The 144,179-nt window shown below is 42.2% G+C and overlaps 3 protein-coding genes across 5 annotated transcripts in view; 1 reads left to right on the top strand and 2 right to left on the bottom strand.

Moving 5' to 3' along the window:
* The window catches only part of cope (COPI coat complex subunit epsilon), a 29,393-nt gene extending 18,061 nt beyond the window's left edge, over nt 1-11,332 (bottom strand). The window contains exon 1 of the mRNA XM_078556254.1: nt 11,175-11,332. Within this exon, the coding sequence (XP_078412380.1) occupies nt 11,175-11,291 (117 nt within the window). The 5' untranslated portion in view covers nt 11,292-11,332. The remainder of the gene's footprint in view (nt 1-11,174) is intronic.
* Nucleotides 11,333-26,678: 15,346 nt separating this feature from the next.
* Nucleotides 26,679-103,331, bottom strand: LOC144688982 (semaphorin-4E-like). 3 transcript variants are annotated; one of them, XM_078556063.1, is made up of 15 exons: nt 103,191-103,331; nt 73,906-74,311; nt 72,471-72,616; nt 61,951-62,013; nt 55,596-55,694; nt 53,948-54,047; nt 52,024-52,134; nt 50,543-50,694; nt 48,319-48,494; nt 46,178-46,334; nt 44,699-44,921; nt 36,166-36,281; nt 35,886-36,052; nt 35,641-35,693; nt 26,679-32,890 (listed from the first exon to the last, which is right to left on the bottom strand). In XM_078556063.1, exons 2-15 carry the CDS (start codon nt 74,027-74,029, stop codon nt 32,100-32,102), a joined length of 2,478 nt encoding a protein of 825 aa, XP_078412189.1. In that variant the 5' UTR covers nt 74,030-74,311; nt 103,191-103,331; the 3' UTR covers nt 26,679-32,099. The 3 variants fall into 3 exon arrangements, with proteins under 3 accessions (XP_078412189.1, XP_078412191.1, XP_078412190.1); XM_078556065.1 differs by lacking the exon at nt 103,191-103,331 and adding an exon at nt 102,806-103,025; XM_078556064.1 differs by lacking the exon at nt 103,191-103,331 and adding an exon at nt 76,963-77,099.
* A 24,694-nt stretch (nt 103,332-128,025) lies between these two features.
* Nucleotides 128,026-130,326, top strand: LOC144688976 (growth arrest and DNA damage-inducible protein GADD45 beta-like). Its single transcript, XM_078556056.1, has 4 exons — nt 128,026-128,275; nt 128,443-128,544; nt 128,703-128,916; nt 129,261-130,326. Exons 1-4 carry the CDS (start codon nt 128,232-128,234, stop codon nt 129,372-129,374), a joined length of 474 nt encoding a protein of 157 aa, XP_078412182.1. The 5' UTR covers nt 128,026-128,231; the 3' UTR covers nt 129,375-130,326.
* The last annotated feature ends 13,853 nt before the right edge of the window (nt 130,327-144,179 follow it).

The following is a 144,179-nucleotide window of genomic DNA, read 5'->3' as shown; positions in this document are numbered from 1 at the left end:
CGCATGATTCCTTTCACACACTCCGTTACTAAGGGGCTTTCAGCTGCGATATTCATAACTATTATATTCATGTTTTCACACATAACTCAGAACTCGTTGTAAGCAAATTCACCCCCATTATCAGTGAGGAATTTCGCTGGCGGTCCCAATCCGGTCCCTGTCCACTTCTCCATTACCTGATCCACAATTATTTTCTTTTCTTTACTGTACATGGTTGTCGACTGGCTAAACCTTGGTGCCAAATCTACGAAATGTAAAATAAAAATGTTCTTTTCTTTATCCCACATTTTTAAATCCATTGCCACAACTTCATTGAAATCCCTCGCTAAAGGTAGGCTCACTATCAGCCATGATAGTGTCCTTCTGAATTTCTTACACATATCACATCTATCGCTTATCTCCTCTAAGTTTAGCGTACTCTCCATGCCTTATTCCTGCAACCCTGAGCAAAATTTTTAATCTTTATGAAGGTGGGCAAACTGCCGATGCAATTTTAACACAATTTGCTTTTTGTCTTCCAAATTCCTATCCCCGACGCTAATAACACTTCTTTAATCTCCTTAGAAGAAAAGTTAGGTTTCATTAAAGGAATACAGTAGTGTCCAGATTGCATAAATTGTAAATCCACAGGTTTTCCAAATATGATGGCCATGTCATTTTCCATGTCCAGCTTCATTTACTCTTTCTTCATCGATGGTCTGCTAAACAGTAACGGTATTTTGCTAGACACTACATCTGTGCTGATGAAATGATTGACTCCAGCTATCTTACAGGGATCTTTTTAAAGATTTTAGAGTATCATCTCCAAAGCTAAAACTGGTGGAACTCTCAAATTCTTTAACCTTATTCTGTTCCTTGTCATTTAAGTCTTCCAGGTAGCATTTTAACCAGTCTATTCCGCAGGCTGTAGACGTGCATCTGCTATCTAGCACCGCACAGTTGAAAGACTCTGCCACCCATGGTTTACTTCACCCCACCCCCACTAGAGCTACCTTGCTTGTCCTGCTCTCCAATCTTAATTAGCACATTCTTTTAGATAATATCACCACCTTCAACACCTCTTTGTTCCTTTGTCTGTGACATCTTTTGGTTATCTCCTCCTATCACTGCTTGCTTGTCCCAAAACACCCCCCCCCCCTTCTTCCCCCCCACCCCCCACTTAAACCAGCTTATATTTCACCCCTTTCCTATTTCTACTTAGTTCTGTTGAAGGGTCATGAGGACTCGAAACGTCAACTTTGATCTTCTCCGCCGATGCTGCCAGACCTGCTGAGTTTTTCCAGGTATTTCTGTTTTTGTCTCCGAGAGAACTAGTATCCGTCGTTAACCCTTTTATACAACCAAATGTGTACGTGGTTAAACAACCTAATGATTAGCAATTGAACTTCTTTAACTGTTTCCTTTCCTAACATCTGTTACCTTATCTATTTCAAGTAAAGCTAGCCTTTCTGCCACCACCTTCTCAGTTGTAAATTCTTCTAGTGTACCAGTTACCTCCTCTCTCATCTCAGCCTGGGTAGCATCTTCTTCCTTTGCAAAGACAGATGCAAAGTGCTCATTTAATACCTCCGCTATTTCGCCTGCCTCCACGTGCAAGTCTCCTTTTTATCCCTAATTGGCCCTACTCTTTCTTTTAACACCCTTTTATTATGTATATGCTTACAGAAGACCTTGGGATTCCCTTTTATGTTAACTGCTAGTATCTTTTTATGCTCTCTTTGTTTTTCTTATTAGTTTTTTCACTTCCCCTCTGGTCCTTCTATCTTCAGCCTGATTCCCTATTGTATTTTTTACCTGACATCTGTTGTACGCACACGGTCAGTGAGGGGAGACTTCGGCCTGAGTGAGACAGAGGACGAGTGAGCATAATTGGGAATTTAGTTCAAAGTGGGAATCTGGTGCATAGGGGGGAAAGAGGTGCTTTAGGTAAGGTTTACTCCAAGAAGAAAAATGTGCTGAGCGGAGAGTTTGGTGAAGTGTGGGAGGAGAGGAGGTGTGTTTCTCTTCTACTCTTTTTCAGCCTCCAGCATATGATTTCTGCTTTGGTGCAGCAGAAGGAGCCGGTAAATCAGTAACTGGTATTATTAGAAACTGTAAGTTTTATCAGTATTGTAAAGTTTACTGGCAGTGGCAAAACCTATTGGGAGGTGTAGGCTTTATTAATTATAAATTAATTAGCAATTATTAATTAACACATTGGAGATGGCAGGGCAGGTGATGTGCTGCGATTGCAGGGTGTGGGGGCTTCTGGGTACTGGTGTGATCCAGGAAAAACACATCTGCAGTAAGTGTTTGCAGCTGCAGGAACTTCGGCTTAGAGTTATTGAGCTGGAGGCCGAGCTGCAGACACTGCGGTACATCAGGGAGGGGGAAAGTTACCTGGACACTTTATTCCAGGAGGCGGTCACACGACTTAGGATGGGTCTTCTGATTTGGTCAGTGGTCAGGGACAGGAGGGTGTGACTGCAAGTGAGGCAGGTTAAGGGGACCCAGAGGGCAGGAGTCTTGGCCTTTGCGATTGTCCAATAGGTTTGAGGTTTTTATCAGCTTGTTTGGATGAGAATGGGGGCTGCAGGGTGGATGAGCTAACTGGCCATGGCATCTTGGTATAGGAAGCCATTCAAGCAGCGGGGGTAACAAGGGATGTAGTGGTAGTCAGGGACAGTATAATCAGAGGGATTGACACTGTTCTCTGCAGCAAAGTGCATGAGTCTGGGTGGTGTGTTGCCTGCCCAGCGCCAGGGTTTGGGACATCAGCTCAGGGCCGGAGAGGAACTTGCAGTGGGAGGGGGAAGGACCCAGTCGTCGTGGTCCATGTAGCTACCAATGACTTAGGCAGGACAAAGGAGGAGGTTCTGCATAGTCAGTATGAAGAGCTTGGCACCAAATTAAGAAGTAGAACCTCAAAGGTCATAATCTCTGAATTATTATTTGAGCCATGTAATTTGGCATAGGACAAATCAGATTAGGGAGATGAATGTGTGGATCAAAGACTTGTATGGAAGAAGTGGATTCCAGCGTGTGGAGCACTGGCGCCAGTACTGGGGAAAGTGGAATCTGTACCATTGCAATGGTCTACATCTGAACCTCGTTGGGACTGGAGGGTTTTAAGCTAAGTACAGGAGGCAAGGGATCAAATTGGGGAGATGTGGTAAACCAAAGAATAGAGACAGGAGAAAAGAGAAAGGTATTATTACAGGTAATGAAAAATAGGCCGGGACAGGAAGGGATACAGAGTATAAATCTAACAGTAAATCAACAGATGAGACTAGGGGTTATAAAAAGGATAAGAGGATAAAATTAAAGGTCCTGTATCTGAATGCATGAAGCATTTGAAACAAAACAGATGAACTGAGAGCGTACATAGAAATAAATAAGTACACTTTGATAGCCATTGCAGAGACATGGCTGCAGGGGAACATGGATTGGGACCTGAATGTTGAAGGGTACAGGACAGAAGGGTACAGGACATTTAGGAAGAACAGGAAGCGAGGAAAAGGTGGAAGGGTGGTTCTGTTAGTTAATGATGGTATTAGCACAATAGAGAGGCATGTCCTAAATTCAGGAAACCAGGATGTGAAAAAAGCTTGGGCAGAGATGAGAAATGGTGATGGCAAGAAGGCACTTGTGGGAGCCATGTGCAGGCCCTCTAATAGTAAACACATTGTAGGGTGGAGCATAGAGGAAGAAATAATGAGAGCTTGTCAGAAAGACACGGCAATAATCATGGGAGATTTTAATCTACATTAGTCTGGAAAAGTCAGATGGGCAAAGGTTGTGCAGATGTGGGCTTCACAGAATGTTTTTGGGATAGTTTCTTAGAACAGCATGTTCTGGAGCCAACCAAAGCAGGCTATACTAGACCTGGTATTGTGCAGCAGGCTGCAATTAATTAACGATCCCAGAGTGAAGGTGCCTCTAGGTAGCAGCAACTATAATATCATTGAATTTTACATTCAGTTTGAGGGAGAAAGGAATGGGACCGAGACCATGTTTTTAAACTTAAATAAGGGCAATTATGAGGGCATGAAAACAGAGCTCGCTACAGTGAATTGACAAATTAGGTTAAGGAATAGGTCAATAGAGATGCATATTTAAGGGAATATTTCAGAATACACAAAATAGATACATTCCAACGAGTAAGAAAAAGTCGAAGGGATGGACACACCATCCATGGTTAACTAGAAAGGTTAAAGATAGTATCAACCTTAAAGAAAAAGCATATATTTGTGCAAAGACAGGTGGAAGGTCAGAAGATTGGACAGAAAGTAAGAAACAGGAAAGGCTGACTAAAAGATTAATAAGGAGGGAAAAATTAGAGTACAAGAGAAAGTTAGCCAGAAATATAAAAACAGATAGTAAGAATTTCTACAAATATTTTAAAAAGAAATGAGTTAACAAAGTAAGCATTGGTCCTTTAGAAAGTGAGTCTGGATAATTGGTAATGGAAAACAAGGAGATGGCAGATGAATTGAACTAGTATTTTGCATCAGTTTTCGCTATACAGGATACAGTGTTTTAAATTGACATCCCCTTACTGAGATTATGCCCTTCGGTCCTAGACTCTCCCACAAGGGGAAACAACCTCTCAGCATCTACCCTGTCAAGCCCCCTAAGAATCTTAAATGTTTCAATAAGGTCACCTCTCATTCTTCTGAATTCCAATGAGTACAGGCCCAACCTACTCAACCTCTTCTCATATGAAAATCCCTCCATGCCCGGGATCGACCTAGTGAACCTTCTCTGGATTGCCTTGAATACCAGTATATCTTTCCTTAGATAAGGGGACCAAAACTGTTCACAGTATTCTAGGTGTGGTCTAACTAGTGCCTTGTACAGTTTTAGCAAGACTTTCCTATTTTTATACTCCATTCCCTTTGAAATAAAGGCCAACATTCCATTTGCCTTACCTATTACCTGTTGAACTTGTATGTTAGCTTTTTGGGATTCATACACAAGGACTCCTAAATCCCTCTGTATTGCAGCCTTCTGCAGTCTTTCTCCATTTAAATAATATTCAGCTCCTCTATTCTTCCTGTCAAAGTGCATAACCTCACATTTTCCCACATTATACTCCATCTACTGAGTTTTTACCCTCTCACTTAACTGTCTATATCCCTTTATAGACTCCTTGTGTCATCCTCACCACTTGCCTTCCCACCTATTTTTGTGTCAGCCGCAAACTTGGCAATAGTACATTCACTTCCCTCATCTAGGTCATTTATATATTTGGCAAATAATTGAGGCCCCAGCACTGATTCCTGTGGCACTCACTAATTATAGGTTACCACCCCGAAAATGTCCCCCTTATCCCAACTCTCTGTCTTCTATTAGTTATATTTTCCCCAACACCATGGGCTCTTATCTTATTAAGTAGCCTTATGTGCGGTACCTTATCAAACGCCTTTTGGAAATCCAAATATATTACGTCTACTGGTTCCCCTTTATCTATCCTGCTTGTTACCTCCTCAAAGAATTCTACTAAATTTGTTAGGCATGATTTCCCCTTCATGATGCCATGCTGACTCTGCTTGATTAAATTATTTCTACATGCTCTGCTATTAGATCCTTTATAATAGACTCCAATATTTTCCCAATGACAAATGTTAAGCTAATTGGCCTAAACAATTACCTGTTTTTTGTCTCCCTCCCTTATCCCATTGAAGTTGACTTTCCCCAATTAATTATCCCTGCTCTGAATTGTTTCTTGTTTCCCATGGCCAACCTAATCCTCATGATACAATGGTCACTATCCCCTAAATGCTCTCCCACTGGTACTCAATCTACTTGGGCCAACTCATTCCCCAGAACCAGGTTCAACAGTGGTCTGAACTCAGAATTGCTGAACTCATCATCTAAATACTTTTTCATGTTTTACAGAGATGAAATGAAGGTTTTTGATAAGATAAACGGAGGAAGAAACTATTGTTTCGTGGTTTGCTTGAGTTGGTATTGACATGAATTGGGCATAAAATTAAATGTTAGTGCCAAAAGGAGAGCTTACAGGAATGTATTTACTTACTACAGAGGGTTGTTAAGACATGGAATGGCCCATCAGAAACAGTGATGGAAACAGAATCAGCTGTAGTTTTTAAAAAGCCAAGTGGATTAGTATTTGAAAAAGAAAAAAATTATAAGGATTTGGGGAAAGTGCAGGAAAATAGAACCTTAGGTGAGCAAAGCTACTTTCTTACTGCCCATCATTGTCTTCCCCAAGAGGGTGGGAGCTCCGTAGTGCTTATGTTGATGATGCATGAATGATAAAATTAGGTCGGAAATTCCAGGACACTACATAAATTCAAGTCTGGATGATGCTAGACCTAGAGAGAAACTTGGGAGGTGATTTCTGTGCCCTTGGAAATAGAGGGTAGGAACTTGGAAATTACTGTGAAGGCAAGTCCGATGTGTAGTGCATACTGCAGCTATGGCGCATCACTGGTGGAGGAAGTGGACTCAGTCCTATTGAGTGCATGAAATACAAGCTGGCTGCCCTCTCATGATTGATGTCAAGCTTTCAGAGTATTGCTGCAGGTTGCACCCATCCAAGCAAGTTGTAAATATTTGATCACGCACCTGACTTGATCCTTTTAGACAGCTTAGAGGAGTCAGGAACTGAACCACTCATTGCAGGGTATTTATCCATTACCTTAGTCATGTTGACATGACTGGTGTAGTTAAAGCTTCTAGCCTCTGGTGATCAAGGTACTGCTGCTGATGGAGAACTAGACTGGTGATGTTGAAGGTCAGAAATGATTGGAAATGGTCATTACTCAACATATGGTTATGCAAATTTTACCTGACACTTTTTAGCCCAAGCCTGGATGTTATTAGGTTTTGCCCCAAGCTAGCATGGGCTGTTCGATTTTTTAAAATCCATTTATGGGATGTGGGTGTCACTGGCTAGGCCAGCATTTATTGCCCATCCCTAACTGCCTTGAGAAGGTGGTGGTGATCTGCCGCCTTAAACCAGTGCAGTCCATGTGGTGTAGTACACCCACAGTGCTGTTAGGGAGGGAGTTCCAGGAATTTGACCCAGCGACAGCAAAGAACGGTGATATATTTCCAAGTCAGGCTGGTGAGTCGCTTGGAGGGGAAATTAGGGGGGGGGGGTGTTGTTCCCATCTATCTGCTGCGCTTGTCCTTCTAGATGTTGGTGGTTGTGGGTTTGTAAGGTGCTTCCTAAGGAGGCTTGGTGAGTTCCTGCAGTGCATCTTGTAGATGGTACACACTGTTGCCACTGTTTGTCAGTGGTGAAAGGAGTGAATGTTTGTGGAAGGGGCACCAATCAAGTGGGTTGCTTTGTCTTGGGTGGTGTCAAGCTTCTTCAATGTTGTTGAAACTGCACTCATCCAGGCAAGCGAAGAGTATTCCATCACACTCCTGACTTGTGCCTTGCAGATGGTGGACAGGCTTTGGGAGTCGGGAAGTGAGTTACTCACCACCAAGATTCCCAGCCTCTGTCCTGCTCTTGTAGCCATAGTATTTGTATGGCTAGTCCAGTTCAGTTTCTGGTCAATGGAACCCCCACGAATTTATATGGCTAGTCCAGTTCACTTTCTGGTCAATAGTAACCCCCCAGGATGTTGATAGTGGGGGATTCAATGATGGTAATGCCATTGAATGTCATGGGGTGATGGTTAGATTCTCTCTTGTTGGAGATGGTCATTGCCTGGCACTTGTGTAGCATGAATGTTACTTGCCACCACAAGCCTGGGTATTGTCCAGGCCTTACTACATTTGGACATGGACTACTTCAGTTGAACACTGCAGAATTGGCAATGGATATCCCAATTTCAATACTGTGGCTGAAGGGAAAATTAGTTGAAGTTTGGGGGTCTCTGATGACCTCCTGCAACAATATCCTAAGGCTGCAAATGTTTGGGCTCCAACAGTCACTTTTATGCCAGGTGTAGATAAGATGTTTCTCCTGGTTGGTGAATCTAGAACCAGGGGCACAGTCTCAGAATAAGGCACAGGCCATTTAACACTGAGGCAAGGAGGAACTTCTTCATTCAGATAATAGTGAATCTCTGGAATTCTCTAGAGGGCTATGGAAGCTCAATCATTGAGCAAGTTCAGGATCAAAATCAATTGATTTCTGAATATTAATGACATCAATGGATATGGGGACAGTGGGGAAATAGATGTAGAGGTTGATGATCAGCCTCGGTCTGGTGCAACTGGCTCACAAGGTTGAATGGTCTACTCCTACTCCTATTTCCTACGTTCCTATCTACAATAGTGGTGACCCCACGATGCATTTCGTTCGAAGATGTTTGGAAACACATCAGCCTCGTCTTACGCTGACCTTTGGTATAAGTTGAGGATTATGAAGAGCATGAACCCTTCTCCTCCCTATCCTCTACCATCGAGTGAGGTGGGACTACCAAGTGTTGCACTGATTTATTGATTGTGGAATTGTTTAGCATGGCCCAGGACCTGTTAAGAGGAAAAGCTCCTTAACACAGGACAAAGCACTTGATCAGCATCCCACTACCACCTTAAAACATTCACTCCCTCCACCACTGGTGCACAATGGCAGTAATGTGTACCATCTACAAGATGCAATCATAGAATTCTTACAGCACAGGAGGCGGCCATTCCGCCCTTCATGCGTATGCTGTCTCGCCGAATGTGCAATGCATGTAGTGCCTTTTCCCCAGTAACCCTGCAATTGCTCATTTTCAGATAACATTTTCCAATTCCCTCTTGCAAAGACAAGGGCAGCATGGGAACATAACCTGTTTTAATTGTTGATTGAAGGATGTGGGCATCGCCAGCTAGGCCAGCATTTATTGCCCATCCCTAATTGCCCTGTTCAGAAGGCATTTAAGAGCCAACCACATTGCTGTGGGTCTGGAGTCACATGGTAAGGACAGATGATCTCCCTCCCTACAGGACATTAGCGAACCAGATGGGTTTTTACAACAATGGTTTCGTGGTCATCATCCAGATTTTTATTGAATTCAAATTTCACCATCTGCTGTGGTGGGATTCGAACCCGGGTCCCCAGAAAATTACCCTGGATCTTCTGGAATACCAGTACAGTGACAATACCACAATGCCACCACCTTCCCCACAAGTATTGCCCATAAACCTTGACTCCTTTTTCAAACCAAAATCTGTCTAACTCAGTCTTGAATATATTAAATGACCCAGCCTCTACTGCACACTGGGGAACAGAATTCTGCAGGTCTACTATGAGAAAAGAAATTCCTCCTTATCCCCATCTTAAACGGGAGACTCCTTATTTTGAAGCTGTGCCTCTTAGTTCTAAATTCCCCCACGAGGGGAAACACCCCCCCCCACCCCGCCCCCCCCACATCTACGCTGTCAAGCCCCCTCTGAATTTATATGTTTCAATAAGATCATCTCTCATTCTTTTAAACTCCAAAGGGTATAGGCCAAACCTCAACGTTTCCTCGGGAGGCATCAGTCCAGGAATCAGTTGAGTGAAGATTTTCTAAACTGCTTCTAATGCAAGTGTGTCCCTCCATAAATAAGGTGACCCAAAACTGTGCACTGTACCTTAGTTGTGGTCTCACCAATGACCCGTGCAGTTGTAGTAAGATTTCTCTACTTTTATATTTCATCCCCCTTGCAATAAAGGCTAATGTGCGGTTCACCTTTCCAGTTGCTTGCTGTATCTGTATACTGACTTTGTGATTCACATACAACTCACGCTCTTCTTCAAAACAGCTCCGCGGGGCATTTTACGTCCACCTGAGGGCAGACAGGGCCTTGGTTTAATGTCTCATCTGAAAGACGGCCCCTCCAACCATGCGGCACTCCCCCAGTGCTGACCCTCCAACAGCACGATGCTCCCTCAGTGCTGACCCTCCAACAGCACAGCGCTCCCTCAGTACTGACCCTCTGACAGTGCAGCGCTCCCTCAGTACTGACCCTCTGACAATGCAGTGCTCCCTCAGTGCTGACCCTCTGACAGTGCGCGCTCCCTCAGTGCTGACCCTCCGACAGTGCGGCGCTCCCTCAGTGCTGACCCTCTGACAGCGCGGTGCTCCCTCAGTGCTGACCCTCTGACAGCGCGGTGCTCCCTCAGTGCTGACCCTCTGACAGCGCAGCGCTCCCTCATTACTGACCCTCTGACAGCGCAGCACTCCCTCAGTACTGACCCTCTGACAGCGCAGTACTCCCTCAGTACTGACCCTCTGACAGCGCAGTACTCCCTCAGTACTGACCCTCTGACATTGCGGCGCTCCCTCGGTACTGACCCTCTGTCAGTGCGGTGCTCCCTAGGTACTGACCCTCTGACAGCGCGGTGCTCCCTCAGTGCTGACCCTCTGACAGCGCGGTGCTCCCTCAGTGCTGACCCTCTGACAGCGCAGCGCTCCCTCATTACTGACCCTCTGACAGCGCAGTACTCCCTCAGTACTGACCCTCTGACAGCGCAGTACTCCCTCAGTACTGACCCTCTGACAGTGCGGCACTCCCTCGGTACTGACCCTCTGACAGCGCGGTGCTCCCTAGGTACTGACCCTCTGACATTGCGGCGCTCCCTCAGTACTGACCCTCTGACAGCGCAGTACTCCCTCAGTACTGACCCTCTGACAGTGCGGCGCTCCCTCAGTGCTGACCCTCTGACAGTGCGGCGCTCCCTCAGTGCTGACCCTCTGACAGTGCGGCGCTCCCTCAGTACTGACCCTCTGACAGCGCAGTACTCCCTCAGTACTGACCCTCTGACAGTGCGGCGCTCCCTCAGTGCTGACCCTCTGACAGTGCGGCGCTCCCTCAGTGCTGACCCTCTGACAGTGCGGCGCTCCCTCAGTGCTGACCCTCTGACAGTGCGGCGCTCCCTCAGTGCTGACCCTCTGACAGTGCAGCGCTCCCTCAGTACTGACCCTCTGACAGTGCAGCGCTCCCTCAGTACTGACCCTCTGACAGTGCGGCGCTCCCTCAGTACTGACCCTCCGACATTGCGGCACTCCCTCACTGGGAGTGTTAGCCTAGATTTTTGTGCTCAGGTTGTGGAGTGGGACTTGAACCTTCTGACTCAGAGTGCCAGCCACTGAACCAGGGCTGATAACCGGTGCCCACAGCCGCCCTGAGAGGTGCCCAGACCCTATTGCGGCCGCTGAGGAAAAGGCCAGGCCCCCATCATCGATTTAAAATAAACCACAAGTAAACAGGCGCCGAATCCTCCCCCGTGGCCTCACCTTGATCTTCTGCGCCTCGTTGATACACTGCTGGTAGCTGCCGATGTAGAAACTGTTCCTAACATCGAACAGCTGGTCTCCCTCCCCCTGCTGCTGCATGGCCGCCATCTTGCTCATCACCGCGCAGGCGCAGACACGTGGCGCCGGAAGTCCCGGAGCACGAGCTCGGTCGCCTCGCTGCGCATGCGTGAGCGAGCAGCAGCCTTGCAAACATGAATCGTGCAAAATGCTCATGTCGGCATCAATAATTCATTTTATCTCGGTGATTAAAATAACGATAATGCAATTCCCACTAAGTTATTGTCATTGCATATTAGATAGGCTATTAAAACAGAATATTATATCGAGTATAAAAATGCAGAATATTGAAATCATTATGCAATTCCATACGTTTTTAATTGCATTTTATATGGACTAATAAATTACATGAATATAAAATACAGAATATTAAAGTAATAATTTAATTACCTATTTTAAAATACAGAAATTTCATGTTTTTAAAATGCATTTTATATCAACTAAAATGGAATATACAGAATATAAAAATATAGAATATTTAAATAAGTGTTTCTTATTAAATTTGTCATGAAATCCATTGATCTGTGTGTCCTGGGTGCTAAATTCACAGTCTGTGGAGATTGTCGCAGACAAAGGGACAGAAACAGGTCCCAGTTAAGTTAAAGAAAGAACTGTGGGGAGCAAACTTTAAGTAAAAAGGGCCATTGGAGCATAGGTACCCCTTTGGAGCAGTGATGTTCTTCTTGGCACGACTGTAGATTTGAAAGTGTGCCTGTGAGCTGGTGTGTGTATTCGGGAATCCAGGGAGAAGGAATCTCGGAAAGCAAAATTGAAACCCTGTGAGGTGGGCCATTGTTAAAGCCATCTGAGTGGGAGCAACTTTTGAAAAGAATTCCAAGGAGATCATCAAAGGTGAAGCTGGGGATCCCTCGTGAGACAGAGTTTCAACAAGACTGCTTAACTTGGTGTTTACTGACGTCTAGGTAGGTTCTTGAGAAATCCATGGACTCTGTCTTGGTTGCATCTGTCATTTACTCTGTCCTGTGGTGTGTTCAATCACAGTTCATCTGTACGTTCGCATGTACCTCATAACTATTCTGAATGTTAGAGTATAAGATACATAATTGTAAATTGTTTTATCTTTCTGAACTTGTATAGTAAATACAAGTATACAGTATATGTTTTTGTTTGTTCAAAACCCGTGGAATCTTGTGGCTTTATTCCAAAAGCAGGTGTCCTGAATCTCAACCTTTACCTACTTTAAACAAAATGTTATTGGTCCTTAATCGGATCTCCCTCCACATCCCAGGGTCTGGCTAAGGACCATAACATTAGTTGGGGGCTTTTGCAGGATCTTGAATGCACAGACAAATACGACTGCTGATACTTGCTGATATTAAGATTTATAACATTTCTATGGTGAATTTTACTATACTGATTGAAAGGCAGAATGGATTTGTCAATTGCTAAGACTTTTCTGGAGAGGGAAGATTTATCCCTGAGTGACTTGCAACAATTAAACAAGGCTAGGTTAATCACATTAGCAGAAAAAGTTAGAATTAAAAGCAAGAGCTAAGAAAGTAGAAATAATTGAGGAACCAGCACAACATCTGGGATTGGATGAAGCAAAAGTGAATCCCCAGGTAGCAATTCAGTTGAAGTAGCTAGAATTCAGTTGCAGATGAAGCAACTTGAGATGGAAAAGGAAACAAAAAAACTTGAATCAGAAAAAGAAACAGAAAGAACAAAAGAAATAGAAATGAAAGTTTGAATTAGAAAGAGAAAGGATAATGTGAAAGCTTGAGCTCGCCTTTCAAAGGGAGAAAGAAATCAGTCAGCGTGAACTGGCTAGAGAAAAGCTTAGAGTACGGAGTGAAAGCGGATCTAGTAGTTCGGATGAGGAATCAAGTCCCATTTTGAGCTTTGATATGACAAAAAGAATCTTTGTCTATTGCCTAAATTCACTGAAGACAGGGTTGAGAGATATTTTATCTCATTTGAAAAGGTAGCTAACCAACTAAAGTGGCCTAAGGACACAGACTCTCATTTTGCAAAGTGTTTTGGTTGGGAAGACTATGTATGTGTATTCTAGTCTTTCAGAAGAACAATCTTTAGATTATAAGAAAGTTAAAACTTCAGTGCTTAATGCTTATGAGCTTGTCCCTGAAGGATATCAGTTGAAATTTCAGCCTTTAATGAAAAGACCAGATGAGACATTTGTAGAATTTGCTAGGGAAAAAGAAATGCTGTGGGACAGGTGGATTTGATCCCTGAAGTTAGGACTATATTTTGAGAATATGATGGAGCTAATGATAAGGCAAGAATTCCAAAATAGCATTCCAATAGCTATTAGGTCACACCTGGAAGACCATAAGATTTCTAAGGAATGGGAAGCAGTTGTTCTGGCAGATGGGTATGATATATCACATAGGTAGCTAGCGGGCAGTGGATCTCCATCTTTAAAACAGGGAAACTGGAGGAACAGGAAAGAGTCGATCTTCACAGAGAAGGTGGAAGATGTTCCAATCAAGTACGCCCCGACTCTCCCTCCTCCCTCCACCCGCACAGGTAGCACTGAGTACTTCCAGGTGCGCATCATGCTGGGTGGGCCTTAATTGGTGGCACGCAGCCGATCGTAGGCAGTGATCAGCTCCGCACCTACCCGCGCCCGCTCCCGACCGGCCCGCCCGACAGGGAGAAAATTCTCCCCTATGAATCTGTTCCCTTGTGTAAAGTTAATTTACAAAGTGACTTTCTACCCTGTATAAAATTAAGGTCATTGAAAACACCTGACATCCGTGTCTTAACTTGCACTAAGTTACATTCCCCTATTACCCATGTGCTCGCTGACTTACATTGGATCCTGGTCAAGCAATGTCTTGATTTTAAAATTTTCACCCTTGTTTTGAAATCCCTTCATGGCCTTGTGTCACTTCCTCCCCCAACTCTGCAATATTTTCCAGCCTTCAATGCTCTGAAATGCCAGCACTCCTCTAATTCTGGCTTCTCGAGCATCCCTGGTTTTAATTACTACATCATCGATGGTCATGCCTTCAGCTGCCAAGGCCCTAAGCTCTAGAATTCCCTCCTTACATCTCTTTGCCCCTACCTCACTTCCTCTTTAAGACACTTCTTAATATTGACCTCTTTTTGGTCATGTAACCTAACATGACCTTATTAACTTTAAGAAACGTCTTAAAAGAGGAAAGAGATGGAGAAGTACAGAGGTTTAGAGAGAGTTTTCCTAAGATTAGGGCCCAGACAGGTCAAGGCACATCTGCCAATGATGGTGATTAAAATCAGCGTGCTTAAGATGCCAGAATTAGAGGAGAGTAGATATCAGAGTGTTTTGGGGCTGGAGAAGATTACTGAGGTAGGGAGAGGGTGAGGCCATGGATGGATTTGAAAATAAAGATAAGAATTTAAGGGATAAGGTGTTGCCTAACCAGTGTAGGTCAGTGAGCACAGGGGTGATGGGTGAATGGGAGTTGTTGCAAGTTAGGACACAGAGCCTTGAATGACCTCAAGCTTACGAAGGATAGAACATGGGAGGCTGGCCAGGAGTGTTAGAATAGTTACAATCTAGAGATGGTATAGGTAATGGAGGTTTCAACAGCAGATGAGCTGGGGCAAGAGTAAAGTTGGGCAATGTGTTGGAGGTATAAATATGCAGTCTTAATGATGGCGTGGAAATGTGGCTGGAAATTCATCTCAGGGTCAAATATGACAGCAAGGTTGTGCTCAATCTGTTTCAACCTCAGACAGTTGCCAGGGAGTCAATACAAAACAAATACTCTGCCTCTTTTAGGGCTTTATCCCATTTGTGTTGCTTACTTTTCTAGTCTGTGTATCTACAAACCTAAGTCCCTCTGCTCCTGTATTCCATTTAAAATCACACTATTAAAACTGATGTCCTTTCGCTAATCTTATTTTCAAAGTATAATATTTAATATGAGCCTCTGATTCAAGAAGTTCAGGGATGTCAGCCCATTGTAGATGTTTGACCACATAATGTAGACTGACCCTTCAGTGCAATGCTGCACTGTTGGAAATTCTTCCTTATGGACAAGATGTTAAAACTGAGGCCCTTGCTCTCCTTTCAGGTTTAAATTTTAAAAATCCCATGTTTCCCCACATTACAACAGTTACTTACACAGGAAATAGTTCAAAGGCTGTAAAGCACTTTGGGACATCCTGAGATTGTAAAAGGTACTTAAATATAAAAGGTATATTTTAAAAAATATTTCCAGATTAAGGGATGTATACCTCCAGGACACCAGGAAAACTTTCTTGCTTTTTTTTTGAATAGTATCATGGGATCATTCACATCTACCTGAGGGGTTATGGCACCTTGCTTTGAAATCTCACCCAAAAGATGGCACCTCCAACATTACTGTATTAGTACAACATTGAAGTGTTAGCCAAGATTATGTGCTCATGTCCTGAACGGAACTCATGGCTCTGATTCAAAAGGTGAGTGTCGCCAATTGATCCGTGCCAACTGTTCAATTTTCCACTTGTTAACTCTTTCAAAAAAGATCACAAAAATGGTACAAAACTTGTATCATAGCTGCTTTAATCTCAACACCTTTATGGTGCATTAGGTGAGATCAAAAGTGTCTTTTTGTCATTTCTGTGGAATTCTGATGGGATGCAGTAACCTGAGAAAGATGAATGGTTTCCATTTCAAAAGGTATTTGTTTCAATTTGAAAGACTAGGAAGTTTTCTTGAGGCAATTCCCTTCACAGAACAAAGTAAGGCCTAGTATAGACATGTTATTATGCAAAAACAGCCTGAACTTTGCAAAGGAAAAAAATTGAGTCCTGAATCTAGATAGTAGTGTCATTTTACTATTGATTCAAAGCAGTTGCAATATGCTTGGCTCAGTTGTTAGCATACTTGCCTCTGAGTTGGATGGTTGTAGGTTTAAGCCACACAAGAGGATTTGCTCTGATTTGCTCCTGAATCAACCCTCCAGGGGAATGCTGAATTGTCAGGGGTGCTGTCCTTTTAATGAAATGCCAAGCTCAAGTGAACTAATGATTCACATGGACTTTAAAGATTGTGAGGCAGAAAATTAAGTTGAGCCATTCTGTCAAATACTCCTCCTTAACTCAAGTGTGAAAAGTGTTTTTAACCAGGAACTTATGTCCACATCACAACTTCTGGCCATTCCCATCAATAGCATAGATATATTTTAAAATTAAATTTGTGTTAAATTTTAAGCAACTGTTGTGTGCAAAGCCCTCTTTGCATGTAGGGATGGTTCAACTTCCAAGTGCCAGCTGAATTCTCTCCCACTTGAAAATTCCCTTCTTTTCCCAAAAGTGTTGACTGTTGCTGGGGTAAGGGTGCCGGATGTGGCAATACTTCAATCTTCAGAGTTGAAATAATGAGCATTAAGCCATTTAACCATAGAGAATTGCTCATCCATTCACTCACACAAAGTATGTGTACATTCTCCAACACGATAGCAATCACGCACAGAATCACAGTGCAGAAGAGGCCCTTCGGCCCATCGGGCCTGCACCGACACGTGAGAGACACGTGAGAATCCAGAGTCAGGATCCTAGTTGATCCTCCCAGAATAAAGCCCCAAGCCTCTCCTGGTGCTTAAATAGCATCCTACAGATAACTCACTACAGAGCAGGAATTAAACCTGGCACGATGTTGTCCGTGTGGTTTAACACTTGACTCAAGCCACCAGCGGAAGCTGGATGTATAACTTTGAATTCAGAAAATCCTGTCCCTAGTAACTAGCCTTGATTAAAATAAATTAACTGTTATATTTCAATAGAAATCCAATATTTGGCTCATATGCAAGAATATTTTGGATAGCAGTATTTGTGTTGGTGTTACAGTTCACTCAGGGAGTCCGAGTTGCTGTGGCAACATGCACTTTTACATGCATGTTGTAGTCTGGAGCTATGGATGCTGATTGTAGAGGCTTCAACTTTCTTTCCAGGCTGACCAGGAACCTCACCTGCTCTTACCACAGCAGTCTTGTGAATATCCCCAGGAAATACAAAATATAACGTTTAGTTGAATAAAAATGTATTTTGCGGTATTGCATTAGAAGAACTATTTCAGAATCAGTAGTTGTTAATATTTGTTAAACTGATGCTCCGTCTGCCTTCTCAGGTAGACAGAAAATTTGGATGGCATGATTCAACCAGAAGAATGGGATCTCTGCTGGTAGCCAAGCCAAAAGTTCACTCTTGACATCCCATTAACCAATCATTTAAAGAAAGACTTGCATTTATATAGCAACTTTCACAACCTCAGAATGTTCCACAATGCTTTACAGCCAATGAAGTACTTTTGAAATGTAGCCACTGTTGTAACATAGGAAACGTGGCAGCCTATTTGTACACAGCAAGCTCCCACCAACAGCAATGTGATAGTGGCTAGAATATTTTTTCTTTCTGTTGATGTTGCTTGAGGGATAATTGTTGCCCAGGACACCAGGGAGAACTCCCCTGTTCTTTGAAATAGTGCCATGGATCTTTTATGTCCACCAGAGGGCAGTTTAATGTCTCGTTCAGCAGACTGCACCTCTGACAGTGCAGCACTCCCTCGGTACTGTACTGGGACTGTCAGGCTGGATTTTTATACTCAAGTCTCTGGAGTGCAGCTTAAACCCCCAACCATCTGACTCAGAGATGAGAGTGCAATCAACTGAGCCATGGCTGACATTTGTGGGACCTTGTGTGCAAATTGACCCTTCACTATCTACAACAGTGACTACACTTTATTAGTAATTCACTGGCTGTGAAGTATTATGGAAGATCGCAAAGTTATGCGAGGCACCATATAAATGGGAATGACATTTAGTCTCTACAAATGAGTATTTCTTAAGTGCTAGTACCATGTGTCTGCTTGTTCCCAAATCCCTTCACTCCCCTATCCCTGTATTCCCTCTTTTCAATCACCTGTCCAATCTCTGGCCTCTGCTTCCATTCACTAATGTGTTCCACAGTTTCACAACCCTGTGCATAAATAGGTTCTTCCAGCTTTCCTGTGTATTCAGGAACAGTGGTCATCCAGGACACTAGGAGAACTCCCTCCTTTTCTTTGAATAGCATGATATCTTTTAAATGCATCTAAATACTGTTAGAGGTGGTTTTGTGGCACAATTGGTAGCGTCCGTACCTCTGAGCCAGAAGCTCTGGATTCGTCTCACTCCAGGACTTCATGGCCAAGGAATGTGCGTCCATAATGTGGCCAAACAGGTTGAGTATCAACTTGTAAATCCTTCCAACATACCCTAATGGCAGGTGGTTAGAGCGGGAGAGACTCATGGTCAGCCATGTGATGGAAAGAAATTGGAACCTTGACCATCACCAGGCTACAACATGCATGTAGCCACAGTGACTCAGACTCCCTGAGTGAACACAAATACTGGTAGAGGCAGACAGAGCATTGGTTGAATTGCTCGTCTGAAGGGTGTTACCTCCACTAAAGGCAACAGTCCCTCCGAAGTGCCAGCCCAAACTGTATGCTTAGCTTGAGCCCTTGAGTAGGATTTGAACCCACAACCTTCAGACTTGGAGGCAGGAGTCCTACCCACTGAGCTCTCACTAAAATGAGTTATGTGTAAAGATGTAGCTGGTGTCACTAACAGAGGTCACCGTGAAACCTGTCCTGGAGATTGAGTCTCTATATAATGCACAATATATGGGAGGGGGGAATCACACTGGCTCAATTCTGCCCTCAGACAGTTTCACACACCTGGATTGGTGTTAGTATAAACCAAGCTTAGCCGAAGCATTGATTTCACACCAGCACTGACTATCTAGCAGTTTGATCCCTGTAGCTTTAATGTTTCACTATAGTAGATGCAGACATGCCAGGCAAAAAAAAGTGAAGCACAGGTAAAGCTTCTGTACTGATAGGGGACAGAACAGTAAATCCACTTATCTTCTCCCTCAACCAATATCATATGGTCACTCATCTCACTGCTCTATCTGGAGCACTGCTGGTACAGAATGATGCCACATTTGCCTGCTTAAGTCCTCTAACTTCAACAGTAGCGGATTATGCGAACAGTTTGATGTGACACTACCTGAATGTATAATTTATTATTAATCACATTTTCATAGACCAAACTCATTTTGAAGCACCCCTTCTCGCAACAAGAACCTGATTGAATCAGGCCACTATCTCAGGTGATAGGATGTGGTTCTTGCTCAATACTAATGAGCATCAAATGGTACTTGAGATTTCTCAGCAAGATGCATGGCCTTTGAAAATCTAACATGGTTCTGGTGATTTGACCTTTTTATTTATGCAAATAATTTGCAGGTTCCCAAGTCTCAAAACGCTAGGCTTCCCTTTCTTCCCCTGCTCACAACCCCCATAAGGTAAGATTTAAATTTGAAATTTGATGAACAATAAAAAAAAAGTGGGGCTAGCCAGCATTTATTGCCCATCCCTAATTGCCCTTGAGAAGGTGGCAGTGAGCCACATTCTTGAACCTCTCCAGTCCATGCGGTGTAGATACACCCACAGTGCTATTAGGGAGTTCCAGTGACAGTGAGGGAACAGCAATAAAGTTCCAAGTCAGGATGGTGTGTGGCTTGGAGGGAAACTTGCAGATGGTGGTGTTCCCATGCATCTGCTGCCCTTGTCCTTCTAGGTGGTATAAGTTGTGGGGTTGGAAGGTGCTATCGAAGGATCCTTGGTGAGTTGCTGTAGTGCAGTTTGTAGATGGTACACACTGCTGCCATTGTGCATCGGTGGTGGAGGGAGTGGTGGTGGATAGGGTGCCAATCAAGTGGGCTGCTTTGACCCGGTTAGTGTTGAGCTTCTTGAGTGTTGTTGGAGCTGCACTCACCAGGCAAGTGGAGACTATTCCATCACAATCCTGACTTGCAACTTGTAGATGGTGGACAGGCTTCAGGAGGTGAAGTACTTGCCTCAGAAGTCCCAGCCTCTGATCTGTTCTTGTAGCCACAGTATTCATATGGCTGGTCCAGTTCAGTTTCTGGTCAATGGTAACCCCCAGCATGTTGATAGTGGGGAATTCAGCAATGGAAATGCCATTGAATGTCAAGGAGAGATGGTTAGATTCTCTCTTTTCGGAGATGGTCATTGCCTGGCATTTGTATGGAGCGAACGTTACATGCCACTTATCAGCCCAAGCCTGAATGTTGTCCATGCCTTGCTGCATATGAGCATGGACTGCTTCGGTATCTGAGGAGTCGTGAATGGTGCTGACCATTGTGTAATCATCAGCAGACATTCCCATTTCTAACCTTACGATGGAGGGAAGGTCATTGATGAAGATGGTTGGGGATATGTGTGGAGTCTCCTCCTCTAGTTAAGCATTTAATTGTCCATCAGCATTCATGACTTGATGTGGAAAGACTGCAGAAGTTAGGTCTGAGCTGTTGGTTGTGGAATCACTTAGCTCTGTCTATCTCTTGTTGTTAATGCTGTTTGCCACGCAAATAGTCCTGTGCTGTAGCTTCACCAGGTTGACGTCTCATTTTTAGGTATGTGTGGGGCTGCTCCTGACATGAGTTACTGCATTCTTCATTGAACCAGGGTTGATGCCCCAGCTCGATGGTAATGGTAGAGTGGGGGATATGTTGGATCATGAAGTTACAGATTGTGGTTGTATACAAAACTGCTGCTGTTAATGGCCAACAACACCTCATGGATACGGTTTTGAGTTGCTGGATCTGTTTGAAATCTATCCCATTTAGCATGGCGGTAGTGCCACAGAACATGATGGAGGGTATCTTCAATGTGAAGACGGGACTTTGTCTCCACAAAGATTGTATGGTAGTCACTCCTACCGATACTGTCATGGACAGATGCATCTGTGACAGGTAGATGGGTGAGGATGAGGTCAGGTAGGTTTTTCCCACTTGCTGGTTCCCTCACCACCTGCCATAGACCCAGTCTAGTAGCTGTGTCCTTTTGGAGTTAGCCAGCTCGGTCAGTATTGGTGCTATCGAGTCACTCTTGGTGATGAACATTGAAGTGCTCCAGAGTACATTCTGTGCCTTTGGCACCCTCAGTGCTTCTCCCAATTGGTGTTCAACATGGAGGAGTACTGAATCATCAGTTGAGAGTTTTTTTTTGTGGGGGGGGGGGGGGCATGGTGGGTGGTAACCAGCAGGTTTCCTTGTCCATGTTTGACCTGATGCCATGGTACCTCAAGGGGTCCAGAGTCAATGTTGAGGACTCCCAAGGCAACTCCCTCCCAACTGTATACCCCAGTGCCGCCACCTCTGGTGAGTCTGTCCTGTTGTTGACACAGGACAGACCCAGGGATAGTGGTGTCTGGGACATTGCCCATGAGGTATGAATCTGAGAGTATGAGGATGTCAAGCTATTGCTTTACTAGTCCGTGGGACATCTCTCCCGATTTTGGCACAAGCCCCTAGATGTTAGTAAGGAGGAATTTGCAGGTCAACTGGCCTGGGTGTGCTGTGGTCACGTCTGGTGCCTAGGCCAATGCCGGGTGGTCCGTCCGGTTTCGTTCCTCTTAGACTTCATAGCATTTTGATACAACTGTGTGGCTTACTTGGCTATTTATGAGTCAGTATTGCTGCAGGTTTAGAGTCACATATAGGCCAGACCAGGTAAGGCAAATGTCTTTCCCTAAAGGACCATTAGTAAACCAGATGGATTTTTACGATAATCGACAATGGTATCATGGTCACTACTACCGAAACTAGCTTTTAATTCCCAATTTATGAATTGAATTTAAATTCCACCAGCAGCCGTGGTGGGATTTTAAACTTCTCATCCTTGTTTTCAAATCCCCCCCACAGCCTCACCCCTCCTTATCTCTAAACTCCTCCAGCCCTACAACCCACCGAGATATGTTCACCCCTCTAATTCAGGCCTCTTGTGCATTCCTGATTACAATTGCGCCACTATTGGTGGCCACGCCTTCAGTTGTCTCAGCCCCAAACTCTGGAATTCCCTCCCTACAACTCTCTGTCTCTGTTCCCTCCTTTAAGACGCTCCTACCTCTTTGACTAAGCCAAAATAAAAGCAAAAATCTGCAGATGCTGGAAATCCAAAACAAAAAAAAAAAATACCTGGAAAAACTCAGCAGGTCTGACAGCATCTGTGGAGAGGAATACTAGTTAATGTTTCGAGTCCGAATGAATCCGATAGTTCTGGTGAAGAGTCATTCGGACTCTAAACGTTAACTATGTTCCTGTCCACAGATGCTGTCAGACCTGCTGAGTTTTTCCAGGTATTTTCGTTTTTGCCTTTGACTAAGCCTTTGGACAGCTGCCCTACTATCTCCTTATGTGGCTCAGTGTCATGCTTTGTTTTATAATGATCCTGTGAAATGCCTTTGAGACGTTTCATTACATTAAAGATATAAATAAATTGTTGTAAATGGCTTTGCTAATGACTGTGATAAGAGTTCATACAGACAAGAGTCCTGTTCATTCTTAAGGGACTTTTATATTGTACTCCTGATTTCAGAGAATGGCACTAATCTTGCGTTAATCTATTTTAGAGTTTACACTTCCTTCCACATCATCCAGTGTTGAGCTGAAGTGGTACTAGTGAATTCTGCCAAAATTCTTGACATCTATGAAGTTGTCTCCAGAATCACAGTGCAGAAGAGGCCCTTCGGCCCATCAAGTCTGCACCGACAAGTGAGAAACACCTGATTTACCTACCTAATCCCATTTACCAGCACTTGGCCCATAACCTTGAATATTATGACGTGTCAAGTGCTCATCCAGGTACTTTTTAAAAGGACGTGAGGCAACCCGCCTCCACCACCCTACCAGGCAGTGCATTCCAGACCGTCACCACCCTCTGGGTAAAAAGTTTTTCCTCACATCCCCCCTAAACCTCCTGCCCCTCACCTTGAAATTATGCCCCCTTGTAACTGACCCTTCAGCTAAGGGGAACAGCTGCTCCCTATCCACCCTGTCCATGCCCCTCATAATCTTGTACACCTCGATCAGGTCGCCTCTCAGTCTTCTCTGCTCCAACGAAAACAACCCAAGTCTATCCAACCTCTCTTCATAACTTAAATGTTTCATCCCAGGCAACATCCTGGTGAATCTCCTCTGCATCCCCTCCAGTGCAATCACATCCTTCCTATAATGTGGCGACCAGAACTGTACACAGTACTCCAGCTGTGGCCTCACTAAGGTTCTATACAACTCCAACATGACCTCCCTACTTTTGTAATCTATGCCTCGATTGATAAAGGCAAGTGTCCCGTATGCCTTTTTCACCATCCCACTAACATGCCCCTCTGCCTTCAGAGATCTATGGACACACACACCAAGGTCCCTTTATTCCTCAGAACTTCCTAGTGTCATGCCGTTCATTGAATACTTCCTTGTCAAATTACTCCTTCCAAAGTGTATCACCTCACACTTTTCAGGGTTAAATTCCATCTGCCACTTATCTGCCCATTTGACCATCCCATCTATATCTTCCTGTAGCCCAAGACACTCAACCTCACTGTTAACCACCCGGCCAATCTTTGTGTCATCCGCAAACTTACTAATCCTACCCCCCACATAGTCATCTATGTCGTTTAAATAAATGACAAATAATAGGGGACCGAGCACAGATCCCTGTGGTACGCCACTGGACACTGGCTTCCAGTCACTAAAGCATCCTTCTGTCATCACCCTCTGCCTCCTACAACTAAGCCAATTTTGAATCCACCTTATCAAATTACCCTGTATCCCATGTGCATTTGCCTTCTTTATAAATCTCCCATGGTGGGACCTTGTCAAAGGCTTTGCTGAAATCCATATAATCCACTTCCATCAGAACTAGGTAAATTGGCCTGTGTATTTCTAGCTGCACTGGACAATGAGAGAATGCCTGCAGTTATAAATAACATTAAGGGCCACTGAAGGGACCCTAATCTTTATTGGTCATAATACTTAATGTTCAATTATAACTTGACATCATTTCATTGCTGTGTTTTAAAGAACAAAAGGTATTGGGGGAAGAGGTTAAAATAGTTCTGTTTGACACATTAAGGCAGCAATGAGGTACCATCCAGCAAACAAATAAAGCTTTGGAACCAAATTATTAGTATAATAGGTTTCTGTGAAATCACAGTGCTAATTGTGCTGTCCACAAGCTATTTATCTAACACAGTAAATAATGAGTCACTATTTGATTCTTTGGCTCGTAAAATTATTTTGGATTAACGGTGTCTTTAAAAAGAAAGTGAACAACTTTTTGTTTTTATAATTTGCTTTACAACCAACTCTAATCCTGTCATCATTTGAATGTCATATGTGTGTACTCCCATCAGAGGTCACTGGTTAGCAAGCCGGGAGTGGACAACTTGATATTATTCTGCCCAATACACAGCATGGAGGTCACTGCAGAACACTTACCACTGCCCTAGTTGAGATTGACTAACTTGGCTTAGATTTAGGGTCAAATTTGAGACTTTTCCCCAGTCTGTGTTCTTTACTTACTGGATAAATTAATCAAACCATTTAAAATGTCTGCTTTGGATTTGGTGCAGCTCATTGGTAGCACTCTCACCTCAGATTCAGGTGATTGCAGGTTCAAATCCCAGTTCAGAACATTTGAACATATAACCTAGGCAGACACTCTAGTGCAGTACTGAGGGAGTGCTGCACTGTCAGAGGTGTTAAACTGAGGTCCAACTGAGGTTACAACTGTTGGTAAGGCCGCACCTGGAGTACTGTGTACAGTTTTGGTCCCTGTATTTAAGAAAGGATATACTGGCACTGGAGGCAGTTCAAAAGAGATTCACTAGGCTGATTCCCAGAATGAAGGGAAAACAGATTAGGCCTTTATTCATTAAAGTTTAGAAGAATGAGGGGTGATCTTATTGAAACGTACAAGATTCTGAGGGGGCTTGACAGGGTAGATGTTGAGAAGATGTTTCCACTCGTGAGGAATCTCGAACTAGGGGACAGTGTTACAGAATAAGGGGACACGTTTAAAACTGAGATGCAAAAGAATTTCTTCTCTCAGAGGGTAGTGAATGTCTGGAATTCTGTACCTCAGAGAGCTTTGGAGGCTAGATCACTGAAGTATTTAAAGAAGAGGTAGATAGATTTTTTAAAATATCAGGGAGTTGAGGGCTATGAAGAGCTGGCACGAAAGAGGAGTTGAGGCCTGCGGCAGATCAGCCATGATCTTATTAAATGGAGGGGCAGGTTTGAGGGGCCGAATGGCCTACTCCTGCTCCTATTTCTTATGTTCTTATGTCCCGTCTGCCCTTTCAAGTGATCGTAAAAGATCCCATGGTAGTATTTAAGGAAGAGCAGAGGAATTGTGTCCTGGCCAATGTCTACTCCTTAACCAACACCTAAAACAGATTTATATGGCCATTATCTCATTATTGTTTGTGAGAGCTTGCTATGTGCACATTGGCTGCCATACTTCCCTACATTACAACCATGACTATACTTCAAAAAGTACATATTTGGGTGTAAAGCACTTGAGACCTCCTGAAACCATCAAAAACTTTATAAAAATGCACATTCTTTCACTATATATTACCCATGGCCTAGTTCACACCACTCACATTTTGTTGAGGTTAAAAAGTCTGAAACACAGCTTGCTTTCATGAAGTTGTGATATTGTAAAATATGTTTGTTAAATAATCAGGTGAAAAGTGTTTTTTTCTGTAAATTGATTTTTTAAAACTTTGGGTGTTTTTAATCTCTGCCCATACACCTACCAAAGCAGGTGTCTGGAGACGTGCGTGACACCTTTTTCAAGTATAAGAGACAGAACTAGCAACAGAGCTCACGTATTAATGTTTCCTCTGAACCAAAATATACTGAAGCTGGCGTATTTTGCTGAAATGTGCTTCATTGAAACAGTAATAACCAAGGCAACTCATAGATTGCCTCTTCTGAGTTTTGTTGAAATTATTGACGTCATTGCTGATTCATATTAAGCCCACATAACAATTTCAAAAAGACTAAGGCACTGACTCGTGCAGAGATGGAGATCCACTGCCTCCCTCGCCTGAGCTGCCATTCTTCATATCAGAACCTAATTGCTTTTCTACGAAAAAAATTTTGCCATCACAGCTGCACCTAATAGTGTCACATGGCAGACACACACACACTCTTACTTTCCAGTAGGGGTCGCCAAATACCATTCAGGAGGAAGATCCTGATTAATTTTTCCTTTCCCAAGTACAAAGCAATTGAGACCAACTATCATGCCCATGCTGCTGCCCCAGCCATCTCTGCACAAAGCATGGACTGAAATCCTTGGATCTCAGTATCACATTACATGATACTTTCATCCACAAGTGGGCTGTAAGAAGGATCTCATCCTTGGAATTCTCATGATAACAATTGCTACAGACCTGTGAAACAATTAAAAGTTTGCTATTCTGACAAAGTGATTTAGGCACAAATAGATGACCAGCACTGAGATAGACAAACAGGACTGCCACCAAAATGGGTGGATACGACCATCCTTGTAGTTCCCATCCAGACCTGGAAGGGCTACAAAAGTTGGAGAAACATTAAAATCTCATTTAATCACAATTCCTGTACAAGAATTTTGTTCAAATAGTGTTTGGAAGCATATTTAAAATTAAAGTTTTAAAAACTGCATTAGTAAATAGCATTTGGTGGTGTCTGATGGAGGAAGCATGCAGTTTAATAACTGAGGGCAGTAGCATTTCTCCAGCAACATTACAAATTGTGCATTTATTCAAAAAATTTAAAATATGCAGAAATCTCCAATAGCTCTGTACATTTCTACAATTCCACTTTAAAATATTCATTAGATTTTTTTTTAAATTGCATTAGTTTGGTGCTGTGGTTTTAAAAGGCAGCCATCACCTTTGCAGGATTTAACGAAAAAATCATTTTAAAAAAGAGTTGGTTGCACATTGAAAACATTAATCTGAAAACGCTTGTTAATATTTTGATGAAAGCATTTACAAAACAGAGTGAACATCTTTTAAGAGATATCAATAAAAGATTTCTTGTGGAGAGTTACAGTTGACAAGAGTCAAGAAAATGCAACAAAACCATGAAGCCAATACTTTAGTGGTGATTTCCTTCTTGGTAGCCTTGTGCCTACAATCAGATTCTTTTTGGATATCAAATTCTTTCTTGGTATTACAGCAAGGCTGACTTCTGCAGCTTACCCTCTTCCCATCCAGTTTTCCCTCCCCGCTTCTTCTAACTTTGCTCAACACACACAGTCCATGCTGGTATGCAATTCCACAGACATCAGCCCCATTCTGGTGTTTCATCAAAGTATCTATTCCTCTGCTGTGGCTTTTCAGTGACTTGGCTTTTTGACACTGGAGGCCAGTATAGTCAAACTGAACCTTGTCCTCATCTGTCACCCACCAGCAGAAGCTCATTAATTAGTGATCAGGAACAGGATCCCTTTCTCATGATTTTCCCAGCAATGGGGATACTGAGCCCAATTATAGCTCTGGCTGGATTCAGCCAACTCAAGATACATGGGGAGCTGAACTTAAGATCTTAATACAAGGCAGGTACATTTGTCTATCTAGGCAAAGGAAGAACTTCGGCAAAAAAATACTGAGTGGATATAAATGATCCCACTGATGCCCATTAACTTAATAGCTCTCTGCAGTAAATTGATTCAAAATATTTCTTAACAAAATCAGATCTGACAAGATGCATCCCAAATTTTCATTAGCCCAAAGTGAGATATTACAAAGGGCTAAATTTTCATAGGATTGAGCACAGAGAGAAATTTAGGTTTTTAATTTCCAAGTGCATGTATGCAGATAGGATTATGGGTGTGACGAAAATTGTGTGTGGCTTTTATTTTTTTGCAATAAATGGACAAACAAAAAAATGTTCAAAATTAAAGCCCACCCTAAAATAACTCAATTTGTGGGTATTTTCCCTTGGTGTAAAATGCAATGCAAATTTTCTGATATCCTCCCACTTGTTTGGCAGACACATCTTTGCATTGATGAGGGGAATAAAATAAGAATGCTCTTATGTTGTGGGGAATAATGCATCACCTTTATAATACAGAATATTATAAATGGATGGTCCTTCAGCGATTACTGCACAGAACAAGCTGAATGTGTTGAAACTGCAGGCAGCAATCAGCTAACAAAGGGAAACATTTAGGCAAGATGTATGGTTATTCACTAACAATGTTGAGGGCCAGAATTCCAATCTCAGAATCCACTTACGATGATACTTCAGCATGGCTGATGCAATGTTGGTCTGTAGTTATAGTTATTTTTATTAGTGTGGAGGCACTGTAGCCAGTGACCCAGCGCAGGCCAGACACTTCCTCGCAGGAAGAGAAAGGAAAATATCCCATAGGATCAGTTGGCTCTAGTTAGATAAATTTCTTCCACCTGCACAGTGAATGCAGGGGCTGCCTCCAAATCCACTTCCTTTTTCTTCTTATTGTAGAGAAAGGAAATTTTAAAAAGTGCACTGAATTCTAGCCCTGTCAATATCCCATAACCCAGAAAGCCATAAAATGGAAGCCAGTAGGAAACATGGAGCAGCAAGTTTACCAAGAGTAACAGTGGGGGAGGAGAGGTGGGGGGGGATTGGTGATGGGGTAACTAGTAGCTCCCCAGGTGTGTGAATAGTAACAACACATTTGTGAACACACAGACTGCAGATTTATCTGAGGCATCTATAGTGTCCCAGAGATCTCTGGGGTCATAAATCTTCAATGGAATATGTCATTTTCATCCTTTATAAAAGTCTAAGAAGAGTTAGTGCCAAGTATTGTCCTTTGGTGGTTTTACAGGATACACAGATGAATGTGTACTGGAAAGAGAGCTCTTACAAAAATTTATGTACGAGATGAAAGCATATAAAACAACCAGAACACACAAAAATTAAGTATAAAAATATAAATTTGCCTGTACAAAAAAGATTTTGAGTAGTCAGGTGGAGGTTATCAGATAGATACAATGCCACAAACCTCAGCCAAAACACACACAATAAATGTGAATTTAGTAACACTCAACCAGTCCTCCTTTAAAGGAAAATAGAAATGAAAAAAATCTGCATTTTTAAAAGTCATTTTCAAACATATTTTCAAGACACTTTTGTAGGACTTTTAACAACTTGCATTTATGTGCAGCCTTTAACAGGGTACATAGGGCACTTCACAGAAGTGTTATCAAACAAAATTTGATACTGAGCTACATAAGAAGATATTAGGAGAGGTGACCCAAAAGTTTAGTCAAATATGTAGGTTTAAGGAGCATCGCTTAAAGGAGAGAAGGAGATTTAAGGAATGAAATCCTGAGCATAGGGCCTTGGCAGCAGAGGGCATGGTCGCCAATGATTGAACGATTAAAATCAACGTGCTAGAGCCAAAATTGGAAGAGTGCAGATATCTTGGAGGGTTGTAGGGCTGCAGGAGGTGACAGGGATATGGAGGGGTGAGTCTTTGATGGGATAAAAACAAGGATAAGAATTTAAAAATCAAGATTGGAACTTGCTGGATGGGGAGCCAATGTAGGTCAGCAAGCACAGGGGTATAGGTGAATGGGACTTGTGAATTAGGATATGGGCAGCACTAAAGGATCCTTCTCAACTGCTATAGTAATGGGACGTTTAAGATTTAAAGTAGTTGGAAAGATTTAAAAACAATTTTAAGCTTACTCCAATTGAAACCGTTGCTCAGCTCAGGCACAAGGCATAAGCTTGACTTTATACATTATCACCCATGAAGCGTTATAATCACACTATCAACATTTTCCTCCTCTCCAATTCCTATCCTCCACACCCCCAATCTCTAAAATCAACTTTTTTCCCTCCCAAGACAGTACTGATTCATGGCACTGTTCCACAACGGCATTCCAGTGCCTCACACGAGTGGACATTCTTCCTGTGTCAGCCAAGGCAACAGATGCTAATCGATTGTGTTGGGCCATCACTTTCCAGCACAGGTTACTGCAAGATAAATCAGGCATGCATGGGCACCTTGGCTGCTTTTATCATCCCTATGAATTTCAGAAAGATATGGAAACTCTGTCAACACTGACTAAATATTCTGACTGTTGAGCATTTTAACCCCATAGCTATCAGGCTTTACCACCTCAGACTCAGGTGGTGAAATTTTAGACTTGTCTTCAGCCTTAAAAATAGTGAACGACATCAGCAGACAAGCTTAAACCTCAAAAAGGACACAGATCGGAGCGACGAGCTATGCAATGAAGCTTTTTCGATCGTTTCTCTTTAAGAACTTTGAACAAAAACAAAGGGGAACTTAATATATATTATTATTCTTGGTGGCCACAATACATGCTAGGCCTACCAGTCCAAGTGGGGAAAAGTTTAACATTTGCCGGTTGCTTCTCTAAATATTTCACACCATTGCATTTTTGACAAAACAAGATTACTTATTTTTCAGACTGATCCCCTGCACTTCTTGATAACTGCTATTTGATCATGCTGATGTTATTGCAGTTTAATGAAAACAATCTGCAAGGTGACTGTAAAAACAGAATATTGCTTAGGTTATTCTTGTGGAAGTCTTAAATGTCTGTAATTTCAATAGTGCCCAACCCTGGCCTGATGAAAGTGTAAACAGCTGATCAGTAGGATCAGAGTTGGGGAGATCTATGTTTATACATAAACTCGAAACAAAATAGGTAGAGCATTATGTAAACCTGTCTTGTGTTCAGGTGCAGTTTTTTTTGGTTGCCTATTTTCTGCCCTTGCCTCCTGAAGGTGCTGACACACTGTGGTGTAAAGTTCTAGTCTCCTTTCTGTACCCTGCTTGACTAACCATTCCTTATGCATGAGCATAGACAAGACTATAATATTACTATTCACCAAGTGAGAAATCCCAACCAAGCCTGATCCTGTCCTTACTCGATAATCACATGTGTACATTTCTACCCTGTATAACTTGGTTGAATGCTGGCTGAGCTATCTTGGCTGCCCTGGGGAATTTTGGGGTCCCCCCTGGGATCTTCAGAAGCTTTGTTCGTGGTCAGTGGAGCCTGAAGTCATGGTGACTTGTTCAATACCAGAGGACACATGTCAAAAAATTTTAAAAAGTTAGGATACAAAAAGGGCAGAACAATTTCATCTAAAAAATAATGTTTTGAAACAGGTTAACAAGGAAGACTATTCAAATGGATTCAAAACACAATTAGAAGTCAGAAAGGATTGAGGGATGTGGCGATAAGGCAGGAATATAAAGGGTTGATTCAATAGGCTTGTTGGACTTGAGAATTATTAAGAAAAGGAAAAAACAATCATTATGTTCTTCATTAAAATGGTGTTTGCCAATGCCAACCATAAAAGTAAAAGCTTGACAAATGTATGGTCACTGTGGATTTGATACTATGGATGTGAAACATTAGTAATGGAAGTGCTCCACTACCACATGCAAGAACACAAAATGAAGAAAAACTAAGATTGAATCACAGCAGCATAAGTGAACACAGGGAAAATTCAGTGATTCTATGCTCCCAGAGGACAGCTACACACAGAGAATGTGGGTCAGGAAATTAGGGAATTGTACCCTTATTGCCAATCCACAGTGCATTCAATTACGGTTTCCTTGCTGGGAGTGCTGGATCATTGAGTTAACCTTATAGTACCTTTCCAATACAAACCCTTAGTACTTTTAACTTTAGGGTTTTTTTTTAATATAAAAGGATATAAAGAACATTCACTCTCTTCTTGGGGAAAAACATACATAAAGTAGATTACCATACCCTTTCATAGAATTTCTGATAGTCTATGGCCTGTTACTGAATGTATACCTTGTTCTCCAACATTAATATTAGTCCAGAAAAAGCAGTTCCTTTCAGAAGAATCTGTGTGAGATTGCCAAGGGCAATGTAAAGGGTAGGAGAGGGGAAAGGTCCTACGGCATTACCTGACTGCTCTCACATAGCATTTCACACCATGAGGATTTCCCTAAGCATCAGTGTCCTTTCCTTAGGCTCATGCTTTTGACTCAGTCTGATCAGCATCAATATATTCTAATTCATCAAGAATAAACAATGGCCTAGAACAGCTGGAGTTAGCATTCTCTAGTAGTAGGGAGTTATTGTTGCCGTTCTTCTCAACTGAACTTTCACTGGCAATGCAGGTAAGTGGGAGATCAACATTGCTGTGCATGCCTTGTAATTGAGGGGCCTTAGGTGATGGTGGTTTCTCCTCCAATTGCTGCACTGAATTGTTCAGAAGGGTTGATGGCGTTCTTGTATTTCCATTTCTCGATGGACGCAAAGGCATTGGCACATGTCCTTTATAAATATTCCATGCTAGGAGAAGTATGAACATCATGACAAAGAGTACGAGGAAACCCTTTAATGTAAATTCAGTCTGAAGGTAATTCTGTGTCATAGGCAAGTTACCTATGCGAACAGTATTGCCTGGTGAGATTGGCACAATGGAAATTGCAGATTTAGAACCGGGAAGTGCCTTAGTTGGAATTGGCTGTTGACCTTTGTGAGGTCCATGAACAGAATGGAGGAGGTATCTTGCTGTGACTTGCGCAAATGGTTTCCCAGCCACGGTTTCAACAGACTGGCAGTCATACTGTCCTACGTCTGTGACAGAAACATTAAATATTAACAGCCCATTACTGAAGTAGAGGTATTTTGAACCTGCTGCTGGAATCACTCTTCTGTTTAGTAACCATTGCATGTGAGCCAAGTTAGATGCAGAAGTGCAATCCAACACCAGGTTGTTTCCAGGAATGATCATTTGGAATTTTGTTTTAAAGTTTTCTGAAGCAAAGAAAAAATGTGTTAATATTAGAAATAATATCACTTAGAAATGTAAAAAAATGAAAACTACTATACAGTTTAATAGGTATGCATTTTTATGGGCAATCTTCAACAGTGAGCATTATCAGGCTATTGTACTTTTGCATGCCGCACAGGTGCCCCAATAGGGGCCACCGGTTAACAATCTGCAGCAGGAACCCTATCTGATTCTAGATAAAAGCAAAAAACTGCGGATGCTGGAAATCCAAAACAAAAACAAAAATAACTGGAAAAACTCAGCAGGTCTGGCAGCATCTGCGGAGAGGAGCACAGTTAACGTTTCGAGTCCGTATGACCCTTCAACAGAACTAAGTAAAAATAGAAGAGAGGTGAAATATAAGCTGGTTTAAACTTAAAACCAGCTTATATTTCACCTCTCTTCTATTTTTACTTAGTTCTGTTGAAGGGTCATACGGACTCGAAACGTTAACTGTGCTCCTCTCCGCAGATGCTGCCAGACCTGCTGAGTTTTTCCAGGTATTTTTGTTCCTATCTGGTTCTATCCTTCCTTAGCCTGAGGGCACTGAAGCCACTAATAGAGTCTCAACTTTTTACTGGGTTTTAGAAGTTGGCTATTCCAACAGCTCAACACACTGGAGGCTGTCCTCAGACTGAAAAATCTAATTTGCTATTCCCAGCCTGCAACAAAACCATTAGAAATATACCCAAGTCAGTCAGTAAAAACAGCTTGAAAAGTGGTACAGCTAAAGAGCACTGTTCATTCAGTGAGCTAAGTGCAAAACACTTATCACTTGTCTGACTATTGCGTGCAGACTTACTGATGAATTCATCTGCACAGTTAGTGGTTAAATTATTTTGATCTCATTCACATCCCACCTTCTTTTGTTCCAAAAACAAAAATTGCTAGAAAAACTCAGCAGGTCTGACAGCATCTGTGGAGAGGAAGACAGAGTTAATGTTTCAAGTCTGTATGACTCTTCATCAGAACTAAAGAGAAGTAGAAGTGTGGTGAAATATAAGCTGTTTAAGGGGGGTGGGGCAGGTGGAGCTGGATAGAGGGCTAGTGATAGGTGGAGGCAAAGGAGAGATTGCCAAAGATGTCATAAACAAAAGATCAAAGGGATGTTGACGGTGGTGATATTAGCTAAAGGATGTGCTAATGGGGACATTAAAGGGTAGAAAGCAGGATGAGCATGTGACAGATGGCCCTAGTGGGGTTGGGGTGGGGGGGAAGGGATCGAAATAGGCTAAAAGGTGGAGATAAAACAATGGATGGAAATAAATTTTTAAAATTATAATAGAAATAAGTGGGAAAAGAAAAAATATATATAAAAATATATAATTATTAGAAAAAAGGGGATCAACTCTCTCCTCCAACCTCATCCCCTTTTTGATCCTTTTTTCTAATAATTATTATATTTTTATATTTTTTTTTTCTTTTCCCACCTATTTCTATTATCATTTTAAAAATTTATTTCCATCCATTGTTTTATCTCCACCTTTTAGCCTATTTCGACCCCTTCCCCCCACCCCAACCCCACTAGGGCCATATGTCACATGCTCATCCTGCTTTCTACCCTTAATGTCCCTATTAGCACATCCTTTAGCTAATATCATCACCGTCAACATTCCTTTGACCTTTTGTTTATGACATCTGTGGCAATCTCTCCTTTGCCTCCACCTATCACTGGCCCTTTATCCAGCTCCACCTGCCCCACCCCCCCCTTAAACAGCTTATATTTCACCACATTTCTATTCCTCTTTAGTTCTGATAAAGAGTCATACGGACTCAAAACGTTAACTCTGTCTTTCTCTCCATAGATGCTGTCAGACCTGCTGAGTTTTTCCAGCAATTTTTGTTTTTGTTTCAGGTTTCCAACATCCGCAGTATTTTGCTTTTACTCTTTTGTTCGTTATTCCCCAGCAATTCATTTTCCTCCACTTGCTTCAGGCACAATTTTAAAAATTACTTTACAGTATGAGCGTGCCACGGGCGAGGCCAGCATTTGCTGTTCACCTCTGTTGCCCTTGAGAAGGTGGTGGTGGTAAACCACTGCAGTCCATTGTGGTGTAGAGGTGCATCTACAGTGCTGTTAGGTAAGGAGAAAATAGTCTGCGCACACAATTGAAGGTGTACAGAAAAATAGTTGAAAATTGAATGTGCGCTGGTAAATTCATTTCAGGCCTCTGCAGCTCTTGGCAGAAAAGTAGTGCAGGCTGACTTGCCTAGTTACCTCCCCTCAATTCTAATCAATTTCATTATCCAGTTGCCTTGCACAAGAGAGACTGCTTCAAGAAATGGTTTTCTGGTGAGGATGAGGTGCATTTTATAATGCCCCAGGGGTGTGGAATGAAGTGTGTAGGATAAGCATGTGGTCTCAATTTACTTAAGATCACAGACTGACTCCTTCCCTGCAGAACCTCACATGACAGAAGTGTAGATCACTTAAGCACAGAGGGCAGCATGCTCAATTCAGGGGATACCTGATTTACATTGAGCAAGGCTGTGCACTGGGACTGGGGCCTTAAAAAGAGAAATGTATCCTTAGGTTTAGTGCACTCATTACCATCTGTTATTCTGTATCTAGGATGTTGTGTTCATCAAAGGCACAGCTTGTGAAATAAGCAGCACAATACATCAAAACAAAAATTTTGAATTTTTGAGGAAACAATCCTGGGCAAGGGAGAGAAGGGGAAAGAGGGAAAAAAATAGAACAAGCCAGCACTGAAGCTGTGAATAAGAAACGTACCATAGCTGGGGCATGCTGAAGGATCTCCATTCTCTATATTCTGAACTAAGTTCCTAAAGAATGTAAAAGTAAATATTAAAATGGAGATCTAAAAGACTGCCAGCAAATATTGTTATGAATAAATGAATCAAAACCGTGCAGCTTAGCTGTCCTGGCCTCATCAGTAAACAGCTAAACACTTCTAAACAATGACGCATTTAAACATCTGCCTCAAAGATACTCACATTGTTGCATGGTTTACTTACAGCAAATCAGTATTTTTGTTTGAAATGTCAACACACTGGCTTGTGGTTTTGTCCCACGCACAGTAAGGGTCTCTGGCTAGCACACAGTCCCAACAATTAATATACCGAGTGCAAACGGCAACAGGCACTTGCACTACCTGTGATGGGGATCCAACATATAACTGACCCTAGGACAAAAAAATAGCAGTTCTGAAATTGATGCATTATGTAATGAAATCCACTTTCAAAGTATTAAAAAAATTACAAAAGAAAAATGCATTTGACTAGAAACTTATTTTACCCTTTGTGAAGAAAGCTGTAGGTTTTGCACTGGTTCTGCAGGAATAAACATCTGTACCTGCTCAATAATAAACATTCCTGTCTTCAAGCTGAGGGCCTTATGCAGGTATCCACCATCTGAAAAAGAACATATGACTTCTTTGATGGGCAGGTATTGAATAAGGTTTTGCAGCATATGAGATTGTGAATGCGCGTGCTATTTTCCAGAAACTATGATAATTAATTCACGCAACTGGCCCAAATAAAATCTGAGAATTTGTTTATAACTCAAATGAAGAAGATTTAGAATGATGTAGTGTATTGGCAAACTGTCCTTTCACTTATTGGGTTTGGCCCATTTGATGGGGTGAAACTTTCTTCCCTCTCCTTGCTGTAAGGCCTACATGAAATGGGATGGGTATTAATCCCATTTCCTTTTAGACCAGTGTTGTCCAATAGGATTTCTATGCTCACCAAACTTGTAGTGACCAGGTCACCATATTCACCACTTTATACAAAATATGTTAATAAAACAAAAGTGAAATATTTTGAAAATAGGTTTGAGATTTTAAACCACAAGCAATCAAGAGCAATACACTCGCTGCCAGAGTTGGGCAAATAGCTTCAAAAGGATTTTTGCAACCCAACCAGAAGCAAAATACTGTGGTTGCTGGAGATCTGAAATAGAAACAGAAAGTGCTGGAAAAACACAGCAGATCTGGAAGCATCTGTGAAGGGAGAAACAGAATTAACGTTTCAAGTCCAATATGACTCTTCTTCGGAACTGAGGAGAGGTAGAAATGTGCAAAAGGGCCAAGGGTCAAAAGGGAAGGTCAAGAATAGGTTAGAGGGTGAGGAGATTAAATACCAAAAACGTCATGGAACAAAAGACACTGGGAGTGGTAATGGTAGTAATAAATAAACAAAGCATTGGCCCAGAGTAAGTGTTCATGGCAGAATGAAATGTCAGCTCTGTCTGAAAGTAAAAAACCGAGAACAAGATACAGACTGGCACTTGAGAAAAAATAAGTCAAACTGGAGGCCAGAGTTCATGGTCTGAAGTTGTGGAACTCAACATTGAATCCAGATGGTTGTAAAGTGCCTAATCAGAAGATGAGGTGCTGTCCCTCCAGCTTGTGTTGGACTTCACTGGAACACTGCCGGACAGAAATGTAAGGAAGATGGTGAATTGAAATGGCAAGCAACAGAGAGGTCAGCGTCATGCTTGTGGACTGAGCAGAGGTGTTTTGCAAAACGGTCACCCAGCTTGCGTTTGGTGTCTCCAATGTAGAGCAGACTGCACTGTGGGCAGAGAATACAGTAGACGAAGTTAAAACAAGTACAAGTAAATCACTGCTTCAGCTGGAAGGAGCGTTTGGGGTCTTGGGCAATGAGGAAAAAGGAGGTAACGAGGTAGGTGTTACAGCTCCTGCAATTTCAATTTCCACCCTTCTCTCACCTTTACATGATCCATCTCTTGACACTTCCCTTCCCTTTATTGACTTCTCTGTCTGCATTTCTGGGAATAGACTGTCTACTAATATTTATTACAAGCCCACCGACTCCCACAGCTACCTCGACTACACCTTCTCATACCTCGACTCCCATAGTTACCTTGACTACTCCTCCTCACACCCTACTTCCTATAAAGACTCCATCCCATTTTTCTAGCTTCTCTGTCTCACCTGTATTGATGATGCTATCTTCCACAATGCCGCTTCCGACTTGTTCTTCCCTTTCCTCAACCTGTGATGACAGGGCCTTTAACTGTGTCCAACCCATTTCCCGCACTTATGCCCTCACCCTTCCTCTCCCTCCCAGGACCACGATAGGGTTCCCCTTGTCCTCACTTTCAACCCCACAAGCCATTGTATTCAAAGAATCATCCTCCGCCATTTCTGCCAGCTCCAGCATAATGCCACCTAACATATCTTCCCATCCCGTCAGCATTCCATAGGGATTGTTCTCTCCGCGACATGCTGGTCCACTCCTCTAATACCCTCAACACCTCATCCCCTTCCCATAGCACCTTCTCATGCAATCACAGGTGATGTAACACTTGTCCTTTACCTCCTCTCTCCTCACTGTTCAAAGCACCAAATACTCCTCCCAGGTGAAGCAGCAATTTACTTGTGCTTCTTTAAACTTCTTAGTCTACTGTATTTGTTGCTTACAGTGTGGTCTCCACTATATTGGAGAGACCAAACCCAGACTGGGTGTACACTTTACGGATCACCTCTGACTTTTCTGCTATTAACACCTACTCTGGTCCAATGCTTTGTGTCTTTAATACTATCATTACTGCTCCTTTCCTTTTTGTTCCATGAGATTTTTGGTATATAATCTGCCCTGCCCTCTAACCTATCCCTAACCTTCTCCCTTTTCTCAACAGCATAAAACAGAGCACATTTCTACCTCTCTTCAGAGCTGAAGAGTCATATTGGACTGAAATGTTAATTCTGTTTCTCTCTCCACAGATGCTGCCAAACCTGCTGAGTTTTTCCAGCACTTTGTTTTCATTTGCAATCCAACTAGTCCAGAAAGCAAGCCTGCTATATACACTCTTAAAGGGTGGTGACAATCTGTTAACTTAAGTGTTCGGTTTCTGACACTGGACCAGTTATTACAAAAAAAAAATTATTTTTCCAAGGTGAACTGTCTCCACTTTATTAAAATTAATATATTAGGAGACTAGGGGTGGGAAAAGAATTGACAAATCTCTATGTATTGGCTTCTGCCTGCTGACTCTTGTCTTGCTTACGCTCTGTTGCCTGCTATTTCCGAACATAGCTTCTAAACATTTAATAGGCCTTTGACTCATGGCCAACCTCATGTAATCTCGCCATTTATATCAATAGCACTCTATTACTTTTAATTGCTTATTTCAACAGATCTATCAAGATGAAGGCTGAATGCACTTGGTTGTTGCCACACCACCCAACTTGCCAAAAATTGAACATTTCAACCCCTCATTGGTAGCCATGCAGTACTGTCCGTCATTCATGTGCCTCAATTGTTTTGCAGAAACCGCCAACCATCAGCTAAACAAAACCAGGTTCTTTAGTTAGGCTCCCCTGGGTCACTAAATTTCCCAAGAAAATTTCAAGAGAATCTGTACCACTGTTCTTCCAAAGGACAGCCCTGCTTTCACAGCGCTTCAGAGCGGTCCATGGACAAAAGAGCTGAACTCAAGAGGGGAGGTGAGAGTGGCTGCCATTCACATCAAGGGAGCAATTGTCTGAATGTGACATCAAGGAGCACTGGCAAAGTTGAAGTCAATGGGAATTGGGTGAAACCTCTTGACTGGTTGGAATCATATCTAGCACAAAGTGGTTGCTGGAGGCCAGTCATTTCAGTCCCAGGACACTGCTGCAGAAGTTCCTCAGGATATTATCTTAGGCCCAATCATTTTCAGCTGGATCATCAATGATCTCGCCTCCATTATAAAGGTCATAAGTGGGGATGTTTGCTGATGATTGATAATGTTCATTATCATAACATCTCTTCAGATACTGAAGCAGTCTGTGCCAATATGCAGCAAGACCTGGACAACATTCAGACTTGGACTGATAAGTGACAAGTAACATTTGTGCCACACAAGTGCCAGGCAATGACCACCCCCAACAAGAGAGAGAATCTAACCATCTCCCCTTGATATTCAATGGCATTACCATCACTGAATCCCCCACCATCAACATCCTGGAGGTTACCATTGACCAGAAACTGAACTGGACCATCCATATAAATACTGTGGCTACAACAGCAGGTCAGAGGCTGGAAATTCTGAGGCAATTAACTCACTTCCTGACTCTCCAAAGCCTGTCCACCACCTACAAGGCACGTGATGGAATACTCTCCACTTACCTGGATGAATTCAGCACCAACAACACACATGAAGCTTGATACTATCCAGGACAAAGAAGCCCGCTTGACTAGCACCCCATCCACCAAATTAAACATTCATTGCCTCCACCATCGATGCACAGCATGTACCATATACAGGATGTATTGCACCAAAGCTCCTTTGGCAGCACCTTCTAAACTCACAAACTCTATCACCTAGAAAAGGGAAAGGTACACTGCAAGTTCCCCTCCAAGCCACACCCCATCCTGACTTGGAAATATTTGCCATTCCTTCACTGTTGCTGGGTCAAAATTCTGGAACTCCATTCCTAACAGCACTGTGGGTGTACCTACACCACAAGGCCCGCAGCAGTTGAAGAAGGTGGGTCACCACCACCTTCTCAAGGGCAATTTGGGATGGGCGATAAATGCTGGTCTTGCCAGCAATGCCCACATGCCACGAAATAATGAAAAAAAAATTAGTGGTGTGAGCAAGAGTTAATGTCTTTGAACAAGGATCACTGAAAGTTAGGACCAACTCTGTTAAGCTCCTGCAGATTCTCGCTTGGAAAATTCAGAGGGAGTCAAACTTAGATGGTCCCGTGTATCTCCTTGTGTCTAGTAACAGGATGCATTTGCAGCATCATGTGAAATGCCCATCTGCTTAAATGCAAAGTTTGACAAATATCTAGTTCATGTTAATATTTTAGAGGTAATGTTTATTCTGGGAAGATTGTTGTTGTGAAGGTGACTAAAATTTAGAGATTGCTAGAACACCTAAAAAAAATGGCAGTTCAAAAGATTACCCATGTTTGTTTAAGAGAGTCAGAATAGAAAAGATGAAGCCATAGAGCAGCAGGTGAGTTTACTCAGCTGGAGAAATTGTAAAGGAGGGATAATTGGCTTGGCTACATTGTCAGGAAATGGATGGAGCTTAAAAAGGTTCTCTGTTTTCAATTTTCTGTGCGTTTGCTGGGTGAGAGAGTGAGCAGCAGGGGAAAGAGGCTGGATACCGAAAAGGCGCTGCTGTTAGCAGGATCTAGGCAGCTTGGGCTCAGGAGTCCTCAGTAGCTGGGAAGGTGGCAGATGGTCACTGGTTCAGTCACTGAAGGCAGTTAGGGCTCAAGAGAAGCCCTGGGAGCCATTTAATAGACCAGTGCAACTGGGAGACCGGATTTCAGAGAAACCCAGGGCAGTGCCAGCTTAGTGAAGCTATCGGTCTGTGAAAGAGCTGAAATTGAGCTAGTAATTAGAGGCAGGAATGCAGCTGTGTGAATCCCATGGAACGCAGTTTCAGCATAGGTTGAACCATCAGGAGGCGAGCAGTCATTGAGACGGTCTGAGTTGGAGCGGCTTTTGAAGGAATTCAGAGGCTAAATCTTTGAAAGTGAAGAGTTGAAATCCCTCATGAGGGAGGCAAGAGTTTTAACAAGATTTTGTGACTCACAAGCCTGTATTTCACACTCCCCTGCCGGCGGGTTTTTAGGTAGGAGGGAGTGCATGAAATAGCACGAATGGGCTTCCCACCTGCCCAAACTCTCAGCAATTTAATGCTGCGGTGGGCGAGGCCTGCCTTGGCCCCAGTTGAGGCCCTTAATAGGCCAATTATTGCACTTAAGGGCCATTTCCCACCCAGCCTACATTTTTAGGCTGGCAGGAGGATTTCCCGGGTGCCGGGGGAGCCTGGAAACGATCGGGTTTAGGTCTTGGAAAGGGGGGGTGCTGGTGGGGGTTGGGGTGATGCCTCCATCAGAAGCCCCCTGCTAACTTAAGGCGCCTCCCACCCCCTTAAGGACGGTGGCTGCTGGACCTCACTCCCCCACCCGGCCTTCGCTCCCCTCCCGACCCCAAGAACTCACCTTTCTGTGCACTGTTGGGACTTGGGCTCTGTCGACTTCATGAACTTACACTTCTGTCCACTGCAGCTTCTGTCCACTGCAGGGATTTGTGAGCTGCCATCCAATCATCTTGGCCGGCAGTCCTCTGAGGTGCTACTTCCTCCTGAGTGAGGGGCAGGGAAGTCCCGCCTGCAGCCAATTAATGCTCATTGGAGTGTGAAGTGGCTGCAGAGCAGGCAGTGTCGGCAGGGATATGTTCCTCGCCGACTCTTTGGATGGCGGGACGGGAAACCCGAAATATCCTGGCCACAGTGATCACTGATGTTTGAGTGAGTTGCTGAGAAATTGTGGGATCTGTCTTGGTCACTTTTGCCATTTAACGTGCATTATAGTGTGTTTCACCACAGTTTACCTGTTAATTCACGTTTACCTCATGTTAATTCTGAATGTTAGAGTATAAAATAGATATAAGACCATAAGACATAGGAGCACAAGTAGGCCATTCGGCCCATTGAGTCTGCTCCGCCATTCAATGAGATTATGGCTGATCTGATAATCCTCAACTCCACTTTCCTGCCTTCTCCCCATAACCTTTGATTCCCTTACTGATTAAAAATCTGTCTATCTCAGCCTTGAATATACTTATCAACCCAGCCTCTACAGCCCTCTGTGGCAAAGAATTCCACAGATTAACTACCCTCGAGAGAAATTCGTCCTCATCTCTGTTTTAAACAGGCGACCCCTTACTCTGAGAGTCCTAGACTTTCCCACAAGGGAAAACAACCTCTCAGCATCTACCCTGTCAAGACCCCTAAGAAACTTATAAAGGTCGCCTCTCATTCATCTAAAGTCCAAAGAGTACAGGCCTAACCTACTCAACCTCTCCTCATAAGAAAATTCCTCCATGCCCGGGATCAACCGAATGAACCCTCTCTGGACTGCCTCCGATGCCAGTATATCTTTCCTTAGATAAGGGCACAAAAACTGTTCACAGTATTCCAGGTGTGGTCTAACTAATGCCTTGTATAGTTTAAGCAAGACTTCCCTATTTTTATACTCCATTCCTTTTGAAATAAAGGCCAACATTCCATTTGCCTTCCCTATTACCTATTGAGCTTTTACGCTAGCTTTTTGGGAATCATGCACAAAGACCCCCAAATCCCTCTGTGCTGCAGTCTTTCTCCATTGAAATAATATTCAGCTCTTCTATTCTTCCTGCCAAAGTGCATAACCTCACATTTTCCCACATTATATTCCATCTGCCAAGTTTTTGCCCACTCACTTAACCTATCTATATCCCTCTGTAGACTCTTTGTGTCATCCTCACCACTTGCCTGCCCACCTATTTTTGTGTCATCTGCAAACTTGACGATAGTATATTCATTTCCCTCACCCCCAAATCATTAATATATATTGTAAATAATTGTAGAGTGTTTTGCTCTTCTGACTTTGTAAAGTTTATGTTGCTTGGTTAAAACCCTGGAATCTTGTAGCTTTATTCTCTTGGTGGGTAACTGGGATCTCAAACTTTGTCCACTTCAAACAAATATTTACTGGTTCCCTAACCAGACCGTAACAAAAGGAAGAGTTAAAATCACAAAAAGCACCCAAAAACACACACCATGGGCAGAACTTTTCAGTCGGCGTGTGGGGGCGGGCCCGGCACGCCGATGCATAAAATGACGTGCGATGACATCAGGCGCGCATCCCGACGTCATTGTGCAGTCCTGCAATATTTTGTTCTGCAAGCGTGCGCCAGAGTCAGCTGGACGCCCGCCGATATGTAAATGGCCTATTAAGGCCATTAAGAAAGAATTCATGTAATTAGTAACGCTGCCCGTCCAACCTTAAGGTTGGCGGGCAGGCGAAAAGCCCAAGCGGCCTTCGCATTTTTTAGGAAACCTCATCCACGAGTGGGATGAGGTTTCCTAAAGCTTTTATTAAATAATTTAAAAAGTTTCCATAAAAATAAAAACTTGTCTCATCTCATGTGACACAGTCACATGAGGGGACATATTTAAATATATTTTCAAATCAATTATTTTAATTATACATTCAATCTCCCTGAGGCAGCTCTGTGCCTCAGGGAGATTGTTGCACTCTAGCACTGGCCCCGATTCTCCCTCTTCCCCCTGCCTGCACAGGTAGTGTATTACGCTGGGAGGGCCTTAATTGGCCCAACCACGTAAAATGGCGGCACGCCGGCCCGCCACATGAAAAATTCTGCCCCATAAAAAATGAATACGAGTCCACCACAACACAAAATTAGCAAATGCTACCCCAGCATTAGTGATCTGTTCATAAAATCACAAGGATATTTGGTATGGTTCACACTGGTTCATGGGATTTGAAAGAAGGGTACACCACTTGGATAGTGTAGAGTGAGTTTAATCTGCATTTGAGCCATTCTATGCCCAAATCAGGTGTGCTTAATGGTTAAAATAGGTTGTAAGAATGGGAAAATATTTAATTCTCTAGCATTTGCACCTCACATCTTGGTGGACATAAGTACAGCTATCTGGGAGTTGAGTTAGTTCCTTGCTGTCAGATATTTCATGATATTTAATCTGTTCAATCAATACAGCTTGATTTATTAAGTGAATCACTGCCTTGGAGTTAAATGTTAGCTGACCATTATTACAGATTATATATCAGGCATAGTGCAAATATTTCTCTAATTATTCTACATATTTTCTTCACAAACTAGTTTAATCTTTTGTCAGCCTCACTTTCTCAGGAAACAATTGGTCCATGGCGTGGTGGCCCTTTCCTTTGATCCTATCATAGAACAGTAAAAAATGTAGTGTAAATTTTTTAACATTGTGTAAAGTAGAGATCCTTGACAGTATAGTACTTGCACAGAAAATATTTTACCTGTTCCCAGAAAAATTACATCATATTCTTTCTGATTGGCAGCAACAACTCTGTCTACAGCAATCTGGATGTACTTTGTTCCCTCTTTAATTAACTTTGGTTGATTATTGATGGGAGTTACTACATCATCCATCAAAGGATGATCCTTTACAAACTGGAGTGTTCTGTCTGGCAGTTCTAGAGAAGTCTTGAATCCATTCCTACGGATATTACTGTTGATGCACTAGGAAAGAGAGAAGTGAAATTGTGTGTTAACTGGGCTTTCAAATGTTATGAGCACTGAACTTCCTGGAGATAACATTTATTAATTTTATTCATTAAAACGGAGATACATCCACTGCTGACAGATATATTCCTTTTCGTCCCTCCAGTTTTCTTGCTTCCTCTCCCAAAGGTGAGGATTCAAGCCAGAGGTTAGTTTCACAAATGCTAGCAGAGTTCTGGTGCTTCACACAGGAGCATACACAGTGAATGCTGGCAGACTATTTGACTGTGGAACCATCACAGCTGAGCACAAACCTTGTCCAACAATCACATGCTTGAGCTCCACATTAGGAGTTTTGGATAATTTCCACAAGTTATCATGGGAGCTGTTGGGTACATGGAATGTCCCTTTGCTCACTTGGTGATCAAACCTGTAACTTTCCTGGTTTGTGGGACTTGGCACATTTAGTGTTTAGGTGATCGGGGAAGCAGCTTTGCTGAAATTCTTAATAAATTAGAACCCTTAGGGAAGTCTGCTAAAATGATTACTGTTCAAAATGCTTTCATGAAATTACATTTTTTGGGCCTAACTGTTTTATGTAGTTCAAATTTTATATAACAAATTGTCAATACACAGCTGGAAAACCTCCTAGGGAGGCAGCACAGTCCAATTAAACCTATTGTCATGGGTACGGCAATCAAGAGGAGCTTTTATTTCAGAACACCATAGAGGATTCCGCACCATCAAAAATAAAAGTTACCCTGATCTGTGCAGAGGTAGTTGATTTCAGCTGAATGAATGGTAGGGACAATAACATTAAGCTATTGTGCTAGGGAGGGGAATAAACCACCAGAACTGCAGTTCCTAATAGCTATTTAGTGACTCCTGCTGAAATGTGCTTGCATAAGAATCTCAGTTGAAGACAGAGCTTGGATTTGCCTTCATGGTGCGACACTTACTCAGGACTCCGGTTAATCGAAGCACTGCGGTGGGGAGGACGGGATTTTCCATCACTTATGAAATTATGCCTCTGCTTAAATCAGTACCTTTTAGGGAAGGAGAAAACTTAACAGGGGAAGAAACTACATGTCATGATGATTCACCAATGATAACTCAAAGCCTCAGTCAATTTTGTCATCTGAACGGCCTTGTAGTGAACACCAAACCACTACTGATGGAATGAAAAAAGTCTGGGTGGAAAGCACAGAACAGTACTGCAGCTCTAGGTTACTTTGATGATTTGTTACCTTTTAAAGGAAAGTTTTAATACTTACAGATCCTGGGCGAGGACTGGGGACTGTTCCACTGTACATCACCCATTTGAGTCGAGACTGTTCTACTGTCACAGATGATTTGTATTTCCCTTCATTGAACACTTCCTGAATTTTTGCCATACTAAAGGCACAAACTGCAGAAATGTCCTGTTTTCCCCTATGTAAATAAGAGTTTTGAGTTACAGTTTTTTTTAATTGGACAATATTGATGAACATACAAACACATATTTCCCTCTGTTATCAACTTTATCCTTTCCCACCCACCTCCCCAGTTGTTACTACACAATTAGCTGCCAGTTCTGTAGACATCCATGCCAGTCTCACATCAGACTCTTCAGTCACGAGAGAATCCACAGAAAATAATGGTCACTTACAGCTTGGGCATAGTCGAATAATGAGGGGTTAACTACCTTCAATGACACAATTGCCAATAGACTGCATTAAATTTTAAAACACCTTCTTTCTTCTATAAATTCCTGTAAATGTGTAATTAATTTATAAATTAAAAACAGATAAATTTACAAAACGAATTATTTTTTCCACCCAAATCACACTTTTGCTCCAAGGAGAGAGTGGATAAGTGACCAAGCACTGCCATTTGATGACTATGCATCGGGAGGGGTGACCTGAGTTGACTCAATTTCTGATTTTTCTTGCCATCCTTGCTGCGAGTTAATTCATGGCTTTCATTCCATTCTCTTCTCAAAGTCCAACTGAGGTTGTGGGAAACCCCAGAGCAAAGCTGATGCCCCTCTCATCTCACAACACCAGCAAGCCAATACCATAGTTCTCTGTGGTTCCTGTAAAAGGTGCTGGCACCTGCTGGGGTAGGGAATTTGGGGCTGTCATTCTAGTACCTTACCACTGTGGCACTGCCTCCGTGTATAAGCATGGCAAGGCCATCACAGCTGAGCCTGACTGGGTCCTCACTGAAATACACAGTGGAGGGGTCAACACTGTGTTGTGCCAATTAAACATCAATGAAATCACTGCTGTTAATAAAAAGGGATAGGGAACAAGAAGAGAAAAAAGGAAAACACTGATGCAGGACATATGAAACAAAAACAGAAATTTTAAAATTCTGATTTAATTGATTTTAGCCAGTGACAATAGGAACTCTATTCAACCCTCCTGGGCTACGGAGCAGAAAAATAAAAACTATCACAGCTGAGGATTCCATTCTAAAACAGTACGTGTGTGGATATCAGGTGAAAACATAATCTGATTTTATTGTGATGCCCCTATAGTCAAAATGCCTGCCAACATTGATTGTTTAGTTCACATATGAGGGACAACCACTTGAGAAAGCACTGGACAGCAAGTGGCATTTGTGAAACCATAACTCACAGCACCTGCAGGAGAGAAGTAAACAGCTCCTTTGCTATGAATGTCATTTGACTTTGTTAACAACATTGACATGCCCCATTCACCAAGCACCTCCTCTTTCACAGCAAGCTAAGGAGACCAGCAGGTTTCAAATTCAATTCTTCAACTGTAATGATTTAACTAACCTTAGTCAGGACATTATTTGGGGTGATAAATCAGCATGACTGTCCATGGGGACAGTAGTGAAGAGAGAGAAAATAATACTTCCATCATTTCCGACAGTAATCACTATTCAGTGACACCAGGTGGAAAATACATCTGTGAGAACAGGACTGGGCCGGGGTGTATTGCCCTTTGTAGTTGAATAACCTGTTGATACCGAGTGTTTTAATCTCACAACGGAAACAATGATTGTTTGGGCAAGGTACAAGTGAACTGTCACAGAATCATACCCCAGTAGGACTGAGGCTTTTTTTGAAAAGGAGGAAACAGAAAACAAAAGAGCAAATATTTTATAAAACTGCATAAATGACACTAAGCTAGAAGTGCCAAGAATGTCCTGTACAGCCAATTTGCAATGCCTCTATTAAGAAGTATTAAAAAAATTAACTGTTCAACATCTTCATCAGCATCATATCTGGCCTATGCTATCTCCTAGTCCACAAAACAAGTTAAAAAGGCAGAAACATCTGTTGAGGAAATAGAACCACCAGGGGAACTGATGTATTCAAACTTCGATTACAGAACTAGGATTACACAAACTTGGGTAACATCATTTCTTTGGATTGCAAGTATGTAGTTCTGTTTGTTCTTACCACTGTGGAGTAAAAACTGCATAGAAAATATTGTTCCTCCAGTTTGATGTCCTCAGTATAAAAACATCTTGAATGATGTTAAATGGAAAGTTTAAATCTGGAGAAGAGCACATTAGGCTGGCTTTCAGGAAGGTGGTCCACTTCCTCTGAAGAGTCCGCTGGCCACCTCGGTCACCCTGAAATACAAAAGAATAGTCAAACATCAGCAGAAGCTCATTTAAGATGTCCTTCATCAGGAATAGTAGATATCCAGATAACCAACTACATGGTTCTCTGCTAATGTTACTGCCTAGGGTGCTTCGTGGAATGTCTCACATTTATGAGTGTTGGGGGAGATGGGGGAAAGGGAATGGAAAACAAAGAGCACAGAAAACAGGAAGGAAAGATCAGGGCTTGGTGTGGGAGTTGCGTTGTCAAAGGCAGTGGCAAGCTGAGACTACACTTCAAAAAGTATTTCACTGGCTGTAAAGAGTTTTGGCAAGTCCTGAGGTCATGAAAGATGCTGTATAAACTTTTCTCTAGTTCACAAAGTGTGCTATAAAAATCAGCAACCTACTGCAGTTGGCAGCCTCGCCTCCATTTTGCGATTGGGTTTGCCAAACCATGGATTTCCCAAATACACTGTGGGAGCCTGATTTAAATAAGATAATGAAGTGTTGAAGACAGGCACATGCATGCCATATGCCATACAAATCCACCCCCCCCCCACCCCAACCACCCCCACCACCCCTTGGTGTAAAAATTATGACAGCTGCAGGCTGGGGATGCTCTTCTCAATTTTTAATTTTTCATCCCCCCCCCACAAACCCTCTCCCGCCTGTGGGAAGTGAGAGTTAATAACAAGTCCAGGATTTCCCCGTTCCTGTTTAAAAATTGGAAGAGCTCTCCAATTGGTTCAGCGGCAAAATACCACCCAGTGTGGAACTTGGTGATGTGAGAACTGCCTCTGACAAAGGGTGTCAACTGAATGTTAACCGTTGATCACTTTTCAGTTAATCATTGACCTCTTATGCATTTTCAGCACTTTGTTTTGATAAAAGTAAATTCAGTCACAGATTTAATATAACTAAATAATTAACTTGAAAACAGTTTGTAGTGGCCAATTCTATCTACTGGTTGGAATAGTTCCTTTTTTGGAACACGTACAATCGCTTCAGTCCCTTTCGGCAGGGTGGGAAAGTGAATGTGCTTCTTCTTGACTTTAACCTCTAGCATTACTTAATCACTGGCAACAGGAGATAGTTCTCTCAAGAGACAAGACCCACTACATCCACCATTTCCTCTCCACCCTCCTGGTGAGCCAATTATAAGGTTACTTGCTCTTATTACGTTTACTAGCAGTGCAATGTATGATTCAAGACAACTATGAAGTTTAAATCGCTCTAGGGTATTATGTAACAACTCCAAGTTTTGTGTTTTTTTTAAAAAGTGACTGTTGTATAATTAGTGGGAGGGATGTTTGTCATAGCTGGTTTCCTTTCATTATCGAAGATGGCCGTTCCTTGCATGCACAGAGCCATCTGTTGTACATTCTAACATGAGTGTAGAGCCCGAATGCAGACCTGCATGGTTTTCCCACAGTACATGAAGGATAAATTGACTAATTTTGTTAGGACTGCCTGGTCTTTCTAGCTTGCCTTTTGTCCTTAACTGCCTGTTTCTTTGCTGTTTGAAGGAAGGGATATTAACGCTAGGGAATTGAGTATTCAGCAACTATTCTCAGATCTTATACAGCATGATTAAATACTAAATAAAGCTTTCCTTACTCAAACCCGAAAGTTTGTCCTCATTCTAAATACACAGATATACAAATGTCCTATTCCCTTTCCCCACAGGACAGTTTATATGCTGTGGATCCATATTTGAATTGAAGTTGCACTAACTCTGAAGAAGTCATACAGGCTCAAAACGTTGGCTGTTTCTCTCTCCACAGATGCTGCCAGACCTGCTGAGTTTTTCCAGCATTTTCTGTTTTCATTTCAGATTTCCAGCATCTGCAGTATTTTGCTTTTATCTAACTCATTTCATATTGTATATTTACAGCTGACTGAAGACACATCTATCCCATCAGTCTGGGCTCAATCTGAACCTAGCACCCAGGGGTGACAGTTTAATGTGGAGCTTGCTACAGCACTCTATCATGATACTGCACCTCTCACGTTATTAATCACAAACAAGCTGAACCACCGCAAAATTTTGCAGAGTACCCAGTGTCAACACCTACCTTACATACTCGAGCAATTCTCGAAACCACTAGCTTGTTGTAGAATTCAAACTCAACTGCGGTTTCACTGAAGAAAAGGTAGATCTTATCATCATCTCCATCAGCAGTATCTTCATTCTCTCGCACCACATCCAAATGAACAAAATTAGGTTCTGTTTAAAAAAAAGTACATTTGTCTAGCAGAAGTAATCAATTTAACAGGGAAAATGATCAGCACCAAATAGGAAATCTGGAGTCTGCATATTAAGTTGATGCAGCTTTGTCTCCGCAATATCAAAGGTGCAAGAAAAAAGTATTTTTCTGAAACAAATCTTCAAAAGGTCAAACCAATAAAAATGAATCGTGACACTAACGGTATACAGAGTGGGCAAATATTAGCCTATTTTCATAATAAGATTTTTCTTAGAGCTTCTGATTCAATCCAAAATTAATATTTCATTCATAAAATTTGTGTTAATTATTGATATAAATATGATTAATGACCTCAGAGGTGATTTTGCAAAGTTACAAACACATCAGTGTAATGAGAAGTAGATTTTTCACCAATGTTAAGTTTCCAATCTCAGTGCATTACCTTGGGTTAATACCAAATGGACGCTATGCACCTACCCACAGGAAAGGAAGACCAATGGTTAGCACAGCCATCATTGGGTCACTCACACATACCAGCTAGTGAATGATTCTGGAGTAGTCTGGGAGACTGCAAGTCGGCCACCTACTCACCTTAGCTGCAATTGACATGTGAGCCAGGGAGCTAATGAAAATTGAACCTTGAGTACTCAAGCAGCAAGATACTGATGAAATAAAAATGTTCACTGTCAGCTGTAAATGTCCTATGTGGAACAAGTTTAGGTCGTCTCAACCAAGAATGACCCACTTAAACTAAAGTGCTCCAAACTCAACACTATTGTGACTAATCTGAATAAGAGGGGCTATTATGTAGAAAAAAGGGATGGGTATACCCCTCTGTATTTGGGGCCAAGGCACACTGATGCAATAGAGACACCCTTGATTTACATCGAATCTTGCTATAACCTAGGTTCTTCACTCACGAACATCAATATTTCTCACCTTGATGATACAAGGTTTAGATGCAGAACTTTCATTAACACCCCAACTTTTGAGTCAGAGCATCCAAGATGAACTTAGTTTCTAACAACATCATTAAAAACCAAGAACTCTTATTTCATAAAAGCACCAAACTAAAATGCGTGAATTTCATTTTTTTTTAAAAAAGTGGTTAACTGACTTGAGAAGCCCATCTGTAGCAGGACTTAATGAGCAAAATAAAAACAAACAAGCAGTGAACTAAATTCCTCTGGGTTTTACATTGCACTCCCTGACTTCAATGTTGCAGTTGACACAATAAACCAAACTTTACGCAAACTCCACTGCTCCGCATCCCCACAATCACGTAAAACTTGAATACTAAAAATAATTCATTGGGGACTTTCAGCATCTCACACAAGAATTGTGCTCACCATTTAGCCAGGAAGTCTTGTACTCTGATCTCAGGCTGTTTTGCAGGCTGCGCAGTAGAATGGGTTCAGAGCCAAGGAAGTTATTGGCTGTTGCAGAGTAAAATTCTCCATCTAAAATACATGGAAATTGTGGTAATCCAAAAATCATTCACTTCCTAATGAAAGGCTTAGGAAACTACAGCTACCACACCTTGTACTGTCAAAAGGCCTAAATGAATAGAATATGGGTTAGATTTCCAATTTCTATCCACCCTATTGTATCCAGTCCCACTAATTGAATATTTGTATCTCAATTACACACTTTATCCAGCTTACAATCTAAATTACACATGGTGCAGACTACACAAAAGACATCACATCTTTCTTTCTCTCCATCTCTGTTGAAGCCAGTGACTCATGTAAAATGTGTGTCAGCCATGACTCTGTGGTAGGACTCTCACCTGAGTCAGAAGTGTGTGGGCTCAAGTTGCATGACAGGGGCTTAACTACAAAATTTGGCATGACACTCTAGTAAAGTACCGAGGGAATAATGCACTGTCTGAAGTGCTGACTTTTGGATGAGACGTTAAACTGAGGCCCTGTCTGTCCACCTCGGGTGCATGTTGAAAAATTGCGTTACACTGGGGCAGGAGAGTTTTACTCTGTTTCCAACGTTTATCCCTTAACATTGTGAGAACAGATGACCTGTCCATTAGCTCATTGCTATTTGTGGCCGGCTATTCACAAATTAGCTGCCATGTTTCCTACATTACAGCGGTGACTACAATGTACCTCACTAGCTGTAAAATGCTGTGGGATGTCCTGAGGTTGTGAAAGTTGCTATATAAAAGCAAGTTCTTTCTTTCTTTTTCACAATTCCATGCAGATTGACTCAAGTTCTGGTACATTACCCAAATGGCTATTTTGTTTAAGCACAAACTTTCACAGTCCAGGTTCAATTTGACAAGGGAGTCACCACAGTGGAGCTCAATCCTGCCTTCAAACAAAGTTAATACACACAGATTTTCCAAAAGGACTCTTAAGATTACTGATCAGGAGTGGGACTGGCCCCACATCCACCCCCTTTCCAGTTGATGGACACTGGGGACAATTGTGCCTTCTCACTGCTGTACCTGTTGAGATCAGCCGACGGCGGGCCAAGATCAGAGCCGGTGAATTTGTTTGTTTGGTGTAATACCATACCGGACAGAGCTCTCCCAATCATCTGCTCTTTCTTCCTCCCCCACTTTTGGGCCTGATATTAATATTGTAAATCACTAGTGGGCCAGGCAGCATCATGGAGCCAGTTGATGTTATAATTGCTGCCTGACCTGCAGAGCGTTTCCATCATTTCTATTTTTGTTTCAGATTTCCAGAATCTACAGTTTTATGGGAAAAATAATATCAGTTTTGGAGTCCAAATTCCAGCATATGGTTGGAGTTTCTGTCCATCATTAAATTATGCTTCTTCTGTTGGTAGATTTAACCTTTTGGTAAGCTATGGCTTTAGGTCACATTCCAGGGCACAGTACACAATCTAGACTGACAGTCAAGTACATTAGTGAGGAAGTGTTGCAGGGTCAGAGCTGCTGTCCTTTGGTTGCCATGTTAAACCCAGGCCCTGTCTGCCATTTCAGATACACGTAAAAGATCTCATGGCACTATTCAAAGAACAAGAGGTGTTGTGTATCTCGGTCAACATTCTCCCTTCGATTACCACCAAAAATAATATAGATTAACAGGCTATTTATTTCAACTGTTGTTTCTGGCATCTTGCTGTCTGTTTGCCTACACAATAGTAATTACACTACATAACAGTAATTCTTCAGACATGAAGCATTTGGCACTTAATAAGGCAATACAGATGCAAGTTCTTTCTTTCTTGCAATGCAAGAGCTACGAACTAGCAAAAATATTTTGAAATATGATCAAATACATTACATACCGACCATAACAGAGGCATATCTCTGAGTAGGGTCAAAAGGACACTTTCCTTTACTCTCTTCAGGCTTGTTTTCTAGCTCAATTTTGCCATTGTCAATGACCTGTCAAACAATAGAGGCTTTATTGTACTTAAGTTAAATTCAACTGAGGTAACTTTATGATGACAATGTGTCAATATTTTTTCTTTTGAAATTGTAGTTCAAACATTTCTTATACAGTAATACTAGAGCAGTCATACCAACTTGGAAGCTCTCCTTACTCCCATGCAAACAATATGTGTAATTTGAAGTCACAGATATCATTCTATTTTTTTTCTATTTTGGCAGGAAATGATCTCTTTCCCCTCCCTCAGCAACAAAAATTACAAGGATATAAATACAGGCAGTCAAGGCGCACAGCAGATTAGCACACTGAAGGTGTGGATTAGCCAAACTGTTCTTTGACCTGGGTTTGGCCCAGCTCAAGGCTTTGGTATCACTTGGTCATGGAAAGGTGGTGGGGGTTGCGTGGGGAGGAAGGGAAACAAAGCCAGACCTCACAGTCCTGATCACTAGCTTGTGATCCCCTGTTGGAAAATGCACCCATGAACCTTGGGCGAGATCAAAATCTGGCTCAGCTGTGATGCAATTCACAGTAGAATAATCCACTGGCATGAAAGGGGCTCAATATCACCAACTCATAGCCAATGAAATCTTGTGTAGTCTTGGGTCACTCATGGGAAGGTTGCCTGGGCAAGCTGTCCAAGGACTGCACTTATCCACGAGCTGCATATCTGCAGGAGTCAGTGCCTTGAGGACAGCTGTGGAGGGAAGGATGAAAAAAGAAACCAGGAGCAAAAAGTACACAAAGCAAGGAAAACAAAAAAAGTTTCAAATTTTAATTTAAAAAAACCTCACAATCACAGTAACAAAAATTGTACAAGGAATCTTTCGAAAGAGAAAATGAAGCCTTAACTAGAATGTTAAGTTGCCACAACTAGTACCTCCCCCTGATGTGATGTATTGCAGTAGTGCCCAGGGAACCACAGAGTGAACAATCATTGAAAATCAGGAATGGCCTATGTCAGATACTGAAATTGTTCAATGACCCATATTCTTGCACCTTAACTTCAGCAATAGCTACCTTGGCAGGCTTATTCAGTACTAAGAATGTGTAATGGAGGATATCTATTTGGAATTCACTGCAATTTATACAGCGTGTACACACATATGCAGCATCCATGTGCTTTGGGTTTTAATGCATTTGAATGGATTCTGCCCTGTGGCTCACTTTACAAAGGTAACTTATTTCTCAGTAATCAAGCTTATTGTTGACAAAATGTAATAAAACTAGCATTTCTAGCGCAAACATAGCATGTAATCAGCTGCAGACAATATCTTATGTTTGTACGTTTTTATCATTAAGTAGGACTAGATTGGTTAATGGCAAGGTCTGTATAAAACATCTCAGTATATCTGCTGTTTTACATAAATCACAATAGCAACTCCTTGTTGAGACTGTCCTACAATTACATGACATGGTATGAAATAAATACCCAAGAACAAAGTTCACATGTGAATTGGCCTCAACTCCCATATCACTTCATTTGCATAATTCTAAACTCATTGACTGATCGGATACGTACTGCAGATCTCTACAAGTGTACTGACCATGTAATCACACGTCGGCTGAAATGCATTTGTTCCACAAACATACATCCTGGTTTCAGTTAACCGGTGGAGAGTGCGTATGTAGTTGCGGCAATCTTTCTGTAATGGAAAAATTAATTACAAATAAACGCTGAAGACAGCAATTCGCCTTTAGCAATTTATGCAGATCACCTTGCACACTTTTGTAACTCATACCCTATGAGTGGCTGGCACAATAGGCAGAAAGGTGGAATGCACTTTTACTGCCACAGTTGGACTCCAAAGTGAGGTACAAAAACAACATAGGTTGATTCGTGTTCTGATTCCTAGCCCTCCAATAATTACTGTGCAAAAGATATAAGACAAATATTTTAAAACTTAAATAAAATGTCGTTAGTCAAATATAGGGACAAGGCCCATTGTAGAATATAAGCATTGTTCCTGCACCATTTATTTTCCCCCACAATTGGCAAGACACAGATCAGCTAAAATGGCGGAACATGCTCATGAGGTGGAATGGCCTACTCGTATAAGAAGCTGCAGCTCAGACATGTGTTAGACCATTAGGCAGAGGGGTGTGAAAAGTAATAAAAACAGTAAGTGCTGAACAAACTCAGCAGGTCTGGCAACATCTGTGGAGAGAGAAATAGAGTTAAAGTTTTGAGTCCAATATGACTCTTTTTCGGGTTCCGAAGACCTGGGTCAGGAGACCCAGGTTCAAATCCTGCCATGGCAGATGGTGAAATTTGAATTCAATAAAAATCTGGAATTAAAAGCCTGATGATGACCATGAAACCATTGTAAAAACCCCTCTGGTTCACTAATGTCCTTTAGGGAAGGAAATCTGCCGTCCTTACCTGGTCTGGCCTACATGTGACTCCAGACCCACAGCAATGTGGTTGACTCTTAAATGCCATCTGAACAAGAGTAATTAGGGATGGGCAATAAATGCTAGCCTAGCCAGCAATGCCCACATCCCATGAACAAATATTTTTTAAAATTAATCTATAACAATATACATAATTCAAAAATATTAAATTATCAGTTCTGACACAAAATGTTATGGTGCAATAGAGATTGCAATATCTAGCAAATACTTGCGGCGAACTCACTTTAGATACAAGTCTTGGCAAAATAGGCTTTTAACAACTATACACAGAAGATGCTCATTTGAATTGAATGTGAAATTTAATGAAATAGCACAATGCAATTACCCCAGCAGCATCACTAATAAATGTACTGCATGGTGTGGTACTGAGTTCTACAGACCAGGAAATGAAAACACAGGTAGATCAGTCAGCATGAGACAGAAAAGACAGGATAATATTTCAGGTATAGCCCTTTGTCAAAATTGAAAATTGACAGGTTAGCAAGCAGTTTAGCAGATAAAAGAGAAACGATAGACATGCTGATAAGAGAGAGAAGGTTAATGGGTTGGGCTGACAACAGAGAACTGTTAGATAATGCAAACGTTCTCTGTGAGAGCAATGGAAAGACAAAAAAAGAACAAGAGAGCCTGCATATAATTAATCAGCTTTGATCCATGGAGCTATCCAATTCCAGTCAGGGAAGTGCTGGAACTGTTACACTTGGTCTCAGTAACACTAGGATAGCGATGAAAAGGAGAATCATCACCTTAGGCTCTCAGGTTTGATCACAATTACAATTAAGGGATGTGGCCACTGGAAAGCACTTCTGTAAACTAACTCAGCAGGGGTGTGGGAACCAGGAGAAAATATTAGAGGGGAATACCAGGGTGCACAAAATACTGAAAGAGACAGATAGCACTAGAGTAGAGAATAGCAAATTAATAGGTGGAGTCAGAGTAAGGGAGAAACTAATGAAGTCTAAATCAGGGTTATTGTACATGAAATGAATGAACATATTAAATAAGATTGGGGAGTTACAGATGCAGATTGCCATGTGGAAATACCATGTGGATGTTGTGGCGTTGACAGAGACCTGGCTCAAGGAAGGGCAGGACCGGGTGTCAAAAATTACTGGGTACAGGTATTCAGGAAAGATAGGAAAGGAAGAAAAGGAGGTGGTGTGGCAGTATTTGGTTAAGGAGACCATTGCAGTGCTGGAGGGAGAATGTCCCAGAAGGTTCAAGGACAGAATCAATTTGGCTAGAGCTAAGAAACAAAAAGGGTGCAATTACATTGCATGGTGTAGTCTACAGATCGCCAAGTGGTGAGAAGGATGTAGAGGAACAAATCTGCAGGGAAATTAGAGAGGTGCAAACATTATAGGGAAGAATTTTCTGGTCGGCGAGCCGAGATGGGGCCCGCTCGCCGACATGTAAAATGATGCACGGCGACGTTGGGCGTGCGTCCCGACGTCACCGCACGTCATTTAGATTGTCGGTTCGGCAGGCACGCAGCTGAGTCGGCTGCGCACCCACCGAACTGTCAAAGGCCTATTAAGGCCAGTAAGAAAGTAATTAAAGTTGTTAAGAAAGCTGCCCATCCAACCTTAAGGTGGGCGGGCAGGCGAAGAGCCCAGGTGGCCTTCACATTTTTCATGAAACCTCAACCACGGGCGGGGATGAGGTTTCATGAAGGGTTTATTAATTAAATTAAAAATTTTGAAAAGATTAATGGACATGTCCCAGCTCATGTGACAGTTTCACATGAGGGGGCATGTCCTTAAATTTTTTTCTTACCGTTCTTCAGTATTTCATAAGTGAAACTAGTCTCCCTAAAGTACCTCTGTGCCTCAGGGAGATTTCTGCGCTCTTTCGCGTGCAGGCCCTGACTCAGGGAACACACACACACCCCCCCACCCCGCCCGCACAGGGAGCACACAGCGCTTCCAGGCGTGTATCAAGCTGGGCAGGCCTTAATTGGCCCACCCACGTAAAATGGTGGCACAGCCGCGATCAGGGGCGCCGATTGGGTTCGTGCCCGCCACCGCCCACCCCCAAACAACACCCGCAACAGGGGGTAAATTTCTGCCCATAGAGTAGTTAATTATCCAAATGTAGGCTGAGACAGTGGTAGTGTAAAGGGCGGAGAGGGGCAAGCATTCCTAAATTGTGTTCTGGAGAATTTTCTGCAGCAGTAGGTGTCCAGTCCAAAAAGAAAGGAGGCACAGCTGGACCTGGTTCTTGGAAATGAGGTGGGTCAAGTAGATGAAATGTGTGAGCGGGGGAACATTTAGGTGACAGTGATCACTGTATCATAAGGTTTAGGATGATGGTAGAAAAGGGCAATAGACAATCCAGGATAAGAATAATTAATGGGGGAAAGCCGACTTCAATGGAGCAAGAACGGAGCTGGGCTGGATAGACTGGAAAGAAAGGTCGGTAGGAAAAACCGTAGCTGAACAATAGGCTTCAAAAAAGAAATGGCTCAGGCACAGTCAAGGTATATTCCCTCAAACGGGAAAGGCAGGACAAACAAATCCAGAGCCCCTTGGATGACAAAACAATTAGAAATTAAGAAGAAAAAGTGTGCTTATGACAGGTGTCAGATAGAAAATGCAACTGACAACCAGGCTGAATATAGAAGGTTCAGAGGTGAAAAAGCATATTAGAGAAGCGAAGTGGGATTATGAGAAAAGACTGGCAGCCAACATAAAGGGGAACCCCAAAGTCCTCTATAGGCACATAGTTAGTAAAAAGGCGGAAAGAGGAGGAGGAGGGCTGAATAGGGACCTAAAAGGGAATTTACACATGGAGGCAGGCAGCATGGCTGAGGTACTAAATGAATACTCCGCATCTGTCTTTACCAAGGAGGTAGATTAACCAGGCCATGGTGACAGACAAGGAAACTCGGTCATTAGAAGGGTTCAAACTTGATAAGGAAGAAATATTGGATAAACTGCCGTTACTTAAAGTTGACAAGGCACCAGGACTGGATGAGATGCATCCAAGGGTATTGAAGGAAGTGAGTGTAAATTACAGGGGCACTGGCCATAATCTTTCAGTCTTCCCTAGACTCAGGGGTGGTGGGGGGGGAAAGGTGGTGCCAGAGGTCTGCAAAATTGCAAACATTACACCCTTGTCCAAATAAGGTTGTAAGGATAAGCCCAGCAATTACAGACCAGTCAGTTTAGCTTCAGTGGTGGAGAAACTTCTAGAAACAATTATTTGGGATAGAGTTAATAGTCAGATGGAAAAATATGGGTTGATTGGGAAGAGCCAGCATGGCTTTCTAAAGGGAAAATTGTGTTTGACTAATTTGCTGGAGTTTTTTTGAAGAGGTGACAGGAAAGGTCAATGGGGGTAATGCTGTTGATGTGGTGTGCATTGACTTTCAAAAGGCATTTGATACAGTGCCACACAACAGATTTGTGAGAAAAGTTATAGATCATCGAATAAAAGGGGCTGTAGCAATATGGATACAAAATTGGCTGAGTAATAGGAAACAGTGGGTAACGGTCAATGGATATTTTTCGGGCTGGACGAATGTTTGTAGTGGAGTACCCCAGGGGTCGGTGTTGGGATCCTTGCTTTTCCTGATATATGTTAATGATCTAGGTGTCGGTGTGCAGGGGACAATTTCAAAGTTTGCGGATGACACGAAACTTGGAAACATTGTAAATTGTGAGGAGAACAGTATAGGTCTTCAAAAGAACATAGCTGGTGGAGTGGGCAGATAGGTGGCAGATGAAGTTCAATGAGAAGAAGTGTGAGGTAGGAAGAAAATGGGAGGGACAATATAAAATAAGGGGTACAATTCTAAAAGAGGTGCAGGAGCAGAGGGACCTGGGTGTATACGTGCATAGATCATTGAAGGTGGCAGGACAGGTGGAGAGAGCAGTTAATAATAAAGCCCAGGATACTGTATGCTTTAATAGGGCGTAGAGTACAAGAGCAAGGAGGTTATGCTGAACTTATATAAGGCACTAGTTAAACCTCAGCTAAAGTATTGTGTACAGTTCTGGGCGCTACACTTTAGGAAGGATGCAAACTCACTGGAGAGAGTGCAGAAGAGGTTTACAAAAATGGTTCCAGCAATGAGAAAGTTCAGTTATGAAGATAGATTGGAGAAGTTGGGACTGTCCTCCTTGGAGAGGAGAAGGCTAAGAGGAGATTTGATAGAGGTGTTAAAAATCATGAGGGGACTGGACAGAGTATTTAGGGAGAAACTGTTCCCGTTCGCAAAAGGAAGCATGAAAAACAAGTTGGAGGCTTCCGGGGAATCTGATGACAAGGGTGCAGACCATCCCACCAGTTGGAACACTACTGGTGGTCTGCGCTGCACTGGTGGTGTTGAGCTACTTTTACAGCAGCCTCCCCATATTTGTGTGTGTTTTTCCCCTTTCACTTGTTGTCTCCCCAGTCGAGCGGGCCCAGATTTAAAGTGATTTGCAAAAGAAGCAAATGTGATGTGAGAAAAAAACTTCACATAGCGAATGGTTCGGGTCTGGAATGCACTGCCTGGAAGTGTGGTGGAGGCAGGTTCAATCGAGGCATTCAAGAGGGAATTGGGTGATTATTTGAATAAAAACAAGTGCAGGGGTAAGGGGAAAAGGCAGGAGATTGGCCCTAAGTCAAGATGCTCATTTGGAGAGCCAGCGCAGACACAATGTGCTGAATGGCTTCCTTCTGCACCATAACAATTCTGTGATTGGTAGAACGGGGTACAGCTATGATGGCCTCAAACAGTCTGCTGACATTCCCTGCCTAAGTCCACGCATGAAAAGTGACTTGTGGGCAGCTTGGAAACATACCTTCATGAACATAAAAAGTCATTTTTCCTTTTGTTTTTGGAAAACAATCGTTTTTGCTGATCTGAATTGATATTTTCTATGTCCAAAAGTTGCAGTTCTCTGCTTCTGCAGTAAAGTCCAGGAACAGACTGCTGGCAATTAACAGTTTGTGGACATTGCTGAAAAAAGAGACATGTCAAAACTTTTTGTCTTGTACTCATCAGGACACTTTGCAAGAATATCAACATAAGTGGAAAATAACAATTCATGCTGTATGAGAAGAGAATGCAGATTGGTTGGCAAGTGGACTCCGATTGGTAAAGGCGTTGCCATGGAGAATGCACCAGTGATGGTGATTGACAATTAGCTGCCAAGTGTTGTTTGATATTTAAACCAGGCAGCTTGCGAAGTGTCCTGATGAGTGCAAGACGTAAAGCTTCAACATGTCTCTCTCTTTTCAGCAATACTCAAGTTCTGTACTACCAAACGACTAGTTTGTGGAAACTTTTCTGTCACAAGCCTTAGCATTATAAATGTATTTTTGAGGAGGTAGTAGCACATTCCAACTAACCTGAAGTCACTCCAGAATGCCTGTACTTGCTGGTTTTCTTCACCTCATCAGCGCTCCATCTTATTATAAACCATTATCATCACTGGCTACATAGTTACGGTTAATTACTGTCTACATAGTAGAGTATTAAATAATTATGAAGCATACCTCTCTCGACTTTCCTTTGTACATGCATTCATTCTGCTTGTGTTCAGGAACAGCCCACATCGCCTGGAAAAATGGGGAAGGAGACTCATAAACATGCAATACTAGAGATGAGCACAGTCATTACTCGGGGCAAACTTAGGGAGCTTTAAAACAGCATTTCAAAAGCGAAGTATTGCTGGAAACCCGAATCCAAAAAAGCTGGTTACTCTCAGCAAGATGTGCAGCATCTGTGGAAAAACAAGTAATTTGATGTTTCAGGCCCTTATGACCAATCCTCAGGACTAGAAGATGTTACAGGTGAACCACATTTAAAAAGGAACATGTGGGAAAGGGGGAAAAAGGGAAAAAAAACATGCTGGAGAAGAAAAATGACCTGTGAATAGGAGAGAATAAAATGATTGACGTAATATTAGCAAGAGACAAGGAAAGCATGATAAGTTGCATCAAAGAAGTGAAAGGCATATCTAAATGAGACACAGCATGAACACCTAAAGGGATATTGGTAGAATGGGAAGCATGAAAAACCAGGAAGATGGAGGCTTCCGGGGAATCTGATGACAAGGGTGCAGACCATCCTACCAGTTGGAACACTACTGGTGATCTGCCCTGCACTGGTGGTGTTGACCTACTTTTACACCAGCCTCCCTCACATTTGTGTGTGTGTGTTTTTCCCCTTTCACTTGTTGTCTCCCTTTTAAATTTCTGTCCTTTCATAATATCTCCCAATCCTGAGGAAAAGTCATAAGGCCTGAAACAGCAACTGACTATTTTTTCACCCATAGGTGCTCCCTGATCTGCAGCCTTTACTATTTTGAAACATGATTTGCTGGTTTCTGCAGTCGACTTCATTTGTTCTGAATCACGCCAACCATCTAAGACACAATACCGAGCAATCAGCACAAGGAGCAAGTGTTAATTACCACTTTCCTGATATGTCAAATAGGTTAGCAAAACATAAAGCCACCTGCAATTAGCTCCATTGAAACGCTGATTCTTGCACAGAATTCCAAAATCCCAAACTACTTTGAACTGATAGAATCATTGGAACTTACAATGATTCTGACTTATTGGAGGTGATTCAGCCCTTTGTGCTGTGCTAGCTCTTTAAAACAGCAGTCAGGCTTAGTCCCACATCCCTGCTTTTTGTCTCCTCATCTTCCAAGTACCTGTCTCCTTAAAGCCCCTTTAAGATAATTTATGGAATCAGCTTCCATCATCTCTTCAGATAGAGCATTCCGGATCCCGATAACTCTGTCATTCAAGCTGGGAAAATTCCAGCTCTGAGCACAAACCATTGAATTTGAAGTTCTGACAAATGTATAAGCTGCTCCCCCTGTTTTTAATGCTCAGCAATTTAATTAAGTGGAAAAGGGAGTTATTTCGATATAACATGCAGCAACAGGCTAATTTTTGAACATAGCAACAAAAACACAGCTGTTTGCCAATTTAAAAAAAAATGCTAACCAAGAGTAGCTCCTTTATGCCAATAAAAGTGGTTCAATTCGGGCAGAATCAGCTGAACCAGCGTATAAATTTGGGGAATTTAAAAACTTTGGTGAGATACACCCAAAAACACTTGCACTTGAGTTTCTGTGATCCTTTATGCTGGTTCAAGATTAAATTTGCCTGGATCGGGCACCACCCAAAAACTGGCCCCAGGTAGAAATAGCGAGATTCCGATTGCACTAGTTGAAGAATGCTTTTCAAACTGGGCTTATTTTCTCTGGCAGACAGGCGCTAGAGGAGACATTTTTAAAACCCTTTTCATATATAAAAAATGTAATTTACTAAGACACTAATTAGCATACACCAATGAAACTAGCAAATGGTTCAGTATAGTAAGTCATTTTCAGTGATTTTGGCCAGGTTACTCACAGGTGGAGGACTTGACATTTATTAAAAATGCTTACTTTGTGATAAACCCATTTTTAACTGTGATAATGAGGCTTTATCAGGTCACCATTTAAAAAAAAAACTCATTTTACAGGATGTGGGCATTGCTGACTAGGCCAGCATTTATTGCCCATCCCTAATTGCCCTTGAGAGGTTGGTGGTGAGCTGCCTTCTTGAACCACTGCAATCCATGTGGTGTAGGTACACCCACAGTGCTATTAGTGAGGGAGTTCCTGGATTTTGACCCAGCGACAGTGAAGGAACGGCGATATATTTCCAAGTCAGGGTGGTGAGTGGCTTGAAGGAGAACTTGCAGACGGTGGTGTTCCCATATATCTGCCGCCCTTGTCCTTCTAGGTGGCACCAGTCATGGGTTTAGAAGGTGCTGCCTAAGAAGCCTTGGTGAGTTTCTGCAGTGCATCTTGTAGATGATACACACTGCTGCCACTGTTCGTCGGTGGTGGAGGACATGAATGTTGTGGAAAGGGTGCCAATCAAACAGGTTGCTTTGTCCTGGATGGTGTCAAGGTTCTTGCGTGTTATTGGAGCTGCAAACCAGGCAAGTGGAGAGTATTCCATCACACTCCTGGCTTGTGCCTTGTAGATGGTGCGCAGGCTCTGGGGAGCGAAGAGGTGAATTACTCGCCACAGGATTCTTAGCCTCTGACTTGCTCTTATAGCCACAGTATTTATATGGCTAGTCCAGTTCAGTTTCTGGTCAATGGTAACCCCCAGGATGTTGATCGTGGGGGATTCAGTGATGGTAATGCCACTGAATGTCAAGGGGTGATGGTTAGATTCTCTCTTGTTGGAGATGGTCATTGCCTGGCACTTCTGTTGCGCGAGTGTTACTTGCCACTTGTCAGCCCAAGCCTGGACATTGTCCAGGTCCTGCTGCATTTGGACATGGACTGCTTCAGTATCTGAGGAGTCACGAATGATGCAGAACATTGTGCAACCATCAGCGAACATCCCTACATCTGACCTTATGATGGAAGGGAGGTCATTGATGAAGCAGCTGAGGTCTACAACACTACCCTGAGGAACTCCTGCAGTGATGTCCTGAGACTGAGATGATTGACCTCCAATAGCCACAACCATCTTCCTTTGTGCTAGATATGACTCCAACTAGTGGAGAGTTTTCCCCCGATTCCCATTCACTCCAGTTTTGCTAGGGGTCCTTGATGCCACACTCGGTCAAATGCTGTCTTGATGTCAAGGGCAGTCACTCTCACTCACCTCGGGAGTTCAGCTCTTTTGTCCATGTTTGAACCAAGGCTGTAATGAGGTCAGAAGCTGAGTGACCCTGGCAAAACCCAAACTGAGCATCAGTAAGCAGGATATTGCTAAGCAAGTGCCGCTTGATAGCACTGTTGATGACTGACCCCTTCCATCACTTTACTGATGATCAAGAGTAGACTGATGGGGTGGTAATTGGTCGGTTTGGGCTTGTTTTGCTTTATGTATTGAACATTTAAAAATGGAAAATTAACTGCATTATATTACTTTGTCTGATTGTGCTGCTTCACAGAAGGTTTTAACTTTGCATACGTTACAAATTATTTTTTTTAGCAGAAACTGCAACTGTAACCCAATCAACACAATTTCCCGATTCTGACCAAAGCAGAAATTCTACGCCCTAGCTTTTTATTACTACCATAATCTTAGCATTTTCAAGGCCAGATTGTGGAAAGACAACATTCTGCAAGTTAGCCTTGGCTTCTAGCACACACTATTCCCCACACCCTTTACTGCTCAGCTCTTTAATTGGGATAACAGTTTTGCTCGATTCAGAACATTGTATCAAACATTTTGCTTGGATCAGGACTTTTATGCTGTTGGAGTGAATGGGAAATGGCTTAGTATTCTGGAAGTCTCCATTGCTTGGCACTGCATTTTCATTAAATGGCCTCTGCTGGATTTGTTTATATTCATCAATGAACTGATGGTTAAATGGACAGCACTACAAATATTTCCAAATTGTCCAATGGGTTGGCAGAGCCACTTTAACACTGTCGAAGTACCAGTGATTTCCAAAAGAGGTTGTCCAAGAGCCAGTGGCATTGAAGAATATAAAATTACTGTAACCAGCTTCTGTTCAGCTGCCTGCAACAAAGATTCACTTTTTCTCCTTGGAAAAGTGCTGAGCTGGTCATTTGGAGACCTGGACTTTAAAAAAAAGAGTAAAGTGAATTGTCTTCAATTTAAAACATTAGAGCACAGGCACAGCACAAAATATAAAAGGCATGAAAGTCACACACAGAAGTAAGTTTCGTCATGCTTCCAAAACTTAGGGCAAATGTAAAAGTGCTAAGAAACCAGATCCCAGCATAAAACGACCTGGCAAACTGCCTGTGCTGCATAATAATACAGTACATTACACCAAAACCAGCAGACTAAGTAAACATACTTCCGTTGCAGTTACCAGTACCTGACACATCACTACAGGGCATCACACAGCAGAGGGGCCAAGCATTTCCTCACAGAGGAAGGAGGTCAGGAAAAGAAAATCAAGACATTATTGGTCTGTTTTGCCATACTTCCAAGTGGATGGTTCTGAGCAGCACTGGGGGAGGCCTGGAAGCAACTTTCCCACCCACCCGCCCAGCTAGAGTTGGCCTGTGAGTCACAGAAGAAAATAAGATTAAAAAGGATTTAAACTCTGTCGGCTGTTAACTGTCAGGACTTTTAAAGTTAATGGAACAATTTACAAAGTGCAAAGAAATTGAACGATGATAATGTTTTCTTCGTGTGTCTTGCTATCTCTTTTAGACAGCAGAGCTTGATTAAACTTTCACATCAACATCCAATCTACTAACAGAAAGAAAATACCATTGCATTTTGTTTAGGCTGGCAGGGAGACTGCAATAACAGATAAACTGTTATAAACTAATGTAAACCTTAAGATCGTTAATGTCAAGGTTTTAGTCAAAATTGCAACAGCAATGGAGAATTAAAATTGTTCATTTTTTCAGTGATTTGCTTTGTTTTTCTGATAATTGCAGAAAAACTCAGAACAGTGAAGTAAAAAGCTGTGGAGTTAAACTGTCATCTCCATTTCATTTGAGAGAATGCTTAGACATGTCAACTTAAATGCATAAAAGTTTCAACATAAAATGAACAATTACTTCCACCTCAGTAACATTGCCCAATTCCACCCATTATCTACTGAAACACTCATCCAAATCTTTATCATCTCCAGAATTGACTGTTCCAATGCTTTCTTAGCTGGCCTCCCACCTACCAGTCCCCATAAGCATTAATGCATCCAAAACTCTGCTGCCCATATCCTAACTGACAGCAAGTCCCCTTCACCCAGCATCCCACTGTCTGCTGACCTGCACTGGCTCCCAATCCAGCAACAGTCAGTTTTTTTTTAATTCTCATTTTTATTTTTAATCATGCCATGGCCTCAACCCTCACTAAATTTGGAACCTCCTCCAGCCCTACAACTCTCCGAGATCTCTGGGCTCTTCCAATTCTGGCCTCTTGCATATCCTAGATTTCCTCTGCTTTACCATTGGTGGCCGAGCCTTCAGCTGCCGGGTCCTAAGATCTGGTATTTCCTCTCTAAACTTCTCTATCTCTCTCTCTCTTCCTTTAAATCACTCCATAAAATTGACCTGGCTAATGAAGATTTCAGTCCTAATATCTCTGTGGCTGTGTCAAATTTCCCCCATGAAGCACTTCAGGATGTTATACCACATTCAAGTTGTTGTTAAGATCAGCAGCCTTGCATCACAGAGTGCACTATCTAGTCAGGTGCTTTAAAATATAGCACCACCAAATGGAAATGCAAGGAAAGCTAATTTTCTGGTCTGAATGGCTCAGCCACTCAGTTAAAATCTTCTGAGCCATCAGCAAGTGCCATTTACAAGATGGCAATTTTAATAGTGGGCATCATACATGGTAAGTGTTTTCTGGAGGAGTGAGAGATAATATTGGGCCTTGATCCCCCAGAAAAATTTGATTTTTTATTATTTAGTCAAACTGCTCCAGCACCTCTTGCGTGGACAGGAGGTTCATTCCGAAAATCTACCCAAAACCACCAAACAGGCAGTGACACACACACACACACACACACACACACATATTTATTATTCTGTGCTAGTTTATTTCACGATATGCAAAAACTCACTTCATAGTTCATGCATAAAAAAAGGGCTCCTTGATTGTTGAGGGATTTTCTCCGGTGATTAGATGAGCCATAGGCACTGGAAGGGCCAGCCAACACAATGGTGCAAGGACAACCCTCAAGCCAGTTAACTGTTTCTAGCTACCATGCAACAGAAGTCAATGATTCACAGTAGCAAGCAGAGATTCAGCCCCCACCAGCAGAAGCCAGTAATGGGGGCTGTCCATGGGATTTCCCCAAGTTATTGGAAAAAACGCAGGGGAGTGATGCGGAAAATCAACTGGAGTAGGAAACGAATTAGCCAGTGACAGGTACAGGAGAAAAAGCAGCAGGTAAGGAGCTGTTACTCTAGTTTCAGATTCTTCTGCTACCTCTCCCTCCATTGATTCCGCTGCTTGGGAAATTCTGTCAGATGGGTGATTGAGGCGAGCATATGGGCATAGCAACCAAACTTGAACTTACAGTTGTCTCCGAAAATATACAACAGGTGTATGCTGTATATTCGCATATACATTTGACAACACACATGAAGACTGGTTAAGTTAAAAGCAAAATACTGCGGATGCTGGAAATCTGAAACAAAAACAAAAATTGCTGGAAAAACTCAACGAGTCTGACAGCATCTGCAGAGAGGAAGACAGAGTTAACATTTCGAGTCTGTATGGCTCTTCATCAGAACTGGTTAAGTGTTTGTTTGCATAGATTGAAAAAGAAAGAAGGTAGAGTAGCACAGGAGTCTGGACTCTTAGACAGCCTTTATGCTGAAGTGAATTCGAAAAAGCAAGCCAGATCAAATTTTGTTCTTCCTTCTCTTAAAAGGGTGTTTTCTATTGTATGAAATGCCTTCAAAAAAGGAGAGAGAACAAGATAGCCTATAGGTCAAACCTCACCCACTCCTTTTACAAGTTTTTTTTGGGATTTAACTGCATCACTCTCTCATAATGAGCACAAATGTCATTCAAAGGGATAATTGTACTCTTTCCAACAGTGTTCCTTCCTAAAATGAATGTTACCTCTTGACTTTCTCAGTATCCATTTCCCACCCACTCCCCCAGCCCCATAATTCCATTAATCCTGTTTGCATATTGCTTAATCTCTGTTCTTGCATTTTCACTGCTATCCTTTCCCGTCTCTGCTCTCTCCTAATTTACACAAATTTTTGTTTACTGAAATGGCATGGTTTTCATGCAAGTACCTGTTTTTAACAAATAACCCAGGTACTAAAACATAGCATACCATGGTGACAAAAATAACTAGTGTCTTTTCTCCGTTTCCAAGTAACACAAAACTTGCCAAAACATTTTGAAGCTATGGCCCCTTTAAAGAGCCTGACATTTGGCGCAAATTAAACCTGAATGAAACAACCTGTTCCCTGCTAGATAAATCCTGGCCCATGACAAAGAATTACAGTCAACAGTAACTCTCTGACCTTGGTTGAAGAAACTCTGCCAAAGTCATAAAGAGTTTCCAAAACAAAGGCATCAACAGAACAGCAACTTCCTGCCCTCTACAGGAAAGACTCATCCTAGCCAGCTGTACAAACGTAACACGGTAGTCCCGTGGTATATTGTCACTGTGGCAGACTTTTGTAGTGGGAGGAAGAAATCTGTTTTTAATCAATTAATCTACAACTGTAAATTAGGGTGCTTCTCTAATAGTTTACATTTCACAAAGGCTGATTTCCACATACACAAAGTTTGAAATGCTGCTGATAATTTTCCCCCACACCGCTGTTCCAACACAATTCACCATAGCACAAACAAGCCATAAACAAACCCATTTTGGAGTGTCAGTGTCCAAGGTCAATTACGTTGTATGCAACAGACGGCCCCACGTGAGCATGGTTTTAAAAGATTTCTAAACAGACATTTCTCGTAACAAAACAGATTGTTATTGTGTTTTAGCACATCACTTTGACCCATGGTTTCTTTCATCACATTACCTTCTTTAGTCTACTCATTGAGAAGGTTTAACTTCTACAGCATGGTTAAGTTGAAGAGCAGTCAAACTTTTGGTAGAAAGGAGACTTGTTTTCATGACAAAACTACTCAAAAAAATGAAATTCTCATTTAATTTGAACAAGCATTAAACAATTTGCTGTTCTTTATGTTGCTTAAATCAAATCATGGGACCATTTTTTAAAAAGTTTACTGATTGAAATATCAGTTGCAGACTGTCATTTCTATTAGTTCTTTGATGTGAAAAAGATAAACTATTCCTTTAGCAAGTTACCCCTTTCCATCTTTATCTGCCGCTTTCTCCCCCTTCCTTCTCTCTTTGACTCTTTGTACAGATACGATTGCGTAGGCACTAGTTACAGGCACTCTGACACATTCTACCAAATGACTATTCTTCATGCGTGATCCCAAATAGTAACAGTCAGCAATTCGTCTGTTAGGCGAGAGGAAAATCACAGTCAAGCCCAGTTCCGTACACACCTACCGTCCTCACACATGCTTTCCAGCAAGTGGTTCTAGATAACCATCAGCAAATGGACCTGAGCCAATTTTTTTGCTGCTGAATTTTGAGGCTAATTGCAACCCCTTATGCTACCCTGCTGAGACTGTCCAACTTGCTTCAGGATCACTGTCCACTGGCTCTTGCTGGATGTTAAGGGAAGAGGAAGAAGAAAAAAGAGGCTTGCATTTATATAGCACTTTTGATGGCCACCAGACATCTCAAAGCGCTTTGCAGCCAATGAAGTACTTTTTTTTTTAAAGTGTAATGACTGTTGTAATGTTGGAAACGGAACAGCCAATTTGCACACAGCAAGCTCCCACAAACAGCAACCTAACAATGACCAGATAATCTATTTTTTTGTGATGTTGATTGAGGGATAAATATTGTTCCAGGGCAAAATAATGCCACAGGATCTTTTATCCACCCAGAAGGGGCCTCAGTTTAATGTCACATCTAAAAGACAGCACTTTTGATAGTGCAGTGCTGCCTCAGTAATGCAGTGGAGTATCCACAGAATGTTTTGTGCTCAAGGCCTGGAGTGGGACTTGAACTCAGAACCTTGGGGCTCAGAGATGAGAGTGCTACCAACTCAGCCACGGCTAATACACTGAGTTGGAAGGGGTAGGAGAAGCATGCTTAATTGTGATGTTCTACCCAGTCAAACAGCCAGCTAACATTCACTGTTAATGCTCACACATAAAGACTGGCTACTTAGAAGAAATACCAGGAGACGTGACCCATGGACCTATACTCCTGCAAGCCTTCTCTGGCTGTAAGAAAATTAGGGGGCAAAAAATAAATAAAGAGACACTCTTAAACAATGGAAATCTGATCATCGTCTGCTGGAAACTGGGATGAGACAACTCACTTAGGAATCTTCATTTTTATCAAATATCAATTTTCCTTTATCATTTGGAGCTGAATTAATCTGCCAGAGGTAAAGGAATGGTTTTTGAAAATGTGCCAACTGGTTGATCAAATAAATTTTTAAGCATAAATTTATAAATTCCCTGGTCTACTAGGAGAAAAAAAAAACACTCAGGGTTCTGCTCAATATCTAATGCATGGCCCACTGCTGAAAAATGAGCGTGCATGGGCAGTGAGTGAAGGGCATGACTGGTATCAGCTGTGATATCGTTGCCCCCAAAATTGAACAGACTGCCAAAAATCACCGCCCAAGCTCATATGAAAAAATGAGTACTTGGGCAAGACAACACAAGATCATGCCCAGCATAAGGTTGCATCCTCAGGAGAGGAGCCAATAAAAGTGAAGGGGTGAAAAAAATATACAGTTTGAAATTCAACTTGATAAATGGGAGAAAAGCAAAATACTGCAGATGCTGCATATCCAAAATAAAAAAAAAAAACAGAAAATTCTGGAAATGCTCAGCAGATCAGATCATAAGAAAAAGGAGCAAGAGTAGGCCATTTGGCCTTTCAAGCCTGCCTCGTCATTCAATAAGATTGTGGCTGATCTGATTGTGGCCTTAAAGCCACTTTTTTGCCTGCGCCCCCATAAACCTTGACTCCTCTGTCAATCAAAAACCTGTCTAAGTCAGCCTTGAATATATTCAATGACCCAGCCTCCACTGCTCACTGTGAGGGGGGTGGGGAGAGAATTCCAAAGGCTAACAAGCCTTCTGAGAGAAGAAACTCCTCCTCATCTCGGCCTTAAATGGAGGACCCCTTATCTTTAAGCTGTGTTATAAACTACTGAATGGTGGAGCAGTTCCTCTTTCATATTGTTATGAGAGGTCCTCAGAGTTCTTACAAACAGCATTCACATTAATCTCAGTGAGGAACAGTGGCACAGGGAGATCTAAAGATGCAAGCAGGATTAAAGAAGAATAAACATGAGAAACAATTTAGAAACAATTGATCTTTAGAACAGGGGTCTTGCATCAGGGACCACAGCTTTGCTAGTACATTCTGAGTGTACATTGCCCCTGTAGCATTACCAGTTTTGTATTCATAACAACAAGCATGACCCATCAAATTTTTTAAAAAAGGAGATTTCTCTCAATGTGCTTACTTGTGAAATGCTGTCTGAAACATTGTCAATGTTGAGTGCGAAGATTGCATCTCTAGCTCCTACAAACAACAGATTGTGCTCCTCACTGAGCAGCAACGTTGAATAATTGGAGATCCCTTGTTCAGCAAATGTTTTCAAATTTGCATCTATAAAAAAATAAGGTAATGTTATGGAATGCTGTCAAAATATTAAAGAAGATTTAAAGAAGAGCTTATCACCCACTCTCAGATATTCAGGTATACATTGTATATTAAGAGTTAGATTTATGCCAGTAATTAAAAAGGTTACCTACAATGTGAAGTTACCATTAACAAGCAAGATTATTTGAATGTGCAAAAAAATTTACAGGCAGGGAGAACAGACACATTGGAAGCTTAGGTATCCATGCTGTCATTATCTGATAAATCTTTGAGTTAGAGGACAGTTGCAGTAGGGCTTAGTTTCGCATTCATGAAATTTTACAGTTGTGTCCATTTTGTAAAGTATTGTGCTTCTCCTCAAAAATGAGCTAATGTTTCCTGATGACCACTGTCTCACTCCTCAGAAACTTTAGAATGTCTCTAGAAAGCAGAATAAAATTTGTATTCCTCTCAGCCCTTACATCTTATCAGGGAGAATTTTGCAGCAATGTGCAATTAGAAGGATTAAGTTTTGAAACATATTTTTTGCACAAACCAGTTATAACCTGAAAATAATTTCAGTGAAATTCCAGTGTGCGATTGTGTCTCATACTGCTAAAGCAAAACTATAGTGAAACTATATTGAATCTCAGAGTGACATATGCATAATTCAGTGATGGATTCAGATACTCAACTTCTCTATCTTCATGGAATGCAGCAGCTACAGCAAAACCAAATCCCTCAAGGATTGAATAGTTTGCTGATTTTTCAATGAAGGATGAGTGCTTGATATTGGAGACTGCTGGTTGTAACTCTAGCAGAGCAGAGAAATTAGATTTTGGATACAGTAATGTACTCGTTATGGTGCTGGTCTAGCAAGCCAGAGCTCGTGGCAAATTGTTAAAATCAATAAAATCAAGCACCAGAAAGAAAATGGCTATGAAAGCTGCAGGTTGCCACGCACAAATGGTCCTTCAGGAAAGAGAACCTTCCAGCCCTGGCCCCTTCACACTACAAGCAATACCAGTCCTACACAACTTTGCTGACTCTCAATGGGGTCTGAAGTGCCCAGTAATTCATTAGTTTCAAGGAAAAAGCCCACCACCACCTTCAGGGCAACTAGAGATTGGCAATTAATGCAGCTATGATAGTGTCATCCAGATCCTAAGAACAAATAAAAAACCAAATAAGTGGAAAAAGAGCTCAGATACAAAATACGATTGCTCTACTTTTGGAGGCGGTGGGAGAAGTGGAAGTAAATGCTACTTGATTTTCAACTGAAGTACAATCTTTAATAAAAGCACTTGGCTTCTTACCTTCAAAATTCACAGTTTTTCTTGGTGTACAATCTGTTAGAGAGGCTTGTGAATGTAGGAGAAATCTGATCAGCAGAATGTAAAATAGGAACACAGCAGCTTTTTGCATTTTCAAAAAGCACATTTTCAATGTCTATGTTTGGCTGTTTAAAGCTTTGGAGTGCTGCTACTGATAAACATATTTAAGACAACATTTTAGAACCTCTTTGATAAGCTTCAAGAACCATTTTGCTGAAGGAATTGTTCTGTAGGACCAGGGTCGACGACCATCACCGACATTGTGCCAAATTTGAAATATCATCTCAGGCAAAGGCACTTGCTGCAAAGCATACGTTCAAACAAGAGACAATCTCCTAGGTTGTATCCTTTAACCACGGGTTGACAGAACCCTTCATGAAGCATTAACCTGAAATAGAAGTTGCAGTTCAGTATCTTTACACAACTTGACATCCTTCAGTGTAACAACTTACTCCTCCCTGAAAACCTTGCAAACATCCCAATTTTACAGCAGCCTACACTGTAAATTCTGTCATGAATAATTGCATTACTTCTATGACAAACCCAAAGTAGTCATTTCAAACAATTTTCAATTCTACCCTTATTGCATGCAGGAAAATCCAAAACTAATTAAAACATTGTCGAAACTCTCCTGTCCATTGGTCAAACAAACAGAACAAAGACAAGCTACTGTTGTCTCCACTGAGAATCAGTCCAACTTGTTGCTGCACTGGCATTTCAAGATGCAAAAAACATCATGATGTTATTTTCCGGGAGACATGCAGCAAAAGGTTTGCATTCACTGTTTCAAAACACCCTGAATGAATTGAACAAATCCCTCCATTCATCCCATATATAGATCCTTGGCAAAATAGTTACAATGTTACTTCTGGTGTGCGGATTGATACAATTTAAGCACTTCTAAAAATTGAAATGATATTCAAGTGCATTTCTTTCAGTTCTGAAATTTCAAAAGATTTGCCTTTATTTACAGAGAAAATTCCAACTAAACTACAAGCTGAAAGTACCCTTCCAGGTTTTGGATACTTTTGGGGTACACACAGGATTGAATATGTAAACATAGAGACTGATGATCTATTGCAAAGTCCGTCCTTCTGCATTAGTATGTGTGCAGAGATGTTTTCAGATGAGCTATACTTAAATTCAACCTCGCCTTTACTGAGGTTTTAATATTGCAAATAAATTCTTCTACTTCCTTTCACATGGTTAGCAGCTTGTATCTTGACATTCCATATGTAACTTTAGGGTCTCTTTTTCTCATCCGCCGCCTCCTCCCACCCCTTCCTTTCAAGGACCTATGTTGCTTTATTTGAACAAAAGTTACGGAAAGTTGAGAAAGAGAAGGGAAACTTTTTCTTTCAGAGGGTTGAGTGTCTTTGGAACTCTCTTCCTCAAAAGACAGTGGAAGCAGAGTCTTCGAATATTTTTAAGGTAGAGCTGGATAGATTCTTGATTAACGAGGGGGTGAAAGGTTATCGGGGTAGGCAGAAATGTGGGGTTGAGGTTACATTCAGGTCAGCCATGATCTTATTGAATGGCAGAGCAGGCTCAAGAGGCTGAGTGGCCTAGTCCTGCTCCTAATTCATATGTTCGTACGAAAATTTCACTACAAACAAAACCCACTACTCGAAGGGCTTCATCAACATGTGGAAAGGGAGGAGAGTGGGAAATACTTCTGTCAATAAATTGTCAAAAAAATTGGTCTCTACAAAATGTGAAATCCTATTCAGTATTCACCTTTGACAAGGGATTTCATCTGAGCATGCCCTCCCAATGTTAGGGTGCTGATTTATTATAGGTTTCAGAGAAGTACACTGGTTAGAATGTGGAACTCTCTACCACAAGGAGTAATTGAGGTGAATAGCATAGGTGCATTAAGGTTAAGTTGGATAAATACATGAGGGAGAAAGGATATTTTGATAGGATGTGATACAGAGAAGTGGGAGGAACCTCATCTGGACCATAAATGCTGGCCTAAACCAGCTGGGTTGAATGACCTATTTCTAAGCTGCAGATTCGATGCAAGAGAAAGAAAGTGAAAAACAAGACTGGGCTCTCAATTCTGAAAAGGTGCAATCATACGTGTTAGTAGCTCAGATGTCTTTTCATTGTTATTTCCTGGAATTACAACGGCTTGTGTAATTAACACCTGCACAAAGCTTTTGGGCAAAACTACGCTTTTGTGGTGTTGATCTGGACAACATCAGTGCTTTTTCCGGTAACTGAAGTTTTCTCTGAGATATGTTCAAAGCTGAATGCGGTAATATTCTAAACATTTACTTAATGAACATTATACAGATTGATGACCAAGGCCAATTCTGGAGTATGACATGCAGTTTTGTTCCCCCTGATACAAAAAGAACATTGATGCAAAAGAGCAAAATGACAAGGATGATCCCAGACCTTCAGCGACTAAAAAACGAAGAAAGATTCGAGGGACTAAGATTACTTTGAAGAGATAGATAGCACAGGTCATTAAGATAATGAACAGTATGGGTGAGGATAAAGCAAACAAGCTACTTAAATGTCCATCGTTGAAGGTTAGAGATAGAATAAAACTTCACAGGAATCCTCACAGAACAGTGGAGCCGAAACCCAAGATTTGGGATCAAGAGATAAATGCATCGATATCTGTTGAGAAACTGGATTGAGCATTACAGAGAGAATTAACAACTCTGCTCTCCCCACGGGGAGGCGCTGCAAGAAAATTAATATTCTCGAGAGTTGCAGATCACCAGATGGTACGAGAGAAAGTCAACGATAGAATGGCACTGAAGGACTGAATGGCTTTATCCCATTCTGGATTTCCTTATGTGATCATGAATGGTGCAACCCCTAAATAAATTATTTGGACAAAATCAAAAAGGAAGTCCACCAATTTTGCTTAATTGTTGGGCTAAAGAAAGGTGCAGGTTTGCGTATTTATTTTCAAAATTTATCCATCCAAGCCACAGGCTATGGACATGACCAGAATCATATGTTTGACAACAGCTCTAAGTAAAACAAGTGTTACAGACTTCAAAACAAAAACAAAAATACCTGGAAAAACTCAGCAGATCTGACAGCATCTGCGGACAGGAATACAGTTAACGTTTCAAGTCCGTATGACTCTTCAACAGAACCCAGACTTTACAGGCTTCATACTGTTGAAATAAATGATGGGAGACATGTTTTCCTTCTTTGAATGCAAAACAATCTTCAGCTATTCAGACACTGGGTTATTGGCTGGGGAGCAGGAAACCATGTAAGTTATTAACCAAATGCAAAGCAGTATATGGTCACAACTAGTCATCTGACCTTTGAACACACAAGCTAATGAAAAATGTTATCAAACCAGTATGCTACCGATTAGTATACAATCACAGTTCCCAGAAATGCCACTCCAAGTGTAAAATTTTAGTATAACTACTCATGCTCACAGATTTTTTTTCCCAGTGTATCTTCACACGCTTTTTTACCCTTTGGGGAATAGTTTGGGGGTGGTGGGAAGGGTTTCTGGGCTGATTCTCAGCCCATTAAACTACATCATGAACGCTCTTTCCATGAGCAACAAGTCCTGGCATGGAACTTGAACCCGGAGGTTCTGGTCCAGAGGTAGGGAAACTACCACTGCACCACAAGACCTCCTCTAGCTCACAGCATAGTGAACAAACATCCAGTGATGTTCCAGCCTTCCGGTCACTTGCCATTTCAACACACTACCATGGTCTCACGCCCACATGTCCGTCCTTGGCCTGCTGCAATGTTCCAGTGAAGCCCAACACAAACTGGAGGAACAGCACCTCATCTTCCAATCAGGCACCTTACAGCCTTCTGGACTTAACACTGAGTTCAACAACTTCAGACCATGAACTCCCTCCTCCATCCTATCCCCTTTCTTCTGCATTCATTTTTATTTTTTATCCACTTATTTTATTTTTATTCATTTATCTGTAGTTTTATCCTTTTTTTTTATCCCAGTTTCTGTCCTTCTTTTCCCCCACTACCGCCCCCTTCCCCCATCCCATCCCCTACAGGGCCATCTGTCACTTGTTCCATGTCGTTCTTTCACACAATGCTACCCTTGTTCTGCTATAATCACATTCTGCTTTCCTACCTTTGTGCCACTATTAGCAATTTTTTTTAAACACTAACTACTACCATTAACAATCCCTTCGTCCTTTAGTTCATGACACCTTTCTCAATCCCTCCTTCACCCCCACCTATCGCTGGCCTTCTATCCAGCTCCACCTGCCCCACCCTCCCTAAACAGTATAAATTTAATCACACTTCCACTTCTCTTCAGCTCTGAAGAAAGGTCATACGGACTCGAAACATTAACTTTGTTTTTCTCTCTCCACAAATGCTGTCAGACCTGCTGAGTTTTTGCAGCATTTTCTGTTTTTGTTTCAGATTTCCAGCATCCACAGTATTTTGCTTTTATCCAGTGATATTGGCTGACATACTGCAGGTTTCCAGTGGCTTCATTGAAGGTGTTTATCAAAGAGAACACAACTTTTTCAATGTCTTAGTGGGCAATGTGTTGATGTCAGCTGCAAGTGTAATCTAAGAATAGATGCTTTCGAGGAAGAGGGAATTCGAGTTAAGGGGAAGCAGCAAAAATGGAGTGGTGCAATAATATTTCTATTGAAAAGCTCCAGATGAAGGCTATAATACTAGTGGCAGCAGGAAGAGGCCCTTAATTAGCCTAAGGGCGGGAGGGCCATGCGCCACCAACCCCGCCAGTGGTAAAATGCTAGTGGTGGCTGAGAAGATGGGTGGTGTGCCCATCATTGCCATCCTACCCAATTTTACCCACAGTAAACTCAAGAGAAAATAAACACCAACATATTCTTATATAGCATGTGCAGTGCAGAAACAGGCCTACTTGTTTGTTAATTCAGTAGTTTGGCTCCTGTATGTATTTAGCAGGTCACTGAAGGGAAAATCAACATGGTATTGTGAGACCAAGGTTTGTATCTTCATTTATCTAAAAGTCTCTAAATATTGGGATAATCATGATCATGATTAAATATATCAAAATAATTAGGCTGCATTTAAGTGGGGCCACTGGATTTTTAAAAAAGATATCAAAACCCTCTGCTAAAAATTAAGTCATTTTCCACACCCCTTCCCCATCCTACACAATTAACCGGACCCAATGGTTTAGTTGGTAAATGCAAAGCTGAGCCAGAGAACAGAAAGTTTAATTTTTGACTTGTGCCAGAGTTAACTGATCTTAGCTGGAATGGCAGTTGAGGTTCTATAAATGGACACGTGGGGCTGAATTTTTGTGGAGGCGGGGATGAGATGGAGTAACCTTAGGAGGCAGGCCTGAGGCAGCAATGGTGAAGAGCCGATGGCCAGGCTGGCAGGTTAGAATGCCCACCTCCATTTACTGGGACATCGGCCCCATTTTGATGTTGAATGTCAGGTCGTCAAACCCTCACACTTCACCCTCCTGCACCCAAAGCACATGCTCCCTCCATGCTCCCCATGCATTTTCCAGAGTCACTCAGTATCCACTATGGACAGATCTTAGGAGCCATATCTTCGAAATGGAGATGAAAATAAATTAAACTTCTAACAATCTAACAGAACTTTCACTCCAACACATTTCTTCTTCAAAAAAAAACTCTCATTCATTAACCTGATTCAAAAATATAAATACCCTCAAGTGGTCAATCTGTTGTAAAAACAAACATATATTTCACTAACCACATCAAAGACAGATAATACTTTAATAAACTCATAAAATTGTCAATCAAAATGTGAATACAACCCTCTACTGAGATAATTGGTTCTGGATCTTTTGAAACTCAGCAAAGTATTCATAATGGGCTTAGCTATAATCCTAGGAAATGTAAAAATGGGTCTATTGAAACTGAAAAAAACAGATGGCCTTTTTTTGTCTAAGCTACACCAGATATCCTGTTAATCAAAGCAGACCAGGAGCAGGTGAAAGCTTTTTTCTCAAGTGGAAGCTGCTGACAGTTTATCTTCCCATATCAGGAAGGACTCTGGACATTTAAAACACTTAGATTATTAACCCAATGGGAAAATGGGCCAAATGGAAAAGTACTCTGATGCATCTCAACATTTCACACATGCTGACCAATGTAATGGTCAACTTAACCTTTCAGGACAGACTCTATCAATCAATCACTGCAGTAGAAACACATCTAACTTACATTACAGCAATTACAGAAAGTGAAATAACGTTTTTTTTGTATTTCAAAGTCTGTCAATTAAAGAATTCCAGGAGAGTGACTACTTTTTGTTTTCCCAAATTGGGACTAGGGTTCCTCCACAGTTCATACTTTTTCACTGTGAGACTGTGAACCACATTTACCTACCAAAAGGTAAATTCCAACTCCAACTAAAATTGCAGGGGGGCTTAAACTGCCCAACTCTGCATTGGAGCCAGCAAGGGCGGGGGTGCTAAATGTAGGCTGACTGCCCTCACCCTTATGCACACCAGTGAAAATTGCTGGAAACAGAAATGGGGGCAGTTATCTTGGAATCAGGTCCCACCCACCATTTTTAAAGGGCTCCTGAGTCATCCAGGCTCAGTGAAAATCCAGGCCATCATCGTACAAAGTACAACACGGAAATAGGCAATTCAACCCAACCGTCTTTATTAGGGTTTCTCCTCCACACAAGCAATAGTCCTAATAGGAACATTTGAGCAGGCGTAGGCCATTTGGCCCATTAAGCTTGCTCTGCCATTCAAACAGGTCATGGTTTATCATCTACCTCTACACCATTTTTCCCTACTATCTCCACATCCTTTGATGTCATTAGTATCCAGAAATCTATTGATTTCTGTTTTGAACTTGCTCAGTGATTGAGTTTCCACAGCCCTCTGCAGTAGAGAATTCCAAAGATTCACCACCCGCTGAAGAAATTCCTCCTCATCTCAGTCTTAAACGGCCTTCCCCTTATTCTAAGATGGTGTCCCCTGGTTCTCGACTCACTAACCTGGGTAACCATCCTATCAAATCTACCCTGTCACGGCCTGTAAGAACTTTGTAAGTTTCAATGATAATCAGCTATCTCTCTTCGAAGCTCTAGGGAATACAAGCCCAGTTTCCTCAATCTCTCCTCATAAGACAATCCCGCCACCCAGGAATTAACCTGGTGAACTGCTGCAGCACTACCGCTATGGCAAGTATATCCTTCCTTGGATAAGGAGGCCAAAACTGTACACAATACTTCAGGTGCAGTCTTACCAAGGCTCTATACAATTGCAGCAAGATATCTTGACCCCTGTATTCAAATCCCCCTTGTGATGAAGGTCGACATACCAACTGCCTTCCTAACTGCCTGCTGCTTTGATTGGCTCATGAATAAGGACACCCAGGTCTCTTTGGACATCAACACTTCTCAACCTCTCACCATTTAAGAAATACTCTTGCCTTTCTAATTTTTCTACCAAAGTGGATAACTTCACATTTTTCCACATTATGTTCCATTTGTCATGCTCTTGCCAACTCACTAAGCCTGCCCAAATCTCCTTGAAGCTTCCTTGCATCCTCCTCACAACTTACATTCCCACCTAGTTTTGTGTCATCAGCAAATTTGTAAATATTACATTTGATTCTCACATCCAAATCATTTACATAGATTATGTACAACTGTGACCCCAACACTGATCCTTGTGGCACCCCACTAGTAACAGCCTGCCATCCTGAGATGACCCCTTTATTCCTACTCTCTGTTTTCTGTCTGTTAACCAATCCTCAATCCATAGCAGTATATTACCCCCAATCTCATGTGCTCTTAAATTTGTTTACTAAGCTCCTGCATAGGACTTCATCAAAAGCCTTCTAAAATCCAAATGCACCATATCCACTGGTCCTTCTTTATCCATGCTACAAGTAATATCCTGCATAAACTCCAACAGGTTTGTCAAACATGATTTCCCTTTCATAAATCCATGTTGACCCTGCTCAATCATATCCATTATTTTCTAAGTGTCCAGTTATCACATCCTTGATAATACATTCTAACATTTTCTCTACTACAGATGTCAAACTACCAGATCTATACTTCTCAATTATCTCTCTCTCTCCCTCCCTTCTTAGATAATGGGGTTACATTTGCTACTTTCCAGTCTGCAGGAACCTTTCCAGAATCTATAGAATCTACCAATGTATCCACTATCTCCAGAGCCACTTCCTTCAACATGCTAGGATGTAGCTCATCTGGTCCAGGGGATTTATCAACCTTCAATCCAATTAATTTTCCGAGTACTACCTCTTAATTAATACCAATTTCTTTCAGTTCCTTATTTTCCATTTTCACAAGTCTCTTGGTTCTCTAGTATTTTTGAGAGATTTTCTGTACCTTCCTCCATGAAGACACACAAAAAGTAATTGTTTAGTTTCTCTGCCATTTCCCTATTCTCCATTATAAATTCTCCTGTCTCTGCCTGAAATGGACCCATATTTGTTCTTGCTAATCTTTTCCTTTTCACATATTTAAAGAGGCTTTTACAGCCTGCCGTTATGTTTCTCACTATCTTGCATTCATATTGTCTTTTTCTTTTCAGTTTCTTGGTCTTCCTTTGTTGGATTCTAAATTGTTCCCAATCCTCAGGCTTACCACTTTTTCTGGCAACCTTCTAAGCCATTTCCTTTGATCTAAAGCAACCTTTAAGTTCTTCTGTCAGCCATAGTTGATTCACCTTTCCCGTTGAATAATACCATATGCTAAACTTGTTCCCAAACCCCTTTATCCTGCTTTCCTTCAACCACCTATCCAGCCTATTCTTAAATGTTGAAATGATCTCTGCTTCAATCGCCAGCTCTGGTACTAAATGCCATCATTTCACAATCCTTGACAAAAAAGTGCATCTTCTGCTCTTCATCTTAAATCTCCTACTTAATATTATCTCAATATCTCCATGTTCTAGACCCTTCAGCCATTGGAAATAATCTATTTCTATCTACTCTGTCCTATCACTTCATAATTTAAAACACCTTTATCAAAGCGGCCTGTAATGTCCTCTGTCCCAACAGTAACAGCTTCAATTTTGCAAGTTTTTCTTCGTGTTTGTATTTCCTCATATCAGGCCCTAGTGAATGTGCCCTGCATCCCATCAATTTCCAGAACAACCTGCCATGGTGTGGATTCCAAAACTACACACAGTAATACAATTGTGGTCATTTCTCTCTCTCTCTCTTCAGGTACCATGCACTAAGAAGGTGTTGGCGACCATGGACCTCCATGTTAATCTTGCTCTGGTGGCATGGATCATCTTCGTTGGTGGCACATTCATCCAGTTTGCAAGGCTCTTTAGAAGGATCGTTCTTTGTCTACATCGATCTCTTTTACTATCTGCATCAGATTGTCTAAATCATGATTTCTTATTACATGCCCAAGAAATTCCAACTGTCTCTTCCTGATCTTGGTCATCAGAGTTCTTCTGGTCTCAGATTTCGCTAGTGCCTCTTCATTGGTAGTGAGACTTGTCCAAGATATCTTCATTATTTGCCTCAAAAACCACAACCTTGCAGCCTCAATTCTTCTCTGCAATGATTCCATTTTGGTCCAACACTTGCTTCTGTAGGTGTGAGGTAACATTCCAGGATTCTCAGCTTTGTTTTCATGCCTAATTTTTAGTTGATCATAATCTTTTTCATTAAAATGTATCTTTGGCCATTCCAATCCTTTGTCTTATTTCTTGATCGCACTTTCCATCCAATGTTAACATACTTTCTAGCTAACAAAATTTGTCTACCTATGTGACCTATTCATTCTTCACTGTGATCTTACATCCTGGTATGATTTTCTTTCTGAACACTACTAGATATTTTCTTTACTTACAATTTAGGCTCAGCCCTTTCTTCTCACTCTCACTCATTACTCTTTCCAAAATCTTTTGCAATTTCTCTTCAGAGTCGGCAATAAGAATGGTATCATCAGTGTATCTTATATTATTAAAGTTGTAACCTCTAACTAATAATCCAGGGTGGTCGTCAATCTCTGAGAATATTTTCACTGTACAAATGGAGAAACACACCCCAGTCTGACCCCTCTTTTAATCACAAAATTGCTTGGATTGTTCTCAACTTTTACAGCTGCAGTTTGTTCCCAATAAAGATTTCTTATCAGTCCAAGGTCCTTGCCATCAAGATCGAGAGACTCTAACATGCTCATCAGTTCTTCATGTTTCACCTTATCAAAAACCTTACTATAATCAATAGAGCACATCTTTTTTCATCTCAATGGCCATTTCTTGTTCCTCTATCTTATACAAAACTACATTGAAGAGCTGAAATTTCTGGCATATCTTGCTCCTGGTCCTATTCATCAGTACTAAGAAGGATCTTAGTAATGTGACTCATCAGACTGAGAGTGCGATGGAGTTCACATTCAATTGTGGTCTTACGAAAGTTTTATATAGATCCACCATTGCATCTTGGCCTCTTGGCATAAAACCTTATATTCCATTAGCATTTTTACTGTCTAATGCACTTGAGGTGCTGCTTTTAAATATCTTGTAAAATTGAAACTCCAAATTCCTATGTTCACCAATACCATACAGCCTCCTCCTATTCAAAGTAAAATTAATGCCTTTTTTTAAATTTCAAAAATAAGCCACCATACCTTTATTAACATCGCATTCCACCTGTTATTCTTTATACATTCTACCATTTTATCCATATTCTCTTATAGCTTCCTTTGATCCTTGGAGATATTTACAATGCTTCCTTTCAAACAATGCCGACATCAGCCCCTCTCCTGCTGAAACCTTTTATTTGTAGTCTTGACACCTCTAGAATCATCAACTTTATTGCTCCCATGTCCAAGTATCAATTTCTAAAATCTTCAACTTGTCGAAAACTTAACCACCTGCATTCTGTTCCACAATAAGCACTGCTTGCCATCACTTGCTGATCTACAATGGCTACAAAACCATCCGCTGCCTTGACAATCTTATGTCTACAACCATGAGTCTATGTACCCCAACACTATGCTCCATTTCCTCTGACTCTGACATTGTATGCATCACCATCTCCCTTTAAATCCACCAATGGTGCAGTAGTGCCTTCAGTTGCCTCAGCCTCCCTGTCTGGGATTTCCTCCCTAAAACCACCTCTCCGCTTCCCTCAACCTTCTGAAAATGCATCTTTTCAACAAAGCCTTTAATCAGTCCTCTTCATTTCCCTTCCTTACCTATATTTGCAAAGTGATTTGGGACTTGAATTTTAAATGCCATTTGAGTGCAACTATTGATTTATAGTTCTCCTTGACCCAGATGTGTCGTATGAACTGTATTGATTTTGAACCACACGTACCCAGCATCATCTTTATACCCTCAGGCAGTTCACCCAAATTAATATGGAGCTTAATAAAGTCTCGGAAAAAATCATAGCAGACTGGTTCCAACAAGCCTGATGCAATGGTGGTTAGCAAGTGCATATATGTGGTCAAGATCTCTGGTCTTGTGAGGATTACAATTTTGGCAGTTTCAATTGAAAACTGTGTTCATCCAGCTTCACCTCCAACATAAAGAAAGGCGGTTAGGAGGAGAGAAAGAAAACAATAACTACATAGCAAAGGTATGTTTAAAGGGTGGTCAAAAAAAAAAAGCGCGTTTTTGGCATTCCATTGAACGTTACCTTGCAGTCATGTATACAGAGTAGAAACAAAATGAGGAAATATATTAAGAAAATTCCACTTACCTTCTAACTAATTCGTTACTGCATCACATTTATACTTAATTTTGCAATGAATGAACCAAAATGTTGAGGGGAGATTTTTCATTTTGGAAAGCTCAATTCTACTATTGAAGAAGACTAATTTATATATTTCACAATTTTGCTTTGTTAAAGTTTACTGCTCGATAAAATATCCAGTGTCACTGAGCGAAATGCTTTGAGGCATTTCATGTAATAAGCCACTAAAAAAAAAACACAACAAATTTATATCCTTTTCAGTACAGTTTTCCCTCTAATCTACTTTCTCTTCTGAAGGCAGTGATTCAGGCTAGGGAACAAATTGGCAGAACACCAGGAGAATTTTAGTATATTTCCCAAGTGATCGTTCTTTGTCGGTGAACTTGGAGATGAGTGCAGTCATGCTATTCAATCAGGGGACAACATTACTGTCTTCAAATCTAATCCTGCTCCCATCCAACATTTTACTTAATGCATTGTCCAACAGGATTGCTAGACAGAACCGAGAAGAAGGAAACCTGACCCCTCAAAGTCAAAGTGCTGACTCTGCAGACCTCAAAACTGCTCAAGCCAAGATTGGCTAAACCAACATAAACTAGGAATGAAACCACAGATCTTCCTTGTCTATAATGCTCAACAACACAGCCTACAAATACATTCACCCTTTGAAGTATCATGGGAGACCCATCCAATTAGTTTTTTAAAGTTGGCTAGATGCCCAATTACAGACATGAACGCAAACATTTTGAAACCTTAAAGTCCAGGAATAAAGCAACATTCTTTTATCACATTGTTGTTAAAAAGTTTGTAATGGTTTCTTAAAAACTAACCAGGCACATCAGGCTATAGCCTTTTGCCAACATGTCTTGATCTGTGCAGAGGTGTGTGTGTTTAACCTCATGTTTCGCTCAACTCAAATTGTTACTTTCTTTTCCTCAAACATTCCCCTCAAGCCCACTTGGTAGTTTCTGCTGAGCCTTGAATAAATGGGAGGGCAGTTAGGATCAGAAAATCTGCTGGAGCTGCCATGGACTTTTCAAAATTCACACCGTGCAGACAGTTGGAGAAAATAACTCGTATACGGTCCAATTATACACCAAGGGAGCTCCCCTTCAAAATTCAATTTTCTACAAGCACAAGTTACCTTTTTTACTTCTAATTTCAACAATATTTTAACCATTGAACAGATGCAACATTTTCACATCTCAAGACAAGCCAAGGCACTTTTCCAGCAGTGGATCGCTTTTAAAGTGTAGTCACCATTAAGCAAGCAAACATGGCAACCAATTTTTATGTATGTCAAGATCCCATAACAGCAAATGAGTGAATGACCAGATAGTCTGTTTTTGGTTGCATTGTTTTAGGAAGGAATTTTGGTCAGGAGAAGGTGAATGGATATTTTATGTGCTGCTGAATAGGCCAAGGCATCAGGTTTAGTGTCACTTGGCTTATCTGCTAAAGTGCATAGTGGGCTTGAACACCTTACCTTCTGATTCAGAGAGAAATGTTACCAAATGAATCAAGTTTGCAATTGGTGCCACTATTGATTTGATCGAAGCAGCACAACTACTGACTGTTAAGCCATAAGACGCAAATAACATTTCAGGAACCCTTGTAAATCAAGAAGTGAAAGAGAGGAAGGGACTTAAAACAATTACAATCATCAGGGAAAGGGTACTGAGAAAACTATGAGAACTAAAAGCTGACAAGGCCCCAGGTCCTGATGGACTTCATCCTAGAGTCTTAAGGGCATGGCTGCTGAGATAGCAGGTGCATTAGTTTTAATTTACCAACATTCCCTCAATTCTGGAAAAGTCCCATTAGATTGGAAAATAGCGACTATAACTCCTCCATTCAAGAAAGGAGGGAGACAGAAACTATAGGCCAGTTAACCTAACATCTACCATAGGGAAAATGCTAGAATCTGTTATTAAGGAGGCTGTAGCAGGGCACTTAGAAAATTTTAGTGCAATCAGGCAGAGTCAATATGATTTTGTGAAAGGGAAATTATGTTTGACAAATTTATTAGAGGAAGCAAAAAGCAATGCGGTTAAAGGGGAACCTGTAGATGTGGAGTACTTGGATTTCCAAAAGGCATTTGATAAGGTGCCACATCAAAAGTTACGACACAAAATAAGAGCTCATGGTGTAGGGGGTAAAATATAACCATGGACAAAGTATTGGTTAGCTAAGAGGAAGCAGAATGTAGGATTAAATGGTAATTTTCAGGTTGGCAAGCTGTAACCAGTGAAGTGCCGCATGGATCAGTTCTGGCACCTCAACAATTACAATCTGTATACATGACTTGAATGAAGGGACAGAATGCGTGACTGCTAAATTTGCTGATGACACAAAGTCAAGTAGTAGAGTAAGTTGCGAGGAGGACATAAGGAGTCTGCAAAAGGATATAGTTAGGTTTAGTGAGTGGGCAAAAATTTGGCAGAGCATAATGTGAGAAAATGTGAACTTGTCCACTTTGCCAGGAAGAATAGAAAAGCAGTATATTATTTGAATGGAGTGAGATTGCAAAACTCAGTGGTACAGAGGGATCTGGATATCCTGGTACATGAATCACAAGAAGTTAGTATGCAGGTACAGCAAGTGATTAGGAATAGAATGTTGTTGTATATTACAAGGAGAATGGAATATTAAAGGAAGTTTTGCTAAAGTTGTACAGGGCATTGGCGAGACCACATCTAGAGTACAGTGTACATTTTTGGTCTCCTTACTTAAAGGATATAATTGCATGAGAAGCAGTTCAGAGGAGGTTAATTTTACTGATTCCTGGGATGAAAGGGCAATCTTGTGAGGAAAGGTTGTTCAGGTTGGGCTTGTATCCATTGGAGTTTAGAAGGATGAGAGGTGATCTTATTGAAACGTATAAGAACTTGAGGACTTGACAGGGTGAATGCTGAGAGGATGTCTTCCCATATGAGAGAGTCTAGAACTAGTTTAAAATAAGGGGTCTCCCATTTAAAATGAAGAGAATTTTTTTCTTTCAGAGGGTCATTAGTCTGTAGAATTCTCTTCCCCAGAAAGTAGTGGAGGTTGGGTCACTGAATATTTTTAAGGCTCACTGATTGACAAGGGAGTCAAAGAGTATAGGGGTAGACAGGAAAGTGGAATTGAGGCCACAATCAGGTCAGCCATGATCTTATCAAATGGGAAAGCAGGCTTGAGGGGCCAAGTGGTCTACTCCTGCTCCTAATTCAAATGTTTATATGCATGTTAAGGCCTATTCAAATGTGAAGTCTTTCTCCTTCCTCTCCTGCTCAAGTGCTGGAAACAAATATGCTGCTGCTACAAGGTCTTCAGCCTGTAATTTTACCTCAAGTCTCATTCTTTCTCTCATAAAACAGATGTCTACCAAGCTCTTATTTTATTTCATTATCCTTCAAAACATTTATCGTTCAGAATAATGCATCATAATAGGTAAACAGGATTTCTGAAATGAGAAACCTTTGAACCTATTTAAAAAAAAATAGAAGTTCAACTTGCAGGTTGTGAAAAGAAGTTCTTGATGGAGAATAAATTGAGTAGTGCAGTCAGGGTGATTAATCTTATAATGACTTACCATGAAAAACAGGCTTTTGTGTCGCTAAACTCAGTAAAGACAAAACGTGGCACACAGACTGATTGGTTCAGTTTTTAGGATCAGGTATAGTGTTCCAGCTTGTCACACAGTTTGATTCACAGGTGATAAACTGACCAAATGTTATCCAGACTGGTTCTGCAACATCTCAACTTACAAAAATATTGAAAAATCTATGAAGTTGGAAACTTGGCACCTGTAACGGTAAATGTTAAGATCTATCTTGCTCAGTCTTGTAAAATAATTTTCAGCAGCAAATCAGAGTTTATTAGTATTTTTAACTAGCAATGTGGTTGGACCAAAGCCAGAATTTACATAAAATAAATTACAATGGTTGACAACTATCCCGTCAGATACTGCACTGCAGTAGGGGTAGACAGTACACTTCTGTCACTCAGATCTTCTGGAAATTAGCCTGGATAAAGAGCCAAAGAATAAAACAGAGGTTGCCACAAAATATTTTCCAATCTACACCTCCAGCAAGGGAAGGCAAGGGTGACAACTTGTAGGAGGAAGAGAGAGAAGATAATTATTACAGCATCAAACCATGGATTAAGATAGCATTTGATTCCATATTATGCTGCACTTCATTGGCTAACTCACTTGAGACTAAAATTCTAAGCCAAATTTGGTGTGCTCATCAACATGGGAGACATCAGCGGTAAGGAAATTAATAATCATGAAGCACTCCTAGATCTAGTCTAAAGGTAACAAAGACACACAAGGGTTTCAGCAAAAGAGTGGCTGACGTCAGGCAACGTCACAGAGATGGAAGTTAGCTGTCTTGGTGATCGAAAGAAATGGGTTTAGAGCTCAGCTCAGGGTTAATAGTATGGGTTTAACCCTGAAAGTGTGGCCAGGAAAGGAGATGGGGTCAGTGGCAAAAGATCAGAGCTTGTGAGGGTTCCAAAGGTAGACCTCATTCACCCAGAAAATTCTGCTGTGATGAGAGGATTCTATATTTCTTAACTGATTTGGGCATTTGCTTTCACTACAATGCCAGGAAATCTATTACACTGTTAATCACCAGCCAAGTGATGAATTCCCTAAGATCTGACCTAAATTAGCCTTTCGCTAGTTTGAACTTGTAGCCCCTTGTTCTACTAAGACAGCTACATTTTTAGCATAAAAAATAACTTTGCCTGTGCTATTTATTGCCTTACATTCCACTAAAGTGGTTTCCTCCTTAGTAACCTCCCTTGAACTTTGAAAACCAAAGTATTTGGTTAAAGTATATGTAAATTTTAACAAGGTAGAATAATTAAGTTGGTCAGCTAGTGGAAATATTGCACTGCTACAGTGGAAATGCTTTCATGAGCTTGAGGTTAAGTCACATTGCTGGAGCAGTGTGAAAAGATGCTTTACTCTATACTTAACTTGACTAAGGAGAGCTAGAAGTGCTCAAAATCAAAAGTTGTTTTACTCCCAAAACAAAACAAGCAAACATACAAATAAAAAGAAGAAAGTTTCAAAACACAAAATAGCATCAGTGCTGCTAAGTATTTGGACACTTGGCTAGGAACAGCAATTACAAGTGGATAATTACATTTGTTCAGTCCAGGAGTGTGCACAGTTAGCACTGAAGTCCAGAGATATAACCAATCAGTAAAGTCAGTGCCGCAATTAGAATTTGCTTCTTCAGGGAGATTTTACATTTACTAGCCAAATTAGTATGTTCCTGTGGGAAGGATTACTCAAAACCACAGCTCAGTTCTTCCAGCTGTGCATTTACCAGAACCATCTGGTGTGGTGCTGAGGTATGCAGAACATGAGGGCCCCAGGTTCAATTTCTAAGTCAGTGCTGCTTTAGCCAATCTCTGAGGAAGGAATTGGTTGAGAGGAGGTGGGGGTGCCAGGGGGCGGGTGGAATAATCAAGACGTCCCATTCTATATTGCTGCCTAGATCCACTACCACAAAATGCACTATTGCACCTTGGCAGAGAACAGGGCTGTGCTTTGCCCTGATAACCTTTCCAGTCCAATAGCCTGCTGACACTCAGTCCATCTGAGGAAAGGGCGAAGGTGCGTTTTGGCAAGGTACTGAAGAGTTACGGGGTTTGTAGAACTGTACCCAACTGAGACAGCACCTTCAGGAGAAAATGGGGGGAAAAATCCTCAGTCAACTCAAGGCAACTCAAATAACTGGCCTCATTCACTACTATCAAAATACTTTTACTGTAGTGTTCAACTGCTGTTCAGCTATAACCTGCTGCCTCAGTCAAGGCCCAGCAGCTAAACCTGGAATTTTCTGGTCCATACAAAATTAATCTGTCTCTTTACCCATTAGGTCATCTGGTGAACCAATATTAGCAAGTTACAAACTAAATATATATTCTGCTATTAAATGGGTATCAAGAGTTAATAACCAAAATGGATCCTCAGCCATTTGAATATTGAATCCTTACCTTCGTATGAACACTAGTCAAACTCCAACATTACAACAGTGACTACACTTCAGAAGTACTTGACTGATTTTAAAGCCCTTTGAGAACTCTCAAGATTTGTGAAAGTGCTATATAAGTGCAAGTTCTTTCTTCACCTGTGCCGATACACATGGGGACTCAAGGTTAAGTGTATCCCTCAGACGAAAGGGTTAGAGGGCCTGGGCATAACTAAATCAGGGCCTGCAGATATGATACAGGCCCAATGTTAAATTCATATATTCTGCCCTTATTTTTATTATAAAATTCTATGTTCATATTTAAGGAAAACCACCCAGGTAAATTTCTCAATTGTAATTGCATCCTCTCACCAATGGTAGAAGCACATTCATTGCCAAAATGGTATCATTACAGCACAATACATGTAGGCAGTTTTCATCATTAACATGGGCATAGATTTTATGATGGGGAAGGTGGCAGCAAGGGTATGCAGATGCATTTTTTAAAAATATAAAAATGTGTATGGATTAGTACTGCACTTGTTCACCAAGCAAAAGCTTATCACTCAGAGCAAAATGTTCAGCACATCATATCAATTTCTCTTAAAAATGCACAGTAACAGAACATGATGAACATCAATATCCCAACTGGATCACTATTCTACCTTTAATCAAGTGTTTGGATCATCTATTTGCATTCGCTTTGTTAACTCAAGCATTTTAATATTCCATTTTCCAAGCCAAATCAATCACAATTATTGCCATTTTAGGGGAAGTGAAGACAGTTTGCTACTGTACTTCCAGTAAAACTGGTAAAACATCAGGATAAACTGTGTATTTAGATCACAGCACTCTCCTCCCACAAAGTTTAGAGATTCCATACACAAATAACAAAGTTAAAGGAAATGCCTCTAAATAAATAAAACCCACAAACAAATTAAATCCCCTGATGTGTTTTGGAAATCTATGGGCTGCTTGCACCCATCCACAAGGATTGCAATAAGAAGCTTGCATTGTGATTAAACTTTATAGGCAGGAGTATCTTTCGTTCACTAATTAACCAGCTGAATTGAAAGCCCTTCTCCATTTTCACAATTCCAGGAAGTATTCTTTTATTAAGCCTGGAGCCTCATTCATGGAGAACCCAAACCAAATTACTGGGGGAAAAAATCGACACAGGTAAAGTTTCCGTTTGCCTGACATATATTGGGGACATGTTGAGCTTAATCAAATCCAATGAGTTTAGGCAGTGTTGGCAATAGCCCAAACTCAGAATCTCTTTCTCCACAGCCATCCCACCCCAACAAAGTATGTGGAGAGGTAGCTGATGGACTTTAACTCACTATAAACATGCAGCATACCTGCACACAATTACCTGGTACCAAGTGGGATGAATCTCAGCCCTTGGCAACAGGTTTACCCCTGCAGCTCCCATTAATAAGCTAATCTAGCTGGTGAGACATCAGCAATGTCTGGAGTAATGATAGTTATCTGGCTTAGGCAATTAGTTACCGGGTTTGCCACAGGGTATTGATGCTGTTCAAATCTCCCCATTGCAGTCACCTTGGAATTCCTAAGATCTCAGAATTATTTGACTTATCCCTCCACTTAAGGAAGATGGTCAAAGGCAAGCAAAATTTTGTGCTAGGCATAACACCTGTAGGAGGCACTCATGGTATACAAGTCAACTCACCACAAAATCTGAGTCTATACCCTATCAAATAATTATACTACCAGTTATGCTTCTACCAGCAGTGCTTCAGTAAAAGCTGCTTGCTTCTCTACAACCCAATCATGAAAGGCACCTAATCCTGGAAACATCAGAGCATGTTCACATATTCAGCAGAACTTTGCATACTAATATAAATCAACTATTGAGACAGGCACTCCTTGTATCTTCAAAATCTTCCTTTTGAACTCTGCGAAGACTCAGTACTGCATGGGTGCATTGTTATATCCCACAGGTTAGAAATTTGTTCAAAAAGTGAGTAGAATACATTAGATCCACAGGTGAGTCTGCCAACAATACAATATTATCTGGAAATAGCATAATTCTTTCCGAAATGGTCAGAACTAACACACCTGAATCGAACCTTTACCATCACTGCATCATGACCAAGACACTGATCGCAATCAGTGACAGTGAATTCCCTGGTCTACTCCTCAGCACAAATCAATGGGATGGTTCCAGATTTAATTACCGTGCCAATTGCAATGCTGTTCTCAGTGGGCAGGGTTGAAGAACACAAATTATTTGTTTAATTTGGCCCATGTCTCACTAAAAGTCTACAAAAAGTCTGCTGGAATGACTGGTCTAGATGCGTAAATCTCAGACTGGTACAATAAGGGGTTTTTTTTGCGTACTGTGAAATTTGTTAGCATACATTGTTGAGGCACAGTAAGCTTTTTTCTTTCTCTGGCCATGAAGCATCTTACCAGAGATAAAAGCAAAAAACTGCGGATGCTGGAAATCCAAAACAAAAATAAAAACACCTGGAAAAACTCAGCAGGTCTGACAGCATCTGCGGAGAGGAACACAGTTAACGTTTGAGTCCGTATGACTCTTCAACAGAACTAAAGAAAAATAGAAGAAGTGAAATATAAGCTGGTTTAAGGGGGGTTGGGACAAATAGAGCTGGATAAAGGGCCAGTGATAGGTGGAGATTGCCCAAAGATGTCATAGACAAAAGGACAAAGAGGTGTTGAAGGTGGTGATATTATCTAAGGAATGTGCTAATAGGTGACATTAAGGGTAGAAAGCAGGACGAGCAAGGTACAGATAGCCCTAGTGGGGCTGGGGTGGGGGGAAGGGATCGAAATAGGCTAAAAGGTAGAGATAAAACAATGGATGGAAATACATTTAAAAATAATGGAAATAGGTGGGAAAAGAAAAATCTATATAAATTATTGGAAAAAGGGGGATCAGAAAGAGGGTGGGGATGGAGGAGAGAGTTCATGATCTAAAATTGTTGAACTCAATATTCAGTCCAGAAGGATGTAAAGTGCCTAGTCGGAAGATGAGGTGCTGTTCCTCCAGTTTGCGTTGAGCTTCACTGGAACATTGCAGCAGGTCAAGGACGGACATGTGGGCATGAGAGCAAGGTGGAGTGTTATAATGGCAAGTGACAGGGAGGTCTGGGTCATGCTTGCGCACAGACCGAAGGTGTTCCGCAAAGCAGTCACCCAGTCTTCGTTTGGTCTCACCAATGTAGAGGAAACCGCATTGGGAGCAGCGAATGCAGTAGACTAAATTGAGGGAAGTGCAAGTGAAATGCTGCTTCACTTGAAAGGAGTGTTTGGGCCCTTGGACGGTGAGGAGGGGGGAAGTAAAGGGGCGGGTGTTGCACCTTCTGCGGTTGCATGAGAAGGTGCCGTGGGAGGGGGTTGAGGTGTAGGGGGTGATGGAGGAATGGACCAAGGTGTCCCGGAGGGAACAATCCCTGCAGAATGCTGCCGGGGGGGTGAAGGGAAGATGTGCTTGGTAGTGGCATCATGCTGAAGTTGGCGGAAATGATCCTTTGAATGCGGAGGCTAGTGGGGTGATAAGTGAGGACAAGGGGGACCCTATCATGGTTCTGGGAGGGAGAGGAAGGTGTGAGGGCAGATGCGCGGGAGATGAGCCGGGCACGGTTGAGGGCCCTGTCAATCACCGTGGGATAAAACATCGGTTAAAGAAGAAGGAAGACATGTCAGAGGAACTGTTTTTGAAAGTGGCATCATCAGAACAGATGCGACAGAGGCGAAGGAACTGAGAGAATGGGATGGAGTCCTTACAGGAAGCGGGGTGTGACGAGCTGTAGTCGAGGTAGCTGTGGGAGTCAGTAGGCTTGTAATGAATATTGGTGGACAGCCTATCACCAGAAATAGAGACAGAGAGGTCAAGGAAGGGAAGGGAAGTGTCAGAGATGGACCATGTGAAAATGTTGGAGGGGTGGAAATTGGAACCAGAGAGTTTATTAATTTGGACACAAATTTGTCAGAAGTTTCTCATTGGCCATTAACTTGAACATAAAATTAAAACATAAACAAATTACTTTTAAATGTTTAAAACTGCTTATTTTTTAAAATATACATGGTAAATCCCTCCCACAACGCTCTCTCCTTCTGGCATACAAAGTTTGATTTTAACCTACACGTCTATAGTTCTCCTCATGTACAGAAAGATGCTTTTTGAACAAAAGGAAAATAAAGGGGGACAAGAAAAGTTATGGAGCGAAGACCAAAGCACAGTTATAAAGAATGCTATTTTTCAAATAAAGCTTTTGAAAATAGGGAAAAGGTTCCAGTCAAGAAAGTCTTTAAAAATCTTGTGAAAAGTAGAATTTTTCTTGCAAATAAAAGAGGATGATTTTTTTCTTGCTATGTACATTTGAAAGAGGAACCATTAATGGTGGGGAGAAGACTGTAGGGAGGTTTAAACCCATCTCTTGGAAATGAGTGACATGTGTGGGCACAAATAGCTGCAGGAAATCACAGGGTTTGGGAAGGGTGATGCCATGGAAACGTTTGAAAGTAAGAGGACTTTAAAAAATCAATTCACTGGGGTCCCAGCCACTTGACTTAGCAAAGCTGGAGATACTGGAATATGGAACGTTGTGTGCAAATTTTGCATTCTGAATTGGGTGCAATTTTCCTGGCAGGTTCCTGGAGCATGGGGGTATCACAGGCAGATTCAATCCTTTACTACCCCAACAGCCAGTCAGTTGCGCTTTCTATCAATGGTCAATTGATAGTAACTAGAAATGGGAATCCTGCTCATTTTTCCTTACCAAAACCAGGGGCAGAGGCAAATTGTGCATTTCCACAGTCACCCCAACTACTTTTAATATAATGATAAAATCTAGCATGTGTTAAATGTTTTTCTGGCATATTGTGAAACATCATTACAAACAAAGCAACATTTATTTCTTAGCCTGCAGGCAGTTAATATGCGTTACAAAACATTGAATTCAAAATGTAAACAAAGACAGACAAAGCAAAAGTTAACTTCCTGAAATCAGAATATAATTTCCTGATGTAGAGATATTTTTATTGTGGAAATGTTCGACTTGGGACTTTCCTTGTGTGTACACCTCATTAGCACAGTGCGCAGTGCATCAGGCAAATGCCAAGTGGAACTGATCAATAGTTGAACACCTTCCATCTTATGTGATCTTCATGAATTACCCGATAAAATTCAAAAGTATTAAAAAAAAGTTGTGTTAGTCTATCCTTCAGATGAGACAAAGCCAGACCCTATCTGGTTGCTTATTAAATACTACTCAAACAAAGAGGAAGGAATTCTAGTATCCAGGACAAATTGCTTCCGCAACCAACACATTGAGCTTTCTGTAGAAACTTGTACCTGTCCGTATAGCATTCTATGCGGAGCACTTTTGGGATGCTTCTATGAAGTGATAAGGTATAATATAAATGAAGGCTTCGCTTTCTACATGGAAGAAAGGTGTCTAGCAAGACCATATGTAAAAATTTTCAACAGAGGTTTCTTTATCTTTAGTGCAGATGCATCTCCTGGGACAGAAAGTGTTCTAAAAAACAACTGTATATCCCCCAATTAAAATCTGTTTACCTGATTTCAATCAGATGATTCAGGGAAATGCACAACAGTTTCACAACTTGGGAAGGAACCTTATCAGCTAACAGATTAATCTTTATAGTTTTTATGCTTACACTCTGTACTCTACAATTGTTACATTCACACTTTTAAACTTCAATTCGAAACAATACTTAATTTACAGATTTATCTTTATAAACTGTACATGATAGGGAAAAAAAGTTACAACAAGCTTCCTGAAACATTCTGGACATTAAGAGTATCACACATATTGTGATGTGCAGCACTCGGAATGCTTGCAGCTTGCTGATGTTTCCATCAGCGGCATTTAAGTAGAATTACTTACTGAATTTTTAAAAAAGTAATACAAGCATATATCACAAAGAAGTATTAAATGAAAGGGGAAAATCACTAGGTTTCCTTCCTATGCAGAAATGCCAACAAGAGATCCCCAACATCTAAACAAAACATTCTGTTTCTGTATGGGGTGGGAGGGGAGAAAGGGAGGGGCTGAGGTAACTCCTTTTTTAAAAAAAAGGTTAATTCATGCAATGTAGACATTGCTGGCAAGGTCAGCATTTAATGTCTATCCTTAAATGCCCTTGAGAAGGTGATGGTGAGCCACCTCCTCAAACGATGAAGTCCATGTGGTGTAGGTACACTTACAGTGCTGTTAGGTAGGGAATTACAGGATTTTGACCCAGTGGCAGTGAAGGAACGGTGATATGGTTCCATGTCAGGTGTGGCTTAGAGGGAAACTCAACTCCCATCCACCTGCTGCCTTTGCCCTTCTAGGTGGTAGAGGTCACATGTTTAGGAGGTATTGTGGAAGAAGTCTTGGCAAGTTGCTGCAGTGCATCTTATAGATGGCACACATTGTAGGCAGTGTGCCAGTGGAGGAGGGAGTAAACATTTAAGATGACGGATGGGCTGCCAATCAAGTGGTCTGCTTTGTCCTGAACGGTATGAAGTTTCTTGAGTGTTGTTCGAGCCTGAATGTTGTTCAGGTCTTGTTGCATGTGGGACAGACAGCTTTACTATCTGACCTGTTGCCAATGGAACTGAACACAGTACAATCAGCAGTGAACATTATCATTGCTTACCTCAAGTAAGAGGGAAGGCCATTGATGAAGTGGCTAAATATGGTTGGGCCTAGAACACTGAGACTGAGATGACTGGCCTCCGTGTCATCTTTTCTTGTGATAGGTATGCCTCCTGTCAGATGAAAGTTTTCCCAGAAGGCCACCAACTTCAATTTCACCAAGGGTGTTTGATAGGAACAGGAGTAGACCATTTAGCCCCTCAAGGCTCTTTCACCAATCATTGAGATCACAGCTATTCTGTGATCCAACTCAATGCTCCTGGCTTTGGCCGATATCCCTTAATACCTTAGGTTAACAGAAATCTATCAATCTTAGATTTAAAATTAACAAGCGACCGAGCATCAATGCTGTTTGCGGAAGAGAGTTCCAAACTTCAACCAACTTTGCATCTAGAAGTATATCCTAACTTCACTCCTGAAAGGCTTGTCCCTAAATTTTTAGGCTACATGCCCTAGTCCTGGACTTCCCAGCCAGTGGAAATAGTTTCTCTGGACCTCCCTATTACTTCCCCTTAATATCTTAAAAACTTCAATCAAATCACCCCTTAACCTTCTAAATTCCAGGAAATGCAACCCTAAATTGTGCAATCCCATCCTTGGAGTCCAGATTTAATTTATTCATGAGAATAGTTCCATGTATGAGGAACTTCAGTTATGAAGAGAGATTGGAGAAGTTAAGACCTTCCTTGGAGAAGACTGAGAGCAGATTTGATAGAGGCATTCAAAATCACGAGGGGGCTGGACAGAGTAGATAGGGAGAAACTGTTCCCACTCATGAAAGAATTGAGAATGAGAGGGTACAGATTTAAAATAATTGGCAAAAGAAGCAAAAGTAATATGAGAAAAAGCTTTTTCATGCAGCAACTGGAGCGTAAGGTGTGGAATGCACTGCCTAAGTGTGGAGAAGGCAGGTTCAATTGAGGCATTCAAAAGGGAATTAGGCTATTATCTGAAAAGGAAGAATGTGCAGGGTTACAGGGAGAAGGCAGGAGAATGGCACTAAATGAATTGCTCATTCAGAGAGCTGGTGCAGACACAATGGGCCAAATGGCCTCCTCCTGCACTGTAACAATTCTGTGATTCTGGTAAACCTACAATGTAGTCCCTTCAAGGCCAATATATCCTAAGTTGCGATTCCCAGAGGTGCTCATGGTTCTCCAGGTATAGCTAGGCTTTGTATAACTGCAGCATAACTTCAACCCCCTTGTATTCCAGTTCTCTAGACATAAAAACCAGCATTCCATCAGCCTTTTTGATTATTTTGTGTACCTGTTCTTGACATTTTAACGATCAACGTACATGGGCTCTCAAATCTCTTTGGCCTCCACTGTTTCCAGCTTTTCACCTTTTGAAAGTGTCCTGTTCTACCTCTTTGAGGTCTAAAATGGATGACCTCACATCTGCCCGCATTAAAATCAATTTGACACAGCTTTTCCCCATTCACTTAATCTATTAATACCTCTTTGTAATTTTACACTTCCACACACAGTGCCACCAATCTTTGGGTCATTGGAAAATTTGGATTAGATTTGTCCTGCTTTTTGTGGACAGAATACATACACCTTGGCATTTTTCTGCTTAGTTGGATAAAATGCCAGTGCTGTTGCTCTATTGGAATAGCTTGGAAAGAGGCGTGACTAGTTCTGAAGCACAGGTCTTCAGCAGTACACCTAGGATATTGGTGGGGCTTATAGAACTCACCATTTCTTGATATCACATGGAGCGAATAAAATTGGCTAAAGACTGGCTTCTGAGATAGTGGAGGAGATTTTCAGAGGAGGCATTTCTGGCTGAAGATGGTTGCAAATGCTTCAGCCTTCTCTTATCAGCTACAGTTCTCATTTTTGATCTCTATTTAATGATAATCTGCTGAAAGATGCACGTAAATGGATATTATCTGATGGCAGGAATTTCTGGGATACTCTGTCAAATGGTCTGCCAACTAATTAAGAATACCAATGGGCAGTAGCTGTAAGGTTATATTGCATCAGAAGTCAGCACAAGATGGGGAGAAAATTGGGGAGTGAGTTTGAATATTGACTGGTTGACCATTTTCCTGTCAGCCTAGACTGCAGAGGAAATCACAGTTAAATGCAATCCTGCCCTCAACCAGCATCTACATGTGCACTTTTCAGGAGGAGTTAATATATGATCTCTACCTAGTGCAGAGGCACTGGGGCCAATTGTGGCACACCAAATGGGAACTTGGTGTGCCACAATTTTTTAAAGTCTTTTTAAGACTTAAATACAATTGCATTCATTCTCTTTATCTGCCAATCCATTGGTGAACCCATATTCCAAATCTTCTATCCAAAGAAAACACCAGGCAGTGTGGGAATGTTAAGCTTCACCAATTGCTTGATGAGTAAATGAACTATATAGTACAGTTTAGAGCTGCAGACTGGAAAGGTTCCAGACCAAAGTCTCAAGTCGAAACCTGGTTAACTGATTTTAGCTGACAGTGATACAGGTACTAGAATACAGCTTACATTCTTGATCTTGGGGGTGGGGGAGAAGTGTGAGCAGAGGGGTTGGGAAGGAAATTGAGAAGGAATTCAATCCTGTGCGCATGTAGGGATCTCAGACAAGGGCAGGATCAAGCTCAGCTATGATGCCCCTGTGGTAAAACAGCCTGCCACTCGCATGAAGAATGCCACTTAGATTAAATATTATATTGAGTGGTACCAGCAGCTAATGTGTTACATTCACTGCATTAATTTATGGGGAGGCAATGGTAGTAGTGGTATTGTCACTGGACTAAAAATCCAGACCCCCCCAGGGTAAAGCTCTTGGAACCCGGGTTTGAATCTCGCCACGGCAGATGGTGAAATTTGAATTCAATAAAAATCTGGAATTAGGAGTCTAATAATGACCATGAAACCATTGTTGTTAAAAACCCAAATGTTCACTAATGTCCCTAAGGGGTGTCCCAGGTTACCTGGTCTGACCTACATGTGACTCCAGACACACAGCAACATGGTTGCCTAAACGAAGGCAGTTAGGGATGGGCAATAAATGCTGGCTGATTCCCATGAATGAATTTTAAAAACTCATGCAGTTTGCTCCAACCCACAAGAATCTGCTTAGGATCGTTACAAATGCTTTCCAATAATCTATTATCTACTTAAGTTCAAATGTTTTTCACTACAGTGTTCAGATATATATTCAATATATACAACATTCATTGCATTTCCAGAAAATGTAGTCTCCATACATTTGACATAATACAACACCTCACAAAATAATCAAAACAAAGGACACACATCAGTACGTAATTAAATATCCTGATTACAATAGATTTCTAAATGTTACAGATGAAGCATCATTGCCTCTACCACAGCTCATTGCAGGTCACAAGACCACCCCCTCCCCCCCCCTCTCCCCTCCCCCCCCCCTCTCCCCTCCCCCCCCCCTCCCCTCCCCCCCCTCCCCCTCCCCCCCCCTCCCCCTCCCCCCACCTCTCCCCCCACCTCTCCCCACCTCTCCCTCTCCCCCCCTCTCCCCCCCTCTCCCCCCCTCCCCCCACCTCTCCCTCTCCCCCCCTCTCCCCACCTCTCCCCCTCCCCCCTCTCCCCCCCCCACCTCTCCCCCCTCCCCCCCCTCCCCCCCCCCTCCCCCCCCCTCCCCCCACCTCTCCCCCCCCTCCCCTGCCGCGCCGCCAAATCTCCAGACAGAGACTCTCCAGCTCATTCACCAACTGTACTACACACGTAGAGCCCCAACCAATCCCACATAAGACATCAACAACAACTTTAATATAACTAAACATCTCAAGGCACTTAACACAGGAGCATTATAAAACAAAGTATTACCCAGCCACATAAGGAGGTATTAAGTCAAATGGCCAAAAGCTTGGTCAAAAAGTTAGGTTTTAAGCAGTGCCTAAAATGAGGAAAGCAATTAGAGAGAGGTGCAGGGAAGGTACTGCAGAGCTTGGGGCCTAGGCAACTGAAGGCACAGCCATCAATGGTGGAATGATTAGAATTAGGGATACTAAGGCTAGAATTAGAAGAGCACAAGCTAAAGAGGGTTGTGGGGTTGGAAGAGTTAACAGAGATAGAGAGAAGGGAGGCATGGAGAGATCTGGAAACAAATGTGAGAATGTAATAACATATCTCATTTTATTGGAGTGTTATAGGTCAAAAGACAATCTTTGACACATAAGGAGATATTACGGCAGAGAACTTCATACATATACGCAGACTAAAAGACATGTTCAAGACCACAATCGATGCCTAGATACAGTACCTACTCTACATTCAGCATGAACCCCTGGTCAGAGCCAGTTTTCACAGGCAACTTCAAGGCCCGGAAACATAGGCTACCTGGTCCACTTCAACCACCTGGGCACAAGTTGTACTTGGTCACACCTACCGAAATAGATGTAGAATCTCATCCACCACATCGAACCAAAGAGCTTAAAGACCATGTAGGTAACAGGAAAGAGATCATATTTTTCTAGCTTGAGTTGCAGATCTTTTCCCACACACCGCCCCCCCCCCCCCCCCCACAAAAAAAAGGTAGAAGTTGCTATCAGGCATCCCACCACCCGCCCCAAACCTCCAAGCCCCGTTTGACGATTACTCACTCAACCAGTCGACAAAGCAGGGTCACATTTCTGTCAGAAACACCGTCCCTGCCCTCGGGAACCGACGATCTGCGCCGATATCGTCGAATGAAAATCAAAAACACCCAGCGCCACAACTGCCCTCCCCCCCCCCCCCGCAGTAGACCCGCGATGGAACCCCCGCGAAACCCGCGGGCAGCAACTGCCGGGCGCGAGCCCACTCTCAGCCCAACGGCCGGAGACAGGGGAACCACCACAGGTAGCTCAACAATGACCCAACTCCCCCAATAAACTAAACAAACTTTATTCATGGTTACCATTCCAATTGCTAAGTTAACCCAAAAAAAAAACTACATTATATTACTCAAATCCCTCTTTTTAAAAACGTCTGCCATATAAAACTCACCTGAAACAGGTAAATCAGGTTAAACTTTGTCAACAAGAAGGTGTTTACTTGAGACTGTTGTGAGTTCCATCTTATTTTCCACCCATTTACATTTTCTTTTCCTTTTTTTTTTAAAAGAGAAAAAGCTTGATTCAAGTTGTTAAACTTGGCATCTGGGAGCGACCGGTTAGCTGTGCTTACTTACTTACTACCAAGACCAATCCTTCGTAACTTAACTTCCAAGCCACAGTAAAAGTCCAACAAGATTCCCCACAATTCAAAAGTTTTTGGTGACAATCAGAATGGACTTCATACGCCATCAACTGGAGAGGGATGAAACCGACGGGGTCAAAAAAAAATGGCTTGCAAATTTAAAAAAAAAACAAATGTCAAATCAATTTGAGCTTAAAAAAAATGCAAAATACAGCAGATGCTGGAAAACTTTTTTTTAAAAAAAAAAGCAGAGAATGCTGAAAACACTCAGCAGCATCTATGGAAAGAACAGACAAGTTGAGGTTCCAGCATTTCAAAAGGTAGAGGGAGCAAAAACGCACACAACATACACTTAGCTGAATCACCAAACGACCAAGGATGAAATCAAAAGAATGAATTGCATTTACATAGAAAAGTAAAACTGCGCGTGCCGGAAAATCTGAAATAAAAGCAGGAAATGCTGGAACTACTCAATAGGTCAGGCAGTATCAAAATGCAAAAATACCTGGAAAAACTCAGCAGGTCTGACAGCATCTGCGGAGAGGGATGCAGTTGACGTTTCGAGTCCGTTTGCCCCTTCATCAGGAAGATCAGGCAGTATCTGTGGAGAGAGAAACAGGGTTAATGTTTCAGGTGTACTGGTCAAAGGTGTTTGGCTTGAAATGTTAATGCTGTTTCCCTCTCGGTGGATGCTGCCTGACTTGCTGAGTATGTTAAGCACTGATATAGGATTCCGGTGCAATTTACAGCCAACTAATATTTTGAAGTTGTTATAAGATCCCATGAAGAGCAATTAGATAAAGACCAGATCTTTGTTTTCGTAGCTGAGGACTCCCTCATAACTGCATTGCAGTGCCAGCCTAGATTATGTAGTCAAGCCACTGAAGGGGAACCTGAATTCACAACCTTCTGACTCAGAGGCAAGAATGCTACCAAAGAGGCAAGGTGGGCACTTAAAATGGAACTGAGGTCCAGGACAGCTCTGAAATAAAGTGAGTCAGTGCTGCTGCAGAGAGACACCAAATAAAATTCAGGTGTGTTTATTATGTCCTCCTATTAAAAAGTTCCTCGACTTTGTTCCCCTTGCAGGTTTATGCACATGTTAGATTGATTCGAGGACAGGATCCCAGTACAATAGCTGTATTCCAAGGAGTACTGTAAAGGACTAAAGAATTAAACCACAAAGAAGCATGGCTTACAGCAATGAGGAATGCAATCAGCTAAGTCTTGACATTGTTATAATTCTGCCTTTCAAGCCAGAAATGATTTGTCCTCAAAAGATTACAAATATTGTAAATATGAAAATAAAGTAGTTGTATAGACTTCAATGTAATTGTTCCGGGTACTGTTCCCGCCAGTGGAAATTTAACTAAATTATACCATTCCCTATTTACTCATTTCCCTATTTTGTTCTCAAATTTGATAATGGCACCAAGTGCCAAGATAGGAATGCCGAAATAAGATGATTAAGGCATTTATACCGAGCAATATCCCTCTCACATGAAAAAATCTGCAAGAATAAAACCAGAGAAAAGAGCAGAGTGCAAGAAAGACTCAACATTCTTTCCAGGAAAATTATAGATTTAAAAGCCGCATTTCAACAGATGTTTTTTTTAAACAAAGATCCTATTTGGATTGAAACAGTAAATAATGTACAGCAAACTCTCAACGCACAAACCATAGTGACGGAAGTTAAACAACAACAAATGGGAAATATGTCCTCCAAACCAATACTTTCAACAGAATGCCAACTCAGTGTAACATAGCAAGTTAACTGGAGCCCACAGATGTGACACAGATTCCACCACTTCCTGGGAGGACAACTGTTGGAGGGGCTATGTCAGAAAGGCACACTACCACACTCATTCTGGTTATAACTACTTGTATTCAACCATTCTCGGAATTACTTAGAGAAGCCACAAGAAGCATGACATGCTTCATATTCTCTGCAGAACCCTGGCTGATGTTTACTGGATAAAGAGCTTCGCATTCATTGTGCAACTTACCATAACTGTTAGTGCCAACTGCAAGAAGATATATTCTTTCACTGTGACAAATCACATTGCTTCCAACAACAAGTGTGGGTGAAACATCTGTCAGTTACATTTCAATTAGAGTGGGTAATGTATGGACTGTGTCTGGAATTCCAGAGGTACCAGACAATCTGAAGCTCTTTCCTGGCAGCCAAAATGATTCAGGCATATACACCAGACCACTTCCCAAGGCCAGAATAGGACCACAGACAAATGACTGGCACCCGAATGTTCCATAACTCTACACTGTAAGTAAGCTTGATATCCCCCTGATGGAGCAAAGCCCCAAATTTATCAAATTAGCCCTATCCATATTGTGCACAATCCTCAGTTTGTCAGTGTAGTCTCTTATATGTTAGTGTGATAAAATGGTACATTTATACAATTAACTTTATAGACCTTATGTATATATTTGGCAGAGGAGGTCTTGTGGCACAGTGGTAGAATCCCTACCTCTGGTCCACAAGCTCTGAGTTCAAGTGTCACTTCAAGACTTGATGGCCATGGAAGGTATGTTCATAATGTGGCCAAACAGCCTGTAAATCCTTCCAATACACCTGATTGCAGGCGGTAAGAGTGGGAGAGTTTCCTGGTCAGCCATACTGTAGAAGGCAACAGCAAACTACTGAAGTACTTTGCCAAGCATAATCATTGTCTAATCTATTGGAAGTAAGGTCGTCAGTGCCCTCTTAAGGCATAGTTCCTGGAGGAGGAGGATGTATGTATTCACCCTTCTTAAAGGAAAACAAAAAAATACTAACTGATAATGTAAGATGCTACTGGTTAGGATGCTTCATTTCCAGTCTGTGTTGAACTAGTAGATCTCAGTTGAGCAATAGTAAGCATCCTACTTTGGCTTTCAGTAAATGCATGAAGCGGTGAAAACCAAGCCGATAGCCTTGAATTTAGCCATGTCCTCTGAACCTCTAGTATGAGATTTTCATCTTTGGAAACAAATACATTAATGAGCTCCTCATATTTATGATCAAAATTTTTGACAAAAGGGCCTCATCTGAAACATTAATTCCTTTTAACAAATGCTGCCTGACCTGCTGAATGTTTCCAACATAATCTGATTTTTATTTGTTTCACATTTTCAGTATCAGTAACCATTTGATTTTTTTCATATTTACTTATTTTTTTTATCTAGGTATCTGACATAGTTACCAGTGCTCATTGCTTTCCTAACCGAAACCCATCCTACCCCAGCTTGCAGTGGGTATTTAGAACCAAGTTTACTCCCCCAGTTACATTAGTGAGCTAGATTAGCTGGTCAATCATCAACAGTATTGTTGACCTGCTGGACTAAGTATCAGATTATCAAGTCTTCCACAGAAACTTAAATCCAAACTTCCATTATCAGACAAGTCATCTTTAAATCATCTGGACCCCAAAGACCCAAGGAGGACAATTAATAGTTGGTTAATATAGTATCAAGGTGAGGAATGGAGGAGGATACAGAGATAGGGAGGGGGGTGAAGCCACAGACAGATTTGAAAACAAAGATGAGGATTTTAAAATCGAGGTGGTGTCAGTACAGAAACCAATATATGTCAGGGGTAAAGGGTGAATGGACTAGGTTATGTTAGAATACGGGCAGCAGAGTTTTGGATGAGTTCAAGTTTATGGAGGGCGCACGATGGGAAGCCAGCCAAGAGAGCATTGGGATCTAAAGTTAACAAAGGCATGAATGTGGGTTTCAGCAACAGGTGAGCTGAGGCAAGGATGTAGATGATGATGTTACCAAGGACCTCTCACCATGGCACATAACAAATTGCTGCTTTCAGCGTGTCCTCATGGTTGCTGCACAGGATCCCAACATAATTGTTAACACAGCCTAAAATAACTGGGTTACCATAGTGACGACATAGTTATGAAGTATTAGAAGCTCTTTTAATCTGAACAATGTAGAACATTAAGAATTCTAAAAAGAAAGAAACCGTGAATAAATTAACATTACAATTTGTGTTTAAAAAGTGACAAAATTACAAAGGGATAATAGAAATTTTGCCTTCTAGGTTTCCATATAGAGGATACATTTTACAATTTAGAACTCCTGTTTAGATATAAAACACAGTGGGCTCCAAATCACATGTTCTATTGTATGAAACTTTGAAATATTGAGATTGAAATACTGGAACATATAACAGTCCCTTCTTTAATGTAAAGCTATGGTAAGTCTAATTAAAATGGATATTGCTGCTCCCCCAATTTTAAAATGGGGACTCAAAGACAATCTGTCTACAAGAATAGAGGAAAATTCTTTGGAGCAAGATTAATCAAGAAATGGATTCTCATTGTTCCAGGTTGTGGCTATGATTGAGGACAGCATGCTAATAAGGATTCCAAGTTATCAGCACATGGTCTGTCAGCTGTGACCTAGTTGGTAGCACTTTCACTATGCATCAGAAGGTTGTGGGTTCAATCCCACTTCGGGACCTGAGCACAAGTATTAAGGACAATATTCCAGTGTAATACTGAGGGTAGTATTATTGTCCATCCCTCACTAGCAAGGATGATTGTCTTCCATGATTCTGAAGATGGCCCATAAGCCAATTTGGGATCTGAAGACTTTTTTCGGGCATTTGTTGTCATGTGGGATGTCTGGTTGTGTATTTTCAGTTCGGGTCATGGCATGTTCTTTTCTCTGCTTTCACTTTTCCTCTTCATTTTGTCATCTTTGGGTCTCAAAATTCTGGGGTCCTTCTCACAGGCTCCAGCAGCATCTAGTTCGGTCCAAGGAGTTAGTCTCCCAGGATTCTCTGGAGATCCATTTCCGACACAGCACTTACTACAGCATCATCAGTGTATTGGAGCTCAATGACTGAGGTCGGAGTGGTCTTAGTTTTTGATTGGAGTCATCTAAGATTAAATAGTTTATCGTCCATTCGATAAATAAGCTGCACTCCAGCAGGGAACTTGTCTCTAATCAGATAGAGCATGACAGCAAGGAAGATCGAAAAAAGAGTTGGAGCAATGACACAAACTAAAGGTCTGTATTGGATCCATTGTTAAGGATCACCACTCACATACAATCATGAAGCAGTCAAAGGATGGTAACGAATTTTGGAGAACATACATACTTCAGCAGAATCTTCCTGAGTGCTTCATGATTTGCAGAGTTGAAGGCTTTTGTCAAGCCAAGGAACACTATGTAGAGAGGTTGTTCACAACATTTTTCTTGTAGTTGGAGAGCTGTGAAAATCATGTTGGCCATGCCTCTTGACGGCCTTAACTCATATTTGGGGAGTAGCTGTTCAGCAGGTGTAATAAGTCAGCTCAGAAGGGTTCTTGTAATGATCTTTCCTGAAATGGAAAACAGGGAGATGCCTCTGTAATTTCCACAATTGGATTAGTCTCCTTCCTTGAAGATTGTCACATCATGGCATCCTGGAGATCATTCAGGATTTCCTCCTCATTCCAGATCTGTACGATAAAAGCATGGAGCTGTAATGTTAGTTCCTCTCCTTAGTGCTTAAAGATTTCAGCAGGGTTTGTTGTTCTTCATTTGTTTAATGGCTTTCATCACCTCTACAGGCATTGGCAGAGTTCTGAGCTCATCTCTGATTGGGTATTGTGGGATGGAGTTGAAAACACTCTCATCAACAATTGGTTCTTGATTGAAAAGGTCTTCAAAATGCTCCTTCCAATGGGCGTTGACAGCTTCCCTTTCCTTAATCAGATCTCCCCCATCCTTAGGCCTCAGAGGAGCTGGTCTTGAGTAATTGGGCCATAAATGGTCTTTATGGCAGTGAAGAAGCCACAGGTATCATTCATGTCAGTGAGATGTTGAATTTCCTTTGCCTTGTCTGCCCACCACATGTTCTTCGTGTCACAGATGCACCTTTGTACCTCGGCCTCTTCTTGTTGGTAAGCCAGTTTCTTTTGCTTTGAGTTTGGGTCATTCCGCCAGGCACAGAAAGCCTTGTGCTTACAATCAATCAGTGTGTTGATATCCTGATCATTTTCATCAAACCAATCCTGATGTTTCCAGACAGAAAATCCAAGTGCCTCTTTGGAAACATTGATGATTTTGGGCTTAAGGACATCCATAGCATTGTGGACACTCTTCTTCTGTTCTTGATTGAAGTTTGAATGTTTTTCCCAAAGGCATTGTTTAAATTGGCCTCTTTTGATTGGATCCTTCAGAGCTTCGATTTTGATCTTTCATGGACCTCTCTTCTGTTGCACCCGTCGTTTGGGAGCCAGTTTGATGGATATAATTGAATGAATAAGTCAGTGATTAGTCCAGCAGTCATCAGCTCCTGTCAATGCCCTGGTGCTGTGGACATCTGTGTGATTCCGGGCAGGGACAATAAAATGATTGTTCAGGTGCCAGTGCTTGGATTGTGGGTATTGCCATGACATTTTGTTCTTCTTGTTCTGGCAGAACAGGATATTGGTGATGATAAGCCCATGTTCTGCACATTTGATAAGGAGAAGAATGCCATTGGAGTTGACATTTCTAATTCCTCACCGGCCAATAGTTCCATTCCGTAGATTGGAATCTCTTCCAACTTTGGTGCTGAAGTCTCTAAGAAGAATAAGCTTGTCCTCCTTCAGAACCCCACAGAGAACTTAGTCAAGTTTGGCATAGAAATTTCCTTGGTTTTGTCATCAGTGTCCAGAGTCGGGGCATATGCAATGACAATGGTGGCGAATTGGCTCCTTGCCAGTCAGTTTGAGACGAAGAGGTGTTCATTTCTTCCAGGATGGAACTCATGAAGCTGGTTCACAAATTCATTCTTGATGGCAAATCTAACTCCATGAACTCTGCGTTCTTCTTCTGATTTCCATTTCCAGAAAAAAGTATAGCTGCCTCAGAGTTCCTTGAGCTGCCCCTTTCCAGCTCATTGGATCTCACTCAGAGCAGCAATGTCGGTGTCATATCGTCGGAGTTCTCGGTCGACAAAAGCAGTGCAATGCTCTGGGCATTCACTCGTGGGTGTGTCCATGAGGGCCTTGGTATTCCAGGTCCCAAACTTTACTACTTTTGTCTTGTGTGTGTTTCTACTGCAGAAGGTGATCTCCCTGGACATGGCAATCCAGTCGGGAGAGGTAAGGCAGACTCTGTTTAGGGCACCTTCTCTAGCCCCCACCCCAATAAAGGGTGAGCATAGTAGATCCTAAACAGGGCTGCTCAGTCACAGTTACAGCTGCCAAAAGGCACCCCTACCTCTTCCAAGTGCTGGATGACCATCTTGTAGCTGCCACCTCTGTGCCAGATCATGACTAGAAGCTTCCAGACAACTCAATCCTGCTGCTGTCGCAATTTGCTGGTTGTCGAAGGTCTTCGGAGATGTGATCAGAAAGAAAGACACCTGTGTGTGACTTCGTTTAGCATGGAGAAACCGTTGCAAACCAGCTTCCACACGTTTCTTTGACAGAACAAAATCTTGATCCAATGGCAAGGAAACCAATACAATTGGAGGTTTCATTCTACTGCAGCCTTCCTCCACTAGAGCAGCTGTTGAGATAATCCAGATGGCATATCTTCCTCCGCCTATTCTGCCGTTGGGGACTTGTTTGCTAGAGCCCTGTTTGCTGAGTATTTCTAGGGTTCCTAACAAGCTTCACAGTAGCTGAAATGGACTAGGATGTAAGGAATCCCATCGTACTTTACCCTGTTTTGAGCAACCCTCTCTTACTCATTTCTGAGGTTCTGTGGCAGGCACAAGGGGGACTTTGGAACCCTGAGCTGCACTGTTGAGAGTGCCACCTTTCAGATGAGATGTTAAGCCAGGGCCCAACCTGCTCTCTCAGGATCCTATGGCAATATGGTGAAAAAGAGCAGGGGAGTTAACCTCAGTGTCCTGACCAGTATTTCTCCCTCAACCAACATCACAAAAACAGATTATCTGAAAATTATCAAATTGTTTTTTGTGGGAGCTTGCTGTGCGCAAATTGGCTGCCACATTTTCTACATTACAACAGTGACAACTCTGCAAAAGTACTTTATTAGTCTGAAAGCACTTTGGGATGTCCTGAAGCTATGAAAGGTGCTATATAAATGCAACTTTCTTTTTTTCTTTCAACCTGATAACTGTCAAGGTTAAATCACCTGTGGACTCCATAGATGATTGATTTGCTGAGTGTTTTCTGAGTCATGTTATGAATTCTGGGCAGCCAGAACATTCGCCCCCACTGCTCCACTCCTCTCACGTGCTGCACAACCCCTCCCATGATGCATTAAAACTCAAAACATGCTTTACTGGGGGCAGGTGCATTAATGCATCCTTGCATGTTTCGAGCATTTAATGATTTGGCTAAAGATTTACAGCATCTGAAAACTCTACTTCATTGCACCTCAGCACTGTGTATCTTTCAGAAGGTCTATTTTAACAGTGAGAGGGATTGAACTTTGTTCAAGTGCCAAAAGTTAATTTGATATGATAATGAAGCATGACTAGCAATCCTAATTTCAAAGGGAAAAGTCTCCTTAAAGCAAGACTGTCTAGATGATTTCGCAATTTGTCATACGAAGTACTCCATAATAAAAGCTGATATTATGCGAACTCATGAGGAAAGCCTTCAAAGTAGGAACGAGTGTCGAATTAAAGTTTATTTGACTGTGTCACTAAACTGCAAAATACTTATTTTTAAATCAGAGAAATAGAGATAGCTAAAAACTATTTAAGAAAACTTTTCTGTGTTGCAGTATGTTCCAGTATCATCTAGTGCTTATAGTTTTCCCTTTGCAGCCGATTAAGTGTTCAGAAGAGAACTACCATTGTAATATAAGAAATGTGGCAGCCAATTTTTGCACAGCAAGGTCCCACATGAATTCCCAGTTACATGGGGGGCAGATCCTTCCCATAGTTCAAAACAATCACTAAGGGTAACTGGTCAGTTGCTTGTGTCATCAATCTTTGAAAATGATATTATGTACACATACAATTACATTATATCATGTGTTGATATTAACGTTAATATTGGCGGTCCACTCTCTTCTAACTAATTGAATCTCATGGTTGATTCCCTGACAAGCAGTGAGCCTATGATTGTTTGACAAGCGATTGCTATGTGAAAGCGCTCAGTCGGAGAATCAGCTCCCTTGTTTCAACTCAAAAACGGAAAATCAAAAACGTATTAAAAAGCCTGAGTTGTAATAGACGCTAATCTTTAAGAGGGCTTTTAGATGACTACAACCACAAAAATAGAGCATTGAGTATATTTCCTGTCAATCTTTTGTTTTTTGCCTTTAGGCCTCCTTTTGTCATGACAGTCACTTATGCTCAGGTACAGTTCTACAACATGTCTTTTGGCATTCTGCCAAAGTGCCCTTTTTACTTTTGTACCAAACAAATATTCCACAAAATCCAATGTTTGGAGCATGGGCAGAGCAGTGATAAAGGGAAGGAGAGGTTAGAGATGCAACAGAGTTGATTAGAACCAGAGATGACATGAGAAAAAACGTTTTAATGCAACAAGTGGTTAGGATTCGGAATGCACTGCCTGATCGGATAGTGGAAACAAATTCAATAGTAGCTCTCAAAAGGGATAGATACCTAAAGGAGAAAAAAAATGAAGGAAGGATAGAGTAGGAATATGACCAGCTGAATTGCTGTTCAGAAGCGCTGGTGCAGATTCGTTGGGCTAAATGGTATTTCTCTGTACTGTACTATTCCATGACTCTATAATAAAGACATTAAGGTTAATCTTATTCTGGTATTTTGGCTGATAGCCTATGTTGACTTCTATACATCTGATTATATGTTGGAAAATAATCAGACAGAATGTTATGAAGGAATTCCCTGATATCCTTCTGTGTAAAAATACTGTCATTTACTGAGGTAGTGTTAAGCTGTTCAGGCCAGATGATCCCAGATTCAGATCCTTGTATGTGCCGAGTTAGCTAATCTCAGCTGAGGTGCCTCGTTTGACTTCAGTTTCCTTTAGGCCAGAGGTGTCCAAACATCTGTCTTCTTTGTCGCATACACAGAGCTTAAAGGATCATGACTGAAGTTTAAATCCAAATTCAGAAGTTGCTGAATTTCCTGATATACCCTCCTAGCCCGCACACCCTCTCCACCCCCTCCCCACGCCCCAACAATCTTGGTTCACCAATAAGGAGTAGCTACATTAGTACGACATTTAGCATCATTAGAGTAATAACCCAGTGAAAGGTTGGTGTCTTCGGGGCAGGTGGAGAATGGAAGAAAAACATTCAGGAACAGGAAGTTGTGAGAGACACTCAGCATTCAAAGGGTTAAGCCGGAACTGCTGTGGAAATTGCTGGCATGATGCTCACAAGGTGATGCCGTACTCAGGGCAATAACAACCTTCCAATTGTTCAGCAATATTGATTAAAACAGCAGGATGCTGAGCTGAAGCCACTTAAAATACTTGTGTTGTATTTAGATTCTTGGTAACAGGTTGCAAGTCAATCCATGTGAGTGGACTGGTGTATTTTTATTCTGTACATCTTTTTACTGGAAAAATAATGCATTGTGTGACAATGCAGATAGAGGATGCAGCTCCATGTGCTTCTCCTGTCTGGTGTTCAGTGAAATCCTATCTGTGTTTAAGGCAGATCTGCTAAATATAATGGTGCTTACTACAGCCAGCACATTCTCATCCTCTTAAGTACCACAGGTGCAAATCACTACACTATAACCTGTATAGTTTAGACTGGGGTGCTAATCATCTTGTTTTGAATCAGAAAGTCTGGTTTTGAGGGAATAATTTTGGTAAAGTAAAACCGGGTGGAAAATGCGCACTCACGTTGGTTTCCCTTTGGAGAGAAAGGGACTTGTTTTGCTTCCATGTGTGCATGGGGACAGTCTATTTCACATGGTCCCATGTGCATTACCTACCCAAATGTTGCATGCATTTCAGAAATAGGAGGAGGATGAATTTTGGAAATGACATCACAGGAGCTATTTGAACTGTCATACTTATGCCAGTTTATGTTGGGACCATTGCATTAGGGTTACATGGGAGACGCTAAGCAGACTGCACACTCAGAAGTCTTTGAAGAGAACTACCCAGCAGGGTTTCCTCTCTCTGCATTGGTAACTATTCCTTACTTGCCTCTTCCCCACCCCCCCACCATCACCACCCCATTCTCCTAAAGTGAATGGACAGAAAATTGCAGGTTGACACGTTGAAAATCTTGGTTATCTACGCTAAGAGTGAGTGAGTAGTTCTGCTAAATGGAAAACAGCCGTTTTCTTCTCTAAAGAAGGGGATGGAGTTAGTAGAAGGAAATTGAAGAGAGGTGCTGACCATGACAGTAGTATTAAAATAGACAGTGAAAAGGTTGTGATGATTCCTGTACCACTGCTTCCATATAAAGAAAGGTGAAAAGTTGCAGTCTGAAGAACCTCTTGTAAAAACCTGTGTGAAAATCCATGCAGAGGTCCCCGATGGCTCAGTGTTTAAATTGGCCAATTACTAATTCACGCAGACCACAGGATGGCCACCAATGGAAAAATACACACATCCACATCACTTGCAAACAGGATTAGACTTGGTTGTGACACTCTCCACGAGAGGAAACCCTACACACACTCAGGCCCCAATTTTGATAGGGATGGGAAAGGGGGCAACAGATAGGGTTACATGGGAGGCGCTGAGCAGACTGTGCACTCAGAAGTTATGAAGGAACATAAGAGCAGAAGGAATAAGAGCAGGAGAAGGCCATACAATCAGTCAAGGCTGCTCCACCATTCAATAAGATCATGGCTGATCTTCTATCTCAAAATCAATTTCCTGCACTGTCTCCACATCCTTTGATTCCCTTAATGTCCAAAAATCAATTGATTTCTGTCTCGAATAAAGTCAACCAGGAAGCAAACCTGATTTGAACTGTAGTCCTGTTTGGATTGGCAAAAATGGCATCAAGGCCAGCAGTAAGGAGCAGGAACTGTGGTGGGAGCCCAGTCGCATTTGGGGACCTAATGCAATGGTCCCAACATAAAGCAGGTTACCAAACAGATGTCGATGTGTGAACAGAGGGAGAGCTTGGGCAAAAGGGGCCTGAGAGTTCCTTTCTGCTCTTCTGCACAAATCATATTTATCTTAGCCTCTAGAAGATGTTTTGTTGCATTCCGCCAGGCTTCCCTGATGGGTTTAAGACCAGGCGGATCTCCCCCTGCGCCACTGTTATGCTATTACACCATAACGTTTACATTGCAGGAGCCTCTGCTGACTTCAAAGTCACTGAAAATAAGTTGTCGCCAGGTGAGCATGCTGCAGTCTCAGGCTGCTTAGGGAACTTAGCCTGATGTAAAGCCCTTCCCACTGCCCTGTTCTCCATATTACAGAAAATATATAAAGGCACAGGTGAAAGTGTATAAAAAAATGACCAGAATGATACCAGGACTGAGAGCTTCTAACAATCAGAAAAGACTGAGGCAGGCTGCGGCTCATTTCCCTAGAAAAGAGAAGACTAAGAGGTGGTCTGATTGAGGTCTTTAAAATTATGCTCAATAGGATAAACATAGAGGTATTTCCATTTGTGGGGGAGTATCCAATGCTAAGGACCATAAATATAAGATAGTCAGTGATAAATTATATAAAATATTCAGGAGAAATTTCTTTATTCAGAGGGTGGTGAGAATGTGGAACTCTCAACCACAGTGAGTGGTTGAGGTGAATAGCATAGACATATTTAAGGGAAAACTAGATAAGCACTTGAGGGAGAAAGGAATAGAAGGATTTGTTGATGTGGTGACATAACATAGCTGGGAGGAGGCTTGTGTGGGGCATAAACACGGGCTTTTTCACCTGTTTCTGTGCTGCAGAATTCTATGTAATGTAATTCCATGTACCGTTCTCACTAGGCAAAGGTGGTTGAAATTGATCCCTTGCTGTTTGGACTGATGGTTGAAGAAGGTTGCAGAGGTCTGCTGGTACCTGTGGAACTGTACCCCAAGAAGAGTTATCAAAGGAGATGACGTAAAAATGTGACATAAACAAACCTGGATGACCATTTCATTGCAGATGTGTGAGGGTTCAATCAGGTGCTACAGTCAAGTCTTGACCAGATGAGCCTAGTATGAAACCCCACTTAATGTCACCACAGGCCAGTGTGAGTCAGCACATGGGGCACAAGTCAGTCATGCTCTGGTCACCCATGTGATCTAATTTCATACAACATGAGAGCAGCAGCAAAGTGTAAAGAGCCTGCAAATGAAGAAAGACAAATCAGCCTCCTGTAAATCACTCAAGCGCTGCTTTAGCCATGTGCCAGAGAAGGGAATTAACTTTACTGAGAAGGTTAGTGAAGAGTGATCTTTTCTTAAAGGGAAACCATCCTCAGCTGAATCAACACCAACAACTTACATTAATATAACACCTTTTATGTAGTAAAATTTAACACCAAACCACATGAGGAGATTTTAGGGCAGGTGGACAGAAGTAGGTTTTTAGGCAGCATCTCAAAGGAGGAGAGAGAGGTGGAGAGGTTTAGGTGGGGAATTAATCACAATACTTATTTCTGTTAATGCTTGTTTCTACTTGTGTGTAGTGTGGTTAGTAGAGAAAACTTTTATAATATTTTCCTTGTGTTTCCCTAATAGCTCAGAGGCAATCTTCACTGTTTGATGTTGTACTCACCTTTCCCACTGAAAATAAAGAAAAGAACCAGAGCTCCAGCTTCCTACTGCTATCACATGACTCCTGCAGCGATGTGTGTGTGCCAGGTGATTGCTCAGCCATGATCCAATTCAGGATGGCATAGCCTGCTCATACCATGGGCAGAATATTCTGCCTACCGGGCGGGCGGGCCCGACCCAATCTCTGGCGGGTGGGGAGCCGATCCCCGGCGGAGAAGCGGGCCCCGCCGCCATTTTAAGTGGGCGGGCCAATTAAGGCCCGCCCAGCGTGATGCCCGGCAGGAAGCGCTATGTGTTTCCTGTGTGGGTGGTGGGGGATTCCCCAAATGCGAGCATGTGCCCTTTCGCGCATGCGCACATCTCCCTGAGGCTAAGTGCTGCCTCAGGGAGATCACTGAAAGTCGTACAAAGATTAAAAATAGAAAAATAAAAAAATCCTTAACATGTCCCCCTCATGTGACAATGTCACACGAGATGGGACATGTTAATAAATTTCACTGAAACTTTATTAAAGTTTTTTAAACCCTACATGAAACCTCATCCCGCCGGTGGATGAGGTTTCATGTTTTTTCAGAAGCCCACCCAGGCTCCTGACCTGCCCACCAACCTTAAGGTTAGACGGGCAGGTCCTTTAATTGTTTTAATTATCCTGTCAATGGCCTCAATTAATTTTGCTGCACCCCCGCCTTCCTGAAGATTTAAATGGGGCAGGGTGACGTTCCCCCCAATGTCATCCCGCGTCATTTTGCGCATCGGTGAGCGGGCCCCGCCCCCTGCTCACCGACGGCAAAATTCAGCCCCATCTATTCTCATGTATGAAGAATGGCCAAAGAGCAAAGTATTGGAGGGAAGTTGGGAATCAGTAGAACACTAACCCAGTCAATGCCTTCAGGAGAGGAGGGGGAAAAAATTGAAGTGGATTATAATCTTCAAAGAAAGCTTTAGACCACAAACAGCATATACTTCAAACACAGTAGCACTCTTCCAGTAGCTGGTTCTAAGAGATGACTTGATTTTTATCATTTACTTTACAGGATAGAAGCACTTTTCACTTGCCTGACAATCTTGATTGTTTGATTTGAACACAACAGCATAAGTATTCAAGGATGGAGAAGAGGAAGAACTTGTATTTACAAAGCAGCTTTCACAACCTCAGCACGTACCCTAAGTCTTTTTATGAAGTGTAGTCACTTTGATAGTGTAGGACATCCAGCAACCAATATGCACACTGCAATGTGATAATGACCAGATAATTATGTTTTTTTAGATGTTGGTTGAGAGATAAATATTGGGCAGGACACCAGCAGCACTCCCCTGCTCTTCTTTGAATTGCGTTGTGGAATATTTCACATTCATCTGAGAGGGCTGATGTGGCCTTAGTTGAACCTCCAAGAGTGTGCACTCCCTCAGTACTTCATCAGAAAAAGATTCTGATGAAGGGTCCCTTACCTAAATTGTAATCTTGGCTGTTCTCTCCATTAATGCTGATTGATGTGCTGATGCATTCAGCATTTCCTGCTTTTACTTGAAAATCAAAAGTTAGTTGGCCATCAGAATTCATCCTTCTAGCACCCTAATTCTCTCATCAAAACTATTCCCTTTAAGAAACCCAACACTCATCAAATCAGATCCCAACTCTACCATTGAAGTTTATCCCTCTGTTACCCTAATTCTCCCATCAAAACTCATTCCTCTAGTATCCCAAAATTCCTATGGAAGCTTATCTCTCCAATATCCCAATTTTTTTCTTCTCAATATCTAAAGATTTGTACAAATGTCTAGACGCTATCTGCAAAAGACAATTAAATCTGTGATCCTGCTCATCACAAAATCTTGTGGAAACTTAGCTCATAGTTACTCATAAAATGTTAAGAAACACAAGCAGTTTGAGGAGATGATAAAACAATTTCCATTCACCCAAAAGATGAATCTGCTGAATACTTAATATTGCAGCTCTGACTTGCTCTTCAATGGAAGCTTAAAGAATATGGTTTTGGGGGTTTCATTGAAAGCAGGTTTTTTGGGACTGAGTCAGCAGTGAGGAAACTTTCTAGCAGTTTCATTCATCCTCTGCTCTTTTGAAAGAAACGGGGGGATAAAAAGTAGAATTTACAAGTGGTCTGATTAAAATGTAATTCTTCTGTTGATAGGTTAATCCTTCTTGCTCCATTAATACAACATAAACCAATTTGAAACTTCACTTTACAGGTGAAGATGGAATTGTTGCATTTCTCTTTTACCCTCCTTGTTTTCTTTCCTCTTTCCTTGAAGACATTGACTGTGGTTGATGTGGTTCCCCAGGCACTAGCCGCATTCCTCGCTATACTTTGCCCAAGTGTCCATTTCTTGTGGACAGTGTCCCAGCTGTACCCAATCCCATTCTCACTGGATAATGATCAGGAATGGGAACCCTGGTTGATTTTCTCCATCTCTACCCTAAGGAGATCGAAGCCAACTAAGTCCACACAGATTGTCAATTAAACCTAAGATCTTTCTGGCGTATATAAAAAAAAAGGAGCATGGGTAGGCCAAACAGACCCTTGAACTTATTGCGCCATTCAATAAGATTATGGATGATCTTCCATTTCAATGCCACTTTCCCGTCCTATCCCTGTATCTCCTGATTCCCTTATGGTTCAAATCCATTTACCAACCGTAGGTGAGTGTTAACATGCCTTTGTTTCCACAATATTAAATTAGGGGCGTACTTTAGGTTGAAATCAAAAAATCCATTGCTCCTGTGCAGAGTACAATTAGAGTCAATCTGAAGGACTATATGCAGGTTAAGTTTTTGAGTGTACAGGGAGAAGTATGAGGAGCTTTACATGCTGAAAAATGGTTATGGAGTTTGGGTCCTTTATCAAGAATGGCGGCTTCAAGCAGATCTAATTGAACCTTTCTAGATTGTGAAAGGGATTGATAAAGTTGACTCAAGCAAAGTGTTTAGTGAGGTTCAAATAGCGGAAGACACAAGTTTAAAAGATTAGAACATTAAAAATAACAAAGTAAGACGGGCAGAGCTTTTTCACTCGAATAGTCATTATTTTCATATTTTTACATCATGTGAAGTAATGGGAGAAGGATCCACAGGCTGATTAACATTCTGATGGGTCACAGCTGGACACTCCTTTCATGGTCATAACTATCTTTATACTATCCAATAGGATGGTTATTCCTACATGGCAGAAGATTTTATGGGCTCCCAGAACCCATACATTTGACATGGAGGGGGTTAGACACCTGAAGCAACTGGACACAATTCAGAGATGGAGATCTGGAGCTCAATTTTCAATTCAGGATTGGGAACCCGGTGGCTGGGTAATTTCTGGCTCCCAACCCCATGCCACATCTGCGTTGCTATCTTCAAATGTATCATCCAAAAAAGCAGAAGGCACAGATTTAAGGTAATTGGAAGAAGAAGCAATGGAGACATGAGGATAAACTTTTTCACACATCAAGTTATTAAGATCTGGAATGCGCTGCCAGAGAGCTTGGTGGATGCAGGTTCAATCAAGGCATTCAAGAGGGAAATAGATTATTATCTGAAAATTAAGAATGTGCATGGTCATGGGGGGAAGATTGGGGAATGGCACTAAGTGCATTGCTCATTCAGGGAGCTGGTGCATACACTACGGGCTGAATGGCCTCCTTCTGCACTGTATCAATTCTGTGAAACGCTCTAATTGGGCCAGAGGCGAGCTCAGCGCCAGATTAGTGGCACCATGTGTTATCAGGAGGCAGCACCTGCCTATGGAGCATGAGCGGTGAAGGCAGATGGTTGCCATGATGAGGCCTGCCGCTGCCTTGCAACAGCGAAGAGGGCCAGCACCTGGGAGGACCTAAGCAGGCAGAAAATGGCCAGATGAAAGGCAATGCACTTGATTCAGTGCAAGATCCCCATGTCCCGAGTATTTTCAGCAACTTTTGCACACATTGAACCTGACAGCTATGCACTAACGTACACCAGACTGTTCAGGTTTGGTGATTGACAAATTGAAAATCTCCCTCGCTCTCCCCAGCCCAACAGGTTGTTAATTGGAGTTGAGCTCATTCCCAACTTCCTCCCTCAGTTTGAAAATTCGAGTGCATCTCGGAGGAGTCAGGGCATTGACATGCCATTTGCGAGCGCTATTTTCAAAGTGTGGCTCCATCTGTTCCAGCCCCCACGGGTAATTGAAAATCTCAGTCCTGGTCTCTGCAGCTAGCACGGGGTTCACACTCAGCACCTTCTAAATCAGAGGAACTGCTCCCACCCCACATGGTAATAGCTGTAAAATAAGTACCCAAGCAGGAACACCAAAGCTGATCATAGTGATGGCCTTAAGAGCCAAGTAGGTGCCTTTGGAGAGAAAAAATGATTGAGAGAAAAAAAATATTGAGAGATATATGAGAAATTGGGTAGCTGTGGATTGAATTATCAAAAGAGATGTGTTTGTGGGCCCATTTATAACGCTCTGATTAAATATTTTCTCTTTTAATGAAGCAACGTTGCAAGGAAATAATATTCCAAGTCCAAATCTGATAAGCTGATAATAAAGAGGTTGTATGCCAAAGAATATCCTTCAATTTTAAGGATTCATCTGCATTCATATCTCTCAGCCTCCCCCCCCAGCCTTGAGATTTTTTTCATTATTGTAGGAACAGTACAGCAACCACAATGTCATGCCAAGCTGTGTGTTCATCTGATTTGGACCAGCCTTATTGTTCATTCTCATCACTGGGACACAGAAGACATTCAAGCCCTGGAGAAAATGCAGAGAAAAATTATGAAACTAATTCCTAGCATCAGAGCACTGAGGCACAAGGAAAGACAGGAAGAACTTGAGCTAAGAAGGTGTCAGCCATGGCTCAGTGGTAACATTTTGACTCAGAAGGTTGTGGGTCAAGTCCCACTTCAAAGAAATGAGGATAAAAAAGCTAGTCTGATACTGCAGCACAGTACTGAGGGAGTGCTGGACAGTCTGAGGTGTCGTCTTTCAGATGACATATTAAACCAACAACCTGACTGCCCTCTCACATGGACATCAAAGATCTCATGGCACTAATCGAAGAAGAACAAGGAAGTTCTTCCTGGTTTCCTGGCCTAATATTTATCCCTCAATCAACATCATTAAAAAAAGAGATAAACTGGTCATTATCATATTGTTTTTTATGGGAGCTTGTTTTGTGAAAATTGACTGCAGCGTTTCCTACATTACAACAGTGACCACATTTCAAAGTTCTTTATAAAAGTAAAGAACTGCGGATGCTGGAAATCCATAAGTTTTTGTTTTCAAAGTTCTTTGTTGGCTGTAAAGCAATTTACGTCTTCCTGAGGTCATGAAGGTGTTATGTAAATGCAAGTTTTTATTTTATTCAGTTTTGAAAGAAGGGTGCAATGCAAACAGAAAGCCTTGGTTTTGAATTGAGGGCACAGTAAAACTAGCCGCAAAATGTAATGATTTGCAAATTCAGGTATGATATCGAGGAAGTCCTTCTATACACAAAGATTGATTAATTCATGGAATGGACTTTTGGATAAGATAGTGGAAACCAACGTCATTCAGGAAGGAGCTTTATGGTGTAATAGAGGACTGTAAACTCTTTCTGGATGAGTGAGTGCTTGTGTCTGGCTAAGAAGACCTCAGTTCTATCCTTAATGTGGGCTGAGTTACTTGATCTCAACTCGGTCATTGGGAAGAATGCCAGAATAGGGCTCAGTGCCTGGAGGTCACAATGCAGTGAGTCCTGGTGGAAAGTGGATGTGAAAGAAAAAACTCAGGGTCATCTGTGATGGCTTCCTGTGATCAAATACCTCTAGGTGTACAGTCTAGAATGGTCATTTGGGTGACATATGGGAGTGTTGATATTGTCCTTAGAACTGGTGCCTTTAAAGAGGAGAAAATGCTTTTAGGGAGGAATCTCCATGATGGCCAAACTGAACCTATCCAATAACTTACATGACATAGAGGCAGTGTGATAAACAATTGCAATATTTTCTTCTTCCTTTGACCACCCACCCCAGCCAACCAAGACAATTGTAGAACCTTGCACTCTGGGGTACTCCCTCTGACAGGTCATCCGGGAAAAGCACACCCACAAGAAATGAAACAGAAGTGAAAGTAATTGCTGATCCTTACTGTTTTTCATGAGGTGTTAACATAGAGTTGAAGTGAGAACACACAAAAAAGGAAACTTTTATTTTTCTTTAGTGTGGCTGATTTCGTGAGGTGTGATAAACATCCCTTCTACTTACTCGAGGTGCCTGTCATTAATCAAGGAGTCATTAGAACAGAAACATATATATACTCATGGCCTGCTCAGTACCAGAGAAGGCTGAGGAATTGGTAACTGGACTGAAAACGTCAGAAAGGGAGACCGGTTTAATCTGATTTGCAACACAAACCTTCTGATGGCTGAAACTGAAGGTGCACAAACAACTGAAAGTCATTGGTCAATGCAAAGCCTATATCAACTTAATGTGTCAAATACTAGGATTTGTCTCAAGAGCTATAACTCAAAACAAGCTACTATAACCATACATAGAGCACCAGTGAGATCCCACTGCATGCTATTTAGGCACCATGCCTTGTAGGGGACACAGATGTGTTGAAAAGTCAGTAGTCTCCATTTCAGTACGACAGGAAATCACGTGGGCAGACTGACATATCTGAAGTTGTTGTCAATGGCATAAAGTTAATTGAAATGGGGACGTGAACCAGGTTAATAAAACTCTGAGATGGAATAGCAACAACAGATTCTAATGGGTTATTAACTTTAGATTAGGAGCAGAGAATAGCTATATAAAAGAAATCTTGTTCCAAACTTGAGTTTAGATAGAAGGATTTTTTTCTCAAAGGTGCCTGGCAACATGTTAGATTTTTTGAAAAGTGCCAGCACACACACAATGGGCTGAATGGCCTTCTCTCTAGTTTCCCAGATAAGGCAAGTCACAATCAGCCATGATTGAATTGAAAAGCAGGGCAGGCTCGAAGGGCTGAATGGCTTACTTCTGTCTCTAATGTTCCTATGCTGTGCTGATTAACATCTTTACAAACTTTGACCTCTGGACTGGCCCAGGATTAGGTGAACTCAGAAGGGCAGAACCTCTCCAGTTTGTCAAATTGCTGCTAGGATAAGGACAGAAAATACCAGCCAGTGTTCCTGCTCCTGATAGCTCTTCAGTGACCTCAATTGGGAAATGTATTTGCGCAGACTTTGTGCAAGGCTAGATTCGAGCTTGGCTGTGATGCCCCCTATAGTCAAATATTCTATCAGTGTTCAGATGATGTGTTCATTTTAATGGGCTCTCAGAGGGCGATCAGTACCTGTATCCCACTAATAGTTAACACCTATAGGAGAGATGGGGAGAATATTAAATTGGAAAATAATAAAATAATTAAAGAGAAAAATCTAATTCTATTATTAAAAAAGAAAGATTTTGCATTTATGTAGCATTTTTCACAAGGATTTTCTGCAATAGAGGTTTTCCTTGCTGTGGAAAAAATAAACTTATAACCTTGTATAACCTAGGAATTGGTGATTTGATGTGTTATCTTCTCCCTCATTCTATAAGCAGGAAAACAAAAGCCCAGAATCTCCTAGCAACAGCTATTCGAACATTAATAATCTGTATCCAGGAGACAAGGTCTTATCATAACTCTTGAATCCCTTTCCAAGTCATTTCTCTTCAGCAATATGTACAACTCAGAACAACATGTTTACATTCAGAAAGCAAATTTATTTTTTTCATTCAGGGAAAAGCTTTTATTCAAAGCAAGAGAATGTCAGAGAGACAAAGAACATGAATTTATACAGTAGCTTTCATCACCTGTTGGGCATCCCAAAACACTTTACAGCCAATGAAGTATTTTTTGAAAGGCAGTTATTGTTGTGACGTAGAAAACATGTCAGTCAATTTGCACACAGAAAGCTCCCACAAGCAGCAATGTAATAATGACATTTATTTTAGTGATGTTGGCTGAGGGGCAAAGGCCAGAACACTCAGGAGAACTCTGCTGGTCTTCTTTGAAAGAGATCTTTTACATCCACCTGAGAGGGCAGGCTGGGCCTTGGGTTTAACATCCCATTTAAAAGATGGCATGTTCTCACTAAGTGCTGCCCTGGAGTGCCAACCCAGACTTTGTGCTCAAGACTTTAAAATGTAATGAAGCTCAAATCCACACTTTCTGTCTCAGAGGAGACAGTGTTGCCAACTGAATAACAGAAGTGTTGAATTTGAGCAGTTCTCAGTCCAGTGCCTGCTGGACAAAAGCACAAGCACAAAACTGTCCCTAATCGGTACTAAATTATTAATCACTATCATCATGGTCATAAAACAGCTCATGTGGGAAGTGACTGAATCAGGTGCTTTTAGAGTCATTACCACATCAGTCATCTACGCATGAAAAATTCAAAGGTTAATATTTCACTCAATTACTATCTATGAGGACAGGAATGTGCTGTCGATCAATATACTATCTAAGGAAATAGTTTCCTTTCAAGGACTTTTAAAAAAATTCTTTCTTAAAAATTGAGATAATCCTATATCAACATCCTACATCCGCCAAGTCAGTAAAACTCTCAAAACATTCTAACAAGATTGAAGATTGAAGAAGTCCAGCTATAGACATAGCTTTCTTTAGGTACACTCTCTCACTAGAAAGCCCAGCATTTGAATTTATGCCATATTACTACTCTCTGATGAAATGAAGAACTCTTGTTTACTTCTCGCTCTCTGTTCTGTCTCTGCACTCTGTAGTTTACACTACTTAGCAATGTGGGATTTGGGAGTTTCTTGCAATAGCCCTAGTGGGTAACTTTCTAATGTGCTGCTGAGCCACACTCACCAGACAGGTCAAAAACCTGGTCTGTGCTGAGTTTACTAATGTTAGTGTGGGCACCTCAAATGCACTTTCTAAAAATGGACAGAAAGAAAATAATTGGGATAATTACATTCCATAATGTTGAGGTTCCATAATGGCTCCCGGATTAAGGAGGAGAAGAGTCGGTTGGATCTCTCCAGGATACCCCATGAAGTATTGGGATCTGAAGTGCAGGGTTTACTTTCTTTTCTTTCCTTCTCTGCTCCCACTCTGTCTCATCATTAAGATGTTGGGACTCAAAATGTGATGCAGCTTGACGGACAAGTGGTCGCCATTCTGAATGATTGGTAGCAAGCTCTCCCAGTCATTAATTCTGTGCTTCAAGGAGAGCTTCAGAGAAATGTTTTCTTTGTCCTCCCCTGGAACGTTGGCCATTTGAGAGTTCAGAAGGGAGATGGTTCTCGGCCATCCAGACACAGTGCCTGGTCCATGGTAGTTGATTTTGCAGGAGTTTGGCCTGGAGCTGGCCTAAGAAGGACACTAGCTTGTTCAATGTTTGTTTATGGTGTGGAATGATGCTGGAACCAGCAATATATCTCAACTAGCATAATTCACCCCCAAAATAACTCCCATGTCGGAAAATAACGGTGTGGTGCCAGTTTTTGGTTTTCCCTTACTTGATCGCCAGATGGAATCAGTGAGCAGAGGAAGCAACAGGCAACAAACCCGCCAGACGGCGCTCTTTCATTAGTTTTAACGCCGTTGTAAATGTGTTTATTTCTGAATTTGTTTACAAGCTGCGTTCGTTTTTTTTTTAACGACTTTCATAATGGGGAGGGAGAGGCGAATCAACGTGCATTCTGTTTGGAATTCGAACTACTTCTCATCTGCAATCTCACAAAGCACCGATTATGTGTTTAAACATGCAAATCGACGACTGAAAGTTACATGTAAACACACTTGATTTCTGCAAACAGATCGATTTGCAAAACAGCTGCAGTCACAAATACAACGAAGATATCTAGGACATTTTATTCCCCTGCAGGAACATGTTGGAGGGAGGGGGGAGGGCAAGGGGGGGGGGGGGTGTGAGACGGTCAGGTTTTTCCTTAATAACAGACTGCACTGTATGTCAAAGGATACATGTGTATCTATCAGGTTAATTATAAAACATCACAAACGCACGCCAGGATTGTAAAGTGCACTTTGATGATTTCGCAAAACATTTTTTATGCAAAGCTGTTCGTAATTATTCCAATTACTTTCTTTCTGTCCATTTTCAGAAAGTGCATTTAAGCCGGTGCAGAGAAATGATTGCTTCTCTGTGACTTTGTGCGCTAGCTTGTTGGTAGGCGGAGTTTCCACTGAATTGGAAAACTTATTACGTATGCTAAATATTCCCCGTCGGAAACTAGAGAGAGAAGAGAAACAGGTTCTCTTTCCAGTTGGTTCTACTTGCTTTTAATCTCGAACTGAGTGTACTATTAAGAAGTAAAGTACGTTTAGTTATGTTTTGAAACTCAGAACAGTAACGTGCATTGCATTTCCGGGTGCATACCGCTCCAACCGAGACAGTTTATAACAGGCGTTACGCAAATTTAATATTTCGTTTCACCTACAATCCACACTCCAAATTTGCAAGTCTGTATTACAAAATGGAACTTCAGATTTTACGCTCGCTCAATAAAATGCAACAAAAAAAAACACATGCAAAATGTTGTAAATATGTAAAGCTGATGAATCCTTAACTTTTTCGGGCAAGTGTTTGCAAATGATTTGGAACAAATTGAGTCTAATTTTGCAAGTGTTTCCTCAATCATGAATTTCCAGACATTGTGCTTTAGCTCAAATGTTAAATGCAAAAAAAAAATAAACAATGTTGCTTTGTGTTGCATGAAGTGGGAAATAAATAAGGCTCTATGTGTATAATAAATAACATCGGTGCCCTGGTGATGCGGGAACTCTGAATTAGACGACTAGACAACTCAATTATCATCGAATTTTACATAGCACTATACGGTTTTATTCTTGAGGATTCATTTCATTCCAATACGGACACGATTTGCAGCTCATAATCCTGGTAGCACGAGAAAGTGAGTCACCGAGAAAGCGAGAAAGAAAAATATGAAAAAATTAGGGCAATTCCCAGAACCAGCAGAGAAGAAACACATGACATCTCGGTCTGGGCTCCCATGTGGTGGACGATCGGTCGGCACAGCCAATCGCAAGAGCGGTACGTAGATGAGTCGGTGGGTGGTGTGTAACATTTAAAAAGCAGCGAGCGCCGCTCTGGAGCCGCAGAAAGAACAAGGAAATCGTAGAGGATTGTGTATTGAACGCTAACTGCAACCTTGAAGGATTGTTACAATCAGCGGCAGAAAGCTACAGCAACGTTATCATTTTAGTCTGGAACTCGCGGGTTCTTTTTACCTTGGATTTAATTACTGCAACATGACTCTGGAAGATATCTCTGGAACTGACAACACCAGCAAAAAGTAAGAGACCGGATTAAGTGCAGTTGTTTGCTGTTGTTAATTTGTATTGTGGAGAAGACCACGCGTAGATTTTATACGTGCATATTGGCTAGCTAGCTTGCAGTCTAGTTTTTGAAGAGGAGTAGTTTTTTTTACAAAAAATCTCATCTTTTTTTTTCTCTGTCCAGGATGCAGCCAATTGATCAAGCTTTGGAGGAATTGTTGGTGGCAGCTCAACGCCAAGGCTACTTAACAGTTGGAGTTTACGAGTCCGCGAAGCTAATGAATGTGTAAGTATCGCACACATTGCAACCAGTTGCCAGCAAGGATTTTTTTTTTAATGCCACAATTTGAAATTTTATCAAAATCGATTTTCAAATCTCTTTTCAATTGCGATTATTTGTTGAAGAGTGTCTCTAATCGCCCCTTCTGTTCTTGTCCCGTGCAGTGACCCAGACAGTGTGGTTCTGTGTCTCCTGGCGGCCGATGAGGAGGACGACAGTGACATCGCCTTGCAGATACACTTCACCTTGATCCAGGCTTTCTGCTGTGAGAATGACATTAACATCGTGCGGCTGCGTGGAGTCAAGCGGCTGGAAGAGCTGCTGGAGACTGGGGACGAGACTGCCGAACCGCGGGACATGCACTGCATGCTTGTCACGGTAAGAATAGCCTCTATTCTCTCTCTCTCTCTCAAGTACCGTACTGTTTAAAATAAAAATATCTTCGGTGCAGACACAATATTAATAGTTAAATATTGCCCCGTATTTAATGCATGCAAATTCTGTCAACTATGCATGTACCCGAAAGAAATTGGCTCCCCCCTTTTTTCAAAGATTGTGTAATGCTATTTAGCCGATGTTGACGCTTAACGGGTTAACCGGTTGCAGTTGTAAAAAAACGAAACGTTTGGCAGAGGAAGTTGAAACTGACTGGAATTGACGTGCTGCTGGTGATGACGCGATTCTCAATCCTTTTTTTTTGCTTCTTGTAATTCTAATTCCAGAACTCTCATACCGATGTTTGGAAATGTGAGGCGCTGGAGGAAGTCGGAAGCTATTGCCAGGAAAGCAGAAACCAGAACCAGTGGGTTCCAACCGTCTCCCTGCAGGAACGCTGAAGTGGGATCGACACCTACACCAAAAAAATAAAGGGAAGAAAAGAGCTGAAGAGAGCGTCTTTTTAATTAAGAAAAATGTATGCCGAGTTTTTTTTTAAAAAAAAACAAAGTACAAGATGCGGATGGATGAGAAGAAAAATCATGTTTGCAAAGGCATTTTTGTTTTCTTTTTATAATAAAAAAAAAGGTGTAAAGGAGATGGCATACCCGGCGGTGGCTTGGCTGGTTTTAGGCCGGCAAGTGGGATTGCAGCCGCTCCCGGAACCGAGGAGGCAGCTGCAAGAGGAGGAGCTGGAGATGGAGGGGGAAAAAAAACCGATCTTTGGAAGCGAAATAAGGGAGATATTTCGAAGCAGGACATTTTTTGTATCTAGATTATTTTTAAAAAAATAATAGACTGGACTGAGATGCAGAAAGAGTGGAAGAACGGATGTTTGATACAAGAATGCGAAGAGGACTGTCATTCTGGCTGTGCTGGAATGAATGAATGGGCGTTTGTTTTTTTTATTATATAAACAGCGGATGGCCGGCCTGAGCTGCTCTGCTCGGTGACTGGCGTGGATTTGTATCCTGAAGGGGAGGTCGGAGAGGGAACAACGTGCGAGGCTGCACTGGACTGCATTTGGAGCAGTTTTTTAATTTCTAACCGGAACTCGCCCCCGCACGTTTCATTTTATACTGTGGAGGGGATTCGCAGCAGATGTTGAGGAGTGAACTGTTGCATTTAGCTTCAATAATGGGATTTCTGCAAAGAATCCCCAAGTCATGTTATGGGCATTGTGCAATTTAATTCCAAAGTCTTGTTATTAACTTCTGTCATTTTTTTTTAACTAGCGTCTTGTTTATAACGCTGTGATATCTTCGTTTGTCTTTTCCAATATATATGTAATAAAATGAACTTGTGTTTTTATTGCAAATTACATCTACAATAAATACTTTTTAAAATAAAAAATCACTCTGACTTGTGTTATCTTAACAGCCATGGCTAGTAGGGTGAAATACTAAGTGACCTTTACATTGGTTGGCATACATTTTTCTATTCATTCATGTGATGTGGGCATCACCGACTAGGCCAGCATTTATTGCCCATCCCTAATTGCCATTGTTCAGAGGACATTTAAGAGCCAACCACATTACTGTGGGTCTGGGGTTACATGTAGGCCAGACCAGGTCCTTCCCTGGGATTAGTGAACCAGATGGGTTTTTACAGCAATCATTCTCATGGTCATCATTATGACTTTTAATTCCTAATTTTTTTTTAATATATTGAATCTGAATTCTACCATTTGCTGTGGTGGGGTTTGAACCCAGGTCCCCAGAGCATTATCCTGGGTCTCACGAATTACTAGTCCAGCGTTCAGCAACAATACCACTACGCCATTGTAAGCATTCTGCTAACAAGTAACACATTGAAAAGTCAAACTAATTGGTCAGGGTTGTACCTACCTGGTTCAGAATTGGTCTGTCTCTTAAAATTACATTTTTAGTTTAATTGTTTACCCTGCTGTCTGATTAATTTCTGTGCATCCAGACAAAAATCAGCGTACAGACATCATGCCTGCAGCTTTGGCAGTGGAGGCCAGCTCCTGTTCAAAGCAGCTCTCCATTTAACACAGTATGAGAATAAACCAAGCATTGAACTGTACAGAATCACACCTTACTATGACGTGACTAATGTCCTAGTTTTGTAGACCATAATCAGGTTAAAGCTCAATAAAGACAAGCCTGACCAGACAGTCACTGGCTTCATAGCCATTCTATGCCTTGTCACTTAAAGGAAAGAGGAACAGCTCACTCATCCTGAAATCATGAGTTTTTAATGTGACAAAGAGTTGTTCCTGGTTCTTTAGAATTGACAATTTTAACTAAGAACCAAAAGGTTTCAATAATTTCATCACTCTTCCCCAGTGCAGTGCACTTTTGTCAACATGATAAAACTGCTACACATTGATACAATATTGTATTTTGGGTGTGAAGTTAATGAACTGGTAATGGTGTTTGGGAATTTCAACATGTTGGCATAAGGCCAGCTCAAGGAGGTATTCATAATACTAGCCTGGCTCCACAACAAGTTAAAATTGCAACGTGAAAAGTAGTTACTTTTTAAAATGTAACTTTTAATGGCAACAGAGAGTCTCTTTGGTTGTTGACCAAAATTAAAACCTAACCATTGTTTGGTTGGTGGTGAACACTTTTCCTGACAAGGGCAATGAAATGCCACCAACAGATGTTGGCTATGCTGCCTCTGAATTGCTGTAAGCAGGTTTCAGTCTCAAACCAGATAGCTATGGTATAACTGCGCCTTTAAGATTGTTCTACATTATAATTGTGTTAAATTACCAAAAGAAGTAATCCTTTAAGCTGGCACAGAGTGATCAAAAAGACATTTTGTGAGACTTGGCGTTTGACATTTCTATTTGCCCAGACAGAAGTGTATTTGGGCTGAGACTCCTGCAAGCCTCAGGTGCCCCCTTTCGTTTTTAGCTGCCAGCCCCAGTTGGAAGGATCAGTGGGAAAATGTTTTCCAGCCCTGTGACCTTGATGCTCAGGGCCAGTAAAACCTCTGATCTCAGGTGTCGCCCAAAATAGCGTTTACTTTCTATATAGTATACACTGGTCCTAGGGATAGTCACCAAATGCTACTTGCAGCAAACTAACAGCCAAAAATTGCTTTAGGATTGCATAGTCTACAGTCAGCTGAATTGGTCATTGACCTGTAAACTGTAAATCAAATCCATTTCAAAAACAAAAATCCTGTAAAAACTCAGCAGGTCTGACAGCATCCAGGTATCTTTGTTTTTGTTTCGGATTTCCAGCATCTGCAGTTTTTTTGCTTTATTCAAATCCATTTGATTCTTTTGGTTGGGGAAGGGGACCAACTTCCCCCAATAAACTTTGCAAATCTTTGTTGGAGATGCCTCAGAAGAACATAAGAAAGAGGAGCAGAATTAAGCCCTTTGAGCCTGCTGAGCCATTCAATATGACCATAGGTGATCTACCTTAACTCCACATTCCTGCATTATCCCCATATTTCTTGATTCCCTTAATATCCTAAAGTTTATTGATCTTTGTCCTGAATATACTCTGGGGCAGACAATCCTGAGATTCACAACTCTCTTCTCGGTGTCTCAAGTTTTAAATGGCTGACCCCTTAATCTAAGATTGATTTTTTTTTTTTTTTTTTTGTAAAAATATACTTTATTCATAAAAATCTTCAATCACATTCAAAACCATTTCAAAAACAACATTACAAGGGTACAATCCAGGTTAAACTTTTACAAAATGTATCACCAGGTGCATCAGTACAAACAATATTACAGTCATTTACAGCCTTTCATTTTGATCTGTACAGCCCGAGGGGCTCTAAACAGTTCCCAGTCTCTCGGTGCGCTGTGGTAGAAAGGTCTTAGACAGCGACCCTTCCCCATTGCGCCTTTGCGGCAGCTGCCCCAAGCTTTAGTGCGTCCCTCAGCACGTAGTCCTGGACTTTGGATTGTGCCAGTCCGCAACAATCGGTCGGGGACAAATCTTTGTGCTGGAAGACCAACAAGTTTCGGGCAGACCAAAGCGCGTCTTTCACCGAGTTGATGATCCTCCAGCTGCAGTTGATGTTTGTCTCGGTGTGTGTCCCTGGGAACAGCCCGTAGAGCACAGAGTCCTGTGTCACAGAACTGCTCGGGATGAACCTCGACAGCAACCACTGCATCTCTCTCCAGACTTTCTTTGCAAAGGCACAATCCACAAGGAGGTGGACAACGGTCTCTTCCCCACCACAGCCACCTCGAGGGCATCGTGCAGAGGGGGTGAGACTCCTGGCGTGTAGGAAGGATCTGACGGGGAGGGCCTTTCTCACCACCAGCCAAGCTACGTCTTGGTGCTTGTTGGAAAGTTCTGGCGATGAGGCATTCTGCCAAATGACTTTGACAGTCTGCTCGGGGAACCATCCCACAGGGTCCACCCTCTCCTTATCCCTCAGGGCCTCTAGGACGTTACGTGCTGACCACTGCCTGATGGACTTGTGGTCAAAGGTGTTTTTCTGCATAAATTTTTCCACCAGGGACAGGTGGTACGGCACGGTCCAACTACTTGGAGCGTTCCGCGGCAGCGTGGCCAGACCCATCCTTCGCAACACCGGGGACAGGTAGAACCTCAGCACGTAGTGACACTTGGTGTTTGCGTACTGAGGGTCTACGCACCGCTTGATGCAGCCGCACACAAAGGTGGCCATCAGTATGAGGGCGATGTTGGGCACGTTTTTTCCCCCTTTATCTAGAGGCTTGTACATCGCGTCCCTGCAGACACGATCCATTTTCGACCTCCAGATAAAGCGGAAGATGGCTCGAGTGATCGCCATCGCGCAGGAGTGTGGAATGGGCCAGACCTGCGCCACGTACAGCAACAGCGAGAGTACCTCACACCTGATGACCAGGTTCTTACCCGCAATGGAGAGGGAGCGTCGCTCCCACATGCCCAGTTTCCTTTTCACCATAGCCACTCGCTCCTTCCAGTTTCTAACGCATGCCCCGGTCCCTCCGAACCATATCCCCAGCACCTTCAGGCCGTCAGCCCTGACAGTGAAGGGGACAAAGGATCGGTCAGCCCACTTCCCAAAGAACATGGCCTCGCTCTTCCCACGATTTACCTTGGCTCCCGAGGCCAGTTCGAACTGGTCGCAGACGTGCATCAGTCTGCGCACCGACAGCGGATCCGAGCAGAAGACGGCGACGTCGTCCATGTACAGGGAGGCTTTTACCTGAGTGCCTCCACTGCCTGGGATCGTCACTCCTCTTATGCCCGGATCCTTCCTGATGGACTCGGCAAAGGGTTCTATGCAGCACACAAAAAGGACAGGCGAGAGAGGGCAGCCCTGCCTGACTCCAGATTTAATCGGAAAGCTATCTGTTTCCCACCCATTGATTGAGACTGCGCTACTGATGTTAGTGTAGAGCAGTTGGATCCAATTTCGAATTCCCTCCCCAAACCCCATTTTGGAGAGCACATCCCCCATGTAGGTGTGCGATATTCTGTCAAAGGCCTTCTCCTGATCCAAGCTGATGAGGCAGGTATCCACACCCCTGTCCTGTACATAGGCAATCGTATCCCTGAGCAGCGCCAGGCTGTCAGAGATCTTCCTGCCTGGCACAGAGCAGGTCTGGTCAGGGTGAATCACCAATTCCAGAGCGGATTTGACCCGGTTGGCGATGACCTTGGACAGAATCTTATAGTCCATATTCAACAGTGAAATGGGTCGCCAATTTCTAATTTCCTCCCTTTCCCCCTTGTGCTTGTAGATGAGGGTGATGATGCCTTTCCTCATGGATTCTGACATGCTGCCGGCCAGGAGCATACTCTCGTACACTTCTAGCAGGTCTGGGCCGATCAAGTCCCACAGAGCCGAATACAACTCCGCCGGCAGGCCGTCGCTTCCGGGGGTTTTACTCTTCTCGAAGGACTCGAGGGCCTTAGTCAGTTCGTCAGGGGTTAGCGGTTTGTCTAGGCTCTCCCGAGTACTGTGGTCTAGGACCTCCGTGATAGAGGACAGGAAGGACTGGGAGGCCGTGCTGTCCGTGGGCTTCACGTCATACAGTCCGGCATAAAAGGATTTGCTGATCCTCAGAATGTCGGACCGTGATGACTTTACTGAGCCGTCTTCTTCCTTCAGGCTGCTGATCACAGAGCGCTCTCTGTGTACCTTTTGGAAGAAGAAACGTGAGCACGTCTCATCCTGCTCCACGGAGCGGACTCTGGAACGGAAGATGATCTTGGAGGCCTCCGAGGCAAAGTGCGAGGCTTGCTGGCCCTTCACCTCTTGGAGCTCCTCCTTGACATCGACCCCCATCGACCGCAGCCGGAGCAGATTCTGCATCTTTTCCTGGAGTCGGGACATTTCCCTCTGTTCCTTTCTAGCTTTCTGGGTGCCTTTGAGGATGAAAAACCTCTTGATGCTTCCCTTGATCACTTCCCACCAGTGTGTCAGGGACTCAAAGAGGGGTTTCACGGTTCTCCAACCTTTGTAATCCCTCTTGAGCTCCTCAATGTTCTCTGGGGTCAGCAGTTGCACATTTAGCTTCCATGCCCCCCTGCCCACCCTCAGGTCTTCCTCCAAGTGGCAGTCCGCCAGTAGGAGGCAGTGGTCAGAGAAGAACACCGGCTTGACGTCGGTGGATCTGACTGTGAATGCACGGGACACAAACAGGAAGTCTATCCTGGAACGAATGGACCCGTCTGGCCGCGACCAGGTGTATCTACGCTGCGCTCCGTCTGCAGGGTTGCTGAAGACGTCGTGCAGCTTGGCATCCTTAACTGTTTCCATCAGGGATCTGGACGTAGCGTCCAATCTGCTTCCGGCCCTGCCGGATCGTCCAGCCGCATCGATGATGCAGTTGAAGTCCCCGCCCAGAATGACCGGCCTGGAGGTCGCCAGCAGCAGTGGGAGCTGCTGAAAAACCTCCAGCCGCTCAGCCCCTTGTGCCGGGCCGTACACGTTAATTAACCGGAGTGGAGCGTTCTTGTACATTACGTCTGCTACCAGGAGTCGCCCGCCCACCACCTCCTTGACCTCGGAGACGGTGAAGTTGCCTCCCCGCAGCAGAATACCCAGGCCGGAGGAACGAGAGTCGTTTCCGCCCGACCAGATCGATGGCCCGTGGGACCACCATCGTGACCATTGCCTGTAGGAGCTGAGGTGCGGTATCGCACACTCCTGCAGAAACAACAGGTCAGCTTTGACCTTGGCTAGGTAGTCCAAGGTCGCAACACATCGCGTAGTAGATTTAATGCTACGCACATTTATGGATACAATCTTTAAACCCATATTAAAGCATTTATTCTCCTACCAAACCCACTGTCTCTGAGAGTCCCAGACCTTTAGTCTGCTCCTTCATACCCGTAGTGAGCTCAAATTCCTTCACTTTGGATGGGCTGAGGTAGATCTCCTTGGCCGTGTTCTGCTCCAGTGGCATCTGGAGGTTCACGTAGTGAGCGGATTTTGAGATGACCTTTGCTGGAGAAGCTTCTCCAAAACTCACCCCCTCTGGGGGGTTGCTGTTCCCGGCTTCCTGGAGCTGGGGTGCGATGATTGCCTCACTGCTCCCAGATTCCAGGGGCTGTGGTGCACTGGCCTCCTCAGGTTGCAGGCCAACTTGGGGTGCGTTGGTCTCCTTGTTGTCTCCAATTTTCTGGAGCTCGGGTGTCTCGTCCCCCAACGCCCTGGAGCTTTGCCGCCTCTTCTGTCGGTGCCGCTCTGGCACTTCCTCATCCGAAGAGCTGCTGCCCTTGTCATCCGTGTCGGATGGGAGACGCCTCTTGCCGCTTCTCTGGGAAACGCCTTTGCTTCTTCTTCGCTCCCTCTTACTTTTCTTGTTCTTCACCGTCCGCCACTCCCCCTGCTGCTTTTCCACTGCTGCCTCCTCCTCCATTGATTCGCTGTCCTGAGGACTGGAAGGTTCAGGGGGTAGTGCTGTTGATTGGCTCTCTGTTGCCTCAATCTCTTTCTCCACCTTGTCTCTCTCTGTGTCCTCCTTTGTCCCGTTGAGCTCCCTGGGGGCCTTGGTGGTTGGAGTGACACGGAACATTTCTTCTGCTTCCCCGTGGTCGGCTTTGGCTGCCTGTGCGTAAGTACGGCAGCGTTTGGGGCAGGTCCTGTAGAGGTGACTTGCCTCGCCACACAGGTTGCAGCACTTGGCCTGTTTGCAGTCTTTTGTCTGGTGCCCTTCCTGTTTGCAGATCTTGCAGAGGGAGGCGCTGCAGTTGGCCGCCACATGACCAGCCTTGCCGCATGAGCGGCAATGCTTGGGTTGCCCAGCGTAGACCAGGTAGCCACGGTTTCCCCCGATTGCGAAACTGGAAGGAGGGTGGAAAATGGCTCCCTTACCATCGGTCTTTAGCGTGACCTTAAACAGGCGTTTGCCTGTCCAGATCCCCAAGTCGTCTCGAATCTCAGTGCCGCTCCCCACCTTATCGAAGTACCTGGTGAGGAAGGTGACCACGTCGGCGACAGGGACGAAGGGGTTGTACACATGCACCATCACCTCACGTTCCCGTTGCAACGGCAGAGAAAAGTGCGGCTCCGCCGTCAGGATCTTCATCTCCGGCAGGTCTCTCTTCTCCTCGAACACCCTCAGGAGCCGGACGCAGTCTGCCACTTGCTTGAACGTCACGTCGAAATAACCACCTTTGCGGGAGTCATGCAGGGTGAAGATCTCCGTAGCTTGGAAGCCGCACGCCTTCAACAGGATCCTCCTGGTGAAGAAGCCCCGATCCATAGGTGATCCTCCTTCGTCGCTGTGGTTCACCGTGACTCGGACGGTGATAGGTAACCCACGGTATGAATTCGGATTGCGATTGGTTTTCGCCCTTCCATCCCGACCTTGCCATGGCAGGACCATGGTGTCGCTCCTGCAACATTAATCTAAGATTGTAACATCTGAGCCTAGGCTCTCTAGCGAGGGGAAACATTATCTCAGCATCTCCTCTGCTTTCCTTCAAATTGTGGACTCTTTTACATCCACCTGAGAGGTCAAACCAGCCTTGGTTTAATGTCTCTCTGTGAAAGACCACAGTGTACTGCACTAAAGTGTCAGCCTAGACTTTGTGCTCAAGTTTCTAGTGTAGGACTTGAACCCATGACTAGCTGACTCAGAGACGAGGGTGCTACACCTGACCAATCCTCGTGTGAAACCCTTGACAGTGAGACTGTCTAATCATGGAAGCAGTAACTGAACTATTTGGGTCAAGAAGGCTCTGGATTGAATCCTGGTCAATGATGCTGTTGCTGGCCTTCAGAAACCAGATTTAGCAACTTAAATTGCCACAGGCAAACCATACACCACTCCATCCACAGACTCTGACTTAAAAGAGCGACCAGTATTAAAGGCTCTTAAACATATGTTTGAAGCAGGAATTCTATGCAATGGAAGTGGTTTCCCAATTGAAATTCTATGATTGGACCAGGGATCTGCAATTTGTGGAACTGATTAACAGTGCTATTTGAGTGACACTGATCACTGTGTCTGCTACTGAGAGACAGCTCATCAGAGAAATGACAAGATTACAGCTTGTTAGATGTTTGTCTAAATAGGTCAGTTTATTACCTCATTATTCACTAGCTGCCACAGTCTAGCCAGCGTACATGTGCATTTTAAAGGTTCACTCTGGTCTGATAAGCTATCTTTCTTGTGTTTTATTAGACAGGTCAACAAAAGTTTCATTTCCCTGTATGCTGCCCACTGTTGCCTGCTGAAATGTGCGTGTCTAGACATTATGTGAAAAGTGGATTAGGAGCAAGAAAGAAAGACAGACTTGCATTTCCGAAACACCTTCCATGAGCTCAATACATTCCAAAGCGCTTTACAGCTAACAAGGTACTTTCCAAGTGTAGTGACTTCTGTAATGTAGGAAATATGGCAGCCAGATGTGCACAGCAAGCTCCCATAAACAGCAAAGTGATAACACGAACATATGCATTGGAAGCAGGAGGAGGCCACTTGGCCCTTTGAACCTGCTCTGCCATTCAGTAAGATCATGGCTGATCTGGCTGTAACCTCCCGCCTACCTCCAATAACCTTTCACCCCCTCATTTATCATGAATCTATCTACCTCTGCCTTGAAAACATTCAAAGACTCTGTTTCCACTGCCTTTTGAGGAAGAGAGTTCCAAAAACTCTACCCTCTGAGAGAAAAAAATCCTCCTCAACTCTGTCTTAAATGACCGACCCCTTATTTTTAAACAGCGACCCCTAGTTCTAGATTCTCCCGCAACAGGAAACATTATCTCCACATCCACCCTATCAAGATCCCTCAGGATCTTATATGTTTCAACCAAGTCACCTCTTAGCCTTCTAAACTCCAGAGGATACAGGTCTAACCTGTCCAACCTTTCCCCATTAGACAACCTGCCCAGTCCTGATATTACTTTAGTAAACCTTCTCTGAACTGCTTCTAATGCATTTACATCCTTCCTTAAATAAGGAGGCCAATACTGTACACAGTACTTCAGATGTGGTCTCACTGGTGTCCAGTACAACTGAAGCATAACCATCCTACTTTTATATTCAATTCCCCTCAAAATAAATGATAACATTCTATTAGATTTCCTAATAACTTGCTGTAACTGCACACTAGCCTTTTGTGATTCATGCACTAGGACACCCAGATCTCGCTGAATGTCAGAGTTCTGCAATCCCTCATCCTTTGGATAGTATGTTTCTTATTGATTCTTCCTCCCAAAATGGACAATTTCACATTTCCCACATTACACTCCATTTGGCAGATCTTTGCCCACTTGCTTAGTCTATCAATGTCACCTTGTAGCCTCCCTATGTCCTCTTCACAACTTACTTTCCTACCTATCTTTGTATTACCAGCAAAGTACTGACGACTCATGCTCCAGAACATACCGCAACCCTAACCAAGCATTCCAGTACAGGTACAACACTGATGTCTGCCCAGCTATGTGGAAAATTGCCCAGGTATGTCCTGCACACAAAAAATAGGGCAAATCCAACCCGGCCAATTACCGCCCCATCAGTCTACTCTCCATTATCAGTAAAATGATGGAAGGGGTCATCAGCAGGGCTATCAAGCAGCATCTGCTTAGCAATAACCTGCTCACTGATGCTCAGTTAGGTTCCGCCAGGTCCACTCAGCTCTTGACCTCATTACAGCCTTGGTTTAAACATGGACAAAACAGCTGAACTCCCGAGGTGAGGTAAGAGTGACTGTCTTTGACATCAAGGCAGCATTTAACCAAGTGGCATCAAGGAGCCCTAGCAAAACTGGAGTCAATGGGAATCAGGGGAAAACTCTCTGCTGTCTAGAGTCATGCCTAGCACAAAGGAAGATGGTAGTGGCTGTTGGAGGTCAATCATCTCAGTCCCAGGACACCACTGCAGGAGTTCCTCAGGGTAATGTCCTGTGCCCAACCATCTTCAGCTACTTCATCAATGACCTTCCTTCCATCATAAGATCAGAAGTGGGGATGTTCCCTGATGATTGCACAATGTTCAGCACCATTCACGACTCCTCAGCTACTGAAGCAGCCCATGTCCAAATGCAGCAAACTCCAGACAACATCCAAGCTTGGGCTGACAAGTGGCAAGTAACATTCATGCCACACAAGTGCCGGGCAATGACCATCTCCAACAAGAGAGGATCTAACCATTTCCCCTTGACATACAATGGCATTACCATTGAATCCCATATTATCAACATCCTGGGGGGTTGCCATTGGCCAGAAACTGAACTGGGCTAGCCATATAAACACTGTGGCTACAAGAACAAATCAGAGGCTAGGTATCTTGCAGCGAGTAACTCACCTCCTGACTCCCCAAAGCCTGTCCACCATCTACAAAGCACAAGTCGGGAGTGTAATGGAACACTCTCCACTTGCTTGGATGAGTACAGCTCCAACAATGCTCAAGAAGCTTGACACCATCCAAGATAAAGCAGACTTCTTGATTGGTGCTTTCCACAAACATTCACTCCCTCCACCACCGACGAACAATGGCAGCAGTGTGTGCCATCTACAAGATGCACTGCAGGGATTCACCAAGGCTCCTTCGACAGCACCTTCCAAACCCACGATCACTTCCATCTAGAAGGACAAGGGCAGCAGACACATGGGAACACCACCAACTGGAAGTTCCCCTCCAAGCCACTCACCATCCTGACTTGGAAATATGTCACTGTTTATTCACTGTTGCTGGATCAAAATCCTGGAACTCCCTCTCTAACAGCACTGTGGGTGCACCTACACCACATGGACTGCAGCAGTTCAAGAAGACAGCTCACCACCTCCTTATCCAGGGCAACTAGGGATGGGCAATAAATGCTAGCCTAGCCACGGCATCCATATCCCATGAATGAATTTAAGAAAAATTAGCAACCATACTTTCTGTCCCTCCTTCCGAGTCATTTATATAAACTCAAAAGTTGAGGCCCCAGCACTGATCCTTCTGGCACACCACTCGTTACATCCTGCCAACCAGAAAAAGACCCATTCATGGTTATCCTCTGTTTCCTGTTAGCTAACCAATCTGCTATTCATGCCAATATGCTACCCCCTAAACCCTGAACTTTTATTTTCTGCCATAACCTTTGATGTGACACCTTATCAAATTCCTTCTGGAAATCTAAGTACAGTACATCCACAGGTTCCCCTTCATACATAGCACATGACTCCTTGAACGATGAATGACCAGATAATCTGTTTTAATGATGTTGGTTGAAGGATAAAATATTGGCCAGGATATTGGGGAGAACTCCCCAGTTCTTCAAAATAGCACTGTGGGATCTTTTATATCCATGTTCTTCACAGCTGAATGGCAAATGTCAAACTCACTATCTAAATTCACACATTTAGAGAGATTAAACTGGGTGAGGAACTGGAGAGACTGGTGCTCCCCATGAATCTGTCTGTACCCTATCATGTGCAGCAACTTCAGGAGGTGAGAGGAGAAAAATGGCAAAGAAGCTTTAAAACAGAACCTAAACAATTCCCTCACAACCAGCACAAAACCTTCAAGTTTCTCATAATAATAGTAAAAGACAGGCATCAACTTTCACACACAAAATAATTTGTTAAAAAGATATCTTTTAAAATGTGATGAGTCATACGCCAGGCGGTTACCTGAGAAATGTGAGTGTTTCACTAATTTTACAGAAAGTAATAACTGAAATGAAAGTTGAAACCTACTCAAATAATATAGTTTGGAGCTTACTATTATCTAAGTATGCCTGACCTTTAAAGGAGGCATTTTCATAGAAAGCAGCTATTTATACAACTTAACATTTTGAAGAAGGGCAATTACTGATTGTTGCAAGAATATGAGATTTTCTAGAATGACCAGCAGCCTCAGCTGTTGCATTTATTTCGATTATATAAAGCAGAAGTGCCGTACTCTATCTCTCATATTACAAAGCATTTGCACAATGGAACGCCAGTTATTTCATGCCCTACCCATGTAAGTCAGGGCTCCCAGCTCTATAATGAGTACCATATATAATTGCATGCAAAAGCGAGTCAGCCAATTTCCTTTACTCTTTTTTTGCCAGTTTCCTCTTCTCCCTTCCCCTTCTCTGCATATTAACTCACCTGCAGATATTTCCACAAATGCTGGTGCCTTCCAGTATCTCACTCTGCGGTCACATGTGAACTTGATGGTGAATGTTGGCAGGCTATTCGACTGCAGTAGCATTACTGTCAAACGATTCTCTCTTACTTGACATTCTTCCAGCAGGGAAGTTACTGAACAGCGATATTGAGTGGGAACCCTAGCCGATTTCCTTAACCCCCACCCTCAATCTTAGGGTGCTGAGGGACAGTTTAGCACTCCCCCAACACCATTCCCCTGAGCCTAACATAACTGAATCCAGACCGAGAGTCAAATTTGGGACCTTGTTGGTTTTTTGGCTTAGCTATTCACTGGATAAACTCGCTGAGCCACGGGGGAGCCCCTGTCAGAATTTCTACTGAAAAAAAACCCATATAATCACAAAAGCCCCATTACACCTCCGCCTTTGTAAAAAAAATATATTTGGGTATGTTTTATATATAGCACTGAAATAGATGCAAATATTAACATTTCTACTAATTCGCAAGGGGGCATGAGGTTTGAGTCTGAATAGCATGTAAAGAGTTTTGAAAGCAGATGGGACTGAGTTGGGAACTTTGTCAAAGTTATTTTCTATTTCTTTAATTTACGCCAGAATTTTCAGATGTGATGTGACTTACTCCAGGAGAAGAAATAACTAAAACAGGATGTGAGACAAATTTCACAGACACATTCACAAAGAGCAAGAGTCTGGCTATACATACATTCACTGTTGCTTTAAAGAGATCGCTGTGTTTGCTGAATGCAGCAGTTTCATTTTTTTTCCCCATTCAGTATGTCATTGTGTCCCTCCAACCTTCTCCCCATTTATCCTCAAGAAATGTACACATGGGCAACTGTGACTGCGTGTAGCATTGTATCTGTGTGGTGGTCGTGGGCTACTCACTGAGACACAGGGACCTCGTAACACACAAGGATGTGCTTGTCCACACACACACACACATACACATACACACACCTCTCTGAAAAAGTTGTTTCAGAGTTGTTATTATACAACCACACCAATACAAGCAAGCACTGTCAAGGTGCTTATTTTCTTCAGAGTATAAACTCTGTGTTAGCTAGGTTTCCAATTAGGATTAGATACTGGTTTAGGTTTACAGTTAAGGGAAGATCATTAGGATCATGATGAAGGATAGGGCAAGGATTAGGTTTATGCTTAGAATCAGATTTAATGTGCTACAGTTAGGGTTAGATTTAGGACTAGGTTTTAGCTTTAGAGGAACTTTATAGTGAGACTCTTTGGGGCAATAAAATATTGAAGCAGAGAGTTTATTCTGAAGGGGAAATTCTATGTAATGGGGGTGATTATGTTGAGTGACATGGATATGCAAACCCGACACAATGCAGAGCTGGCTAATTCACACACTCAGTTCACAACTTTCAAATGTGAAAAGAATTGCAAAGGCCATTTAACAGACCCTGAAGCAGCTTCTGCTAATTTTACACGTACTTTAAATTATATGGAATGCGCTTTTAAAAGTGTGGTTACAATTGGTTACAAATATGCAAGTTGGACAATAACTGAGGATTTCAAAGCAAATAGAATCTTACAACATGTAAGGAGGCCATTTAGTCCATCATGTCAGTGCCAGCTCTTTGTAAGAGTTGTCCATTTATTCCCATTCTTTCCCCATTGCCTTGCTATAAAGAACTGATAACTTTCAATTGGAATTGTAGCCTCTCCTAAAAT

This window comes from Cetorhinus maximus, chromosome 13, assembly GCF_964194155.1.
Source record: "Cetorhinus maximus chromosome 13, sCetMax3.hap1.1, whole genome shotgun sequence".
Taxonomy (NCBI): domain Eukaryota; kingdom Metazoa; phylum Chordata; class Chondrichthyes; order Lamniformes; family Cetorhinidae; genus Cetorhinus; species Cetorhinus maximus.
The sequence above is the reverse complement of the archived record's forward strand: the minus strand, read 5'-3'. Positions and strand labels throughout refer to the sequence as shown.

Bases quoted from the DNA above. Each gene is read 5' to 3' on its own strand.
- LOC144688976 (XM_078556056.1), top strand. From the start codon at position 128,232: ATGACTCTGGAAGATATCTCTGGAACTGACAACACCAGCAAAAA. The intron at 128,545-128,702 runs GTAAGTATCGCA...TGTCCCGTGCAG, and splicing joins TCCGCGAAGCTAATGAATGT to TGACCCAGACAGTGTGGTTC. The intron at 128,917-129,260 runs GTAAGAATAGCC...TTCTAATTCCAG, and splicing joins TGCACTGCATGCTTGTCACG to AACTCTCATACCGATGTTTG.
- LOC144688982 (XM_078556063.1), bottom strand. From the start codon at position 74,029: ATGTGCTTTTTGAAAATGCAAAAAGCTGCTGTGTTCCTATTTTACATT. The intron at 54,048-55,595 runs GTCAGTACACTT...ATTGTTTGACAG, and splicing joins AGCCGACGTGTGATTACATG to GTCATTGACAATGGCAAAAT. The intron at 48,495-50,542 runs GTAGGTGTTGAC...TTTGTATTTCAG, and splicing joins GAATTGCTCGAGTATGTAAG to GGTGACCGAGGTGGCCAGCG.